The 144,179-nt window shown below is 44.8% G+C and overlaps 3 protein-coding genes across 4 annotated transcripts; 1 reads left to right on the forward strand and 2 right to left on the reverse strand.

Moving 5' to 3' along the window:
• Positions 1 to 5,169: 5,169 nt before the first annotated feature.
• LOC147620771 (uncharacterized) lies at positions 5,170 to 72,941 on the reverse strand. Of its 2 annotated transcripts, XM_086825040.1 has the most exons (9): positions 65,058 to 65,591; positions 63,435 to 64,714; positions 61,262 to 61,443; positions 60,778 to 60,889; positions 23,233 to 23,337; positions 22,918 to 23,022; positions 16,816 to 16,983; positions 5,700 to 5,939; positions 5,170 to 5,593 (listed from the first exon to the last, which is right to left on the reverse strand). In XM_086825040.1, the coding sequence occupies exons 2-9, from the start codon at positions 64,623 to 64,625 to the stop codon at positions 5,366 to 5,368; spliced, it is 2,331 nt and encodes a 776-aa protein (XP_086681166.1). In that variant the 5' UTR covers positions 64,626 to 64,714; positions 65,058 to 65,591; the 3' UTR covers positions 5,170 to 5,365. The 2 variants fall into 2 exon arrangements, with proteins under 2 accessions (XP_086681166.1, XP_086681167.1); XM_086825041.1 differs by lacking the exons at positions 60,778 to 60,889; positions 61,262 to 61,443; positions 65,058 to 65,591 and adding an exon at positions 72,486 to 72,941.
• Positions 72,942 to 86,194: 13,253 nt separating this feature from the next.
• On the reverse strand, positions 86,195 to 119,453 carry LOC147620772 (5'-methylthioadenosine/S-adenosylhomocysteine nucleosidase-like). The gene is made up of 8 exons (XM_086825042.1): positions 118,701 to 119,453; positions 118,426 to 118,489; positions 116,085 to 116,176; positions 115,690 to 115,796; positions 87,321 to 87,395; positions 87,156 to 87,230; positions 86,826 to 86,918; positions 86,195 to 86,667 (listed from the first exon to the last, which is right to left on the reverse strand). Exons 1-8 carry the CDS (start codon positions 118,789 to 118,791, stop codon positions 86,470 to 86,472), a joined length of 795 nt encoding a protein of 264 aa, XP_086681168.1. The 5' UTR covers positions 118,792 to 119,453; the 3' UTR covers positions 86,195 to 86,469.
• On the forward strand, positions 94,186 to 94,873 carry LOC147620773 (uncharacterized). Its single transcript, XM_086825507.1, has one exon. It carries the CDS (start codon positions 94,220 to 94,222, stop codon positions 94,871 to 94,873), a length of 654 nt encoding a protein of 217 aa, XP_086681633.1. The 5' UTR covers positions 94,186 to 94,219.
• Positions 119,454 to 144,179: the final 24,726 nt, after the last annotated feature.

The raw sequence follows: 144,179 nt of genomic DNA on the forward strand, positions 1-144,179 counted from the left end.
TAACAAGCTCTCCGTATCGGTTGATTATCTCGGGCGTCGTAAAAGCAAACTCCGACGAGAGATAACCTCGAATCAAACATTCTGGGCACTGGTGCATTACTGCAGCCAACACACAGTCAATCGATCGAGCATCCAGTCCACCATTACACTCGGGCACACACATTAAACTTAGGCTTATTCCGACTGACAGGCTGAATCCGACTGCCCATCTAAATCCAACTGCCACCACCAAGGCTGAATCCGACTGCCCAGCTGATTTCGAATAACCTGTTGATTCCAAATGACCTGCTGATTCTGATTGATTAGTTGATTCCAATTGCCTAGCTAAATCCGACTGATCAGCTGATTCCGAATGTCCTGCTCATTCCGACTGATCAATTGATTTCGATTGTCATGCTGATTCCAAACTTGGGGGACTTAGAAAAATTTCTAAGTCTAGAAATGTTTCAAAACAAGTTTACAGGCGTGGAGCTTTGAACTCAGGTGGCTGCTTCGAAAGGACAATGCTCTACCATTACGTCAGAGATTCCACCGTCAAGGATGGGGCTAGAAAACTAATATATTGTTATTTTTTTAGAGGTTTCCCAGATTGACAGACAACCCAGATTTCACCTACCACCCTGATCTCATTTGGGTCGTAGATCACATGGTCCCCCCTTCATTAATGCACTGTGTCACTTAGTGTTGAGGCCAGCCCCTGCAGGCAAGCTGATCACTCATGATGCTTAAAAAACCCGTGTCCTTGAGACAAGATGTATGCATCGTCGTTGTCTTACTGCTATTACTGAGAGTCACTAATTGGGAAGGACTAAGAACCTATGAAAAGTCGGTTTGCTCTGTAGCATTAGCAATGGTGGTAGCTATAGGTAGAAGGTGTCAACCTGCTACAGTGACAAGGAGGATTAGCTTGTTTAAGATTAGCTTTAACCGCTTGCTCTCTCTAAGCTTTCCATTGCTACTCTTGTGAGCCTCATCTCAATGTAAGGCTAGGAGTTTTTATCAAGGATTTTCTTCAAGTCTTCAGAGCTAATTCCGACTAACCAGCTAATTCCAACTGCCTGGCTGATTCTAACTGCCCAACTGATTCCGACTGCCCACTTGAATCTGACTGCCCACCTAAATACGACTGGTCGCCTGATTTCAAATGCCCTTGTAATTCTGACTGTCCAGCTGATTTCAAGTGTCTAGCTGATTCAAGTTGATTTTATCCAACTGATTCCAGTTGATTCTGTCCATTCCTAGATCATTGAATTTGTGTTGCATACGTATGGTGTTCTCATTACTGGCCTTAGCCTTCTTTTGTACCTATTTCTTGAAATGTGTCGCTCGATTTTTTTCTTGCTCGAAAAGTTTCGCTCAAAGAACAGGAGGACACTTTCTGACATGTGATGCTTCTCTAAATGTCTCAATGGTGAAGGCCTTATGTTTCATAGATTCAATCACCATTTCTTGTGTAATTCTTGCTTTTACTTCTTGTGCTCTTTTTTTCTTTTTTTTTTTGTAGCTTCTTCTAAAATGCTAGGTTTGTGTGAACCATATTTTAGGTTAGTTAGATGCTCTCCGCCACATATGAGAGTGAAGAATAAGTGTCATGCAAAAGCACTATAAAGTTGCAATAATTATGAGAAATGCAACAACACTCAAGCTCATTTAGTTAAGAGTTTTGGAACCAAGTGTGAATAAAGACCATTTGTATATAATACATTATCTCATAACGAATGGACACAATCTCCCTTTGTGCTAAACGTATTCTCTAGTTTTCTACTTGCTCTTGGTTACTTGATGTGTGTGGAGAGAGAGAGAGAGAGAAAGGTTGAGAGTAGAGATTAGATTGTTTCTTAGCACATGTTCTTTTCCATTATTTGTGTGAGAGAGTAGATACTGAGACGTGTGTGAGTCCTTATAGCAAGGTGAAGCAACTTCCTCTGTGACAGAGAGAAAGAGAGGGGTTAAAGGAAGAGAGGCTAGCAACCACTGGTTAGACTTCAATGGCTTCAAGAGACCCAAGCTTGGAAGCAAGGTAAGTTACCTACGAAACGATTGTTGCTTATTTGTGCATATCTCTATGAATGATACCACATCGAGGTAGCATTCTTGATTCCTTCCACTCATTTTAGAGCCTCTGCTTCCTTGTACAAGTATCTTTTTCCATAGCCACTATTTTTAAGCAGTATTGTGTTGGTTGAGAAGAGGATAAGATTTTGAGCTTTATGAGGAAAAGAAGAAAATTTTGGTTGTTTGGATTTGTGAGTACCTAAACTTAGAGAAAAGGAAACCAAACATTCCTTTACATTTTTACTTGTTTAAATCCCTGCTTTTTACCCATAAAATTACAAGTTTTACGCTTTTTTTTAAATCATGAAAATTTTTATTTAATCGAGTCCCATTGATAATAAAATTGTAAAAACCGTGCTAAAAGGACTCAAATTAGAAACTTTGAATATAAAAAACACTCATTAACATCATTACATCATTTAAAAAAAACTAGTTTTTCACACCATGTAATTTTTCACACCCGTGAAAAACATTTTTTACTCGTGAGTGAAAAACTCTAAACAATTACACCATGATTTCGCGGATTGCCTTGCTAAAATTAAATATTCTTATTTAAGAAAATCTTATCCTTAATTTAAAAGAATTTGAGATTTTCACCCCCATGAAAAACTAGGAGGCTATTTTTTTATGTCCGCAAAAAACTCAATATATTGTGCTTAAGGAAATATTTGAGACCAAAATCATCAGAGAATATCAAAGGACATCAATGTGCATCATTCCAAACATCCAAACGAATACTCAAACATTTATATGTTTTCATGCTATAAAAGTCTTTTTTCACGACTGTAGAAAAGTAGGTAGTTTTTCACGTCGTGAAAAACTAAGTTTAGGAACATATATAGACTGTGGGAGTACAGTGCATACTTCTTACACTAAGAAAACATACTTTGTAAGGTTGAGTTTGTACTATGAAAAACTCATAGAATTTCCACACCTGTGAAAAACTGCCTTTCATGTCCATAGGACTGAAAACCTCGGGAGTGGATCACCTAATTAAGGATTGTTCTTATAAATCGAGCGGAGAGGTGTCAACTTCTACCAATCCTATCACACGTCTCCACATGATTAGTGTATAACTTGTGGTCCCATTAAACGTTTTAACTCGTGCCCAAACCCGAGAACATGGCAAAGATGAGATAAATGCTCAGTTACCTCGACATTAGTGTTGGAGTGGATATCAATGTAGCAACACACATAGATGCAGCAAGCAAGGAGAGAGAGATGAAAGCACAACACTCAAAGCAGATTGATGAGAATGAGTTAAGTACAAGTGAAGTGACATGAAAAGGTGACTTATACACTCATGAGAGTGCTTACATATGTTCTCGGAAAAAAAAAAATTTCTCGAAAAAAAAAGAGTGCTTACATATGCTTAAAGGAGAAACCTCCTAAAGAGAAAAAAAAGTACCCTCGACCCGTAATAGCTTGCGTCCACACATCACTACCATATAAATGCTGCGAATTTTCCCTGTAGTAGTGATAATGTGAACATGTACAAGGATCATGTGGCTAATCAATCTCCAAATAGCAATAAGCCCAACGCTTTGCAAAAAGCTTCAAACTTCTCTTATGAGAGAGCCTTTTGTGAATATATATATATACCACATTGTCGTGTGTAGAGACATAAGCCAAGATAATCTCTCTTGTAATGAAACTCTCCTTAACAAAATGATAATGCGCCTCAATGTACTTTGTGTGAGCATGAAACACTAGGTTCCTCAAACAGCTAATGCACTTTGGCTATCAGAGTGAAGATGGAGGTGGGAGACTGTCGTCCAACACCCAAAGGTGTATGAGCCATGCACCCTCCACGATCACTATAAAAACTGCCCTATAATTAGCTTCACACCTCGAAGTGACCACTGTTGGTTGCTTCTTGCTAAGACATGCTATACATGAATCACCAAGATAAAGCAAAAGCCACTAGTGGACACTAGCGTGTCATAACGTCCAGCTCAATCAGAATCACTGAATGCATGTAGCTGAACATCACCCCCCTTAGCATAGAATAAGCCAAGAGACTAAGTACTCTCTTGTAAGTATCTAAATACTCGCTTGACAACCTGCTAATGCTTACTCAACCACATGATAAAGTGATACATCAAATGGTTCACCTGCATCTTAGATCTATTGGTATAGCAACAAGCTTACAGTCTTCAAGACCAAACCGTGTAAGCAACCTTTGTATGGACTTTGACTACAAGATCACAATACCTTCATCATGCTACATAAATAGTATGCCCAAATAATAATGCAACAAGCCCAAATGTCATCTCAAACGACACATGTAATTCAACCATGAAGGTTGAAATCTTCTTCTCATTAAGGCATGTGAACAATATGTCATCAACATATAAAATGATGACCAACAAACAATCTTTACTTCTCCTTACATAGAGAGTACTCTTAGTTGGACTGCAAAAACCATTTGCAATCAAGTATGTGTTTATCTTCTCATAGCATGCTCAGGGAGGCTACTTAAGGCCATGTAAATACCCACATGTCTCTCCCTCCTAGAGCAGCCAGCCATGGAGGAAGAGCTCCCTTCCACCCTTCTTCTATAGAGGTCTGATACTTGCTTTCATACATTTGTACATCTTAATACCAATAGAAGGATCTGCTTCCTAGGGAGGAAAAAAAACGTAGTCTTCACCATAACAGCTAGTTTTCAGTGAACAAATGGTAATCTAAACCAAACGTGAGCAAATAAATTTCAAGAATAATTTCCATTTTTGGACACCTGTGCATTCTGCAACTGGCCTTTGTTCACGTTGTAACCCTCCCTAAATGTCAACCCTCTCAACTACAGTAGTTGGGACAGTGACCACCATGTGTTGGGGTAAAGCTCATTTTCACCATTTGCTCCAATCTAGTGCTCGACATCCAGTATACAGTCACTCTCATGCAGTATAAGACACCACTTACCTAGTAACCACAAGAAAATTTGTGTAGAGAGAATCCCCACTGCTGCCCAAGCAGATGATTAAGATCCAAACAGATGATTATTATCCTATAAACCAATTGCTTAACCTTGCATGTACAGGCCATGTGGCATGCAAAAGGAAGTTTTGCGGCCACCTAGCAGAAGGCTAAGATCCACCATCGGTAGATAAGAGTGATAAATCTCATTTATTATATTGCAAACTAAGATCATTACAAAATCTTCAACTCATACATGAACAACAATAAGACAGCTTTCTGATAACATAATACTATTTAAGGCAGGTGGCCTCTTTCCTTGATGCTAGATCCTCAAGATCCGCTTTAAGAGACTTAATGATCAATAATTACACTATCAAAAAAATGAAAACTAATCCTTCAGCAAGTTGTCTTCGTCACCACCCGAGTAAAAGGCATCATCTGTACTATAATCAGGGGCATTCAATTGACACCTTGATGAAGGAGACTGTGGAAGACGCTGGCCCCCAAAGCCGACACCTGAGTAAGGGTTCTGCACCTTCTTCTGCATCAATTGATCAAACCGAAACACCTCTTGTTTTTGAATAGCTGCAAGCTCTCGCATGACGTTCTTATGTCTCTGCAATCAACCGTTTAAGGTATGTGTTATGATAGTGGTACCAGAACCTTTTTGGTTTGTGCAGTTCACAACATAAAAACTACTCTAAAGGCTTGAAATTGCATGCCTGGTGACAACGCTGGAGATCTAATGTTCTGCTCTTCCGAATCTCCTCGCGGGTTCGTGCTGCCCTCTGTAGCAAAATGTCCATCTCTGTTTGTTGCTTTAATCGTATGGTTTGCTCCTTGCCAATGACTTCAGCCTGAAACGCTGCAATTGCTGCCTGCAACTCTGCTTGCTCCATTCTGTCAGCACTCTGCTTCACCTCTTGTGCTTCCAGGTACTTACCTTGCTTTCCAAGATACACCTGCCATGCATTATTAAACCAAATTGAGAATCACTTTGATGTACTTCACTCCTTGGCTTGGTAGGGTACACAGATTGTGCACTCTACCAAGCCCTTGATCCTTCTAGTAGTGAAGAGAGATGAGAAAATGAGTGAGATGATAAGATACATTACATGAGGTAAGAGTCTAACAATGAAAAGGGGACTCACTCCATGGTTGTGCCACTATTGAAGGGAGGTTGCATACAAAAAGGTGAAGGGAAGAGGACCATGCAATCCCTTGGTAGAAAAGCCTTCAGTGCCCCAGATGCATAGGAAAGCTTCCCTTCATGGACCATTCCTGCATGGCATGGAGCTGCCCTAGAGGCATTCCAATCATCCACGGAGGCAAGTGAGCGGGCAGACTCTGCAGGTGTAGCAGACCCATCTATGGTCTCTCCACACAGGCTGTGAGGCTACTGGCCAGCTTCCAGCAAGAATCCTGTGGCACGGAACTATCTCAGGGAGTCCCAGGTACTTGTCTCACATTGATGACAGCGATCTGCTGATACTGCAGGTGAAGTGCCAGTGTCACTCCTTGTAAAAAGGGGTGTTGGGCCTCTCTTTATCACCTAGGCAACCACACCCCAAGTGATAAAGAGGGCTCCGATGCAATACTTGGGTGAAGAGATGAAGAAGGGTCCACCATACCTGATGTGCCACCAGGCAATCCCAAATGTAGTGGCACTAAGACTTCAATGCTGCCCCACCACACCAGCAGTCCCATCATAGCCATCCATACCCAGAGTGCAAGACCTCTATGAGCAGTCAACCAGAGTAAAGAGGAAATCTTGCAGAGCCAAAAACTGCTTCGGAGATGTCGCCAAAACACCACGGAATAGGTCCAATCAGTCCTGCTAGAAGTGAAGGATTTGGCCGTGCTAATGGAAAGCCCCAATGTTACGTATCTGATACATATCCTCGGGATTATGGAGAGAGAAGTATGTGTAGATGTGCAAGACAGAAAATCTGTCCGGGAACATGCAATGTTTGACGATTGTTGATCGTTTTAGCAAATTTGTTATGCCTATTCCTTGTAGGGCTAACGTTACTACTGAAGTTGTTGCTAGGTTGTTTATCATGCATTGGTAACCCATAGGTAGCATACCTAGGACCATTGTGTCAGATCGAGATGCCAAGTTTAGCAGTCATTATAGAGGGCATTATTTGATCTTCTAGGCATGGCCGCCTGGGCCTATGCCCTATAGGGCTGTTATGGGTCAATGCCATGGCCCATGAGCTGCCCCCAATGGTAGCCCAAGAGTAGGGCAGCATGGGTCACCCCATGGCCTTGCTCTACATGCAACCACATGCTTTCTAAGGGCCCTTGCATCTGGCTACAAGACAAACCATGCTCGAAACAATTGTCATCATTCCAAAGGGTGACTCATAGTATGGACTGGCACTACTTCATGTGCAAGACCTGCACATGTGACCAAGACTATGTATAGGACTTGTATACCTGACCTTGACACTTAGAGTGGAACCTGGCTGACTCGTCCTGGACTGGGGCTCACAAGGGACCAATTTCCACTCCAAGTCTTGCACCTATGTGTCCACATGGCATCCAAGTGGGAGATGCACGTGACATCCCCTTCTGCTTAACTTTACTAAAGGGGCAAAGTCTCCAAATAGTCCGTCAATAATGCCAGATAATCTTCGAAGAAGTTCTTATCAAGCCACACCGCTTCATGTGTCCCTTGGTCTTGAAACTTCGTGAGGAACTGTCTTTCTTTTCGGCTTGAGCCTTGCTTGAAACAGTGTGAGAGGATCTATTCTGGAACCATAACTTCAGCTTCGTCCGCTATGTTTGGTTCCTGTTCATCATGGATATCAGAGAGAGGAGGTAGCAAAACCAAAGTGGCCAGCACATGTGAAAAAGAAGTATAATTAATGTTGACAAGAACAGGTCATGGGCCTAAAATAAACAGGCTGACAGCTGTTAAGGACCACCGACCAGTATCCATACAGCCTATTAAAACATGGGCCAACAAAGAGTCAAGGTCATCTCATATTCACAAAGTTCTAAAGGTATTCAAGGGCCGAGACAGCCAAGGGAATTCCCAAGAAAAGGTAAACTTGAAGGTCAAGAGTTGGGCATCTCAGGCTGCAGATTTACAGCAAGGTTGTGCCTCCAAATTTCAGTCGTTTTTCTCATCATTCATAAAGCAAATACACCAGTCCTTGGTGGGGATCCTATAGAGGGTATTTGGGACCCAATCGGGTGTACCGTGTCTTTATCGTGCTTCTCTCTCTCTCCCCCTCTCTCTTGCACTCTCATCTCCGCTACATTGTGCAATCGTCACGAACCAAGGTGCTGAATATTCATTATCTAAAGTATAATCATGTCTCTAAGCTTCCGCATGTTACATCCGGGCAGGATTTATCCGTGCATCATCCTCATCATTTGTTCAACCCATCTTATTTGTGTAAAAGAAAGATAAGACAACACTTTTGTGTGGATAACACGGCACTCAATAAGGTCACGATTAAGAATAAATTTCCAATGCCCAGAATAGAGTACACTCTAGAGCGTCTTAATGGTGTTAAATATTTTTCTAAAATAGATATCAAGAGTGGTTATCACCATGTCCGCATTTTAACAGCCGACATTTCAAAAACGGCTTTCCGAACTGAGCGTGGCCATCATGAGTTCGCGGTGATGCCATTTCGCCTCACCAATGCATTATGCACCAGCGACATTCAATAAGATGATGTCTCGCGTATTTATTGAATTAATTGGAAAGTGTGTATTCATCTTCTTGGATGATGTACTCATCTTTTTTGCCACAACAAAGCAGCATGAGCGGGAGGTGAAGGTGGTCTTGCAACTTTTGCGAGACAATGAGCTCTACATTAATGAGAAGAAGAGCGCATTTGGCCTCTTAGAGGTCCATAATCTAGGATATGTGATCAGTGAGCCTGGTATTCTCTTGGACCCCGACAAGGTACAAGCTATACTGGATTGGAATGTACCCAAGACTACCGAAGGAAATCAAATCATTTGTGGGTCTTTGCCAGGCCTACAACACCCACATGGACAAATTTTCCAACCTTACAGCACTCCTTACAGATCTACTTAAGGGCACAAAGCGGTTTGTCTTCCAAGAGTACCCCCAATTATTGGCGGACCACTTGGAGGCCATGCACCTACTGCCAAGCTAAGGAGGAGGGAATGTCACATGCACCATGCACTCAGGTGCAATGTGACACACTAGCTCATCAACATTGCTACACTTATACAAAAGTAATACCTCTTTTAGGGATATTTGTCGTACTCCATGACCCCCTTGTCAGCCCCAGTTTGGGACATGTGATGCAGGAGCTACGTAGGTCAGTCTCCCAGCCATAGGTGTCATGGTTAGTCCCTAAACCCACTTGGAGAACAAGCATTAAGGCCATCTGAGGTTAGGACATGCAAAGTCGATCCTTTAGGTGCATACATAAAGCAAACCAACATGTAAAAGCATATGTACATGGGCCAGCCCATGGGGCAGCCCCTATTCCCAGTCCGCAGCCTTCGTGGCCACTGCCAGCATAAGCAACATAGAATAGCAGTCGGCCAGCATAAGCAGCATAGATGAGCAGTCGGCCACAGCAATAGAACAACGCATATGAATTTTGTAACATTTAATGCTATTTTTACAGCAATTGTGGGCATTTTATACTGGCCCGCCGACTGCAATGGTGAAGACAAATCCATTGACATGTCGTATCGTGGTGCTATCTATGAAGAAATCACCTTTGTTGCTGAAGAAAATAAAGCTCTTAAGCCAACTCTTCCGATGGCTGTTAAGAATCCTCCGCATGTGCCCATTGTTGTGTGTGGAACAGCACTACCCCACTAGAAATTAACCCCTGTATGAGGCATGGGTTTGCACAACCCTTACTCGTCTGGCGATGACTGGCAGGCCCTTGGTGGGCGTCCCGTTTCGCATTAATGGCTGCAAATTGTATGTCCATGTAAGAAACACCGCCGCTAGTGCTTCTGTATCCATGATGAATAGCTAGGATTAGCAAGATAAACCAAACAAAACTTTCCCAAACCCGACCTTGTGCAGTACTGAAATCAGGCGGCTCTACCCTATCCAAGAAGTCAATGCACACGGGTGCCAAAAAAGAGAAAATTTGTAGAATCCCTATGCTCTAGTATCAAATGTACTTGCGCCTATTCTGTGCTAGGATTTACATGAGAGAGAGAGAGAGAGAGAGAGAGAGAGAGAGAGAGCGAGGAGTGCAGCTGAACTCAAATGCAAGTACACACAAATAGCCCTAATCTATTGTTTGTACTATGTACAATGAAAGTGTTTACGAATGAATTTCAAGTAAAAAATAATACTGAAAATGTTAATCCCGAATCCTCAGCCCCACGCTGCTGTACATCACTTATGTGATCAGTCTCTAGTTAGAGAAATGCTCCACAAAAGCTCAATCGCTTGGTAGAAAGTGAGGTGGAATGCTGGAAACCCCACACATGCTTATATAGGGGGCTTCATGCCCCGGCGGCTTGTAGAACACCTGTCCGCCTGTAGAGGACAGCCCATGGCCACATGCAGAGGTGACCAACTGCTACAAGGCTGCCCAAAATGCATGGAGATGTGTCACAGAGGACTTGTCAGCAGGTTGCTGACTAAAGAGCAAAAAGTCCCTGAACCAGCCCTCTACAAAGCCCACCATCCACGGCCTCGTGTACTTGAGGAAGTCAAGTCTCACATGCATCCCGCACTTGGATGCCACGTGGCCATATCTGTACAGCAGGTGCAAGTCTTAGAGTGGTAACCAGCCCTTCGTGAGCCCTTGTCCGGGACAACTCAGCAAGGGATCCCTTAGAGGGTCACGGTCAGGTGTGCATGTCCCACGGGCCGCATATGAGGTCAGTGCATGTCCCGCACGTCTGTTACCCTTTGGAATGATGTAGAGGTGAACCGGGCATTTATTAGGCTTCCACCCGGATGCACGGGCACCAAGGTCAAGTCAGGAGACGGACCTTGTAGGGGTCTGTCTCAGGGACAGCCATGGAAGGGCTGTACAAGAGACACCTAGGCCTTAGGCCACCCTCTAAGCACTTGGCATAGCTTGCGTCAACCCCAGAAGCTCAGTCCGCCAGCTAAATATCTTGTCGGCCAGCACATATGCTCACGTGTGTGAAAAGCACCACATTTAATGCTGAATATGCCCTGGACCGATAAAAACAGGCCGACAGCCTCTTAAGTGAACTGACTAGCAAAAGATCGACTATATAAGCAATGGGCAGCCATAAGCCTAAATCATGTCTTAAATCTGCAAGTGGTGGGGCCCTTCATAGGGTATTCAGGACCCAATACTATGTATTTGTCTCTTCTCTCTCTCTCTCTCTCTCTCTCTCTCTCTCTCTCTCTCTATTTGTCTCTTCTCTCTCTCTCTCTCTCTCTCTCTCTCTCTCTCTCTCGCTCTCTCTATTTGTCTCTTCTAGACATACAGCGTCACAGAGAGACATCATTACAGGCTCAGACAGCTCTAGAGGGGGGACGACAGACACAGATTACTACATTTTTTCAGAGATTCACCCCACTCCCAGCCCCTACACAGTAGGGAATTACTCTCCAAAGAGCAGAGACACTCTGAGCCCACAGGAGACAGAGGACACCTGGCTTTCGGACACCACGCCTATACCAAAGAGAGATGATAGAGATCAGAGCTCAGTTTCACAGAGAGGGTGCGGAGCGACTGGCTCGCTTCTTCAGAGCAGACCCAGGCATGTTCTTCAGGGAGCTGTGGGCACCCCCTTCATTGATGTATACCATTCTATACCCCTAGTATGGTACAGGATGGAGCTAGCTAGGTTGCATATCATGATTGTATACTCCATGCATATAGCTTTGCATTCTCCTAGTAGTAGAGCTCCATCACCTCCCCCACTCATTGTACTTATGGCACACCCAAATTCAGCTTTTTAGTTCAATACTTTTTCATTTTGTTGGGATGACAGAGGATACCCCACACAGGTACACTGATTTGTCTCATAGGCCGAGTTCGGTCTTTTGGAAGACGTTAATAAAATCTTTCTTTCTTTCTTTCTTTCTCTCTCTCTCTCTCTCTGCACTTAAGCTTCTGCATGTTACATCAAGCTAAATCCTCGGGTCAACTTGTCATAAGCCTTCTCCATAGCACCACTGAACCCTAGGGTCAACTTGCCTCCCAGAAGATGAAGATGGTATCCATGATGCTCATATCCCAATCAACCCATATCGAAGAGGAAAGGTCAGAGACAAAGGCTAATAGCTTTTAAAAGGATTTTGTAGGCAATCAAGAAGGGTAATGGGCTTAGCTGCTAGTTTCCAATCTCATCACAATTGTCACCTTCCTCTAACTCAAATTAATGAGCCCATCAGAAAGATGGGGTGCCAATGTCCAATCTTGTGGGAATCACCTCCTTTCTTTGATTCAAATGAATGAGCCATTCAAAGAGGCTCTACATGTCCATATGATCTCATTGAAGGCTGACTGTATCGTCTTCCAAGAACTCCCAAGACAGCTGAAAGGTCAAGGATGTCACAAAAGCTTTGGGAGTCTTCTTTCAGCCCTAAACACTTTCCTGGAACATGTCGATGCAAAACGCAAGCAAGAGATGGAAAGAAGAGAGAGAGAGAGAGCTGAGCTTTCAGTATATTAATATAGTACAAAAAGGTGTACAACTTGGCAAGCCATAGGCTGCCCTTGACAAGGAGATCTTGACTCAAAAGAGTCCTACCCTATGACCCAGCCCCTATAGAACTAAATGAACAACCATGAGTGCAGCCTTTGCCTTTTACATTCGCTTGAAGACCATGTGGAGCTGGCCGACCGGCTGTCGGCCACGTCCCTGGACACCAATAAATCCCCTGCAGCCGACATCCCCTCATAAAACAATTATCTGCTGGCCGACAGGATATTGGTCCTCCACAATGTCTCCCATGTCTATTTATAGCTGCCGAAGCTCCTGAATCAAGTATTTTTATCTGTTTCCCTTCAGGGATTAACAAGGAGATTAGCATGTCCATGTAATGCAGATGACATCCCCTTCTGCTAAACTTGATGACAAGATTCCAACTTCTCTCTAAGAGCCTCTCTGGCATGGCACCTATGATCATAATCTCATTGAAGGTAGCTTGAAGGAGGTCCCAGTGACGAAGAAAGAAAGAGACTGGAAGCCCATCCATCCCCCGGGCATTTGCCCCCTGGGTAGTGTCATCACCGCCTCCGCCAACTCCTCCGCTATGAATGGAGTCAGTAAGAAGGACCTAAGAGGGGGAAACCACCTCTCTTGTATGCCGCCAGACCCTCTAGCACGCATCCATCACCTATGGGGATAATGGGGCACCTCTGAGAAGAGAACGAAAGAAATCGGTGGCGATGGCTCTCACATGGGCGAGGTCAGAAACAATAGCTCCATCCTAGCCACGTACTCCTAAGCCTGTCACAGTCGGCAAAAGTTGCCTCATTGACAGAGATGCAAACTCCTCCCTGTGTCCCTAAAGGGCCAAAGCATGAAGACCAGAAAGTATGACTCCTGCCTGGTAGAGTCTTCCCACATCGGCGGGTACGTCCCTCTGAGAGGGGATGCTCCTGAAGGAAAAGAATGTCAATAGATCCCTCCACTAGGGCTCTCTGAAGCTCTCCTCTGAGGACGCCTCGTCTATGAAAGCATTGAGGCCCCCCTAAACCTTGTATGTTCCACGAGACTATCCACATATTAATCTCTGTGAGAGGCAGAACTAGTGGAACTGCCCTCCACTCGAAGAGTCTTGGGCGAGGGTTTAGACGGGAAATAATCACAATCCGTCCTGGGGCGAAGGCCGCGCACCAAGTGGGCGCGGATCCTATCCTCCATGTGATGCCACTCTTTCCGAGCGCGAGAGTATGCGTACTTCGGAGTCCATCGATCACAATGAAGGTATCTATAAGAGGGGGGGATAGGTACTCTGATGGAAGTATGCATGAACACAAAGAGCAGAACCTCCAGGCTGGAAGCCACCATCTCCCCGTCTTGGTCTCTGTGGGCTGAGCCTCCAAGTTCGATCCTAGCCAATGGCCATAGATGGGTGAGTACGTCGGTAATGCAAAGATCGTGAAGTTGATGAGATAGCTCAATTGCTTGGCCTTAGATGGCAGCAGTCACCGACTTTGAGTACGTCGGTAATGCAAAGATCATGAAGATGATGAGATAGCTCAACTGCCTATCCTTGGATGGCGGCAGTCACCAACTCTAAGTCCCACTCCGTCCCTGGGGTGCACTCAAAGGGTAAGAGAAGATCATTGCGCCATTCTCTGGCGTAGTGGTGGAAAACCACACATATCCGAAGACATGCTACTGTCTCCTCAAACATATATGTCCCTTCCACCAGAGACAACAAAAGAAACTATAATCCACCGGCTGCCCTAAGATCCTAGGGGGCCCGCTTGGGGACTCTGGCGGGAGATCCCTCATCGGGGAAGCAACGATGGTCATCTCAACTGGCTCAGAGAAATGGTGAATCAATCGGCGAACGAAACTCGCCGGCTGCCTCCGCTCCGGGTCGGGGGTTGCTCTGGGACAACAGGATTGCTCCGGAGAGGTGGAGGGAGGGGGGAGGGCGGGCTCCGATGCGGAGGACGAGGCTAAAGAAACCCCTGTGGGTAAAGACAGGGGCGAGGATTTTTTTTTTTTTTGGGGGGGGGGGGGGGGGGGTAGAGAGGGGTGCTACTGGGCGAGGTCCATCAGAGAGGAAGATTGCTGGGAAAAGCTCATCAGGGGCTTGTCAGGGGCTACCGACCTCCCTGGGCTTTGAGGGTCAAGGAAGGGCTCTCGACGGGGAATCGGTTGCCAGATCGGAGGGACCCGCTTGGTGACTAGAGGGGACCCATCGCTAACTGGTGGGTGCTATGATAAATGCTCAAAACAATTCTCTGATAGAACCGAATCCTCATGTGCTCTGCCAACTGGCATGCATGTCGACGATGCTCAGCCCTGGTGGTCTACTGACAGCTCGAGCGTGGGCCAACCATCCTCCACTCTCCGGCAGCCGTGTCGTTCGCGGCCGGGACCTTGTGCTCCGCTACCTGAGAGCCTGCCTCTCTCTCTACCTCCTAATGAGGATCTGAACGGGATGGGGGGAGGGGGGGGGGGGGGGGGACCGTTGGTGGTAGTCTCCGGACTGACGTCAAGGCAAGCTCTGGCTAGATGGCCCATCTGCCTGCGAATGAAACATTGGCCTAGAAGGTCCTACTCCACTCGCTGAAGGACGGGGTCTCCCCAGAGGCATGGGAAGATATAACGTGTGGCACTGAATCCAGCAAGGCAACACAAATGCAGAGGGATGGAATCCCGGCTGCCCGTGTAGTAAGGGTTGAGGCAACTATGGGGGGGGGGGGGATTCCATCTCTCTCCCGATGGCACCACCAATCACCGGGAGGGGAGGAAGATATTCCTTCCTAAGGCCTGGGAAGCAAACTGTCTGTGGGAAGCCCGACACACCAGCCAGAGGGTCATACGCAAGATCGAAGCAGTGCTGCCACCGCGCAAAGAAGGCCTGCGCCATATGCAATGCAAGGGGGCTCAGCTGCATGACTCGGTTTGATGCAGCTGGCGAGTCGAACTCCGCCTAGTAGTAGCCACGCCCCAAAGGGTGAATGTCTGTGATCTTTGTAGGGTCACCAATGAGGCTCACCTGTAAGAGATCTCTAAGTTGTCCGCGCGCAAGGTGGCTACCAACAATTTTGCAAACCAAGGTGGAGGCCTCTAATGCTGCAACAGTCGTGGCGACGATATGAAGGTCTGCTTCGGAGAAAGATAAGCAAGAAACAGCGGCCTCGGTCGGGGTTGACGGAGCGGCTACCATGGAGTCCTCCCGAGGGAAAGACCAAAAAATGCCAAGGCTTGCCGAAGGGAGAACACCCCGAAGAACCTGAAAAAACCTGCAGGGAGAGGGGAGAGGGGAGAGGGAGGAGAAAAGGGAAGCAAGGAAAGAAGCAAGAAAAATGGAGAGGGAGGGGGGGGGGGGGGGGGGGGGGGGGGGGGGGCGCTGCAAGCTGAAGAGAGGAGGAAGAAGGGACAGGCACAGAGGAAGGGGGGACCAGGACAGGCGCCGAGGGCGAAGGCGCAGCAGAGAGAGGGCAGAGCAAGCGCAGAGAACGACCAGAAGGAGGGGTGGGGCAGGCATAGAGGGAGGGGGCAGGGCGGCAGCACAGAGAGCAGAGGGGGGGAGGGCGGAGAAGGCGAAAAGGGACAAGCCTATATCTATCTTCCCTCAAGCCCCTTCTAAAAACTTCACAACAATCAGGCTTCTATACACATGCTTGGCTCAATCCCCCCCCCTTGCTGAGCGGTTGCCATGTGGCCAATCACTTCTAAGGCTTAAACCTCTATTGAGCCTTTCAGTCTTTACGTAATTAATGCCTTCGGTATCGCCTTAGCATTTCGTCACATGGCTACCTCAATTACCAGGCAAGCCCTCTAGATTCTTTAATGCACCCATCCTTAAGGAATCCCGCAAATATAGGACAAGAGACGGCTGGTGCTTAGGAAAGCTTAATACTAACACGAATCCTCCTCAATCCCCCCCCACTTGCCGAGTGCTTGCCATGTGGGCAGTCACTTCTAAGGCTTAAGCCCCTATTGAGCCTTTCACCCTTTACGTAATTAATGCCTTCGGTATCCCCTTAGCATTTCTTTTCATGGCCACCTCAATTGCTGGGCTAGCCCTCTAGATTCCGTAATGCACCCGTGCTGAAGGGATCCCACAAATATAGGACAAAAGACAGCTGGTGCTTAGGTAAGCTTAACACTAACATGAATCCTCCTCCAGGTGTCAAAAAACAACATGAAATTACAAAAGGTTTTATTATGATGGCCACATCCTACCTGGATCCGGCGTTGTTTCAAAAGCTCTCGTGACCATTGTGCTTTAACAGGGGTTTTTGATGCCATCTTTTCTTTGAAATGCTGCAATGCTGCAATGTGTTGTTGCTTTAAACGTTGTGCATGTTCTACCACTTCCTTTTGAAAACTCTTCAACCTCTCATCCCATAACTGCATGCCAGTCTAGATGTCAATTTTGAATTTGATATATCTACTTGATTACTCATATCCTAGTGAGTGAGCCTTGTTGTAGAAAAATTATTGTATTTAATGGTAAACTTTATATGCAGCAGGTGTTTAATAAAAGCCAACCTTAAATGGGAAAAAAAAAGAACCATATAAGAAGACCTTTCAAAAACTAGGTGACAAATCCATTAGAATACAATCAATGGTGACAAACTTTATGTCCCTAAAAGATCATGACTTAAATGTGTCTTTGGTCCCTCCACTTCTCCCACATCCTTCAGAATCCACCTAAGCCACAATCCCTTGTAAGATATAAACAAGAAGCTTTGTACTTAGCTTCCATTGAAGAGAGTGCCACCATTGGCTCCTTCTTACTGAACCGAGAAACAGCTCCTGAACCAAGTGTGAAAAAATTACTTGTCACTAAGCACTTGGTATCTAGATCATCAGACCAGCCTGAGTTACACTACCCACCATGGGTCATGTCCAGACTCCAAAGTAAAAGTGATGCCAAACTCCAAAGTACCTTTGATGTCAGAGGGCTCTAGCCCGAGTGATCTAGCCCGGGCCATTCTACCCTACCCAATCGATTGGACCTGGGTTCAAACCCTGACATCCATGGTGTGTGTGAGTGGTGTAATGCTTGCATTGCATCCCCCGAAAGGGGCTTCCGAAAAAAAAAAAATTGATGAAATTGAGGACTCGTGATTCAAAGGTTCTCCTAGGGCTTATTGGAAAACATGCTCAACACACAAACCGAAAAGAAATATCCCACCAAGTGTTTGAGAGATAAATGAGAATGCTCACTAGCTGTCTGTACATGCTAGTCACATGCTAACCTCAACTAACGGAATGAAGAAATAGTCTGACCTAAATCCCCGTACAGTAATGCATCAATCCAATGTTGTCAAACTCTTGCTGCAGCAGTTCTTGCATGTGTAAGATCATCTCCCGGTGACTCCCGCCATCCTGATAAGATCATCCATCTATAAAACAATAACAACGCATGCCTCCCCCTCCATAAAGACATAGAGTAAGGTATTGGAGGGACTGTTATTCTACCTTTGCTAATTTTAAAAAAACATCAATACTGTGGTACCATGCTCTCAGGGCCTGTTTCAGCCTGTAAAGCATTTGCAAACCTTGACATTCAAAGTGGAGACCTTGCATCCTAGGAACTCTTCTACAAACAAACCTCAAGAGCATGGTACCACAGCATTAATGCTTTCTTCATCAGTAAAGGTCTGACTCAACCGTCTTTATGAAGGGGGGGAAGGGGGAGGGGATATGCATGGGTATTATTTTATGTGTTAATGATCTCATCATGACGGGAGCTGTAACCAATTCCCAGGATTTTGGACACTTACTTGAGCTATTAATGTGATTAAACACTTCAAAAGACAGCCACAACATCAAATCCACAAGCATGAACTTGAAATACACAAATTCGAGATCTGACACCACACTGGGGCTGGTAAGACTCGGCCAATGACCCAAACACCATGTCCTCATTGGCAAGCAACCAATGGTAGCACTCTCATCAACAGAAGCTTTGTACATGGCTGCTTGTTTCACATTTTGTAAGGCAGTGTGGCTCAGATGGATTCTAGAGGACATAAGAGCAACGCAGAAGCAAATAATGGTGTTACGTCATGGCAACCAAAGTTGCATGGCCATTGCAAAGAACCACTGTCTCAGGCTCAAAAAATTATATATTAAAAAACACTATCGTTTTATGTGGGAGTTGATTATGGATGGCGAGGTCAACTAAACAGAACTGTGTTGACATGCTTAACAAGGCTCTTAGTAGAGATTAGTTGCAGCGGCATCTTTATTGGCTTGGCACCGAGCCTCAACCGCAATGACCACCTTTGAGGGAGGTGTTAAATATCAATGCTACAGTCTTGTCATTTTATTGTAAACTAGTCCTCGACCTGCTCTAGTTTTTACATTCCCCTTTATGAAGAGCAGCCATGTTTGAGCAGTTGGGTTCTCAGCATCCTGATTTGGACACCGGACAGGGTCCTGCATGACCAAGATGGTAGTAATGGCTTTGTATAGGTCTGGTTAGCCCCCAAATGTGTACCACATTGTTGGACCACTGTTTCACCCCCAAGATATGTTCAGGACAAGAGAGTACAACCCGAGGGACCTTCCTTGCACATTGTGGAGCCTGTTAGGGAGGCAAGACAATCTCGTATTAGGTTGGAAGACTCCGCTATGCCGTAGGCATTTTAATTAGTGGTTGTAGCTAGTTGTAAGGGTTGATCCTCGGTTTGGAGATTGGAAGATTTAGGTTTCCGCTTCCTTAAATTTACCACCCAACCAAATAATGACGAGATTTTCTCTTACTTCTCTTTCTACGTCCCAATGATGGTGATAAGTGGCATGCAAGACCTTAGCCCTCACATCCTTAGGTGTATATCAATATTTTATCCTTTGTTAATAGCTTTAGGCCTAACATATTCCTTAGCCACTTGCAAGAGTAGTGTGACAAGTTTGCCATACTCCTCAAGCATGCTCTTCAAGAGCACTTCAACCACATCATCATCTTTCACTGGTGCTCCAATGGCCGAGAGTTGAGTCATAAGACTCTTCATATGATTGATATGAGTAGCTTTAACTCAAAGAACTCAATCTTCAATGCAATCTTTGAGTTCTTTCCTTTTGCCCCAAACAATTTATCAAGTGTTTCCCATGCTTCTAAAGAAGACTCAAGGCCAAATATATGATGAATATAGCTGTCACTAAGTGCCAATGCAATAATAGTCAATGCTTTATCATCCTTAGTGATCCATCCAAGCTTAGCATCTCTAGTAGAAGGCTTTTTATCCTTCACATTGACCATACTCCAAAGACTTTCCCTCATGAGATGATACTTGACCTTCATTCGCTAGGTGTGGAAACCATTGCCATCAAATCTATCCAAACTCATGGAATAAGATGCCATTTTTTGATGTGGGAAGGTCTTACCAACTGAGATTAGCTTCAATGGCAATGTCTAATCCCTTACAAAAGAGGTTTAAGGCTTAATCAAACACCTTAATGATTATTATTGCATATCCCCCCCCTTTAAAAAATAGGCAACAACTAGTGTGATTTGGAGAATGAGAATCATGCACAAAATGAGAGGGGTTAATGATGCAAATTAGAGTTAGAGCAACTCATAAACAAGTGATTTGAAGCTTGAAACTCCCAAAATAACTCAAAGTAATCAGTGCTAATCACATGCTAAGGACTGCCGTAGGCTAAAAACTGATGAAACGCTTGGATCTCCTCAACTGGTGGATGATTTGCTTCAAGACTTGGGCTGTAGATTCCTTGTACATCCAATTGATAATGAGTGACGAAGAGCAATTAGACCATCTCCATCTATAGGTGCCATTTTTTGCAAATTACTATTGCGTTTTTGCGCTGGAAAATAGAGCTTTTTGGCTGCGTTTTTCTTCGAATTAGGCGGCGCCCTTTGACGTGGAGAAAGCCTTGTGATTTTGAAGGCTCTATGCTTGGTTTACAAAGAGAAGCTCTATGGAGTGAGAACCAAGCAGATTAGCAAAAGTGGCATTTTTTGCAAAGAGGGGAGGAAGGTGATTAGCTAATGGAGTATGGATTAATGATAATGATTAGAGATCATGGTTCTAATACCTTGTTGGAGTTAGAGTTTGGAGAGATTAGGGTGGAAAGAAGTGATGGTTAAGCATGGTGATGGTGATTAGGCATAGAGATTATCCTAATGAAGGAGATTAACACAAGAGAATGAGCAAAAGAGGTGAGCACAAGTGACTAACATAAAGCAAGAGTATTGTTATTCATTGGTTGATGAGCCTTATATAGGCACCAAAATTACATAAAAGTGAGCATCAAAATAGTAAGTCTATTTGACTTTTACTCGGGGTAAATGTAACTCCATATTTAACCTTTGCACACTCTAACATCGATGGATGATTATTTGTTATTTCTAACATCACCTTTTATACTCAACTCAAAAGCCAACAGAGTTTTGTTGTTTTCTTCTATTGTGTAAGCTCTGCATCAATTTTCTTTTGATCCTCATTGCCCGAGTACAAATTGTGTTACGCCACACAATGTGTTTTCTTACATTACACACATCAATGATAAGCATGACCAAGATTGTCTGCAAGATTTCTCATGGCAAGCACTCAAGTGCCTTTTAATTCTAGGCTATTAGTGAATGAAACCAAATGAAGCCAAGTGAGGCCCCAAGCTTCCGGAGTTGGAACCTTGGTGGGTATTCCACGTTCGGATTTCCAATATCTGGCCATATTGCAAACAATAGAGAGAGGCTAGAGCAATAGATCTTACTCTATAATAGCCACGTTTCAACTAGCACACATGGCACAAGAGGTGGTAGGAGAAGGTAGTGTGTCCCATCAACATCCATGGTTGTTCATCTCGAGTCCCAACTTACATTTGGTGAACATCAAGGTGTTGCCTTCTCAAATTGGTCCTAAAACATTATGAAAGTGATTGGACCTTGACGACTAATGCAAAATTATAATGAACTTAACATTGATGGCTTGCTCTAGGCATGCTTTTCTAGTAGCTCACAACATGGAGAATGTTCAAGGGAGAGCAAAAACTAGTATGATCTTCACAAGAATTTGCTAAATTAAAATAATGTTTGTTTCCATAATAAACATCAACTGCACTATCAAATTGAAGTCTCTGTCAGTATGGTAGGGAAGAGCATTTAAAAGATATATAAGGACTATGAAAATAAAATCATTGATCTTTGTCCTTATCTCTTTTAGTGCAATCACTAAAACCCTATGATTTATGATTTCTAGAGCCAATGGGTAGCGTTAATTTATTAAGTCATGCTCATACTAGTTTTGTTAGCACCATAAGAATGGCTTGTTATTACAAGCCTAAGATGTCAAACTTTATGCTCAGGATTGTCAGCATGGCCAAGTCAACAAAGCAAGGTGGCCTATTTGTACCAATTTTGGGCATTCAGACATAACTTCACAGAATAAAGTTGGGGGCTACCAACTAAATGAACTGTGCTAGAATGAAAAACCATGGTTTTAGACAATGTATAGGCATGATCTCTAGACATGGGCTGAAATGATTCTCTGATTTTCTACACTGAAATTTTGCTGCATCCATTAAGAAGTAAATAGGAGAATAGTACCATGGACTTCATGATTGGATTACCACAAACCAGCTGGGGGCATCATTTCAGTAAGTACTTCATCCACAGGAAATTCCCAGAAGTAAAAGTTGTGGATTTTGTGATTGAATTACCACGCACCACCCATGGGCATGAGCCCATAAGGGTAATTGTTGATAACTTGACTAAACCGGTAAGGTTTAACTCAACCAATGACCCCTTCACAGTTCACAAAGTCATAGTGTACTGCATTAACCTAAGAGCGAAATTTTCACCCACAGGCCCACACGGGAAGTCCACATTTGGATGGGTAAATGCACTAGACAGCAGATGTAGACCTATGAAGAGGTATTAGATCAGTGAAGCTGAGGCTCAGCAATGCTGCGCAAGTATCAAAGGCCAACAAAAGCAGACTGGATGAAGTACAAAGACCTCGACTGGGTGCATTTGAATCACCAACCACAAACTTGGGAAGTTCATGGAAAAGGGGTGTTGCATGCATTACTACCTCCCATCCCTGCTCAGAAAAGGCAGACATCAAAAGGCCATAATTTGAGCCCATTCAAGAGAGAGGAAAGATACTCATTCAGTGAAGAGTGAGCTTGGGAAGCGCATCATGGGGTTTATATGAATAAGGATAAGATTTTACCTCCTAAAGACAGCTTGCACAAGGCATAGAAGTAGGAGCAGAAGATAAAGAGGACCCAAGTCAGGTAATTCAAGCCATGCAACTCAGCTACTCAGTTCTTTGTTTAAACCTGAACATCATGATTATTAAATCATACCTGATTTCGTTCTTGAAGCTCTCCCTTGTATGCTTTCTCCGCTTGCTCCCTCTCTTGAGCATGCCTTTCCAACATGGTTGCCCTCCTCTTGTTATCCTCAAATAGCTGCAAATCATAAGAAACCACACCATCATGAGAACTGGAGAATCATCTTTCCCATAAGCCATATGATTCTGCAACAAAAATTCTGAATCCAATGATATTTATAATTTTATTCCCTAGTTTGTACCCAGCCACGGGCACATAGCCACCAATTTTGTTTCTACGTGGATTTCAAGGATTGTACCACCGGCAAACAAGAGCAAGACCACATACTTTCAGTTCAAGAAGACGTTGTGCTGCAGCATCTGCTGCCAGATAGTTGCCTTCTTTCGCAGACTTACGCCTGTGATTGTCAATCTCCTTCATCATTTCATAGACCTACATTGACAAATTTGCCCAAAAATAAATAAGTAAAAAGTTCTAGTAAAACATACCATTAGTTGTGTTGACAAGGGATTTGCTACAACCTCCAGGATCTTTTTTTAGTGAATAATTTTCAATTCGCACACCCTCATGGGCAGTCTGGGAACAATTTTTTAAACAAATAGCCAAAATGCATGAAGACTTCATTCCTCCTCCATTACCAAATAGTTTCAGGATCTACCAATATTTAGACTTTATTAAGTGAAAAGAATGACCATTTTTGTTGGCACAATATCAAGGTTAGTATACCCTGGAGGGCTCCACTTGCCTCCTTCAAACCTGCTGATAGCACTTGAAGTTTAGGCGTTTGCAAATGGAGGGTGTGTGTTAGAAGTCATCTCCTGTCTATACATATACACCAGGGCCTTTGTTGTGGGTGTGCCCGCCCTTATTAGGTGTTTTCTCATTTTTCCCCACTCTCCGTATTTTTCCTCCATTTTTCCCTATTTTTCTGTTGCATGGGAGGCAGTCTTGTAGTGGCAGGAGGACCTTGAACCTGGCCGACTGCATCTGAGGAGACTCTGGAGGTGGCCGACTGATTTGTACATGCTACAAAGATCCAATCGCTTACTGTCAATACAACTCTCATCCATGAGCTGAATCGGGACATCCAATCTTAAAAGTGCAACAAGCTCTACCATCACAACCCTAGCACAAACCGATAGCACAACTCAACTGTCATACCAAACAGCAATCACCTGTCGCGAAACTCTAGTCCACTTAATGCACAAACACGTCCTAGTGACACGTACTTCCAATACAATATTCCAACCACAAGATCTCCCGTGCCCAATCCTCACGTAAGACTGAACGGAGATTGTGTTTTTATAGATAACCAGTAAATAAAATTTAAGCCCCCTTGACTTTAGCTTTTCCCCATTTTATCATTCACACCTCTTTCAGCCTTCCTTCTCGCACATGGCCCACTACAATCACATATGCGCAACCATGCCTGTACACGGCATCTCTCTCCCCTCGTTGTCCAGGTCACCTGTGCGACCTTCCCAGCCCCCTGTGCAGCGCACTGCCGAGAACCCTACCCACACTACCCAGGTGCCCTGTATGCTAGGGTTTGGCCACCCATGGGCAGGCCTTCTCGCCCTGCAGGCAGCCTGGGCGCCTCTCGGCTCCGCTTGTTGGCCGCTCTTGGCAGGGCTAGGCTGGCCGCTTTGGGCAGGCCCCCATTGCTGCACTTGTCTTGGTTATTCAGGCCACTCATGGCGGTCTATGGCATATGGGCAAGCCTTCTAGCCTCCCTATAAGGGCCTGGTCCTAGGGTTGGCTATGGGCTAGCCCCAGGCCATAACCCCAGCAGCCCTAACCCTACCTCCTCTCATGGCAACTCCACACCCGCGTGCTTTACCATGACTGCTCTCTGGCCACCTGCTGCAGGTCACCAACAGTCGCCTCTTTATGGGCGCCACGGCTGTCCCTTTGTTGCACACAAGACCACCCATCACCCGACTGTTCTCTGCTGAGATAACAAGCCTATGGGTACCCTGTCTCATGATTACAACACGGACAAAAACGCAGCCCCAAAAGATATCATGATTACCTTTATGCCTGGCACACCGAGGGCAAAAAGCTAGGGTTTCATTGACAAAAGACTTGTTGTCCAGCCTGCACCATAGGTGCTTTTCTCCCTTTCTGTGACCTTTGCACATCCATGCTAAGGTCCCATGGCTTTTTTGCCAAATTCAACCCACATGAGGGTACTATCTTGTACATCCTCCATGCCTAAGGTTCTACCTTGTCAGATCCGCGCTCTGATACCAATGTAAGGTCTCCACAGACCAAGCCCAAAGATCATCTATCCTTGAACTGAAACCCTTACAAGGTTTCGTAGAACCAACATCATACTGATCACATGACCACCATAGATTGTGGCTAGCAATTCTCCACCCAGCCATAGATTTAGTGCCTTGGATCTAATTGCCGTGAGCCTGCTTGGTATCAATGGCCCAAACCTAATGTCCCATACCACTAGGCCGACCTCGGGGTGAGTTCAGAGGACTATGGCTAGGAGGTGAGCCTTAAATAAATCTGACACGAAAGGGAACCATGGATGCATTGGTCATGAGCATGGCTAGAAAGCCATGGATTCTCCGAGGAAGGGAGAAAACAAATGTGGGTTGTTCCTCAGTGCAAGGGAATCCCAGGAGTTAGGCTCCTTTTCCCCTGAAATTTGCGATTATTGGCAGACAGGGATGCTAGGTGGCTCAGCCAACCAAGGGCAGCCAGTTAGGGGGTGCAGCCTGTCAGGCCCATTCGGGATATACAACAAGATCCGGTACAAAACCTAGTGTGGGGGCAGCCAAGCATATATACTATCTGGAGAAGGCAGTCGGCCACTAGCAAACTGGGCTGGCAGCCCCAGATGTGCCAACAACTGAAAAATACCAGTCGGCCAGCAACATATCAGTCAACCAGCTCCTGAATAAGTCGGCCAGCATCACATGACAAGTCGGCCAGAAATAGACAGCCCCCCACGACCAGAAAAACAGGGAAGAAAATGGAAAATGAGGAAAAATGCAGAGAACTCCTGGGTGGGCACACCCACAACACAGGCCCTCATTGAGTAATATGGTACAAACAAGAGATGACTGCTAACACCCCCTCTTAGCTCCTGGATGTGGAACTAACCCCAGTGAGCTGGAGTGCTAACGGAGCATCGCCTGAGGTAGAGACTTCGTGAAGAGGTCCGCCGCATTGTCCTCCGTTGAACAATAAACAAGCAAGATGTCACCAACCAAAATCTTCTCACGAACAAAGTGATATTGTATCTCTATGTGCTTGGTCCAGGCATGGAAGACCGGGTTCTGAGCAATAGCTATACAGCTCTAGTTATCACACTGGGTTCCTTCTGTGTAGAAACCCAATCTCGCCAAGGAACCTCCGCAGCCACACAACCTTGCAAGCAGCACTATAGGCAACCCAATACTCTGCCTTTGTAGAAGATAAGGCAATAGTTGGCTACCTCTTGCTGCTCCAAGAAATAGCTCCTGAGACCAGGGTAAATCCGTAGCCTGATATAGATCTCCTCATTTTTGGATCTCCTCCCCAATCGGATCACGAACTTTGTGCGATCTTCGAGGTCCATCCTCTGTGGTCCACTCCGAGGGATACTCCGTAACACCTGACACCACTTTGGTACTTACTCGAACAGAACGCAAAGTCTCCTACTGCTGCTAGGGCTCATCTCCAACCTTAGGCTCAACCTCTACAACTGACTAAAGCTGGCTAGCTGGAACAATAGCCTGGAAATCATCCTCATACTCATCTGGTTCTCCAAGAAGTGGTGGCTCATCAACAGTGGAGGCTGGAACATGCTCATCAAAGACAACATCCCTGCTGACAACAACCTCGTTCCGCTCTGGGTCATATAACCTATAGCCTTTGGAAAGGTGCGGGGGCAAGGCGCCATTTTATATGGCCCCTGGCTGCTGGTCGGACAGCCTATAATCAGCCGACAGCAGCCTTGACTGCCCACGACCAGAAAAATGCCCAGTCGGCCAGAAGAAAAGCAGTCGGCCAACACTGAGGAATGGGTCGAGCAGCACCAGATCACTCGGGCAACAAGAAAACTCAATCGGCTAGCATCTGGGGAAGTCGACAGCCCATACACACCTCTAGATAAATAGGAAAAATATACGGAGAGTGAGGAAAATAGGGAAGACACTAAATACAGGCGGGCACACCCACAACAGAGGCCCTGACATAGTGTACAGACAGGAGATGACTACTAACACCCCCTCTCAGCTCCTGGATGTGGAACCAACCCCAGTGAGCTGGAGTGCCGCCGGAGCATAGCCTGAGGCAGAGACTTCGTGAAGAGGTCCGCCGCATTGCCCTCCGTCAAACAATAAAGAAGCACGATGTCACTAGCCAAGATCTTCTCAGAACGAAGTGATATTGTATCTCCATGTGCTTGGTTCGGGCATGGAAGACCGGGTTCCGAGCAATAGCGATACAGCTCTGGTTATCGCACTGGATGATCGTGGGCACCTTCTGTGGAAACCCAATCTCGCCAAGCAACCTCCACAACCACACATCCTCGCAAGCAGCACCACAAGCAGCCTGGTACTCTGCCTCTATAGACAACAAGGCAATAGTTGGCTGCCTCTTGTTGCTCCATGAAACAGCTCCTGAGCCGAGGGTAAAACTGTAGCCTAATGTAGATCTCTTTGTGTCTGGATCTCCTCCCCAATCTGAGTCACTCCAACCTTGGAGTCGAACTCGTTCCTTCATTTCACCTCCAGTGGTGTAGAAGAGTCCAAGATCCTTCGTACCCTGCATATACTGCAAGATCCGCAATCCTGCGTCCCAATGAGGCTTCAACGGTGTCTGCATAAACGAGCTCAACAGCCCCACAGGAAAGCTCAAGTCCAATCTGGTGTTCAACAACTAGACAATGAACAAACCAGCTTTCGGTACAGAGAGGCATCAATTGGCTCACAAGGATCATTAACTGTAAGTTTTGTGTTCGGGTCCATCGGTGACGCGATAGGCTTGCAGCTCTCCATCCCAAAGGCCTCAAGCAACTCATGAACATACCGCTGCTGAGAGACAAAGAACCCCCTCTGGGTTTGCCAGATCTCCAATCCCAAGAAGAAGTGGAGTAAGCCTAAATCGATCATCTCAAACTCCTTTGACAAGGCAACCTTCGTCACTGCAATGTGCTCCATATGACCACCAATGAGAATGAGGTCATCCACATAAAGGATGATGAACGTGACCATGCCGCGTTCCTGAAAGAGATATAGGTTTGAATCTGCAACCGATCTCTGAAATCCAATCCATAGAAAGAAGGAATCAATGTTCTGATTCCAAGCCCTGGGAGCCTGCTTAAGACCATACAAGGCCTTCCGCAACCTATAAACCATTCCCTTTGATCCTGGAACCTCAAAGCCTGGAGGTTGCTCAACATACACCTCCTCTTGCAGGTCACCATTAAGGAACGCAGATTTCACATCCATCTGAAAGACGGGCCACCTCTGAGAAGAAGCAAGGGCCAGAACGGTCTGAATCATGGTCATCCTCATTGTCGGTGCAAAGGTATCCTCATAGTCGATGCGAGGTCGCTAAGAATAACCCTTAGCCACAAGTCTGGCTTTGTGTTTGTCCACCGACCATCTGACGTATACTTGGTCTTAAAGACCCACTTGACACCAATGACAAACCGTTTTGACGGCCTCGGAACCAACTCCCAAGTGTTATTCTTCTCTATGGCATCCAGTTCCACCTGCATGGCTTTCCTCCAAGTATTCTGCGCAAGGGCTTCCTTGACAGAAGTGGGCTCTTTGTCCCGCATGATACGAGACATCAAAGCATAGTTTACCTGTAAAAGCTCCGCTGAATGACTTTTGTCACAAACTCTATGTGATCTTCGAGGTCCGTCCTCTGTGGTCCATTCAGAGGGACGCTCCGTAACACCTGACTCTCGAATGGTGTCTACCAACCACCTGGGTACTCGAACAGAACGCGGGGCCTCTTGCTGCTGCGGAGGCTCATCTCCAGCTGTGGGCTCAACCTCCTCAACTAACTGAGGTTGTCCAGCTGAAACAATCGACTGGGAATCATCATCAGAATCATCTGGGTCTCCAAGAAGTGGCGGCTCATCAACAGTGGAAACTAGAACATGCTCATCAAAAACCACATCTCTGCTGACGACGACCTCGTTCCTCTCTGGATCATACAACCTATATCCCTTGGAAAGAGAGTTATATCCCACAAAGACAAGCTTTTGGGACTTTGAGTCGAGCTTCCCCCTCGTGCTTCTTTGGAATGTGAACATATGCATCACTCCCAAACACACGGAAATGGGAGACATCTAGTTTCCTCCCAAAATACGCCTCAAAGGGAGTCATGTTCGGTACTAAAGTCATCGGAGAATGGTTGAGGATATGGACAGCCGTAGCCACAGCCTCTCCCCAAAGTGGACGAGAAAGATCACGATGCTCCAGCATTGTCCTCACCATCTCCACCACAGTCCTGTTCTTACGCTCAACCACTCCATTCTCTGGACGGTGAACCTGTATTGGCGAGCTCCCGCTTGATGCCATGTTCCACACAAAACCACACGAAGGCATTGGAAGAAAACTCTCCTCCTTTGTCAGCCCTAAGAGTCTTTATCTACAAGCCAGACTCTTTCTCCACCATCACATGCCACTCCTTGAATCGAGCAAAAGCTTGGTCCTTCTATGAAAGAAAATAAACCCAAGAGAATATGCTACAATCATCAACAAGCAGCATGAAGTACAAAGAACCTCCCAAGGATGGCGTCTGGATAGGTCCACACAAGTCAGTGTGTACCAACTCCAAAGGTTTCGAAGCCCGCCTGGAAGCCTGTTTCGAAAAAGATTCCCTGTGCTGCTTACCATGAATGCAAGAACTATAGCGTCCCTGCCTGCTGCCAACATCTGGCAAGCCAACCACCAGCTGGTCCCCGGAAAGCTCGCCGCAGTGCATCCACATTCAAGTGGCCAAACCGAAAGTGCCACAAATCACCAATCTGAGAAACTGTCAAAAAGGAGAGTAATGAGAGTTTGTATATACCATTCTCCACTCCGCCTTCCTGGCCAGTCTCAAGGTCCCATAGAGCAACAGAATGCTCCTCAAACTCCACCCGGAAGCCAGTCTTGCAAACCTCATGCACTGACAACCGATGAAAACCAAGTGCGGGGACGTAAAGAACACGAGAAAAATGCTTCCCCCCTCTGCCATCAGGAATGATCTCCATCATATCCTCACTGTGAATCGGTATGGTGGAATTGTCGCCAATGAAAATGCAACCTGACTACCGTTTCAGATCCTGAAAGAAGTCACGGGAAGGAGTCATGTGCCTGGAAGCACCACTATCAAGAATCCATTCCCGAGAATCCTTGGCATTGAAGCCAACTGCCTCCTCGCTCGAGGAAGATGAAGCATCGGTGTCCAGCATCTCCAAGTGCACAAAGGCTGGAGTCTTTGCAATTGAAGCTGAAGAATTGACACTCTTCCCATTCCGCTTGGGACACTTCCTCCAACAGTGGCCTTTCTCGCCACAATCATTAGAGGTCCTCTCGGCCTTCAGTTTCTCACAGTCTGAATCAGGCTTCTTCTCAGAAGACTTCTCCGATGAAGTCAAGACCTTGTTGTTACGGCCTTTCGACCATTGGCCAATCAAGGCCTCAGAACCTCCGCCCTGTGGAGGGTTCGTGAATCGCTCTGTCTGGTCCAAGACCATGGGCACAAGCTCCTCCCATGTGATGGTGTTGAGCCTGCCACCACTGGTGATCAAAGAGGAGTAAATGATGAGTACTGAGAGGGCAAGTGTGACAACAACATTATGGCCATATACTTTGACGATAACTCTTTCCCAGCCTGGAGAACCTCCTATTGAAGAGCCTGCAACTTGTTGATGTGCTCCTGCATCGTCGACGACTTTGCAAGATTCATCACCCGCATCTGAACTTCCAAGGAGATCCTCTTCATGGTGATACCTTGTTGTAGAGAGAGGTCAAATGCTGCCAAATCCCTTTGGCCAGCGTAATATGCTTTATGTGATTGATCACCTGTGGTGTGCAATTGAGGAAGATGAAAGAACGGACTTGGGCATTAACACGATCCCATAACTGTGCCTATGCCTCCTGTTCCTTCCGTATAGAGGGTAACTCCCCATCTTCCAACTCCGGCCGTGGAACCCTAACAACAATGAAATCAGCCAAGTCATAGACCTTCCATATGCCATAATTGGTCCCGTCCAACTGTCGATCCACCGGGAATGTTGGGAGGGTGGGGATCTTCACATGCTTCTCAACCATCTCAAGGGTGCACAAGGTCTTGTAAAGGGAGGGTCTGTGGGGAAAAAATGAAGAAGAGGCTGCAAACATTATGCAAGGTGGCTGTCCAACAATGATGGCCGCCTTCTGCCTATTACTCCAAGTCCTGAACAGCCCATAAATCCAATAAGCACCAAAAAACAGCAAACCCTCAAGCTCTCACTATCTCCAAGCTTCAAGCCACCTGGGGCTCTGATACCATGTTGGAATGCACATTGGAAAATGAGACAACTGCTGTAAGAAAGAAAACACAGAAGTGTAGAGAGAGAAACTGTATAAACTCTACTATATACACAAGATCTAGTACAAGTGTGGTGTGGGGGGAAAGGGTGGTATTTATATCACCTGGCTGCTGGTCGGCCAGCCCAAAACAGGCCAACAGCAGCAATAATGCCCACGACTGGCAAAAGGTCCGGTCGGCCAGCAATAAGATGGGGCACACCTGGTCGGCCAGCAATACTACAGCCAACAGTAAAGAGAACACACCCCCCCCCCCCAACCAAAAAACAGGGAAAAATAGACAATGAGGAAAAAATGGAGAAAACTCTTGGGCGGGCACACCCACAACAGAGGCCCTCATTGAGTAATATGGTACGGACAAGAGATGACTCCTAACAGTTTTGTGGTCAAAAGGAAGATCAGTAATGTTGCATACCGCCTAGAACTTCCTTGAGATATTATGGTCCATCCTGTCTTCCATGTCAATAGATTGAAAGCACGACACGGTTGTTCCCATCCAAGAATTAGTTCAGGAAGAGTGAACCGAGTATATTCCTCGAGAACCTAAAGTGGTTCTGGATCAACGTACTAAGCATTCAAGACGTTCTATTTATGATGAGTACTTGAATAAGTGGAGGGCGGGATCTGAGACAGGCTATGTGGGAATCTGCGAGGAATCTCAAAGCCCAATTCCCTGGTTTCATTGCTAAGCACATCAATGTTCCTTAAGGGGGGAAGTATGTTACGTCAATGATAGATGCACACTAGTGCAGGGTCAAGTTGCAGGCCAGACATCGGATGCATAGTGGGGAGATATCTCTAACGTTGGCAAAGGCTTATAACTGGAGGCATAGCACTCAAGTAATTATAAAGCCTGGTGGCCTATATAAGTGAAACTCGGGCTCATAAGTTCTGACATCACTGAGCATGGCCCATTGGGGAAGTGTGGTGTAACATGCAGAAGCTTGGTGGATAGAATCGGTAACTTCAATGGACAGAATTCATCAATCGGAAATCCCCGCTCGCTGAAGCTCCCGCCCCACCCTGCTCTGCGCGCCATCGCTCCCCCCCCCCTCCTCGCGGCCTTTGCTTTCCTTCCGCCCCCCGCTTGCTCCCCTCTGCTCGCCGCTGCGCCCCCCCCCCCCCCCTCCTTCCTCGCTGCTGCGCCGCCCCCCCCTCCTTCCTCGCTGCTACGCCTCCCCCCCCCTCTTCGCCAGTTCGCCCCCCTCCCCTCTTCACCAGTTCCCCTCCCTCCCCGCTGCCGCCATTTCGCCCTCCCTCCCCGCTGCCGCCATTTCGCCCCCCCGCCTCTTCGCCTCTTCACGCCCACCTCCCTTCAGCAGCGCCCCGCCCCCCTCCTTCTCGCGTTGTCGCCGCCCCCCCCTCTGGGCCTTTCCTCCGTTTTTCGCCCCCCCCCCCCCCCCTCCCTCCCTCCTCTGTCGTGCTGCTTTTCACCCCTTGGGGGTTTTTGTTTTTTTTTTCCTCATTGTCATCCGTCCTTCCGCCTCTTGGTGTGCAGCCCGCTTCTTGCAGGTTTTCCGCTTTCGCCTCGCCTTCGCTTGAGCTTCAGACTCTGATGGAGACTCCTCCCGCCTCGCCTCAGAGGGACTCTTCCACAGCCCCCTCGCCCGCCCCTGAGGTCATCCCCATCAGGCTTTCTCTTTCGCCGGAAGAGGAAGCGAGCCTCACCGCAGAGGTGGAACGCCTTCAGGCTCACTCCACCATCTGCCGTATAGTCGGCACTCGCCCCAGCAGAGGGGAGATCAGGGATCTACTTCAGGCTCGCCTTCTTGCAGATGTGGGCAAGATCCTGGATGTACAGCTCTTGGGCCGGGGACATTATCAGATCGAGTTCGAGGCCGCCCAGAGCGTTGCCAAGGTCCTTGCCATGAGTCCTCTGGATATCAGGGGTGCTCGGGCTTTCTTCAGGCCTTGGCAGCATGGATTTGACCCAGCTGCGGCGGAGCAGGGAGAGCGCCTCTTCCATATTACAGTTTGTTTCCCTAGTCTCCGCCGGGAGTATCTTCCGCTCCTCTCCAGGCTCGGAGCATTGGTGGGCTCGGTTCTTGAGACGGGCCCCTCAGCAGCTTCAGTGGTGGCCAGAGCAGCTGGGCTACCTTCGGTCAGAGTGTTGGTATCTGACATCTCCTCCCTTCCTAAGGTCATTCAGCTACCTAGGATAGGGGGGGGGGGGGGTGGATAGATCAGAGAGTGGAGTTCTCGGGGCTCCCGAACCAGTGCTTCATTTGCAGGCAGGTCGGTCATTTGGCCAAGGCCTGCCCTCGCAGGAGACCTCGGCCCTCACCACAGTAGCAGGCCACGGATGGCCCGCCCACAGATTCGGCTCGGCAGGCTGCCTCAGGGACACCTGCTCAGGCCACAGAGACCTCGGAGTGGCAGCCTGGACAGGGGCGCCGTCGAGGGAGACAGCCACAGCAGCACGCCCAGATACCGCTGCAGCAGCAGCCACAGTCTCAGCCTCACTGGGTTCCCGTGAGGAACAGATTTGCTCCCCTTCAGGAGGAGACCCCTGCACAGCGACCGAGGACCAGGAGATGCCAGCTCCCCCTCCTTCACCTCCCCCACACCCATCCCCTCCCACCGCCTCGCTTCCACCATCGCCTCCTCCCGCCCCCGCTCCGGTCTCGGCAGCGGCTCCCTCTCCTCCTCCCTCGCCTCCCCCTCCTCCCCCTCCGCCCGCCTCGCCTTCCCGGGAGGTCCTGGCAGTTCCCTGGCGCTCACCTGCAGTCCGGAGGGCGCTGAGCACTGACCTCGCTCGAGCATCACAGAGGAGACCTATGCCGATTAGAGCCTCACGGATTTCATCTATCCGCAGTCGGCTGAGTCGCCTCGGCATTCGGCAGCGCTCGGAGGCGTTTGATTATACCTTCACACGGCTTTTTGGAGCAGAGGGCCCCCATGAGCCAGCACCCATCCGAGTGCATGTAGTGATACCTCCGGCCCGCGGGGAGGAGGCACTAGACTCAGCGGTGGCCTTCTCGTTCCCTCTATGTGGACCTTGTGACCGGGAGTGGACTCTAGAGCTCGCTCTCAGCACGTTGAAGACTCAGGCAGTTGAGTTTTCTCATCACATGAGCGATTTGGAGGTTACAGATGTGATAGGCCGACTTTGGGAGTTGGCTCATTTTTTCTTGGATCCCGGGAGTGTGGATACATCCGGGATTCGGCATTTGGTCGTGCGCATAGTTGCAGATTTGGCACGCGACCCAGGATATGTGAGTATACACGAGGTTACTATGTCAGAGCAGGAGGCAGTCGCCATGGGTCACAGCCACTGGCGCCTGATCCGGGATTCTTGCAGTACACCGGGTGGGCAGACTCGCAGCCGTTCGGATGGGGACTACTCTCCATCCAAGCCGCTTGCGAAGGCCCGCCGCACGGCTGAGACAGCATCCACCTCAGTAGGACATCCATGAGGATCATCTCATGGAATGTACAGGGCCTTGGCGGAGCACACTTTATACGCTATCGAGGCTGCTTGAGGCAGGAGCTACAGAGATGCCTGGTTGGTGGCAGTATTGACATTCTGATGATGCAGGAGCACCACTTGGGTGAGAGCAGGATCCGGAGATATGGTTCGGTGATGCCTGGTAGATGGGACACTTTCTGGTCTGCAGGGTTTGGTCCTTTGGGTGGACAGGGAGGAGTATGCATGGTTATTGCAGATGCATGGCGGCAGGCCATTGTGCATCGAGGGATCATTGTGCCTGGTAGAGCACAGTATGTCATTCTGAGGATGCATGATGAGCTATTGGGTGTGCTCAACATCTATGCGCCCAATCATGCTAGTGCCAGAGCAGAGTTCTGGACTCAGGTTACAGATGCATTGCCAGAGGCCGCACATTGGTGTGTTGGGGGAGACTTCAACATGCTTGAGGACCCGGCAGATAGAGTGGGAGGCAGTCATGTTACAGTGCACGGCACGGAGCTTGCAGCTTGGGACCGGTTTTGTATGTCACTGAGGATCACTGATGCATGGCAGCATGGGGCTTTCTCCCGGTCTCAGGACAGTCTTAGTTTCTCTCGGTCGGATCGCCGGCAGGGAGGGACTAATCTCTCTCGGATTGATCGCTTTTATGTGGGCGATTGGTTGGGGGAGCGAGGGGGCTCCGTCGGCATTCTTGCTGGCACCTCATTTTCAGATCATGCGCCAGTCATATTGACTTTGGAGGAGGGGACACGGGAGCCCAGCTTGCAGTTGAGGATCCCAGAGAGGGTACTTGCAGACCCCAGTCTCGCTGAGGACATTGAGAGGATCTGGCATGATAGTCAGTGCTCTGACCAGGATGCAGCGGGCCAGTGTGCCCAAGGACTCATTGATCTTAGCTCTTTTCTACACGCTGCAGCTTTGACACGACTGGGAGAGATTCGCGAGCGGGAGCAACGGCTGAGACGCAGCCTTGCTTCGCTACAGCGCCTTCAGGAGCAGCAGCCTGCATGTGAGTGGGTGGCGTCCCAGCTGAGCCAGGCACGCCAGGAGGTTAGAGAGGCAGAGGAGCAGAGACATGAGTTTTACTATCGTCGTCAGGCCTCTCAGTGGACGCAGCTTGGTGATAGAGTGACTGGGGAGTTTTTTGAGATTACTGGACCCCGTCATGCGCGAGCAGGGGTCCGCCAGCTTGGTAGACCGGATGGATCGATAGCTACTGAGCTCGGGGAGATCAGAGCCATTGCCACTGCTTTTTATAGTGACTTGCTTTCAGCGGAGCCAGCCACTGAGGATCGAGATGTATGCAGACAGACTGTGTGGGCCCATGTGCAGAGGAGGGTCACAGACGGTAGACCATATGCGCACAGTTCTAGGTGCGCCTCTGTCAGAGATTGAGCTTGCCGAGGCCTTGAGGGTCCTGCCGCGACATAGTTGCCCAGGGGAGGACGGACTGACGCCGGCCTTTTTTATGCGCTATTGGGACCTTTTGGGGCCAGGCCTCCGCAGGGGCTTTCAGCATGTTTTGGACACTGGGGTGATGCCGCAGAGCTTTTCAGAGGGCTTGATCTATCTTATCCCCAAGGGAGAGGGAGTATCAGATGATATTCGGCATTGGAGGCCTATTACGATCCTCAATACTGTCTACAAGGTCTTGGCAAAGGCCTTGAGTTTGAGGATCCAGCCCTTCCTGGGGGAGTTGATTCATGCTACCCAGACAGGATTTGTCAAGGAGCGCAGTATCCTTGACAACATCTTTACTTTCTGGGAGGCGACGGCCCGAGCTAGGTTTCTTGGCGAGGACTTGGTCGTGATGCTTCTCGATTTTGAGAAGGCATACGATAGAGTTGATTGGGGATTCTTAGAGGGCACTATGCTACGCCTGGGCTTTGAGCCAGGATGGATCAGAGGGGTGGCAGCTTTGTATTCCACAGCTCGCAGCCAGGTGCTGATTGCAGGAGGTCGGGGGCCGAGTTTTGAGCTGACCAGATCAGTCCGTCAGGGGTGTCCTCTCGCCCCTTTCCTTTTTCTCTTCTTTGCGGAGGCTATGAGTATGTATTTGACGGCAGAGGAGGTTGGTTTGAGAGGACTTCAGCTCCCAGTCCGGGGGGAGGATTTGCTTGATGCTGAGTTTGCAGACGACACAGGCATATTTTTGCATGGCCAAGAGGCCAATCTTATTCGGGCAGAGCAGTCGCTCCAGGTTTTTAGTGCAGCTATGGGAGCATTGATCAATTGGCGCAAGACAGTGGCCTTTTGGATCAGTAGTGCTCCCACTCCGACATGGAGCCCGGACCCCGGTTTTAGATGGATTCATCCCGGCACAGCAGTGCGGTATTTGGGATGCCAGATTGGCCTCGATTTGTCACCAGAGCAGCAGATTGCCCCGCTTCTTCTGAGCATTCGAAAGAAGCTATTGTATTGGAGTACAGCTCGACTATCCTTGGCTGGGAGGGTGGTGGTGGCAAATCACGTGCTGTTAGCGACTATGTGGTACATTACGTCTTGCTGGATTTTCTCAAGCTCTTGCATCAGCCAGGTACAGAGGCTGATCAGGAACTTTCTGTGGTCTGGGCGGGACGGTCAGCCAGCTCGGGCAAAGGTTGCATGGGCAGTTATTACACTTCCGCTGGCTCAGGGCGGTTTGGGCATTATAGATCCAGTCGATCAGAGTAGAGCCTTATTGGGGAAGCTTATTGTTCGGGGGTTGCTTCCAGGCGCTGAGCCTTGGAAAGAGCTCCTCTTGCAGCGAGTGCAGGCCCGGGCGCCTCCTGCAGGGGGTACTTGGGCACCAGAGATTCGCTGGATCTTCATAGAGATGAGGAGGACAGGCCTCAGTAGAGGATGGGAGGACAGATTTGCTTTGAGTATCCTGAGAGCTTGGGAGCTGCTGAGACCGGGGCTCTCTCAGCGGCCTCCTTCTTGTGTTGAGGAGCGGGCCAGGCAGCCGCTCATCTGGAGCCCAGCGGTTCGTACAGAGCAGGGTCATATGCTGGGTTCTCGGCCTCGTCTAGCCTGGGGACCTTTAGCGGCAGGCCCAGCTCGTAGTTTTGGAGACTGGCAGGCTTTCTGCAGTCTACCAGAGGAGACCCAGGTGGAGAGGCTGAGTCACTTCAGAGGGGGGTTGATTATGAGGGATGATATTCAGGAGGCACTGGCACTTACAGAGGAGTGGTTCACACCTCTCGAGCCAGTGGCCCCACGGTGGATGGGAGCCTTTACACAGTTGGAGATCCTGATTGCTGTCAGAGCTAGCACTGAGGATGGCAGATGCCTCTATTATGAGATTCAGGATGAGGGCAGACTCCAGAGAGTGGAGGTGGAGTCGCCTTTGGTTGCAGAGTGCACCTTTCAGAGGATTCGGGTAGTGGCTGCCGCTTCTCGGAAGTGGCACATTGACCCCGACCCTGCTGACGTGCTCCCGGATTGGCGCATATGGGCATATGCAGCGCGCCCCTTGGCCCGGCTACAGTGGGACCCAGGAGAGTACGAGTGGCATGATCCTTATGCATCCCTTGAGGCCACAGAGATCACATTTTTCCAGTATACTGTTCGGCTAGGACGGCATATTTTGACGGCGAGGAGGACGGTTTCTCCAGCGGCAGCGGGGCATTGGCGATTGGCAGGGACTATCACAGGAGTTCCTGGAGGATTTCTAGGCTCGGCTCTGGGCTAGTCGACAGGCCCGCAGGATCTCGGCTTTTCAGTGGCTGGTCGCCCCCACAGGGGCTCAGCAGTTGGCACTTGGCTTGTTTACAGCGGTCTTCCGGCGGCCTGCGTCAGATGCGGCCACCCGATGGAGACACAGAGACATTGCCTTTGGGACTGCCCTCAGGCACAGCAGATTTGGCTGCGGATGCTGCGTATTCTAGCCCCCCTCTCTCCAGAGGGTATGTTTACGTGGGGTGCCGCGGCTTGGTCGACTTCGTCAGGGCCTGCTATGGGCTATGAGATGGAGCAGGGCAGTCAGGCCATCAGATTTATTAGGGGCCAGCCTCGCCTGGTTCCGGCACCGGATTTCTCGTCCGCCAGCTGGACACAGGAGAGGGATTTACGATGGGAGCTCCTCAGCAGCCTCACCATCTGATTCACCTGGAGGGCCCGGTGCTTTACGGCCTTTGAGGGGAGATTAGAGCCACCAGCAGAGACTGTTCGGGGGATTTGGCAGGAGTTGATCCACACCCTGCGAGGACAGTACGACCGCATCCGGGGAGACTCGGATGAGGCGATCTTACGGCGCCAAGCCTTTCATACCACTTGGCGCTGCGGCCCGTTCTACACCCTACACACGGGATCCCCCCGTTGGCACTACAGGCCACCTGTTTGGCTTTTCCCCCCCCCCATTGTATGATTTAGCCGCTCAGTCCTTTAGACTGATGCTTGTATTTTGCAGCACCTAGGGAGAGTCTCCCGGGCTGCCATGTGTATTCACTGCTCTTCTCTCTGTTAGGAGCAGGAGAGATCTCTTTTGTAGCCCTACGGGCGTTTTTTACATAACTAATGAAAGGATCTTTTCTCGGAAAAAAAAAAAAGAATTCATCAATCGTTCGCGACGCAAAGATAACGCAAACATAGAGAGATGTGTGCAAAGAGAGAGAGAGAGAGAGAGAGAGAGAGAGAGAGAGAGAGAGAGAGGGAATTGGTCAATATTGGGTCCCGAATACCCTCTATAGGGCCCCCACCGTGAATGGTGTATTTGCTTTATTAGAATGATGTACAATAACACAAATCTGTAGATCCGATGATCTATTCTTGACTGGCACTCTTCACCTTGGCTGTAGCACTCCCCTTTTACAGAAACCCTTTGCGAATTATGAGCTGCTTGATTGAATTTATGCCTAAGCTATTTATAGGTCTTAGTGATGCTGGTCGGCTAGCTCAAACAGGGTCGGCTAGCTCAAACACCCCACAACTTGCATTTTACCCCCTTTTTGGGCAGCACTTTTCACACCTGATCCTGGCCATGAACTGCTACGCATGACTACTGAGCAACCAATATGCCCTGGCCACCTGGCTAGGTTGCCAAGCCCCCATGGACTGGCCGACAGCCTTCCAAGCCCTTCCTTGGGCTAGCCGACTGGGCCACAGCCATTCCTTGGCTGGTGGCCACTGGCCACGGGCCTCTTGGCCCCTTGCTTGGCGTACAAGGAGTAACCCCTTGACAAGGAAGAGCTATTACTTTTCTGGGGTAGCCTATAGGGCTGCCCCTTCTTCTATATGCATCTATCCAGATGGCTGGTATCTGGTTGCAAACCAAACACACAGAACACCTGACATCATTCCAGAGGGAGACTCACAGTACAGACTGGCATTGCTTCATGTGAGGACAATGCACACCTGACCAAGACCAAGTACGAGACTTGTACTCTTGACCTTGAACTCTTAGAGTGGAACGCTTGCTGACTTGTCCCGGACTCGGGCTCACATGGGACCAGTTTCCACTCCAAGTCCTGCACCTGCTGTACAGATATGTCCATGTGGCATCCAAGTGCGGGATGCACGTGACATCCCCTTCTACTTAACTTGATGGAAGCTACATAACCTCCATAAAGCCAGATAGTCTTCGAAGAATTCTTTGTCAAGCCAAACCACTTTGTGAGTCCCTCAGTCTTGAAACTTCGTGAGGAACTATTTTTGTCTTCGACTGGAGTCGTTCTTGAGGTGGTACAAAAGAATATGCTCGAGAACCATTACTTCAGCTTTGTCAACTATGTCTGGTTCCGCTTTGTCTTTAATCTTTGAAGGGATTGGACCTACATATGGTTTTATGCCAACTGACATGGAACACATTGTGCATAGTCCACCTCGGAAGTAGCTTCAACTTCGTTGACACCTCATTGATTTGACCATAGTAGCAATGAAACCCGTTTCAAATCATATGAAACCGACCGAAACTTTTACGAAACGTTTCAGAATATGAAACTCGTTTTTTATTCACCTAAAATTTTTAAGGCCCAAAAACCTTACATGCCAATTTCATACATATGCATTTCCGAAGCGCATTTTTTCTTGTTGCTTGCTACTCGACTTGCATGCACACGTCCTTTCTTGCCTACCGATGACTGGTCGACCATCTTGAGAAGCACGCTTCAGACTTTTTTTCGACATTCCTTTTTTGCTTGGTAGTGACTAGTTGACCATCTCAACAAGGATGCTTGAGCCTTGGTCATGGCCTAAATACATATTTTCATGTGTATTCTATATTGAAAAATATATATATTTGTGCAGTTTTTGTATGAAACTTTTTTTGGACGTTTCAAAAAAATATGAAACTTCTGAAACCTTTTTGAAACGCGTTTCAAATCACACGTTTCTGAAACTCCTAGTAACTATGGATTTGACTCTAGATAGGAAAAGGTATGAAGCTTCTGAACGATAACTTTGGGCATCACTTGCCCACCTATTTCAGCTGTTGCTTCATAATCCGAAGAGAAACCCAATCTCCTTCCGAGAACTTCACATCCCTTCGATCTTTATTGGCCTGTCGAGTGTAGGCCTCCTGCGCTTTAGTCATCCTGTCTTTAAATGATTCCAAAATCTCCTGGTAAGATTCTGTCAATCTGCTCGCTTCAGGGACTAAAGATAAGTTCTGGTCAATAGCGACTCGAATGGTCTTCTAGATGCTGCTTCATAAGGAGTCTTGCCAATAGCTGAAGAAAATGAATAATTCAAAACTGCTTGAACTAAAGGCAAATATGATTCTCACTTACCTTGCTCATCGTAGACATAACGCTTAACACATCGAAGGCCAACCGGTTGTAGATTTCTGCCAACCCATCAGTCAGTGGGTGAAACGCAATGGAAAAGTTCAATTTAGTACCAAAATTATCGAACAATGCCCTCCAAAAATGACTGGTAAACTTGGCATCTCGATCTGATACTATGGTCCTAAGAATCCCACCAATCGGATACCAATGCCGAATGAACAAGTAAGCAACATCTTCAACGGTCACATTGGCCCTGCATGGAATAAGCATAAAAACTTTGCTAAATCTATCAACAATAGTTAAGCACTGAGTATGATACTTACCCAACCTAGGAGGCAAATTTGTGACAAAACCCATCAATATATCTTGAAAAGGTCCTTTGGGAATGGGTAAAGATTGTAAAAACCCTATCTTCTTCCCACGAGGAGCTTAAACTTTCTGACAAACATCACAGCACTCCACATGAGTGAACACATCACGCCTCATTATTGGCCAATAGTATTGCCTTTCTAACTTCTCCAAAGTCAAATTCATGCCCCTGTGACCACCACTGATGGTGTCATGGGCATCATGGAGAAGAGTTGTAACTATTTGACCCTTCGAGCTCTATTTCACATGATGTAAACCCTTGCCCAGACACCATACAAGTGGAAGAAGGCATGGGGACATGGGGACAAGAACCATAAGGTTTGCTCAAGAAAAAGCACCAGTCTTGGTCAAAAAGCAGAAAAAAGCAAAAAGTCAAACCGGGTTGACTACAAGCCAAGGGCACCATTGGAAAGAGGCGACTTAGCCGGACCAAAAAGCTAAAAGCCGCTTTTTCAAAAAGCAACTCCAAGGCCAAAAAGCAAGGCCCTGAAGTCAGAAAAGGAAAGCACAACAACTCTCTTAAAAGATGGGTAATATCTTATTAATAAAAGTAAAAGAAGCAAAAAGGGAAAAGCAAAGAGTAAGAGGCAAAAGCCAAAGCATGAACAAGCTTTTGGCAAAAAGCAAGGCTTCCCCAAGGTATAAAAGAAGCATGAACCTCTCCCTTCTTCTCATTCATTCAAGCTTGGAGATTACCCTCACCTTCATCAACATCATCATCAAGTTTTCGGAGAGCAAGGAGATCATCACTATCGACTTTTTCATCCCTTTGTTGCCCGACTTTGCCACCGCCGCCATTGTGCAACACCGCCCGCTGCATCAAGCTGCTAGCATCTTTCTCCAAATCCTCAACAGAGAGATTGGCAATCATGCACTCATATCCGTCATTTTGGTGTTTGCTTTTTCGAGAAGCTTCTTGAAGATCTTCCTACAGATTGGGTATTGAGTTTTTTTGGACATCATTGAGATTTGGGATTTGATTTCAGATTTGGATTTAGACTTGGATTTGGATTTGGACTTGGAACTTGGAACTTGGATTTGGACTTGCAACTTGGATTTGGATTTGGATTTGGATTTGGACTTAGACTTGGACTTGGACTTGGACTTGGACTTGGATTTTGGATATCAGATCTGATACTAGCCCGGTGAGAGATTCTTGTGGGTCGTCCCCGTGGTGTGCTCGGCATCAGAGATCCTGTGTCTCGACATCAAAATCGACTTCTACATCGACATATTTGTTTGCTTTTGTATTCATTGTTGTATTGATCTTGGCCAACGTGCCTGTGGATTGTTCTTGAATAAATTCCTAAAAGGAGACGAGAGCTGTTCCCCACTCAGTGTGGTGTATTGTGCAAGATCCCTGTTCCCCTCTCTATATCTTTATCTCTTGGACACGTCGTTGAATCTGTCACGGCACGCCCCGCCCCGCTGGGCTTACAAGAGCTACCCTAAATGACTTTGCAAAAAAGACAGCCATCTCGTATCAAAAAAAGGTATGGTTCTGTGGCATCCAATGCCTGCTCCCACTATGTACCGAATTCCTCGAAATCCGTGTACGTGTGCTTCATGTCATCTAGTCCCATACCAACAAGGTCGAGTCTATACGTGTGCTTCATGTCGTCTAGTCCCGTACCAACAAGGTCGAGTCTAGAGTTCTAAATCAAAGTCATTGTTCCCTTCCTGCTCAAAGCATCAACTACTGGGTTTGCCTTTCTTGAAAGGTACTCGATCATGCCATTGAATTGCAGGAAAATTTGGCTCTAGCCGACGGTCACTCCATTGTGGACTTAGCATTGTCTGAATCCTGCGTAATGTCTAATGGTCAGTGCGAACCTCAAATTCTCGACCATAAAGGAAATGCTTCCAATGTTTCAAGGTCTTAATTACTGCTAGGAGTTTCCGATCATAGACCAAGTAATTCTTTTCTGCGGGTAGTAAATTATGGAACATGTAAGCTACTGTATGGCCATTCATTGACTTTACCTCATGTTCCCATATATCTTGATTAACCCAATATGAGGAGAAGGCAAATACATCTTGATTAACCCAATATGAGGAGAAGGCAAATAGTTATAGGATAAAAGCATGAATAAAGGATTCGCTTCCGAACTGCTCGCTGAAGCTCCCGCCCCTCCCTGCTCGCGCTACTTGCACACCTGCGCCCCCCCGCCTACCTGCCTGCTCGCCCCCTCGCGCCCCCCTCCTTCCTCGCGCCCCCCCTTGCCCCCCCCGCCTGCCCTCGCTATTGCGCCCCCCTCCCTCGCTGTTCTGCCCGCCGCCCCTCCTCTCCTTCGCGCCCCCCTTCTTTTCGCGCCTACCTCACCTCTGCAGCGCCCCGACCCCCCCCCTCCGCCAGCGTTTTCTCCCCCCCACCCCTCTTGCGCGCAGCGGGGTTTTTCCTTTTTTCTCCGGCCTTCGTCTTCCACCTCTCTGTGTGCAGCTCGGTTCTTGCAGGATCTCCGCTTTCGCCTCGCCTTCGCCATAGCTTCAGACTCTGATGGAGGCTCCTCCCGCCCCACCTCAGAGGGACTCTTCCGCAGCCCCCTCGCCCACCCCAGAGGATACCCCCATCAGGCTCTCTCTTTCGCCGGAAGAGGAAGCGAGCCTCGCTGCAGAGGTGGAACGCCTCCAGGCACATTCCACCATCTGCCGTATAGTCGGCACTCGCCCCAGCAGAGGGGAGATCCGGGATCTTCTCCAGGCCCGCCTTCTTGCAGATGTGGGCAAGATCCTGGACATTCAGCTACTGGGACGTAGGCATTACCAGATCGAGTTCGAGACAGCCCAGAGCGTGGCCCAGGTCCTCGCCATGAGTCCCCTTGACATCAGGGGAGCTCGGGCATTCTTCAGACCTTGGCAGCACAGCTTTGACCCAGCAGCGGCCGAGCAGGGAGAGCACCTCTTCCATGTTACAGTCTGTTTCCCTGGACTCCGCCGGGAGTACCTTTCGCTCCTTCCTAGGCTAGGAGCATTGGTGGGTTCGGTGCTAGAGACTGGCCCCACAACAGCTTCAGTGGTGGCCAGAGCAGCTGGGCAACCTTCAGTCAGAGTTTTGGTGTCTAACATCTCCTCCCTTCCGAAGGTCATTCAGCTACCTAGGATAGGGGGGGGATGGATTGATCAGAGAGTAGAGTTCTCGGGGCTCCCGAACTAGTGCTTTATTTGCAGGCAGGTCGGTCATCTGGCCAAGGCCTGCCCTCGCAGGAGACCCCGACCTTCACCGCAGCAGCAGGCCCCTGATGGCCCGCCCACAAATGCGGCTCGGCAGGCAGCCTCCGGGACACCTGCTCAGGCCACAGAGACCTCGGAGTGGCAGCCTGGACAGGGGCGCCATCAAGGGAGACAGCCACAGCAGCACGCCTAGAGACCGTTGCAGCAGCAGCCACAGTCTTAGCATCACTGGGTTCCCGTGGAGGAACAACTTTGCTCCCCTCCAGGAGGAGACCCCTGCGACAACTGAGGACCAGGAGATGCCAGCACCCCCTCCTTCACCCCCCCCACCCCCATCCCCCCATACCACCTCGCTTCCACCTTCGCCGCCTCCCGTCCCCGCTCCGGTTTCGGCAGCAGCTCCTTCTCCACCTCCCTCGCCCCCTCCTCCTCCCCCCCCCGCCCGCCTCAGCTCCCCGGGAGGCCCTGGCAGTCCCCTGGCGTTCACCTGCAGTCAGGAGGGCTCTGAGCACCGATCTTGATCGAGCACCGCAGAGGAGACTCACCATGCCGATTCGGGCTTCACGGATATCATCTATCCGCAGTCGGCTGAGTCGCCTTGGCACTAGACAGCGCTCGGAGGCTTTTGATCACTCCTTCACACGGCTTTTTGGAGCAGAGGACCCCCATGAGCCAGCACCCATCCGAGTTCATGTAGTGATACCTCCGGCCCGCGGGGAGGAGGCACTTGATTCAGCGGTGGCCTTCTCGTTTCCTCTCTGTGGCCCATGTGACCGGGAGTGGACTCTGGAGCTCGCTCTTAGCACCTTGAAGACTCAGGCAGTTGAGTTTTCTCACCATGTGAGCGATCTGGAGGTGACTGATGTGATAGGCCGACTATGGGAGTTGGCTCATTTTTTCTTGGATCCCCGGAGTGTGGACGCCTCAGGGATTCGTCATTTGGTCGTTCGCATAGTGGCAGACTTAGCACGCGACCCTGGATATGTATGTATACACGAGGTTGCTCTGTCAGAGCGGGAGGCAGTCGCCATGGGCCACAACCACTAGTATCTGATCCATGATTCTTGCACTACACCGGGTGGGCAGATTCGCAGCCGCTCGGATAGGGACTACTCTCCATCCAAGCCGCTTGCGAAGGCCCGCCGTACGGCTGAGACAGCATCCACCTCAGCAGGTCATCCATGAGGATCAGCTCATGGAATGTTCAGGGCCTTGGCGGAGCACATTTTATACGCTATCGTGGTTGCTTGAGGCAGGAGCTTCAGAGATGCCTGGTTGGTGGCAGCATTGATATTTTGATGATGCAGGAGCACCACTTGGGTGAGAGCAGGATCCGGAGATATGGTTCGGTGATGCCTGGTAGATGGGACACCTTTTGGTCTGCAGGGTTTGGTCCTTTGGGTGGACAGGGAGGAGTATGCATGGTCATTGCATATGTATGGCGGCAGGCCATTGTGGATCGAGGGATCATTGTGCCTGGTAGAGCACAGTATGTCATTCTGAGGATGCATGATGAGCTATTGGGCGTGCTCAACGTCTATGCGCCCAACCATGCTAGTGCCAGAGCAGAGTTCTGGACCCAGGTTACGGAAGCATTGCCAGAGGCCGCACATTGGTGTGTTGGGGGAGTGTCAAATCCCCACGGATCTTCCCTCGTGATCGATCTTGGTTCGAAACTCGAATCCTGCAAACAAACGAACAACAAACAAGCAAGGGGGTGCAGGCCTGACTCACCTCCCAACCATGACAGCCGTGGGCGAGCCCACAGTCTTGGCTGTCCCCACCGAGCCACGAGCTGGGCTAACTAGGTTGACGTACCGACCAATCTCCTCCTCGCGACGTCCCATACCGCCATGAAGCTGCCCTCGTGGGCCTCGAGACTGCTGCCGGCCTCGGCTGCATAAAGCAGGTGCACGTCTGCACTAGATCCAGGCTCCAAGACCATAGAGCTCTCACAAACTCGCGAGACTCTCTATATCGCAATAACTAACCTTGGCCACCCTTTTATAGGCTCTTGGCCGGTCATCGGGCGTCCACACTTGGCCGCCCGCCCGTCCATACTTGGGTGCCCGCCCGTTAGTATATCCCTAACTCAGCTCGTCAATCAGCCTGCCTAGTTCCAAGCTTCCCCAAGCCTCGACACTAGTCTTGCATGCGTATAGCACACGGTAGATACCCACTGTGCACATGACATACTCTCCTTCCTCTAAGAGCTCACTCCTGAGCTCACTAAAAAGCCAGGGTAATCTCTCTGAAGAGAAGTCAATGTCTCCCATGTAGCGTCCTCCTCAACACGATCCTTCCACTTGATCTTGTATTCCGTGATAAGCGTATGACGCAATCTTCGTTCACGAAAGCCAAGAATCTTTTCAGGTTCGTGCGGAACAAATGTCATGTCCTGGACATCTATAATTTCTTGAGGAGTAACTAACTGATCTGCTCCACCCAATACTTCCTTAAGTCTACTGACATGAAATACAGGATGAACTTTCACATGAGAAGGCAAATCCAATTCATATGCAACTGAACCAATCCGTCGTGTAACACGAAATGGTCCACAGTATCTAGGGGATAATTTCGGAGATCTATCTGTCTGTAAAGTCTCGGAATCTTTCGGAACTCGCAAATACACCATTGTTCCTTCAGAGAACTCTCTAGGTGAACGATGTCTATTAGAATAAAACCTGTCGCGGTCTTGAGCACTTCTAATAGATTCCTTTGCAACTTGTAACATTTCCTGCATATCTTGCAAAAAATTACGTGCTGCATCATGCTGAAGTTCTGAGAATCCTACTGTAACAGGTGATCTTGGTTGAAAACCATACATAAGCATGAAAGGACTAAACCCTGTACTCGTATGCTTAGTACTGTTATATGCAAATTCTAACATAGGAAGATAATCCTCCCATGAACTTTGTCTTTTGGATACATATGCTCGAAGCATATCCTCCAAAATCTGATTCACTCTTTCAGTCTAGCCATCAGATTGAGGATGATCTGGCCATCAGATTGAGAATGATCTGAGGAACTCAAATTCACAGTTGTTTCCAACTTCTCGAAAACAAGTTTCCAAAAGTCACTCGTAAACTTAGAGTCCCTGTCACTGACTATGTCCTGCGGTAACCCGTACAGTCTAAACAATTGCTCGATAAACTGCCGAGCTAATTGCGTAGCTGTAGTAGTCTTCCGGGTCGGTAAAAATCTAGCCATCTTTGTCAAGCGATCTACCACAACCCAAATAGAATCGTGGCCTTGATGTGTTCTTGGCAATCCGGTAATAAAATCCATGGAAATACTTTCCCACTTATTACCTGGGATTTGCAAAGGATGCAACAACCCAGCCTGTCTAAAGCGTGAGAAGGGGCGTCGTGACATTCCCTCAGAATCTTGGATCTAATGTCCGGGATCTGTGGTACACAAATTTTGTCATTACGGAATAGTAAACCATTCCGAATCATCCACTGACCTCCTGCAGCCTGAATAGTAGACTGCGCAGTCACCGAGTCTTGGTCAATCAATGAGCTCCCGTCCTGGATCTTCTGCCAAAATGGACCAAAATAACTATCAGTCCTGCAAAGCCCTCTCAATGACTGAAATAAGTCAGTAGAAATCTCGGTGAACGACAAAGTATTCACCTCTCTAATCCGACTAAGCGCATCTGCAATATTATTCATGGACCCTTTCCGATAACGGATCTCAAAATCAAAATCTTGCATTAACTCTGCCCAACGAGCTTTCCTGCCTCTCAAATCATCCGCATCACACACATACTTGATTGACTGATGATCAGTCAATACCACAAACTTGGAGCCATATAAATAATGTCTCCAAACCTTGAGAGCATGAATCACAGCATAAAGCTCCTTCTCAAGGGTTGGCCAACGAGATTGAGTGTCGTCTAGCTTTTTGCTTTCAAAAGCAACCGGTCTACCATCTTGAAATAAAGCAGCCCCGATAGCATAGTCACTGGCATCAGTTTCAAGAACATAAGGCCGACTAGGATCAGGCAATGCTAAGATAGGTGCTTCCTTGACTTTATCTTTCAAAAGTCTGAAGGCCATATCCAAATCGTTATTCCAAGTGATAGGCTGATTGGACTTACGTCCATGACCTTTCAATAAGTCGGTCATCGGTAGTGTGAGCTGAGAGTACTCCCGTACAGATTTCCTAAGAAAAACAACAAAACCGAGAAAAGAACGAAGTTGTTTCACTGTTCGCGGTATAGGCCAGTCCAAAACCTTCTGAACTCGGTCATAGTCAATGCTCAATCCATCTCTAGTGATCTTGTGTCCCTAAATGATGTCGGTCATAAAGAACTCACATTTACTCAACTTAGCATATAGTCGATTCTGTCTTAAAATAGATAAGACAATCATGAGGTGTCTGACATGATCCTCAAGAGTACGGCTATATATCAAAATATCATCCAGGAACACCACCACAAATTTCCCCAAATGTTCACGAAAAAGATCGTTCATCATTTGCTGGAAAGTGGCTGGAGAATTGGTTAACCCAAAAGGTAATACGAGAAACTCGTAATGGCCATACCTAGTCCGAAAGGCGGTTCTTTCAACATGCCTTTCATGAATACGTATCTGGTGATAGCCAGTACGTAAATCTATCTTCGTGAAATATTTCGCTCCTGCTAACCGGTCAATTAGGTCATCTGATCTAGGGAGAGGATAACGGTTCTTAATTGTCAACTTGTTCAATCTTTTGTAATCTATACACATTCTCCAAGTATTGTCCTTCTTTCTCCTAAGCAACACAGGTGCACCCCAAGGTGATTTACTTGGACGGATCTGGCCCATCCTCAAATAATCTGCGAGTTGTTTAGCCAACTCATCTTCCTCAGCTTGGCTCATCCTATAAGGTGGAATACTCACAGAATGAGCACCAGGGATCAAGTCAATACGATGATCTACTGCCCGTTCAGGTGGTAAACCCGATGGCAATTCCTTAGGAAATACATCTTGAAACGAATCAAGTATCTTCTGTAATTCTTTGCTTTCAAACACACTTAATTCATTCACATCCATGGAAGGGATGAGAAAAGAAGAAAGTGGAATCAAGACACAATGGAAAGCGGTGTACAAAGAAGAATTCATTATATTTCCAAAATCGATTGTATTTACAAGAGGTCCCTGAGAGGGATGGATACAATCACCTAAAATACTATACTTGGTGTCCCTATACTGAAAAGAAAAAATATGACTAGACCAATCTATCTAGACATCAAGAGTCTTAAACCACTCAATCCCTAATAACAAGTCTACATTTTCCAGATGCATAACATAGCATTCCAGAGTATCTTTGTAGTCCTGAATCTGGATTGGAAGCATCTCCACCTTGCGATCCCAAACTTGTCTGCCCGCAGGTAGACGTACCTCATAAGTATGGTCGCTGAGTGTCATATCAAGACTCAATTTCTGCACAAGTTTGTAGTTAACAAAGTTATGCGAATTGCCAGGGTCTAAAAGAATGTGAATTTTATGGCCATTCACTTCTCCATAAACTCAGAGAAGATCATGCATGCCAAATACTTTAGAATTGAACAGACAATCAGAACAAGTACTAGGGCGAGAAAGTACAATAATTGACGTACCTGTCAAAGACAACTGGTTAGCTGTCTTTGGCTTGGGTCCTGTGTTTGACTTGGTACCCTTTTTCTTCGGGCACTCATTACGCATGTGTCCTTTTTCTTCGCAGATAAAACAACGTCCTTCCTTCTTAAGCTTCAAAGCCCTAAGGAGTCGTTTCTTCTTCGCTGGTGTCGAACTTGTATTCTTCGAAGGTTGGTCCGAAGACTTGCCTTCAGTCGTGTTAGCCATAGGTGCGGAGAACTTTCTTTTTTGCTTGTTCCCCTGCTCGGTAACGGGTTTTGACTTGGAAGAGACCATCGTATCATCATAGATACGAGCTGAATGAATGGCCTCGTCCAAAGTTTTGCATTTGTTATTTTTAACCTGTAATCGGTACGAGTCGGGTAAACCAGCTACGAAAAATCCCAAAAGGGTAGTGGGATCCATCTTTGTAGCTTTCATCTGCAAGTCACGAAACTTCTGGAGGTAGACCTCATAAGTGAGGTGCTGCGAGGTCATGGTCAAAGCTGAAAACCAGGCAACAACATCGTAGTCATCCTCTTTCTTGAGGAATTCTTTCTTAAAAATATCTTCAGATTGTGCCCAAGTCATTGGCTTAGGGTTCAGTTCCTTCCACCAAAGCAAAGCTTTGCCCAACAGGAAACCTGCTGCTAATTGGATCTTCTTTCCATCATCATATGGATGAAACTGAAAGTGAACTTGCCACTTGTGTAGCCAAGTGTCCACGATCTCCTTGGTTCTCTGCTTTTGCTCGCCCCCGAACGGTTCCAGAGTAATATTGGGGCCTAAAGCTGAAGCCAAGGTATCCATTCCCGAGAAAGTAGAGAGGGTAGTGGTCAATACAGCGATGGAGTTCTGCAAAGCCTGCATCTGGGCTGCGATTTGTGCCTGAAGTTCCGTCGAAGAAGCTTCGAGAGCTACTTTGAACTCTTGGAAATCTGATTTTGACACAAACTCGTCAAAAAGTGGCATCGGTTCCTTCCGTAGCCGGCAAGCCTTCGCGTTCCACGAGGGGCTCCAACTCTGATTCTTGGGTCGACATCGTGAAGAGGGTACGTGGAGAGAAAATTCGATGTGTGGCAAGAAGCCCACGTGAGGGGGTTTATAAAGGTTTCCCAAAAGCCAAAAAAAAAACTCGAAAAGCTAGGCTTAGCTTTTGCTTTAGCTTTTGTGTTTTTTTTTTTCGTGAATATATATATATATATATACATGGATATATATATTCTAAAGTCTTAAAAAAATAAAAACCTTGGAAACCTTAGAGAGGAGAGAACTTGTAAACTTTTTTTTTTTTTAATTTAAACTCAAAAAAACGAAAGCTAAAAAAAACGTAGCTTTTCTTGTTTTTTTTTCCTCCCCTGGATTCGCCCGTCGGTCCTCTGTATGCGCATGCTTTTCCTCTCGGCGCTGACGTCTGTCTGCTGACGGCGAGTACTGGCGGCGTGACCCTGCCTGCCGACGGCTGCTGCCGGTAGCTGCGCTTCACGCCAGCCTGCGCCTACCACCGCCCAAGTATGCTTGGCCACGTGGCCTGGACGCCAACCTGTTGTGAGTGGCCTAGGCGCCTGCTGTGCGTGGCGTGGCCTGTCCGGGACACCTGCGCTAGGCTGCGCAGGCCTGGCTGCTTGGCCGCCTGGTCATGCAGGCCTGGCCGCCTGCTTCTTTGCCAGCGTACAAGTCAGCCTGCGCACAAGCGCCTGGATACGTGCGCCAGAGCATAATAACAACCTGCAAGCGACTGCATAAAAATACCCGCCACAGCCGTCAATAGACAACGCCAACCCTTGCCAGCGAACAAACGCTCTCCTTTACTCTCTCTCTCTCTCTCTCGTTCAACGAAAAGAAACGAAAAGCATCATGCTTTTTTTTTCCTGTTTTTCTGTTTTCTCTCATGCGACTGCACAACATCTTTCCTCTTCTTTGCAAAAGCATTCAACCCTACTTACACTACCATCTCCCATCAACATGGGGTTCTTTGATGAAGAAAAAACACATACCAAATCTGAAAACTGCAGTATGCACAGAAAAACAGCAAGTTTTTAACACATACCGTTCTTCGACCTCTTCTTCTCTACCTACCGACTTGCTCGTTCACGAGGTATGCTCTGATACCACTGTCAAATCCCCACGGATCTTCCCTCGTGATCGATCTTGGTTCGAAACTCGAATCCTGCAAACAAACGAACAACAAACAAGCAAGGGGGTGCAGGCCTGACTCACCTCCCAACCATGACAGCCGTGGGCGAGCCCACAGTCTTGGCTGTCCCCACCGAGCCACGAGCTGGGCTAACTAGGTTGACGTACCGACCAATCTCCTCCTCGCGACGTCCCATACCGCCACGAAGCTGCCCTCGCGGGCCTCGAGACTGCTGATGCTGGCCTCGGCTGCATAAAGCAGGTGCACGTCTGCACTAGATCCAGGCTCCAAGACCATAGAGCTCTCACAAACTCGCGAGACTATATCGCAATAACTAACCTTGGCCACCCTTTTATAGGCTCTTGGCCGGTCATTGGGCGTCCACACTTGGCCGCCCGCCCGTCCATACTTGGGTGCCCGCCCGTTAGTATATCCCTAACTCAGCTCGTCAATCAGCCTGCCTAGTTCCAAGCTTCCCCAAGCCTCGACACTAGTCTTGCATGCGTATAGCACACGGTAGATACCCACTGTGCACATGACAGGGAGACTTCAACATGCTTGAAGACCCGGCAGATAGGGTGGGAGGCAGTCATGTTACAGTGCACGGCACGGAGCTTGCAGCTTGGGACCGGTTTTGCATGTCACTGAGGATCACTGATGCATCATGGGGCCTTCTCCCACTCTCAGGACAGTCTTAGTTTCTCTCGGTCGGATCGCCTGGCAGGGAGGGACTAATCTATCACGGATTGATCGCTTTTATGTGGGCGACTAGTTAGGGGAGCGAGGGGGCTCCGTCGGCATTCTCGCTGGCACCTCATTTTCAGATCATGCGCCAGTTATCTTGACATTGGAGGAGAGGACACGGGAGCCCAGCTTGCAGTTGAGGATCCCAGAGAGGGTACTTACAGATCCTAGTCTCGCTGAGGACATTGAGAGGATCTGGCATGATAGTCAGTGCTCTGACCAGGATGCAGCAGGCCAGTGTGTATCGAGCTTAGCTCTTTTCTGCACGCTGCAGCTTTGACACGGCTGGGAGAGAGATTCACGAGCGGGAGCATCGGCTGAGACGCAGCCTTGCTTCGCTTCAGCGCCTTCAGGAGCAGCAGCCTGCATGTGAGTGGGTGGCGTCCCAGCTTAGCCAGGCACGCCAGGAGGTTAGAGAGGCAGAGGAGCAGAGACATGAGTTTTACTATCGTCGTCAGGCCTCTCAGTGGACGCAGCTTGGTGATAGAGTGACTGGGGAGTTCTTTGAGATTACTGGACCCCGCCATGCTCGAGCAGGAGTTTGTCAGCTTGGGAGGCCGGATGGATCGGTAGCTATTGAGCCTGGAGAGATCAGAGCCATTGCCACTGGATTCTATAGAGACCTGCTTTCAGCGGAGCCAGCCACTGAGGATCGGGATGCTTGCAGACAGACTGTGTGGGCCCATGTGCAGAGGAGGGTCACAGATCGTATGCGTACAGTTCTTGGTGCGCCTCTTTCAGAGATTGAGCTTGCTAAGGCCTTGAGGGTCCTCCCGCGACATAGTTGCCCAGGGGAGGACGGACTAACGCCTGCCTTTTTTATGCGCTATTGGGACCTTTTGGGGCCAAGCCTCCGCAGGGGCTTTCAGTATGTTGTGGACACTGGGGTGATGCCACAGAGCTTTTCAGAGGGCTTGATCTTTCTTATCCCCAAGGGGGAGGGAGTATCAGATGATAGTCGGCATTGGAGACCTATTACGATCCTCAATACTGTTTACAAGGTCTTAGCAAAGGCCTTGAGTTTGAGGATCCAGCCCTTCCTGGGGGAGTTGATTCATGCTACCCAGACAGGATTTGTCAAGGAGCGCAGTATCCTTGACAACATCTTCACTTTCTGGGAGGCGACGGCTCGAGCTAGATTTCTTGGTGAGGACTTGGTCGTGATGCTTCTCGATTTTGAGAAGGCATACGATAGAGTCGATTGGGGTTTCTTAGAGGGCACTATGCTTCGCCTGGGCTTTGAGCCAGGTTGGATTAGAGGGGTGGCGGCTCTGTGTTCCACAGCTCGTAGCCAGGTGTTGATTGCAGGAGGACGGGGGCCGAGTTTTGAGCTGACCAGATCAGTCCGTCAGGGGTGTCCCCTCGCCCCTTTTCTTTTTCTCTTCTTTGCGGAGGCTATGAGCATGTATTTGACGGCAGAGGAGGTTGGTTTGAGAGGACTCTAGCTCCCAGTCCGCACGGGCTTATTTTTTGCATGGCCAAGAGGCCAATCTTCCTTGGGCATAGCAGTCGCTCCAGGTTTTTAGTGCAGCTTCGGGAGCATTGATCAATCGGCGCAAGACAGTGGCCTTTTGGATCAGCAGTGCTCCCACTCCGGCATGGAGCCCGGACCCCGGTTTTAGATGGATTCCTCCTGGCACAGCAGTGCGGTATTTGGGATGCCAGATTGGACTAGATTTGTCACCTGTGCAGCAGATTGCTCCGCTTCTTTTGAGCATTCGGAAGAAGCTTTTGTCAGAATATGCAGCGGAAATGACAACCAAACTTGGGTAGACAAGAGCATGTAGACTGCAGAAAATAATCAGCACAAGAAACACAGAGAGATAGGTGTGTAAACTCTTCTCTATACACAAGATCCCGAAAAACTGAATGAGAAAGTGGTGGGGGCTGAGGGGCAATATATACATCTCCATGTGAGCAGTCGGCCAGCTACAGATGGTGCCCACGACTGAGAAAATACCCCACGACTGAGAAAATATCAGTCGGCCAGCAGCCTGATGCCCACGACTAGTCAAGAGCAGTCGGCCAGCAGCCCAGATGCACACGCCTGAAGAAAGTCCAGTCGGCCAGCATTGGGGTGCTCCTGGCATCACCTGGCAGCCCTCCAACAACTAGGAAAAAATGGGAAAAATAGGGAAAAAATACGGGGAGTGTGGAAAAATGATATACGGGCGGGCACACCCACAACAGAGGCCCTGGTGTATACAAATAGACAGGAGATGACTTCTAACACCCCCTCTCAGCTCCTGGCTGTGAAACCAACCCCAAGGAGCTGGAGTGCCGCCTGAGCGTAGCCTGAGGTAGAGACTTCGTGAAGAGGTCCGCCGCATTGTCCTCCATCGAACAATAAAGTAGCAAGATGTCACCCGCCAAGATCTTCTCACGAACAAAGTGATACTGTATCTCTATATGCTTGGTCCGGGCATGGAAAACCGGGTTCCGAGCAATAGCTATACAACTCTGGTTATCACACTGGATGACTGTGGGCTCCCTCTGTGGAAACCCCATCTCGCCTAGCAGCCTCCGCAGCCATACAACCTCACAAGCAGCACCACAAGCAGCCCGATACTCTGCCTCTGTTATTCTGTACGGAAGGCTGTCTTGGGGATGTCCCCCTCAACAATCCTAACCTAGTGGTACCCACTCTTCAAATCCAATTTCAAGAACACCTTGGCCCCATTCAGCCTCTCGAGAATGTAATCTATTCGAGGCATCGAGAATTTTCTCTTGATAGTCAGCTTATTGAGTGCATGATAATCAACACACAATCCAGAAGAATCATCTTTTTTCCTGACGAAGAGGAAAGTATGGAAACTTGCTCGAGGGATCTAAGCCTCGAAGGAGGTCTATCATGTGGTCCTCCGGTCTAGACGGGAGGATCTTAGGAGGGAGATTGTCCAGAAGAAAAATCTTCTGAAACTCATCATGGAGAGCCTAATACTTCTCAAAAGCACTGGCCACCACCACCTGGGCAGTATGGATATAAATCATTGCACATTGTGCACCTTTCCGTATTTCTCATTTAGCCTACAAGTGGCTTATGAGAGGAAAGTTTGGGATCCCTGGCTCACATTTAATGGTCACTGGGGCTTTGGACACATTCCGGGTAATCCGTAAAGTATGCCTGTCCCAATCAATGTCTGCCTAGAACTTGTGAAACCATTGAATTCCCAAAATTATGCTTACTCCTACAAGAGGGACAACCATAAAGTCTCCCACAAACTCTTATGTCCTGAATCACTAGCTTAGCACCTTGAGCCTCAAACTTGATGCTCGTTGTCATGCCTGTGCTAAATCCCTCAACCTTCTTGTCTACCGAAGTCAGCAAGAACCGGGCTCGCCGAGCGGCCTGTTCCGTGTCCACATCCTCCGTGCTGCCACTGTCAAACAAGACAACAACTATCTGGCCACCTATGTAGCCAAAGGTCTTGAGCGGTTCGTTGCGCTCATACTCCTAGTCTTGGGTGCTCTTCTTCTTATCTTCGAGCTCTCCTAGCTAACGATTGCACCAACCGAAGAACTAAGGGCGGTCTGTGTGGGATGGGCTCACCACGGAAACCGTGGAGGTTGGGGTGGTAGTCTACGGAGTGATAGTCTTCTTGAAAAATCCTTAGAAGTGTGTCCTTTTGTGTGACAAAAGAAACACCTACCCTCCTTGTACTGAGCTGTCTCTTCTACACTCAGTTTCCCATCGGTCTTGCCTGCCTGAGCTTTTGGTATGGAGTCAGCTTGGGTGCATTTTAGTCGAATTCTTGGAGCCAGAGGTTCCCATGCTCTATCTTGGGGAAGACCCCATCTCGTTCCGGCCCCCTTTTCCCCCGAAGTGGATGCCTTGGGAGTGAAAGGCTAGGAAGTCTTGGACTTTCCACCATTGTGCTTCATTTCAGCACTCTGTGCAAGCTAGAGTACATCTTCAAAGGAGGCTAACCGAAACATTCGCACTTCCCACTAGATTTGCGTGTCAAGGCCATAAAGGAACTGCCCTTTCTTGTCCTTGTCAAAAATGCCTAATTACAAACATAAGTTTGAAATTTTATTGGCAAACTGTAGGACTAGTTGCGCGTTTTGACATGCTCTCCTGAACTCGTATTCGAGTCGCTCAAGATAATGGGGCGGTAGAAACCGCCACTTAAGATCCAAGACAAACTCACCCCAGACATAAGCTGTCATACCTAATCTGGTGTGGACATGAGCCCACTGGATCCACCATGGAATGGCCTCACCTTCTAAATACCAACTAGCCAAGATCACTCTGTCAATATCATTTTTTCTTACAATAGCAAAATAAGCTTCAAATTGATGCAACCAGGAATAAAGGGTCGTGGGGTCGAGTTTACCATGATACTTACTGAAGTACATCCTCTCAGGAGGATGACTCTCGCTCTTGCATTTAACACCGCAAGAAATCTTGTGTGTTCCATGTGGCGCCTGGCGTCTTCTTGTGAAGCAACACAGGATGTTGCCGCACGGTCTTCTTCCCTCAATCGAATCTCCAATGTTTGCATCTGCAACTCGAGTGTTGACCTCAGTTGCAGTAGTAACCCCTCGGAGGGGTTATCCGGTAGAGGATCTGCTATCGGGATGTGGGAAAGAGAAGGAGAGAGAGAAGTAGACGGAGAAAAAGAGGCTGAAAGACGGGTCCTTTCTTCTAGGGCCAAGATATGCGTCTTCTGCTCTTCCAACTTGGTGCTCTGGTCTGTGATTGCTCGCATCATCGTCTAGAACATGTCATGCACACTCATGTCTGCCGCCCTTGAAGGATTGCCTGGTGCTCCTTGTTCCAAAGTTCTTTGTTCTCTCTCTTCATCAAAGCTCGCCATAGTGGAAATATGCACTTCCTTTCTAGAACACAATAAAACTATCCACTATGCGTGGTGTGGGAGAATTTCCAGAGGCTAAAAACCGTCCTTCCTTCTTGGGGCAAGAATCACACTGAAAGGGGTGGTCCTCTGGAGTCTAGAAACCAACCACAAGCGGAAAAAAAAAACTTTCTTTTTTGGGGGTTTTTGGCTAAATCTTCATACTTAAAGAAGGCTCTGATAACAATGTAACATGCAGAAGCTTGGTGGATAGAATCGGTAACTTCAACAGACATGATTCATCAATCCTTCGCAACAAAGATAACGCACAACATAGAGAGAGAGATGTGCAGAAATAGAGAGAGAGAGTCGGACACAATATTGGGTCCTGAATACCCACTGTAGGGCCCCCACCACGAATGGTGTATTTGCTTTATTAGAATGATGTATACAGTATTGGGTCTCGAATACCCTCTGTAGGGCCCCCACCACTGAAAGGGGTGGTCCTCCGGAGTCTAGAAACCAACCACAAGCGAAAAAAAAAAGCCTTTCTTTTTTTTGGTTTTTTGGCTGAATCTTCATACTTGAAGAAGGCTCTGATACCAATGTAACATGCAAAAGCTTGGTGGATAGAATCGGTAACTTCAATGGACAAAATTCATCAATCTTTTACGACAAAGATAATGCACAACATAGAGAGAGATGTGCAGAAATAGAGAGAGAGAGAGAGAGAGAGAGAGAGAGAGAGGGGGAGTCGAACACAGTATTGGATCCCGAATACCCTCTATAGGGCCCCCACCACGAATGGTGTATTTACTTTATTAGAATGATGTACAATAACACAAATATCTAGATCTAATGATCTGTTCTTGACCTGCACTCTTCACCTTGGCTGTAGCACTCCCCTTGGCTGTCCTTGCCCTTGGAATATAGCAACCCTTTGTGAATTATGAGATGCTTGACTGAATTTATGCCTAAGCTATTTATAGGTCCTAGTGATGCTGGTCAGCTGGCTCAAACAGGGCTCAGCCTGTAGGAAACTACCCCACGACTTGCATTTTACCCCTTTTTGGGCAGCGCTTTTCACACCTGATCCTGGCCATGAAATGGCCGCCTTCTGCTGTGTCCACGCTGCGCATGGCTGCTGGGCAGCCAATATGCCCTGGCTGCCTGGCTAGGCTGGTCGGCTGGCTGACAGCCTGCCAAGCCCGCCCTTGGGCTGGCCAACTGGGGCCACAGCCATTCCTTGGCTGGTGGCCACTAGCCAAGGGCCTCTTGGCCCGCAAGGGGTAACCCCTTGACAAGAAAGAGGTATTAGCCCTTTTTTGGGGTAGCCTAAAGGGATTCCCCTTCTTCTACATGCATCTATCTGGATGGTTGGTATCTGGTTGCAAACCAAACACATGGAACACCTAACATCATTCCAAAGGGGGACTCACAGTACGGACTGGCATTGCTTCATGTGCAGGACAATGCACACCTAACCAAGACCCATGTACGGGACTCGTACACCTGAACTTGGACTCTTAGAGTGGAACCCTGGCTGACTCGTCCCGGACTCGGGCTCACATGGACCACTTTTCACTCCAGGTCCTACACCTGGAGTACAGATATGTCCTCGTGGCATCCAAGTGCGGGATGCACGTGACATGTGGCCTGGTGGTATGGGACACCAAGTCTTCCGACGGGAGAGCTTCTCCAAGGATGTAGCTATGGCCTCCAAGTTGGGGGTGAGCCCCGAGGACTCTATGGCTGGGAGGGAGCCCCAAGCCTCACTCCTACGTGGTTCCATATCGGCGGATAATTCCACGGCTTGGTCATAGGGGACCTTACATGTACTGCTTGCTTTGTCACTGGCATGTGTTGTTTGCCTTGACAAAGCATGAGCACATCAACCACTTTGCTAACACTTAAATGGGTCACTTACAGGCACCCTCCAATAGCCCGCTTTACTTGCAGGTGCCCTCTTTGAAATCTAAAAGAGGCTTTTCACAAGAAGAATATGTAGGAGCATAAAGATGCACTTGTTTGGCTCTCCTTGGCAAGGGCATGGGCATATCATATGGAAAGTTTTTGTGATAATAAATAATATGGGCATAGCCTCATTGTTATTTAAAAGTAAACTTCTTTAGTGAACGCCCACTGACTGCTTGAAGCAAATCAAGAAATAATCATTTTAAAGGTGAACTGCATCATGTGAAACACTTCAACATGGCATTTCATGAATCCACTTACCTCATCATAAAAGATATTATCCATGGCATGGAAAAACCTTAGCTTCGCCATCAAGAAAGCAGCCAGCATATTTACCTTGCCAAATTGCCAATGCAGATGAACCTTTAGATGAAAGGAAGGATGTGAAGTTATAGGTGGGTAACCTGTGGCTCCATTTCTGGGAAATCATCTTCAGGATGAGTTCTTCGGCTAGGACTTCTTTGTAGGGCCTTCCAGCTGTTTGGTGAAGTGCTCTTTGCCCTCACTACACTGCATCTGGCATGAGAAAAGCATCTTTATCATTTCTGTATGTTGAAGGTAAAAGATAAGTCATATGAACGAAAGAATATAATTCACACTTGAAAATTCACCACCGTTCACTTCAAAAAATTAAGAACCCACATACATACAGAGATATAGACACACATACACACACACAGAGTAAGGCCGGGCACGCACACACAGGCACGCATGAATACATATATATATCCATCTGTTTCATTGATGTCCTTAGATTTGTGCACAGTTTTAGGTTTAGGTTTTCTACAAAGTTTTATACATATATATATTTATGTGTTTCATTGATGTCCTTAGATTTGTGCACAGGTTAAGGTTTTCTACAAAGTTTTATAGTCTTCCTATAAATACCTTGGGTTGAAAACAGAGGGGTATCTGGCTTCTTTGCGTTCAATTTGCATGGCAAGGTTCTGGAGCAAATTCCATCTTACTAAGTCTCCTGGTTTGTACTCTATATCAATTCTTTGCAATAATGGAACAAGATCACGAGGTGGGGGTACCATAAATCTTGCTGACTCAAGAATCTCTGGAAGCTTTCCATCACCATAACATTTGTTGCATTTAGTGACACATATTAGAGCTGTATCATTAGCAAAGCTTAACATGCGCACGCGTGTTTTTTTTTTTTTTCAACATGGTCTTCCCATCACAGATTAGCATCTTGTTTCATTTATATGGTTGCTTCTCTCATATTTAATTTGGAATAAAGAGATGTCAATTTGAAGAAGTAACGTTCCTTATTTTACAAAAATCAAGAAAATTTATTGAAAAGCTTGTTTAAATTTAGAATCTGGAAAAAAAGAAGCACCATGCTATATATGCCCATTGCTAAGCATGTGATGCCATCCATTTAGGGGGCATTTCATAACGTGGCTCCATCTACCTTAGGCTCAAAACCTCTTCAGTGTTTCATTAACGACCCCTCATTAATGCATTGCACCTACCCCTACACTTCTTTCTTCACTTTGGATTGAAACTCAATTACATTAGGAGCCTGCTGTCTAAGCCCTCACTTTACCTCATTTGTAAGTCCCACATTTCACTCATAATAATTCTCTTACTAGACCAAGAGAATTGAAGAGTAGCTGGGTGAATCTTAAGTACATCCTCCTTGCAATAGATGCCAGCTCTGAGAGAGTACAATTCTATGAAGCATCCTTTTCACAAGGATTCACTCTCCCTTCTTTACCCCGTCAAGACCATAAGCTACTTTACCATGTTGAAGTTGTTAGCAATCATCTCCTGTCTGTACATTACACCAGGGCCTCTGTTGTGGGTGCGCCCGCTCATTTTTGGTGTTCCCCCATTTTTCCTCACTTTCCATGTAATTTCCCATTTTTTGCTAGGTGTAGGAGGCTGTTTTTTTGCCTGTCCGCTGTATCAGTTGCTGGCCGACTGCACTGCGCTACCCGACCTGACCTGGAGCACTGGCCGACTGCTTTTTCACCTGGCCGACTGTGCTTATTGCTGGTCGTGAGCATCTTTTTGCTTGTCGTGAGCATCTGGCTGCTGTCGGCCTGTTTTGGGCTGGCCGACCAGCAGCCTGGGGCCATATAAAATTGCCCCTGCCCCCCACACTTGTCATTGTACCATTCCAGGATTTTTCTAGTGTATATACAGAGTTTATACAGCTTCTCTCTCCCTCTCTCATCTGCGTTTTGCTCTCTACAGCAGTTGTCTTCATTTCCGCTGTGCATTCTGACAGAAGTCACCTTCTGTGATCTGTGCATCAGCATAGGAAACCAAATGACCCACCTTCAGCCAGAAGATAATTGTCACATGCATTAGTCCACAGATGCATGTGCCATGCCAACCTAGGACATGCACACAGTAATCTAAAAGAGTTAGGGCAAATCCTAGCCATTGGGACCAAGTGCCAGTCTCTCATGCATGTGAATGTTATGTTTACATTCCAAAGCCACTACCTCATGATAGTACAACTCATATGATGCAATATGCTCCTAAAGCATAAGTATGCCAATCAAGCCACCTAGCATAGAAGATGAAGTTGACCTGCCCCTTGTGGAAACAGGAACGCCCAAGCAAGGCTGAAAGAGCCTCTGTGTTTACAAAAACGTGATCATGGAGCTTGCATCAGCTGCTCTCCTACTTGAGCTAGATTAGAGGAACAAAAGGTTTTAAGAACTGTAAGCCCGTCTATGCATTTAAGAACAGCATAATAAGTGATTTCAATTATAATGATCTTCACATGCTCGCTCCAATACAAACTCACAATGAGGTTTTCATATTATGGTGCCACTTCACCATAGGGGCCTCACTTCTTAAAAAACCTACCGTGTGCTGAAGGTAATAAAAAATAAATATATTTTTCATGTTTTTTGGAGGATTAAGTGTATGTGCACGCATGTATATATACACGCACATAAATATCATCTCCTGTCAGTACAAATACTTTTAAGATGTATATTCAACACCCTTACAGTTAGTCACATACATTAGACGCTAGTAAACAACACACCACCTGTGAATGCAAACCCTGTAAGTAGACCTTAAGAAACTATACCAGAGATAACGGCACTCCTTCCTTCCCTTTATTGCTTTCTTTATATGCAGAGTATGTGATCCGCAATGTAGCCATGTGATCAAATTTGGAGGGAGCAATAGAAGCCCTAGCAGAGAATGCCCAGCTAGTGGATGGTGTTTCGAGGTTGCCATCCGCAGACCCCGGACCTCTGTCTGCATTTCCAGCCACCTTCAAATCATCTCTGGAAGATTTTGTGTTATTGAAAGGACTCCTTGCACGCTGTGTAGGTGTGTCCACGTCTGGAGTACTCCCTCTGCTAAAGTGAACTCTTTCCCTGGAGGAATTCTCATCTGAAAATGTTTTCTTAGATTCACACTCATCTTCGACAGTTAAAGACTTTTCCTCACGCTCATCAGTCATGCCTGCATTTTCAACATCATCCCTACGTTTTCCATGTTTTTCCCTGAGCTCATGGGTCATGCCAGAATCTTCATCATGATGTTTATGTTTTCCATGTGTAGTTGATATTTCCCTTGGTACATGGGTCACGTCCGCATCTTCTTCATCATGCGTACGTTTTTCATGCGTTATTGATCTTTCCCTGGGTTCATGGGTCACGCCCGCAGCTTCATCCTCATGCATATGTTTTCCATGCATTGTAGATCTTTCCTTGAGTTCATGGGTCATGCCCACATCTTCTTCATCACGCATAAGTTTTCCATGCACTGTTAATTTTTCGCTCCATTCATGGGTCATGCCCACATCTTCATGATCATGTGTATGTTTTCCATGTGTTGTTGAACTCTCCCTATGTTCATGGGTCATGCCTGCATGTTCATCATCATGCATATATTTTCCATGTGTTGTTGATATTTCCCTAGGCTCATGGGTCATCGCTGTATCTTCAACATCATGTGCGTGTTTCCCATGTTTAGCCAGTTTTTCACTAGTTTCATGAGTCACAACTGCATCTTCGTTATGAAGTGTATGATTTCCATGTATTGTTGGATTTTCTGTGGATTCATGGGTTGTGCCTGCACCTCTCAATCCTTCGTCACGTGTATGGTTTCCACTTGTTGTTGTTCTTGCCCTGGGCTCACCAGCTATGCCTTCATCTTTAGATCCTGTGTCATCATGCTTGTCCTCTCCATGAACACTAGGATTTTCATTAACATCTACTTCATCCCCAATGCCTAACTTGCTAACCTGATCAACGGGCTGCTTTTCCATGGAGCACTTCGGAAAGGGAGATCATCAAAATCTCATACCACCCAAGCTGGCAGGTGCACAGAAGCTCTTGATCCCAAAATCCGATCAACCTGCAAGATAGCAAGCATCCTAGTGAGCCAAAATTTTGTTAAGAATAGAGCAAGACATACCTGTAAGGTTAAGTCAAACGAAAATCATATCAGAAAAATGATTGGAGCCCTTTGTGGTGAAGTAGTATTGGATTAGTGTGCGACTCAAAACAAAAAATATTACCGTGCTTTGCAGCCAGCTTTTTTTTATTTAACATCTTGATAATTTGCACTTGATCATGTTTTTAACACTTCTTGCTATCTATTTAAAAATGTTGCCTTTCCTGAGATTAATGATTGTTTATCCCACTTGATGATATGGCATGATTACATGATGCGAAATCAACAACAGCTTGGAGTTCACCTGGCTTTTCATACTCCTAGCAAGGATTGATCGGTGGCCTTACTGTCTAGCATATTCGATTGTAGGGAGACCATGGAGGCTGTGTACATCCCCCAAACAAGACACTAAAATGCACATGGCTGGACATTAAACAACACAGAATCCCATATAGCTGGTGCCAAATGGCAGAACATTAAAAACACAGAATCCCATATAGCTGGTGCCAAATGGCAGAACATCAAAATGCACATGGCTGGACATTAAACAACACAAAATCCCATATAGCTGGTGCCAAATGGCAGAACATTATAAACACAGAGAGACACTAAATGCCATAGGGTTGGGCATAAAACACATACCATGCCATACAGTAGATGCACATACAAACATGAAGTGTAATAGGACGGACATTAAACACACATTTCAAGGGCATCGGGAGGGGTTTTCAAGCTGCCCAAGTGCAGGAAGGCCTTTCTCAGAATTTGGGAGATGGGTAAGGAATCACGATGATCTTTGCTGGCACTACAAACTGCCAGCATGCCTGCTGCCGTAACTGCCCGCCACTAATGTACTCTCTCTCTCTCACTCACTTTTTTTTGTAAAGCTTCATGTCATTAATTACAGGTGGGAAACCTCAAAACGAGGAAAACCCACCAAAAAGACCATATACAAGGGAGACTACTAGAGTGTTCACTATGTTCAGTTTGAACATAGTTAAACATCTAAAAACAATCTGTAAAAAGAGCATACAGAGATGAGTCAATCTCATGAAGAGAGAGACAGTCATATAAAGATTGCTGAAGAGAGGAACGGAAGAATGAGTAAGCATCCAAATGAGGCCCAGCAAAAACTATCCTGTTGCGAGACTCCCAGGTAGTCCATAAAGCCCAATAGCGAACCCAATCAAAGAAGACTTTATAGGATCTAAGGGGTGAAGGGAGAAGACCAAAGATCCAAAAGTGTTTCCCAAAGGGTGCCTGTCGGAAGCGGGCTCTCAAACGTGCAGCAATCTGATCCAATAAAGTCCTAGTGAGAGGACTACTCCACAAAAGATGAAAGACTGTCTCTTGAGAAGCACCACAACTATGACAAGTTGAAGGTGCCAAAAGTCGCCTAGCCAAGAAAAGGCCGACTGGCAAGACTCCAATCAAGCATCTCCATAAAAAAAGTCTACTTTTCAAAGGAAGACTGCATTTCCAAAGAGAATGAAGCCGCTGTTTCCACCAAGCCTGACTTTTATGAAGATGCCAAATCTGATTCGCATGTTCTTGAACCCAAGAGGCAGGCAACAAGAAATGATATATCGAATGAACCGAAAGTTTAGCCATTGATAAAGGGCCTCGTGCAGGTTGTTCTCTTTTAAGGCTCCAATCAACCAAACGATCAGAACGATCCAAATCTGCAATTGGTTCAAAAGGAGCAAGAAGCTCTCGAATAAGCTGCCAGATTGATCTATAATGCATCCCCAGACCAAATTTCCTGGCGGCAACCACAAAAGAAAGCACATGGCCACCAGCATCCAAAACATCATCAATAAGATAAACTCCTTTCTTTGAAAGGAAATATGCCTTCCTAGGCTCACGTAGAGCCAAGGGTACATCAAAAGCCTTCGACCAATGAATACTCTCAAGGCGAAGCGAAGAAGATTGCGCATTAAGCCTGGGATTCCAAAAAAGATATTGCGTAATCTGTTTCCAGGCAAAAATTAACTTAGATGAAAGAGGGCAGCCGACAATCTTTCCATCGAAATGGCTGAAAATTGCATCCCAATACGTAACAGTCCACTTTCCAAAAGCAGGTGAAGACATAGACATACACATATGACCCAACATAATAGCCCATGGTTGGCGCTGTTGTACAAATTCCAACAGCAAAGTGGATTTACGAGCAAGCACATGAAAATGAATATTCAATATATTCAAGCCACCATGTATCTTTGGAGAACACATCTTTGGCATTGACAAAAGACGAAGACCCTTTTTACGATGTTGAGTTTTCCACACAATTGCCATTGCCAGAGACATAAACCGATCTATATCAGCTTTCCTCCACATAATCAATGGAAGAAAGAACTGTATGTAAGCCATTACAATAGCCTGCACTATCCTGAGACGTACATGAAGAGGCCAAGTGGAAAGCTGCCAATAATCAATTTTGCGATTCAATTTTAGCATAACCCATTGAATCATTTGTGAAGATGACAGCTGCCAAGCCAAAGGGTAACCCAAATGACGAACGATATGTCCACCAGGAGGTATTCCACCGGGCCACAATACATGATGCCATTGCTGTACATTAAGCGCAAGCAAGGTAGACTTACGGAAGTTTACTTTCAAACCAGCAGCCAGACCAAAAAGTTCCAAAGCCTCCATTAATCTCTGAAGATCTTGTTGCGTAATCTTGGGCATAAAAAAAGAATCATCAGCATAAGCCTGAGCCAGGAAAGTATGCCCAGCAGGAAGCTGTAAGCCATGCAATTCATCAGTAGATTGCAAATAATCCAAGTAGCAAAGAAAAGGATGTGTGGCAATAGCAAACAACAAGGAACTAAGCGGACAACCCTGGCGAACTGAATGTCCCAATTTCCAAGAATCTGATAGAGAAGAGCTCAAAATCAAAGAAGCATCACTGTCATTATAGAGCCAATACACAATATTTTGCCACTTTGCACCGAAACCAAGATAACTCATAGTCATAGCTATATAGTCCCAATGCACAGAATCAAAAGCTTTCTCAATATCAACCTGCAAAATGAGTACATCCGGCTTAGTGTATTTGGCATATTCAATGGCAATATAAGCATTAGCCAAATTATCATTGATTTGCCTGCGAGGCACAAAACCATATTGCGCAGGATGTAAACCATCATGTAAAAATCCTTTAATACGATTTGCCAACATCTTAGTCAGAAGCTTATAGATGACAGGCATAAGAGTAATGGGCCTCCAATCAGAAAAAGCTTCACAAAGATCCCGTTTAGGGAAAAGCTTAACCAATCCTTCTTTCCAAGAAGATGGTAGTACATCATTTGCCCAAGCTTCATTGATCATATACAGCAATGATTGTTCCAGCTGAGGCCAAAACGCATGGAAAAATTCCACTGTCAATCCATCCCATCCGGGAGATTTCCATCGACCCATTGAACGTAAAGCATCTTTAAGTTCAATATCAGTGAACGGAGATTCTAATTCCAAAGCATCCTGTGGAGAAATAATGGGCCAAACATGATGCAATAAAGCATAACGAGCATTAAGTATGTTAGGTGAAGTAGTTGGCGGTTTAGCAAAAAGAGCCGCAAAATGCTGACTAGCAATATACGAGACCTCCAACAAAGAATGAGTCCATTGACCATCAGATTTTTTCACCCTTCTGATGCATTCCTTTTGTCTTGAAGCATGTAGATTTTTGAAAAAATCTTTGGAAGAGCAACCCTTATCTATGATAGCTCGATGTCACGAACGTGTCAACCATTTTTGCAATTTTCTCTGATCATTTAGCATAAGGAAGTGCTTAGCCTGCATTAAAGATTCTTGTTCATTGGTATTTAAAACCCGAAACTGAACAAGATCAGCCATAGATTGACATGTTTCTTTAGCCTGCAAGATCCGATTCCGCAAGTCGGCCATGTAATAACGACCATAATCACAGATCACAGCCAGCATGCGCTGAACAAATTGAAACCAAGCAATGTCAATATCCTCATGCATTTGAAGGGGCAAAGGCTCAATGGCTTGCAAAACCATTTCCTTGAAATCAACATGCACAAGATAACTGTTGTTTAAAAGCAACAGCCTATGTTTCTGAAGAATAGAAACATCCTGTGGCATATCAAAATAAAGACCTAACCATAAAGGAGAATGATCAGAGAGTAACATGGAGCGATCAATCCATAGCTTGCAAACAAAATCATTGTATTGGTCTGCATGTAACAAGTATCAGCGATCCAGACGTGTCCAGATATGTGGAAAAGCATTGTGATTAAAGGTAAACCCTTGCAGACGAGGGAATACATGCCGCCATAGGTCCAAAATATTGCAGGAAGAGAGCAAATCATTCCATGTTCTGCGTTCAGCTCCAAGCATATGAGTTCTTCCAGTGGAATTAAATTCAGGAGATGGAGCATTATTAAAATCTCCACAAAGGAATGCATTATGGAGCCAGGGATAAGCCAACATTTGCGACCATATATTTGCCCTGTCAGCTGAGCTTTGTGGCGCATAAACTGCTGCAAATTCATAAATTTGTCCATACAATGAACATTGAATGACCATCCATCTGCCAGCAGAATCATTGTAGGCCAACATTGGTTGCATATCATGCTTAACGAGCATAAAAACTCCCGAGTAATGTTGAGTGCCCGCATAAAATATATCATAACCAGCAAAGTGACCTGATTGACCCACTAAGGTATGCTGATTGTGTTCTTGCACACACACCAGATGAGGTTGCATTTTATGTACATAGTGCCAAAACAACCTAAATTTACCAGGATCACAAAGTCCTCTAATATTGTACGAAAGACATTTTATTGGAGCATCAAACATCAAATCTGTACAAAGGTATATACAGTGAACAGCCAGCAAAAATCAATGCTGCATAACAACAACTGAATCAGGGAGAGAGCCCTCGCCCTGAATCAAGAGAGACTCATGCATATTCGTATCAACACACATATCCAAAGCATTTACATCGGCATCCATACTCGAGGAAGCACCTCGAACTACATCCGACCATATTCTAGAAAGCATAGTCGAAGAAGTGGAAGACTGTGCAATAGTGGCAGATGCAGTCCAATTACGTGAAGGAATGGGAGCACGACGAACCATAGTAGCTTTTTTCGGAGTTTTCCATTCAGCCGAAGATATTTTATCTTTTCCTTTATCCTTGGATTGATTAGGCACGGCCACAGAAGAAACAACTTGTGAAATAACTTTAGCTTTTCCTTTCTCTTTCTCCTTTTGAGTATTTCGAGTGGCTTGATTTGTTGGTATCTCCTTAACTTGAGTAGGCTGCACATTCGCTGAAATGGGAGGTACAGCAGATAACGGCGGAGGATGCAACAGAGAAGGACATTCAGAAGCCATATGCCCAAACTTATGACAAGTGAAACAAGCACCTGCAAAGACTCCCCAATTTAATTTGAAATAACGTGCACCCATGCCACGCACATTTTCTACTTCAACAGCAATTGCAGGTGGTTGCTCATGGTCCGTATCCCACAAGATGCAAAATCTGTTTTTGTTTCCTATAGGACGAGGTGCACAAACCACTTTGCCCAGAGTGGCTGCTATACCTGGCAAATGTTCCCTCAAATATTCCGGAAAATCCACGACCTCAACCCAAACAGGACAACGATGCCTAATCAAGGACTGATAGTCCTTGGTCGGGGACCAAGGACTAAGGGGACCAAGGTAACACATGTACCAACTGTATACCAAACATAAGGGGAGAAGTTTCAAGCATCTGCTGCTTATATTGACCATCAGATAGTAAACATCATAAAAACCCCTTGCTGCAAAGTGAACTCCATCTACAAAGGGTCCACCTAGAATGGACTGAATCCATTGAGCTACTTCTTGCGCAGAAGGCATTTTGCCCGGAAAGAAGAGGATAATCCCTTTCTCTGAGTATCTACGCAGAGGAGACACAATCGTCGGCAATTTAATCTTATAACTGAAAGAAGGAGGCGGGTCCTTCCATTTGACACGACTGTCTACAAAGTCCTCACATAAAGCCTCATATACAAACTGTGCATCCGACGAATCTTGCTTAATCATGGTGACAGATTCAATTGCAGTTTGCTGCCTCTTGTTACTGTCTGCAGCATTATCCCGGGGAGCATAGGTCACAACAGTCTCAGACATAATTGCAAGAGTAAAGTCTGTACAACACTGCCAAACAACTTTTTTTTTTTTATGAAAGCTGTATGCTGTATACAGTAGCCTAAAAAATTCCTGCTGATGCGAATCAAAAAGAAGCTCTATTTGTTGGAATGCTGAAACTGACTTCTGCTGATGCGAATCCACCCCCCCACCCTCCAAAAAAAAAAAAAAAAAAAAAAAAGCTCTGTACATTCACACACACACACACACACACACAAGGTTGTACAGAGAAGAAAAAGCGAGCAGGTGCTGAACAGAGAGGAAAAACAGAGCAAAGGAAGAGAGCAGGTCGCAAGCAAGGGTGCGTCAAAACACAAGGATGCGTGAGGTCGTGTCAGAGGGGTTGCAGGTCACGTCGAGAACCAACACCACTGTGTACGTCTGTACACAGGCACACCACACACACACACGCGCACGTGCACACACACGCGCGTGCGCAAAGGCACATACAGCAGGTGCACAGAGACGATAGTGGCGAAGACGGGCACTGCAAAAGCGGCAGCAGGAGGCAGTTCTGCAGAGGCGTTCGAGAGCGCACGAGTACACCAGAAAACACACTCACCCCCACACACACACACACACATCTCTCTCTCTCTCTCTCTCTCTCTCACACACACACACACGCGCACACGCGCGCACACACACACACACACGGGGCAGAACAAGTGGTCTTTGTACCTACTCAAACAGCTCAATGAACTTTGAGACGAGAATACTGCACTCAAGGAACAACTTTATGATTTAGAAGTTTGTCTCTCAACCCTAGGAAATAAACCAAGCCCGTCAGCAAAGAGCAAAGAAGAAATTGTTGAAGAGATGACAGCAGTGATAAAGGAAGATTTACATGAGACAGTTAGAAGCATCAAGACAGTGGTCTAGGAAGACTTGAAAGAATACATCAAATAAAAAATAGAAGCCAAAGCTGAAGAACAAGAGCTAAGGCAGGCGAAGGCCCTTCAGATCTGTGTGGGTGATTTACTTGATCCATGCTACATGGGCAGAGATGAGGAGGGCTACTTAGGTGATCAACTACACGCCATAGTGCCAATGATTGATTGGGAGCTACACAGATGTGCATTGCTAAGGAACTCGCACCAATCCAACTCAAGAAAAAGAATACAGAATTAACCAAGGTCAAACCGGGTTGGAAAGAAGGCAAGTGGACAGCTTCACGAATGTAGAGCGCTCATTGAGGATTTCCGTAAATTTAATCAAAACCCAAGCCAAACCCACCCCCCCCCCCCACCCAAAAAAAAAAAAAAATTGGTCTCATAGGTCATTTTGGCCTCCTGTGTTAATATCACATTCTTTTCTTTTCCTCTGAGAGAGAACTATGAAGGGGTGCCCAGATTACATTGTCTGATGGGATCCTTTTTATACCCTGATGGAAGAATTTTTGTTAACAGCAGTCCCCCGCACCCCACCCCCCCTCCCCCGTCTCTCCCCAAACCCACCACGCAAGAACAAAAAATACACGCACACGCACACAAAAACAAAAATTTAAAACAAAAAAAAAAAACAAAATATTTGCAATGCCTTTCAGAAAGTTATGGGGTCATTGGCGTACCTTAAAAGCATATGCTGAGGCTGTGGCACTGTTGCAAGCTTGATTCTGCATCAGATTTCACCATGGAAGATGGGTTTTCATGGAGCCTGTAGGAGATGTTACTTAGCAGGATCGAACGACCATGGACGCTCGAGGGGATGTTCCCTGGCTTGATCCGATGGCCATGAGTGGTCGGGGGTTGTTGAAAGGGCCACTCCACGCCTGCAAGCAGAATCATTACTATCGTTTGGGAAACCCTAATGGCAAAGAGGAGTCAAGAAACCCTGCGATCAGAGTGCGAGACGGATGATGAAGGAGGTGCTGTCGAAAGGGAAGGGTAGAGAGAGAGAGAGAGAGAGAGAGAGAGAGAGAGAGAGGTCCTATGGCCTGGACATTTTACCGTCCAACTGAAACCCCCTCTAACGAAGCTTATGATTATAATGAAAACTATCATCAAACAAAGAATATATTTAAACACCATCCATTTCACATTTTCTTGGTGCCAATTTTGAAAATTAAAAGGCTTTACCATTACAACCCTTGAAATTTTGAAGGTGCTCATTCAAATTTTGAAAGGTAATTTGGATTTACACTAAACACGGTTTTTTTTTCGAGCACCGCTAACAACCCCAATGATGAGTACCCAAGAAGGAGACTCCCCTTTTTGCTTCCATCTTAGCAACTTGAATTGAGTTCAATGGTGCGTACTCTCAGATTTTGTAGCTTGCAAGTGTTTCCTTTCAACAAGTTGATTTCAAAGCTTTATAACGAGTAGCCCACGACGGGCAATGCCACCGTCTACCTTGATCACAGAAGGAGACTATCCTTGTTGTTGCCATCTTAGCAACCCAAATTGAGTTCAATGGTGCGTAATCTTAGATTTTGTAGCCTGCAAGTGTTTCCTTTTAACAAATTGATTTCAAAGCTTTGTAATATGTGGATTTCATTAAGGGGTCAACAAAAGTGTATACGCACTTTTTTATAAACACACAATCAATATATGTGTGTACATGTATAAATGTATATATTTATGTATACATAAATGTATATATTTATATATACAATTAACCATAGTAGCATGTAAGTGGAAAGTTGGCACACTTCCTTTCCAAAAAATTTACAAGAGCTTTTGTATATGCAATTAACCACAGTATCTTGTAGGTGGAGAGTTAGCACACTTCCTTTCTAAAAATTACAAGAAAGTGCCCTTACTTTTGTTCTTGTAAACATAGTATCATAGACTTCTATGTTTAATGTGTGTAGTTGGATTCTCATAGTATATTTTATTGCAATGCAAAGTTTGATTTATATACTTGGATTCTCCTTGCAAGAGCTATTGTGAGTAGCCACAATAGATCTTGTAAGCCTTGTTTAAGGCCTTTGGCCTTAAAGCCTTACGTCAAAGGAATGCGTAACCTTTAAAGCCCACCTAATAGCCTTAACACACGATGATACCTCCTGCCTTCCTCGAGATAGCTTCTTCCTGATTAAAAATAAGGAAAATAATAATAAAACTTAGACTAAGTCATATATTGCTTCCTTTCTTCCCCTTACTGACCTGGACTTGTAAGCTCAATTATAACTTGGGCAAGGTAGCTCGACTAGAAGAGGATAGGGCAATCTCAAATAAATTATAAATTGATTTATATTATGGTGCAGTTTTCTTAGTGATTTGCATGATTTTGAAGCCCATAAGGGTTTGATCTTTTGTTATATTAAGCCAAGGAATAGCTCAACAGTTGTGATAACGAGTGGAATCCACTCCACAAACATAAGCATTAAGCTCCATCAAGTCCCCATCAACACCCCTATTCAAGTCCAAAAAACCATAAAAATATTCAAAAACCAGGTTGGGAGACATGTGCCCATAGTCCCATGAAAAAAGACATGAGTTAGACATGTAAACAATTGTATATGGGCATGGAAATGCAAAATGTGTTGAATGTAATTAACAATACAATTACTAGATGGACTATAGTCAGTATAAGAGACTAGCTGCTCAGAGCAGGATGATCTTCTAGAGGCCCAAAATTGTTTGAAATTTAATGATGCTAGGAAACTTTAAAATTGCAAATTAGGGCAAGGCAAAAAACTCTCAAGGATAAAGGTTGCTCTTCAAAGGCCTTCTTTTAGAATCTACATACTTCCAAGCAAAGTCAGTCCATTCATAGACTCAAAAAGGACAACGAGCAGGGGACTCGAAATAAAAATCAACCTAGAGACAAAAGTATTGAACCATTTTACTGCCCTTTTTGCTACCCCTACACAGCCATCGCAGAGCAAACCCTGCATTTTACAGAGGAAGAGTTGCATGATGTCCTAGGAAAATGGAAATCTCTTGGCTTGGATGGCTTTACAGGAGAGTTCTTTCTTGAGTGTTGGTATTCACTGAAAAATGAAGCAATTTATATGATTAATATTTGTTGGCACTATGGTGTGCTTCCAGCCTCTTAGAAGCAAGGGTTGGTGCATTTTCTCCCTTAAAAATAGCTATGTGATAAACTAACATATTGGAGACCTATCACCCTTATGCCTACCATTTACAAGCCAGTTGCTAAAATGTTGGTCCAACAGATTAAAAGATGTCCTTCATGATGGGCTACGCCTTGCTCAGTATGGTTTTGTGCCTAGGCGACAAATCATAGATAACATTGCAAATGCCTATACAAGCATTGAATATGCTAGATACACAAATCAGGATGTACTCATAAGGTAAATAGATATTGAAAAGGCATTTGACACAGTTCAATGGCAATTCATTACTAAAGTGACAAAATGAGTTTTGGTCCAAAAATGAGGAATATCATATACTGACTGTATGAGGAAGGGACAACCCAATGCATTATTGGAAATGAACTCTCTGCTCCACGAAAGCTTGACCGATCCATGAGATAGGGATGTCTAGTGCCTTGTTTTATGTGATAGCTACTCACCCAATGCTCTTGTACATGGACAATTGATTGTAGAGGGGAAGCTACATAGTATTGACATTACAAGACCCAATACTTATGTACATGGACAATTTGACTGTTGAAGGGAGACTACATGGTAATGATATTATAGGAGCCAATCAATTTGTTAGTCAAGCATACTATGTAGATGATTCTTTCTCCTTTCCTAGGAGCACACAATATGATGTCAATGCAATCATGGATGCATTGAAGCTATATGGATTAGCTACTGCTAGATTGAAGTTGTTGCCTCTTAAAGAATGTGACTGGTATTCCATTCTTTGGCCAGGACTTAGACTAGATAGTACGGATCTTGGGTATCCTAATGGAAGGAAAGTGTCTCTAAGCAAGAAAGGCAATGGGTTATAGATAAGCTGAATCACAAGATTAAGTATTGGAAACTATCGACATAACCATTGGATGTACGGCTGCATATTATTGGAAACTATCGACATGACCATTGGATGTACGGCTACATATTATTCAATCCATCATCATGGCCTATGTTTAATTCCACTTGCATCTTGTGCCTTGGTCAAATAAGGATATTAACAGAACCAAAACAGACAACAAAACACACCATCCACCAACACACAGGGGGATATCAATCTTACACTACTGTAAACCTGAGAAAAGAAACACACACCTCGTCCATGAGAGTACACGGTGAAGTGCACCCAACCTTCCAAGTGCACAGCAGAGAAAAGGAGGTGATGGAGCAATGTTGGAGCCATCAACTCTTCCCGAACTCAAGGAGACCTTTACTTTTCAGCTTCACACGAATTGACACATATTAAGAAAAAGAAAAAAATGAGTTGAAGACCCTCTAAACCCCACACCTTCACCATGGCTAAACCCACCTCCAAAACTCCTGGCATCTCCACCCAACCTCCATCTCCCTAAGGGTAGGCGAAAATACCCAAGTGGTTAAGGGGGTGACCTCTCTCCACCTAGATTTAACATCCATCTCCCCTAGGGATATAACCTCTATCTCCCTAGGGGTGGGGACAATAGCCAGGTGGTTAAGGGGGTGACCTCTCTCCACCCGCATAATATGGGTTTGATTCTGGCCTAGCCCTCCTCTTTGTATCTTCATAGGGATGGGCAAAATAGCTGAGTTGTTGAGGCGATAATCTCTCCGCACTGACACTAGTAGGGAAAATAGCCGCGGGTAGTTAAGGCGGTGACCTCTGTCCACACGGGTTCGATTCTACCCTACCCCTCAACACTCCACAAAAAGAAGTTAAGGCGGTGACCTCTCCACACGGACACAGGATTGATTCTAGCCTACCCCTCCTCCTCACTCCACAAAAAGGAGTGAAAAATAAAATGTGTGTTCCCATACATATGTATATATACAAACACACACACACACACACAAATACACAAATACACACACACACATCTATATATAACTTTCATCTCCCTGTCATGCTATAAATTATCTCCGACACTCCTTCCCTTCAACCGCCTACCCTTCATCTACTTCTACCCATAGTGCTTCACCATCTTTTCTTTAAGGATTTTTTCTCCCTCACAACTCCCATCCTTATTGGATTTTAGCCTCAAGAATTATTTCGCCTATATGATCCCTTCTCCTTATATTACTATAGTGCACTCTCAAGGTGTGTGAATACAATGGCCCACTTTCATAACACATAAATTAATCCACGATCGGTGATATGCCAGATTGTGATGTGGCAATTCCAAGGCACTGAGACAATATGAGACCTGTAGTGTCAAAAATAAAGCAATAATAGGGGCCTACAATGACTGGAAAAAGAAATTCAATTAATTAGTTTTGATGGCTTTTTTAAACCTTGAGAGGAAACATTATACTCAGTCAAACAATAATTTATTTAAAAGGCATCATTTTGAAATGGTTTCTTTAGATCGCCATCCTCCCTTGGCAAAAGGCAATCATGGGTAAGATTGTAGAGGCGTCCTATAGGAAAAAGGCAACCGCCCGCCGCAAGTAAGATTACAGAGGTGATCCTTCGCTCGCTCTCTCTCTCTCTCTCTCTCTCTCTTTAAGAATGATCTAATTAATATATTGGGTGCCAAACGGTTTTTCCTTTAATTAATTAGATCATGACAGCTCGAACCTTTGGGACGGGACTTTTTAAACCTTATGGGAGCTCGAAAATTATGAGCTTCGCGATGCTTTGTTTTAAGGCGGCTTCAGCCTATAAAATCCCCCACCCTGCCTTCTAAATTTACACCTGTGCCTTTGTGAAGACCTGCACCTCTGTGACGTTTTTCTATCGCTGCAGTTTTGTGCTTTGCAATTAGTCAGAGAAAGATGGCCATCTGCAACATTTAAAAAAATAATGTGATCCAACAAATGATGTATGCTAGCTTGGGTGAAGGGCTGGGGGAGAGAGAGAGAGAGGTATTAACGTCTCCGGAGAGAGGAGGAGAAAGAAAGAAAGATATAATAAGCGTCTACTAAAAACCCAATAGGCCTATGAGACCAAAGTGATAAAATAATGTCCATGGCATATCTCATCATGGAATGGAATATAAAACAGAAAGAAAACATAAACATATGAGACATAGCTATCTCATTGGGGTGATACAAAACTTGACTGTCCATAGAAACTCATTATGGAATACTAAGAACATAGAAACATGAGAGCAGCAGTAGCTCCAAGTAGATGGTATACCACTCTCCAAAATATCAAGCATGGGGCTAATGAGTATGGCCGAGAGGTCTCCCTCAACTATGTCACGTGGAAAGGTCGCTCGATGGTGGTGGAGCATGTCCTAGATCTGGAGCTGATGAGGTGATCGTGGCCGACGACCGGGGGCGTCGAGTACACTATAGTGCAGAGGCTCGATCCGAGGTAACTCTAGAATCGTCTAGAAACCACCTTAAAACAAAGCATCGTGAAGATCCACTATATCGGTGTCCTCCAACTCGTGGATCCAGAAGAAATTGGTGATGGTTGGTTGTCGAGGGAGGGGGTAGGGTGCATCTACGAAGCTCAAGCAGGAAGAGGCCTAGGCAACGCTGGTCCTCGAAGTCAATGATCTTGGAGAGAGGACCAAATCCCTCACAAGAGAGAAGAAGAAGAAGAAGAAGCTCTTTTAACGTCGTAGGAACAATCCCAAGAGACCAAATATGATCTATCCGACGGGAGTGAGATTCGAACACAAGACGTGTTGAATAACAACTCCATGAGCTAACCAATCCAGAGAGCAAACGAGAGAGAGAGAGAGAGAGAGAGAGAGAGAGAGAGAGAGAGGGTGCAACGCAAAGAGAGGAAGGGAGGGTTTGCGAAGAGAGGGAGGGAAGGTTTACGAAGAGAGAGACTCCTAAGGTTTAAATAATGTGATGAGGTTTAACCTTAATTAATTATTTAATGGGGCTCGTCCATTAATTAATTAATATGTATGGATAGTTATTATTTATGGGTAGTGTAGCCACCTAGCCTTAAATACGGTATACTCCATAAGTACATTACAAGTGGAAGCAAAAAAAACCATAGTGGCTTAAATGCATCAGTAATAGCTTGAGCATGAAATTTTGAGGAGACTATCACCATCAAATGTTTTCTAAACACATGAACATAATAGGATACCAACCAAGAAAAAGTGATGTAGTAATAGGATATCATCTTTGTGAGCAACAAGTTCAAGAAATGTGCCTACGCTAACACTTGTGTATGTCTATAAAAATGCATAAATGTGCCTAGGCTGACACTTTTTGGGATTACTTGTTGATAGGGGGTATAGAAGAAAGGTAAATACAAACCAAAGGTTTTAAAGCCATGTAAAATATCATTAAACTATCGATTCCTGGTCCCCCAAAAAAAAAAACTACATTTTAAGGAACTTTTCATGCCTTGGCTAATTTTAACTTATGATGAGCTACTACATTATGGATTTTTCAAGATAAAGAGTTATTGGGTGTGGAGTTGCAACTTTGCTTATGCTTTACCTAGATAACCTTGAGCATCTCTACAATGGCCAAAGCTATGCTCAATTCCGAAGGCTGATGCCAAATTCTGCAAACTAGATGATTGGAAGAAGAAGAAGAGGTACTGGTACACAAACTTGGATAAGGTCATAAGATTTAGGTTTAGTATGTAAGCTCTTCTTTAAATCTTTAAGTAGCTCTTGCTGTAGTTGTTCTCATGAGAAATAGATTATATTCACAATAAAGAATAACTTATACCCACAAAACACAAATCATTTATGATCCATTCCTTTCAAATCAAGGGTTAAAGAGATCTTGTAACTATTAAAAAACTACACCAATCCAAAACAGCACGTGAACTTAGGTCTTAATTTACTTATTTGCAACCTCAGTTGAACTTTTCATTGCCATGTGAGTGAAACGCCTTATAGGGCCCCTCAATCCATTATAAAGTTGATCACTTTGCTTGAAATGGAGGGCAAAGTCTAATTTGCAAACATGCAAAATCAAAATGAGATACTTCACTAAATGTAATAAAGTAGGAACTTTATTAAATAGGATTAATAATGGGGACAAGTCCAGGTATAAAAGAGGGGGCTTGGCCCATGGTTGTAACTTTTTGATGATCATTTTTAGAAATGGAAACTCATGTTTCTTGGAGCTCATGGCTTCTTGGCTTGTGGAAGGCTATTTCCATTCTCTTGGTGTGAGAGACTAAACACACTTAGGCATCATGTTTACATGGTGATTACTCATATTTTCATGCATTACATCCCTTCATTCCAATTGGTATCAGAGCTCTTGATTTTGATCATGGGCATGCATGGGTTGTTGGGAAAATTTGTTTGAAAATTTGAGTTTCTTTTAATTTTTTTTCATTTTCTTGTAATCCTTGAGTGATTCTTGATAAATCTTCTCTAATCTTGCTTAATCTCATGGAGATGGTGAGCATTTCATGGAAATTGCTTGAATTTTGAGTGATTTTGGCCAATTTTGCCATTTTTGGACCAAATTTTGGGCCTCTGGACCAAAAATTTGGGGCAGTCGGGCCAAAACTTAGGGCAAGTGACTAATTGCAATTAACTTTTCTGTTAATCATGATTAGTAATCATCTTCTTCTTCCTCAAGCTTTCCATAGCCATGGGATGCTCTTCCTTTACCCGTTTTGATGCCAAACCTTAGGGTTTTTGTAGAGCTCATTGAGATCTTTCATTTGAGCCTCTTCTTGCTAATTTTTTTTCTCAAGATTTGGGAGCTTTTGTTCATTCTTCCATGGCTGAAAGTTGAGCTTAATCTACCTTCCATGAACCATATCTCTCAATTGCTAAGCTTGTACATCATTCATAGGCATCTTTGTGAGCATTCTCATCTTATGAAGGAGGCAAAGAGGAGGGCGACGGGCTGCTGCAGGCTGCCGCCTCAAAACGGCGTTGAAAGATGTGGAGGGAGAGCTAGGGTACCTAGCTCTACTACCTCAAGAGATGGAAGCTAGGCAATAGGGTTCTTAGCCCTTGTTTGGAGCATATTTTCAAGCCTTATTCAAGCACATGGGAGATGTATTTTGGCTGCAAATTTCAGAGCAAAAGAGAGCTACGTTTTTCTTCAACAAGAGGCTTCTTCAACATTTTCTACCATTGAAGCTTTCCGGATGACATTGGTGAGTGGTATGATCAATTTCTTGCAAGTTTGAAGCATTTGGTGGAGCTTGGGAATGGATTAGGGTTGGACACATTCAAATTCCCCTAATTTTCAGAAATTAACCATTAAAGCTTGACCATTCACATGCCAATATTGCTTCTCCATGCATTATTGATGGCAATGGTGAAAGGAATTGATTCCACATGAGCTTGGCCAATTCATAGATCATATTTTTGGAGATTCTCTTCACTTTGATTCAATTGGCATGCCATTGATGGAGTATCAGTTTACTCAATGCTTTTGGGAGCCATTCATGCTTATCTTTATGCCACATAGATGCCTTGAATCATCTACATAGCCATTCAATGCTATGACTTGCATTTTGGCATAAGAAAGCATAGCTCTTGGATCAATTTTGGGGGATTGAACTCATATTTCACAAGTGTCAATGTGTTGTTGGATGTTGTTGATGTTGGAATTTGTTTGATGGATGGTGAACACTTGGAGTGAGGAGAATGAGCATGAGTTCATGCGTATTGATTCATGAGAAAATTGTAAATGGCATGAGTCATGCCATATACTTGTAAGTGATCTCTTCCATTACATTCACATCATTTTTGTACCTACACTCACCATTGCTACCACTTCAAGTTTTCTAGAATCTAGCAATGTGTGAGGGTACCTTGGCATTGGTTGGAGAGGCCAAGGGGAGAATGTCTTGAACTCTTTGTGCCGTGATTGCCTTGGAAAAGCGGTACAAAGAGGGATTAGGTACACGGAGTGAAGAAATGGCCTCAACCTTCACCTTGGAGGAAAACTTGGTGAAGGGGTGAGAAGGGCTTGGCCGGGAGATCGGCAAGCTTCAACGCGCGTCCTCAACAATCCTCACATCGACTTTATGGATGCATTTGGGCAATGGGGCCCCCTATTCCATCATATTGTGTGGATGTTGCTAATGCCTTGATGGACAAAGATTGCATAAGAGCTTTCATGGCATTGTGGGATGCAAAGAGCATTGTATTTTGATTTCAGAAATTGCATTTTCAGTTGAGATTTGGCTCCATTTACAAAGGAGACTATGGCGAAATTCTTCCAAAATCTTGACTATGCATGGCAATTGAGGTTGGTGAAACATTAATTGCAGACCTTGGGATGCAAAGGAAGTGCAAAAGGTGCTAACAAAGGTGCGGGAACAAGCAAGGATCATTGGGGGCACAAAAGGGTCACTTGGGCAAGAAAATTGCAGATTTACAAAACCCTAATTCAGTCCCAAACCTTTTGGACTGAATTAAAGGTGATCATACGAGCTCTTAGTGCTTCCTTAGAGCTACCCAACGAGCCCTTAACCTTTCCGTTTCGATATCTCTTTGGGGTAGAAATTAGGGTTTTTGCAGAAATAGTAAACCCTAATTCAGTCATAGGGGTTTTAAGGTCTTCAAGATCTAATCACATAGGCTCGTAGTACTCATCGAGGGCTTCGATTTGAGCTAAGAAGTTTTGCATTCGGATATTTCTAGCTCAAGTTATGCTCAAAATACTATTTCAGCCTATAACCCTGTAAACCCTAAAACAGAGAATAGTATCACTTCTCACCTCTTAAGGGTCTTTGTATAGTGGTCTAGTACACGTCATTAGCTCTCCAACAAGCTCTAGACCACTTCAATCGGACATCCCTACCTCAAGTTAGAGCCAAATCTTTGAAACCGATACTTTCCATGGGAACGAGGACAAGAGGGCGACCAAAGCATAACACCTTGACTCCCGACGAGGTAGAGGGAGAAGAAGCAATTATGGAGCAAGGAATCTTAGATGCTCCGGAAGATACTTGTGGGCATACTTCAAGGGAAGTGCATGAAGAAGTGAATGTTGGAAGTGCCCACAAGCCCACCCCACAAGCGTCACATACCATCCCCATCGATTCGATCATGCAAATGCTGATGCAAATGAATGCGAAGATGGACACGATGGCTACAAGGGTGGAGGTCAATGATAGACTTGATACTATGGCCACAAGGATGGAAGTCTTGGAAGAGAGGGTGGCTCGGCCAATGAGCCAACCTTCATTTGATAGTGGTCATGGTGTTTCACATGCAGGCAAGCAATATGGGACAGCTTTTGAAGGCCGTAGGGAAGGCAAGCTACCTATGGCACAAGAGGTTTCTCCCAAAGTAATGCATGAGCATGCCACCAAGAATGCTACTTTTGGATTCATGGCGGATGCACGGAGGCCCCTTGTCAAGGACATGTTTCATTCTTCTTTTCACTCGGGTCCATCTAATTCCAATATGCACATGATTGATGAAGAGGTGGTACTCGATTGGAACCAATTGTCCTTTGCCCAAAGACAAAGGGATGCTCATGAGAAGTGGATGGAGTTACCAAATGACATCAAGAGGGACTACAAAGACTTTGCGCAATTCATGGAATCGTATATGAAGATGCAAAGGTTCAAACCCTCTACCCAACATGACAACCCATCCTACACAGCTTCTAAGGATGTCAAAGACAAAGTCTCACTATCAAAGTTCAAAGGTGATGGATCATCTCCGCAAGAGTTGGAGGAGTGGGCTACTAAGCTTGACACTTATTTCCAACTTTACCCAAAAAGTGAGCGTGATATGGTACAATTTGCTTCCTTACACCTTGAAGATTATGCACATCAATGGTGGAGGTATATGGTCAAACAAGGGAACACGCCATCAACTTGGGAAGGATTAAAGCGGGAGATGAACTTGGCCTTCCTTTCATCCTTAGTGCTTGATCGATACCATGAAGAATGGTATGAGCTTTCTCAAAAGGGGATGATGGTGAGAGATTATATCAAGAGGTTTTTGAAGCTTTCAATGTATGTGGAAGGTTTGAGTGAAGACATGAAGATGAGAAAGTTTGTGCATGGGCTTGAACATTTCATCAAGGCGGATGTGTCGGCTCAAAGGCCTAGCTCTCTCAAAGAAGCTATGAGGTTAGCCGAACTTTATGAGCCAAAGTACAAGAGGTCTCAGCCCATGACCTTCGCCATAGACACACCCAAACCAACCACTACTACTTGTAACCTTGGGAAGGATCCTACCTCCACATTACCATCCTCTACTCCAAGGTTTCCTACATCATGTGGGAGTGGACAGCCAAAGGATGGAGTGCATATTGATGCCAAAAAGGGTAGTGATCCTACGAAGAAGCCCTTTCAACACTTCAAGGAGATTCAAAGAATGGATGATCAAAACATTGAGGAGTTGAGAAGCAAAGGGCTATGCTTTAAGTGCAAAGAGAGGTGGTCACCCGGGCATGCTTGCAAATCAAAGAAGATGGTGATCACTATGATCCTCATGGACAAAGAAGAGAACAAGTATGACTCTCATGACATTGAGGAATGGGAGGATTGCAATGATGAAGTGCATGAGGATGGTGAGTTTCCTTTTGACCCGGGAGGGTGAGTTAAGGAAAATCTTGTGGATGGAGACATGCCTACCAATGCAGAAATTTCAGTTTGCATATGCTCTATCTCACAAGATGTATTGACGGGTTGCAAGGACCCAAGCACACAAAGGTTGGTGGGGCCTAGAGTGCTGAAACTACCTTGCCAAATGGATACAATTACCCATGAATATGGCTACTTGGCAATCAATGGACTATGCCCAACAACATGGCTTACTTGTCGATGATTTTCTTGGCCAAGTGGTATGATTTACTTGAGCAAATTGGGTAATATGAGGAGGATTATACATGCTGTAATTTCTGGACAGCTTTGGAAAGGTCTACTATTGGGCCTATTTTTCTACTCCAACAAGCTTCATTCGGCATCAAAATGGAAGACCATGATGTGGGACATATATGGCTGAGTGTACATATCATTTCCAGCCCATTTTATAGAGTTTACATGAAGAATTTTCAAGGTACTTCATCGACTAGAAGGACTGTCATAACAGTCTCACTCATACTTTTTGGACTTGGAGCTTGGCGGACTTGTGTATATCCGGATTTTCATTGCATATGTGCTTTGGATGTACTTGAGGACTCTCAACCACTTCCCATTGATTACATTAGAGTCTCATATTTGGAGATTGTACACATTATAGATTTTGAGGACAAAATCTTTGGGAAGGGATGGTTTGTAATAAAGTAGGAACTTTATTAAATAGGATTAATAATGGGGACAAGTCCAGGTATAAAAGAGGGGGCTTGGCCCATGGTTGTAACTTTTTGATGATCATTTTTAGAAATGGAAACTCATGTTTCTTGGAGCTCATGGCTTCTTGGCTTGTGGAAGGCTATTTCCATTCTCTTGGTGTGAGAGACTAAACACACTTAGGCATCATGTTTACATGGTGATTACTCATATTTTCATGCATTACATCCCTTCATTCCACTAAACATCAACTTGGAGTGTCTTTATTGACATAAAAAGAGTTTAGAACATTAAGAAAAAATGCTAGTGAAACAAGGCTGCATGCTTGAGTATGCAAACATGCTTTTAAAAAAAGGTCAAAGTTTCATGCCAGTACATGAAATTTCTATTTCTCCATATGCCCACCATAGGCACAGCTCAACAGTCATCAATGTTTCTGGAAAAAATCTTTAGAAAGGGAAAGGGGAAAGGGCAGGCACAGGAAGAAGCAAAGAGAGAGAGGAGGAGGTAACCTGCTAACCCTGAAAACTATGAATGGGGCCTCTGCCGAGCCTGGCCAGCTTCAAATTCCTGTCATATATGACACCCCACCATAATTTCCTCTTTTCCATGTAATTCTCTCCTATGTAAACAAAATTGGTTTATCCAGACTACTTGTTTTTTTGCTCATTTTGTTATGTATTTAAACAAACATGCACTCAACATCATCGACTAGGCACACCATGGTAAAACAAAGTTTAAAGGCACAACACCATACTGTCATTTCTATCACTTCTCCAGAGGTAAAAAGCTGATTCATCCATGGGTAAGGCAAGCAATAAAGAGCCAAACAGATCAAATGCATGAAAATATTTTAATAGAAACATGAAAGAAAATAATACCACATTAAATATTGTAATCTGGCATAGTGACAAAAAGTGTAAGGAAAATGGAAGTCTCAAGCTACTTAGTGCAAAACACAATTATCTATTTTCATGAAAACGACCCTTACACAACCTGTCCTTGGTTGCTATCAAAGATGCAAGGACGGGCTCTTCTTGTTTTGGGGGCCCGGGGCGGAAGAAGAAGTGGGGGGGGTGTGTGCACAATTACCAGACGCTATGTAATCCTTACTTTACTCCTAGTAAGGACATTTGCCATACAAAAATTTCTTCTGATTTACTGATTGAGAGACCAAAGAGTTCAAGCTATCTCTTCCCTCATGTCTAACCACATTATTACTTGGGTATAGTTTGTATACATCAGTTGTTTAAACCTTCCTGTATTCACAAGATGGATGCTATGCAAAATGTATGGGGTACTTATCAAATTTTCAGGTCTCATCCATAGTCCAGATCACACAACGTATAAGGGGTGTTATGTGCAGCTCTACAAATCACTTAACCGCTTTCCTTTCATGAACTCCAGTATTTGTGTCGAGGTCCTCAGTAGCACGAGAGACGAGGTCGAGAGATTCTCTAAAAACTCCTCTGCAGTAGGTCTCTCTCCATCCACGATGTCAGAGACCACCTTTACCAGCATAGCAGGTACGGACAGAAGACTGGCAACATAGAGCACAGATGCACCCTAAAAACACACAGCAACCGTAAGCCAGGCAGTGTGGGCTCTGTATACTTACTTCACTCCCAGAAAGGCACTCTAAAGAACTGAAATTGGCACCCGATGGTAAATTATATATTTTAATATCAGACAGACCACGTTTACTGTAAGTTGTTCAAACATACCTCCATGTCCTTGAGAGAAGCATCATTTGCCTTGATCATTTCCTCATCCTGAGGTGTCATGTCTAGCGAATTACCAGTTGACAACTTGCCTTCCTGGAACAAGATAATTCCTCCAACTATTTATTCACCAAAGCTCTACAAAGTAATTTTCTCCAAAAACACCAAAGAACTCTCTAAGGCATGCAGAAAGCACAGGCACACAACCCAACACCCCACCCCCTCACCCCCCCAAAAAAAGAGCAAGACCAACCTGTTCTTTTTTTGGAACCTAATTCACTCAAATTGGAACGATCACAAAAGCCTTAATGCAAGTAGAAAAGTTGTGAAGACCTTCAGTTGCAGAGCTTTCACTAGATTTGGTGTCGGAGTAGCTGATTTAGCACCAACACCATAATTATCAAATATCTGCAAAAATAAGCTCCTATTATAGCAACAATGGTTCTCTATATCTTTGACATGATATACGAGCACAATCAGATTGCAGCTGATACATACCGGTATCGGTATTCTTCGATCATGATTGGCTACCTCCGTTGCTATGAAAGCATCCCCTATCTTTGCACCCTTGGCCTATCCAGCACAGTGAAACAAAATCCTATCAGAACATATCAAGTACCCATTGATTAGTCAAGATAAAGCATGCAATAATCAGGTCCACAGTCCTGTTATGTACAAGTATGGACTTTTTCATAGACATTAGGGCACTTGTTATGTCCTTTAGAACCACAGCAACAGTGACCCGTTTTCCAAAACAAAACACCAGATCATTGGCTGTTTCCAAATCCCACATGTCAAACAGAAGCGTGGAGGCCTGAGTCAACAACAATGCAGCGTACTGATTTGACAAGGACATGCCCATGCTTAAGGAGCAGACAACTCAGCAGAGCAATATGAGCATGCTTGAGTTTTGACAGTGATGTGCATATGCCTTAGGGAACAGACAACTGAGTAGGATCAGAATTCAAGTTACAATGTTGGCAGGCACACCAGGGATCTGCAGATTATGAAGAAAAAGTCAGGTCGATGCAACAATGGCACCTGCTTCCTTGTCTCAGGATGGTGCATGTCACAGACAAGCTGTTTAAAGGCAATCGTGGCAGGACAATAGAAGAGGCAACCAAGTGGCTTCTCATGCCCTAAGGAACACAGGAAAAAAGAGCATCAAATTAGAGTCCCAAATTCAGGAAATTCTAGGCGGTCAAACAATCCCAATAGGCTGACTAGGAGTAGCCGTACCCAAGACAGGTCCATTTACAAAAAATTAAGATGGAGTGTATACAAGAGAATAGTCACAAGAAGTAGGATCTTTCATAGCACAAAACTTTAAAACTCAAATTGCACAATAACAAAGATAGAGAATAATATTGTATTACTAAAGTTGGTACAATAGATGGCAAAGCCACACGCCTGTGTGCTCCTCTGAAGGGAGCTTTTATGGTTCAGGAAATTCCAGGTGGTCAAACAATCCAAACAAGTTGACTACGAGTAGGTACCCAAACAGGCCCATTTACAAATTTTAAGAGGACACAATGTGGAGTGTATACAAGAGAACAATCACAAATAGGATCTTTCATAGCACAACATTAAACTCAAATTGCAATGACGGATGCAGATGTGGCTTTAATAAGCCTTATAAAGGGGCACGCATGTAGCTTTAATAAGCCACATAATAGGGCTAAAGGCTAAGCTAATAAGGCCACGTGGTGGTGGCTGAGCTGGTAGAGGTGTGCAGGAGGGGCGAGTGAAGAAGCGAGTGGGAAAAGGGACTGTGTAAGAGTGTCATTGTGCATCACTACAAACGGCGGTGGACCAGTGACGTAGATTTGCACAGCAGATGGCGCAGCGTACGCCTGGCAAGAATGATGAAGTGACGTGCTATCATGCTGCTGTCAGAGGATGTAGCCGGAGTGGGCTGGTGTACACAGGCGGACAGGACCATAGGAAGATAAGGCTCTGCTACCAATTAAAAGACAGCAAGGGTTCAGCAAAGGCTTGGCTATGGTGGATGGAACCATATGCTTATATGTGTATGTGATTTATGTGAGTCAAAGGGTAAGGTTTGCAACCTATAAAAGCATGTACTTGGTGTATTTCACCACATATGAATCAAAGTACTATTGAGTCGTGCAATCATCTCTCTCTACCTTTGACTCTCTCTCCTTCTCTCTCTACAGTCTCCCCCCCCCCCCCCTCTCTCTCACTCGCTCTCTCTCCACAATGATGGATACACATAAAAGAGCAATCATATTGGACAGCAGTAAAGTATATTTGCAGGGAACAACCTTCTATGTAACGGAAGATCAAACACCGAAGCAACAAGAGGAAAGGAGACAAATGTACAAAGCACGTAAGAAGCAAAGGGAGGCTATCAAGGAGTCTGTTGCATAGGGGTGTGTGGCCCATGGGACCAAGAAGCCCTTGAAGTCATGTTTTGGAACTGTAGAGGTTTCCCTTGGCATAAGGGCGTTGGGCTGAATGATATTCTACAAGATGCCAATGTTACCTTTCTCGCGGAGACATGGGAAAGGGAGACATGCAAGATTCCTGACATACCAGGATATGTAGTGCACTCAATATATCAGACACATGCAGGTCATCAGGGACAAGGGGGAGTGGCATGTATTTACGAAGAACACTTGCAGGATGTTATTGATGTATGCAAAGAGAAAAAAGGTTCATTTGGATTAAAGTGAAAATGGAAGGCTCTCCATTTCATATTGCAGGTTGCTAGATACCGCACTGAGTCACCATACTACCAACGGTATGAGGTAGATCCCTCAGACCCTTTTGGAGACCTATGCATGGATGTGGTAGCATTTGGGAAGGAAGGACATGTCATGCTTTTAGGGGATATGAATGCACGCATAGAAGAATCACAATTTCAGCGCATTGTACACGATGAGCTTAACAAAGAGGAGGAGATTGACATAGATCCATTGTGGCATAGATGCTCTGATGACACAGTAGTAAACTCACACAGTAGAGCAATGCGAAGCTTAGTGAATGGATTACATATGCTGGTTTTGAATGGGACACGCCAATTCCCAAAAACATGCACACCTACTTGTTATCCAGCAAGCGGAGGATTCAGTGTGCTTGATTACACCTTGGTCAGCCTTGATGCGTTTCATCTTGTTAATGCTTTTTTCCATTGGATCCAAATCACCAGAATCAGATCACACTCCTCTGTATGTTGCCCTTAATATACAGCACTCTCCGACAACTTCAGTACCTAACATGACTCCCTTTGAGGCATATTTTGGCAGGAAACCTGATGTCTCCCATTTCCGTGTGTTTGGGAACGATGTGTATGTTCACATTCCGAAGAAGCAAAGGGGAAAGCTCGACTCCAAGTCCCAAAAACTTATCTTTGTGGGATATAACTCTCTTTCCAAGGGATATAGGTTGTTTGATCCAGAGAGGAATGAGATTGTTGTCAACAGGGATGTGATCTTTGATGAGCATGTTCCGGTTTCCACTCTTGATAAGACACCACTTCTTGGAGACCCAGAGGATTCTGATGATGATTCCCAGTCTATTGTTCCAGCTCGACAACCACAGTCAGTTCAAGAGGTTGAGCCCGCAGCTGGAGTTGAGCCCCCCGCAGCAGCAGGAAGCTCCGCGTTCTGTTCGAGTACCCAGGTGGTTAGTGGACACCCTTTGGGAGTCGGGTGTCACAGAGCTTCCCTCTGAATGGACCACAGAGGACGGACCTCGAAGATCGCACAGAGTCCGTGATAAAAGTCATTCAGCGGAGCTTTTACAGGTAAACTATGCTTTTGATGTCTCGTATCATGCGGGACAAAGAGCCCACTTCCGTCAAGGAAGCCCTTGCACATGATACTTGGAGGAAAGCCATGCAGGTAGAACTGGATGCCATCGAGAAGAAGAACACTTGGGAGTTGGTACCAAGGCCGTCAAAACGGTCAGTCATTGGTGTCAAGTGGGTCTTTAGACAAAATATGCATCAGATAGGTCGGTGGACAAACACAAAGCCAGACTTGTGGCTAAGGGTTATGCTCAGCGCCTAGGCATCGACTATGAGGATACCTTTGCACCGACAGCGAGGATGACCACGATTCGGACCGTTCTTGCCCTTGCTTCTTTCTCAGAGGAGGCCCGTGTATCAGATGGATGTCAAATCTGCGTTCCTTAATGGTGACCTGCAAGAGAAGGTGTATGTTGAGCAACCTCCAGGCTTTGTGGTTCCAAGATCAAAAGGGATGGTTTACAGGTTAACGAAGGCCTGTATGGTCTTAAACAGGCTCCCAAGGCTTGGAATCAAAAGATTGATTCCTTCTTTCTTCGGACTAGATTTCAGAGATCAGTTTGCAGATCCCAACCTATATCTCTTTCAGGAACACAGCATGGTTATGTTAATCATCCTTTATGTGGATGATCTCATTCTCACCAGCGGTCATGTGGAGCACATTCGAGTGACGAACGCTGCCTTGTCAAAGGAGTTTGAGATGATCAACTTAGGCTTACTCCACTTCTTCTTGGAATTGGAGATCTGGCAGACCCAGAGGAGATTTTTTTGTCTCTCATGAGTTGCTTGAGGTCTTTGGGATGGAGAGCTGCAAGCCTATTACGTCGCCGATGGACCCGAACACGAAGCCAACAATGAATGATCCTTGTGAGCCAGTTGATACCTCCCTGTACCGAAAGCTGGTTGGTTCATTGATCTAGTTGCTGAACACCAGATTGGACTTGAGCTTTTCTGTGGGGCTATTGAGCTCATTCATGCGGACGCCGTTGAAGTCTCACTAGGACGGAAGATTGCGGATCTTGCGGTATCTACAGGGTACAAAGGATCTTGGACTCTTTTACACAGGAGGGGGATTGATGGATGGAGTCAGACTCCAAGGATGGAGTGACTCAGATTGGGGAGGAGATTCAGACACGAGGGGATCCACATCAGACTACAGTTTTTCCCTCAGCTCAGGAGCGGTTTCATGGAGCAATAAGAGGCAACCAACTATTGCCTTGTCATCGACAGAGGCAGAGTACCGGGCTGCTTGTGGTGCTACTTGAGAGGTGGTGTGGCTGCGGAGGTTGCTTGGCGAGACTGGGTTTCCACAGAAGGAACCCATAGTCATCCAGTGCGATAACCAGAGCTGTATAGCTATTGCTCGAAACCCGCTCTTCCATGCCTCGACCAAGCACATAGAGATACAATATCACTTTGTTCGTGAGAAGATCTTGGCTGGTGACATCTTGCTTCTTTATTGTTCGACGGAGGACAATGTGGCAGACCTCTTCACGAAGTCTCTACCTTAGGCTATGCTCCAGCGGCACTCCAACTCACTAGGGTTGGTTCCACATCCAAGAGCTGAGAGGGGGTGTTAGCAGTCATCTCCTGTCTGTATATTTACACCAGGGCCTCTGTTGTGGGTGTGCCTGCCCGATTTAGGTGTTTTCTCATTTTTCCCCACTCTCCATATTTTTCCCTGTTTTATTCTAGTGTGGGAGGCTGTCCTGTGGCTTTTGGCTGATCCATGTGTGCTGGCCGACTATGAGTAGCTCTCCGAGTGATGCTGCAGGGTGACCTTTAGAGGGCTGTCGGCGGCTGGTTTTCTAATGGCCGACTGGTTCATAGGGGCCATATAAAATGGCCCCTTGCCCCCACACAGTTTGTATTCAATATTTCGAGATTTCCTAGTGTATATAGCAAAGTTACACGCCTTTCTCTCTCCCTCTCTATTGCTGTGTTTTTCTACAGTGCACTTGCTTTTGTGTTTTCAGATCTTGTCTTCATCTCCGCTGCATATTCTAACATCCCTTGCCCACGAACTGGACAAGTCATAGCAGGCAGTCACGCGAAATCAGTTTCAAGCAAACAGAGATGCATGCACATGCATTATGCAATCGATACATCTCCCGTTCTTGGAACCTGTAGATAGCAAGTCTTCCCGGGCACGGAACTGGCTCAATGGGAAGCCTAAACTAGGATCCTTGACAATGGGTTCCACGTCCTGGCCACACTACAGGTGACACAAGGTCTGACCTCTAGTAGGTACCAAGTCTTGGCCTCAGTACAGGCGACACAAAGCTCCCTAGCCTCCCGTACCTTGGCGCGAAATAGGGGAAGACTCTACTTGGGTGGCCAAATGGTGACATCCCCCCCGGCTTCTAAACAGTTGACCTCAATTAAAAAGCCTCCAAATAGGCCTGAAGAAGCTGTGAGTAATCTTTGAAGTAGTCTTCATCAACCCATTTTGCATTGATCTTGAACTTCACAAGGTATCGCCTGGAAAGCTTATCATCAGGTAACTTTCTCTCCTTGTAAAACACAATCTACTTAGGTTGAAGAACTTCCTCTAGCACATCAACCTCTGGCAGCTCTTCTATGACAAGCTCTTTTGCTCTAGCCCCCACATACTTCCACAATAGACTCACATGAAAGGCATTGTGAATCCTCCAATGATCAAGTAATGCAAGCCAAAAATCAACCTCAGTGATTTGCTTGATCACCTTAAAAGGTCCGCAATACCTAGTAGAGAGCTTAGGGCATGCTCCCTCCTTTCTTGGCCTCTTATGGAGTCTTGCTTTCTCGAATTTTCGCAATACCCAATCATTCTCTTTGATGTCCACCTCTCTTCTATGCTTGTCGGCAACCCTCTCATGCTTATCTTGTGTCATTCAATGGCTGACCGCACTCATGCAAAGCCAACATCAAGATCTTTCCTCCGTCATCAGCTACAAAGATGTCATCCTTAGTGCATAGTGAAAGAGTGCACAAAGCGGAAGCAAAGGGGCACTAGAGTGTGCTGAATAGAGAGTGCAAGAGAGAGAGAGAGAGAGAGAGATATGGAGCAACTATGCTGAATATATTGACGCAAAACAGTCCCAAGCAAGAGACACAAGATGTCTCATAAGCATGGTTTTTTTCCAACGCGTCCGTTTCACATTCCATACTCTTGCCCACGTCCCCGTCCGTACACGTACGTTTGGATATACCGTACGGTGCCCTAAATGTTGGGCCTTTTTGGGTTTTTGGTCCGCTCGGCACCGACAAAGATTTGACACTTCCCCTGCGCGACTGCTGTTGCGTATACCCAATGGTGGACTATTGTGACCTGAACACTGTAGTATGTACGCTGTACAATATACTACATAGTACTCAGTACATACTACAGCCTGGCAGAATGCACCTTTTTTCTACCTTGGTCCTTCGCCCCCCCTTCCCCCTCTCGTGAGACTTGAGCTACGAGCCGCGACTCTGCGCGAGCAGTGCTGCTGGGCCATTGGGATGTGCCGCACACTTACAAAGTTACAACTTACAAGTGTGCACTGCACACTGTGTGCCTTCCCTTTGAGGCTCTGAGCCCTATTCAAAGTTCATATTTCAAAGTTCAAGAGTCAAGTTTGTTCAAACATGAATTTTGTGCCCAATGTCGGCCTCTTCAACCTCTAACGAAGTTCTGTCTAAATCACCCTTTTTACATATGGGTCGATCCAAGCGTCCGGAGTGGCAATATGTGATCCAAGTAAAGGCCCTTGGGAAAGGGCAATTCACCTGTAAATGCAATTATTGCCCTCATCAATGGGATGGAGGCCCACTACGCATTAGGGCACACATTTTGGGCTTGGTTGGCCATGGTGTGGAACCTTGCGCAAATGTATCAGAAGAGGTTAAAGATGTTTGCAAGACGTTGAATGCAGACAGTCGTAGCGGTGTTCATGGCAGAGAGGCTTTTGTGGATGCTTTGGTGGATGATATGGGTGGAGATGTATCTCAGGGTGCAGGGTCCGCATCAATGGGCACACAGGGAAGTGCACAAGTTAGCGGTAGTGCAAATGTTGGGTCATCATGTAAGAAGAGAAAGATGTCTAAAGGGAAGGGGGAGTTGGTAAATGCATGGAATGTACAAGCACGAAAGCAAGCAACCATTGCAGTGCGCAGATTCTTTTATGCAGAGGATATCCCCCATTGGAAAGTGAGAAGTTCTTACTTTTTGGAGATGGTGAAGACAATTGGACATGTTGGTCAAGGAAGTCCACAGTGTTGGCATTGTTTAGAAAACTCAGCAAGAAGAACTTGGTGAAGCCTTCTCCAACTCGGTTTGCCCACTTTTTTATTATGCTGGTTACTCTCTTGGATGAGAGATGTATGCAGGGTGTGCGCAAGCTGATGATTGATGATAATTTGAAAAAATAAAGGCATCAAAAACCCCTCATGCAATTGAGGTGTCAGACATTGTGTTCTTTGCATCTTTTTGGCAAGAGGCAAGAACCATTGTCAAGCTATGTGCTCCCATTTTGAAGATTCTCCGCTTGGTTGAAAGGGAAGGAGCCACCATGGGCCTCATGTATGAGCTTATAGATCGTATGGTAGAGCAAGTGCAAAACATGCAAGGCATTGAGGCCAATAAGATAAAAGAGATCAAAGATCTATGCATTGGTAGATGGGGAATGATGCACACACCATTGCATGCTCTGGCTATATCTTAACCCTGTATGGAAAGGAAAAAAGCAAGATAGTGACTCAGAGGTGCATGATGGATGGATGACATTGTTGGAAAAATACACTAAGGGTAATTTGGCCTTGCAAGGCTCTACATCATTTATGTTTTTTCTAATCCCAAAATCTTTAGAGTTTCAAGTTTCTTTGGTTTTTTGTGTAATATGTAGCATGTTTTTCCTTAAATTTAGGGTGCCATATGGTATCCAATGTATGGAATTTCTTGGGGGTGTGAACCGTACTTTTTCCACACTTCCATACCCGTATGCATTTGCCGTATGGAAAAACTATGCTCATAAGTGAGGGAGCAAAATATGTACAAAACTGAATGAAAAGTGAGAGGTCAGCCCCACCTATTTATAGATGGGGAGAGCTGGCTAACTGGAGCAGATAAGCTGGCCGACTGGGGCTGATATGCTGGCCGACTGGGAAAATACCAAAAGGGCTGGGAAAAATCCCAGAAAAATATGTAAAATAGGGGTGGCCAGCCCACAATCAAGGGCCATGCAAAAGGGACCAAAAGGACACCAGAAATGGGCAAAAACTGGGGATGAAAGTGCTCCTCTCAGAACCAGATGCTGAACAAACTCCGAGAAGCCGAAGATGAGGAGCCAAGGAAGCCTGAGAAACCGGCTTGGTAAACAAATTTGCAGCATTCTCCGCTGAAGGAAAATACTCCAAATGCAAATCTCCAGCAAGAACCCGTTCACCAACATAGATACTAAATCTCAATGTGTTTCGTACGAGCATGAAACACAGGGTTCTTGGCGATGGCGATGCAACTCTGATTGTCACACCATAGAAGAGTAGATCCGGTAGGAGGACAGCCGAGCTCCTTCAATAATCTCTGCAACCAAATTGCCTCACATGCAGCATAACAAACCGCACGGTACTCCGCCTCGATAGAGGACAGTAGGCTGCTTTTTACTGCTCCATGAAATGGCTCCAGACCCGAGTGTAAAAACACAACCAGTGGTCGAACACCGAGTATCTGGATCTCCAGCCCAATCTGAATCAAACCATCCAACAAGAGTGCATCCTTGGCCATAGAAGATGTCAAAGTCCAGAGTGCCACGCAAGTACCGAAGAACTCTGAGAGCACACCGCCAATGCTACTAACGGGGTTTGGATGAGAAAAAACTCAATAAACTCACAGCGAAATATATGTCCAATCGGGAGTGGGTCAACCAAACCAAACCGAGCTTCCGCAACCAAATTGCCTCACATGCAGCATAACAAACCGCACGGTACTCCGTCTCGATAGAGGACAATAGGCTGCTTTTTATTGCTCCAGTGGTCGAACGCCGAGTATCTAGATCTCCAGCCCAATCTGAATCAGACCATCCAACAAGAGTGCATCCTTGGCCATAGAAGATGCCAAAGTCCAGAGTGCCACACAAGTACCGAAGAACTCTGAGAGCACACCGCCAATGCTGCTGACCGGGTTTGGATGAGAAAAAACTCAATAAACTGACTGCGAAATATATGTCCAATCGGGAGTAGGTCAACCAAACCAAACAGCCGACGAGAACCCAATACTGTCCCTGATCAATCCCTGGCGAAGCATCAAGGAGAGAAAGCTTCTCACTAGTATCCATAGGAGGAGATACTGATCTGCATCCAGTCATCTGAAATCTGACAAGAATCTCCCGTGTATACTTCTGCTGAGAGAAGAAAATGTCCTTCGAGGTCTCCCAAATCTCAAACCCAAGAAAATAATGCAGAAGGCCAAATCCGTCATCTCAAACTCTATCTCCAAAGCATCCATGACACAACGGATCCTCACAAAATAAGAACCTGTAAAGATGGGGTCATCAACATAGACCACAATGATAACAATCAACCCCCTCTCAAGGACGATAAAAAGATTCGAATCTGCATGAGAATGGGGCAGGCCGAGCTTCTGAAAGAACTCATCAATCCGCTAGTACCAAGCCCGTGGAGCCTGCTTCAACAAAAGCCTTCTTCAGCCGGTACACCTGATCCCGTTTACCTAGAACAACAAATCCCGACGGCTGATCAACATAAACCTCCTCTGTAAGCTCTCCATTCAGGAAAGCGGACTTGACGTCCATCTGGAAAACGGGCCATCTATGATGACTTGCAAGAGCAAGAACGGTGCGAATGGTAGTCATCCGGGCCGTCGGTGAAACCGGCCTCTGGTAGAAACCAAAGTGCGGTAGACTAGCAGTCACCCGATCCAATTGTAGTCTAGCCAATAAACAAATAAAATAGGAGGTAAAGTGCTCCAACACAAGAAAGAGAACGACACCTGTTGGCCCCAAAGCTTGGCGCCCCTTTCGGTATATCTTTATTCAATTTCAATGGAAAAGTTTTAGATGATTACAACATGGCCATTCATGGCTCGTATCTTGGCAAGTCCAATCTGCCAATTCTCAAGACCTCTTAGCATAGAGGTTACACAGCTTTGTGTCCCAAGTACACCATACTGTTATCTCCTCTACTCTGCTAAGTCAGTGCATCCATGAGGCCTTGAATATGCATCGGACTGAACCATGCACATAGCCACAAACTCAGCCATGAAAACAGTCCACAAACTCTTCCAAATCAGCCCACAATCTTGCCCTGTTTCCAGCCAACCCTTCCTCTCACAAAGGGCCAAAGAGAACAACTCCAGAACAATCACGAGCCAATGAAAAGAGAGTGCTCACAAAGAAGAGAGAAACTTACAGTCTTTATGTCACTTTCCACAAGAGAGAAAAGACGTGAGGAAAAGCCCCGTACTGTCCTGTCCTCTTGTCTTGCAGCCGGGAGAGAGAAAACCAATGAGAGAACCTGCTGTCCAGCCTTGTGTTCCCCTCTTACAGTTCACGCTTCTCAGCTAACAAACAGCTTCTTGCCAAAAGCATTGGAGAGAGAATAAGAAGAACCTATAGGCGCCTGTATGCTCTGCAGCCAGCAGCCAACCAGTCTTCCAGGAGCTAAAGAGGGAGAGAGAGCAATAGGCATGTGTCTCTGCCCTGTAGCGCCGCACAGCAGCTCGCTTTCACATCCCAAGAAAAAGGCATAAACAAATACTAGGCTGCGACTCTGCACTCTGCAGCATAGCCCGACAGTACCTCTGTTCTCTGCAGCACAGCCCGACAGTAACTCTGTACTCTGCAGCACAGCCCGGTTGTATCTCCTTCCAAGAAGCGATTTGTGACCAGCAGCGTGGAGCTCCTCCTAACTGTTTTTCCAAGCCTCTAATCAGCGATGCCTGCCTACAGTCCCTCCAAAACCAAGCATTAAAGGAGCGCAGCTTGCCTATATCTGTTTTACTCAAAAAAACCCAACTCCACGCTGCCCCCTCCCAGCACTCTTTTTGCAAAAAGCAAGAGATAAGAGAGAGAGAGAGAGAGAGAGAGGCGTGTGCTCCAAAAGTAGAGTAGCGCCCCCCACCCCCCCCCCCATAAATGACCTAGGGGCCCATTTAAAGTTTTAAGACTTTCCTAGGGGCCACACAAGGTTATAAAACCTTATGAACTTTAATTCCTTGGTCCCCCTTCACACTTGGGGTTGTCCCCGGCTGTATCTCCTTCCAAGAAGCGATTTGTGACCAGCAGCGTGGAGCTCCTCCTAACTGTTTTTCCAGGCCTCCAATCAGCCATGCCTGCCTACAGTCCCTCCAAAAGCAAGCATAAAAGGAGCACAGCTTACCTATATCTGTTTTACTCATAAAAACCCAACTCCACGCTGCCCCCTCCAGCACTCTTTTTCCAAAAAGCAAGAGATAGAGAGAGAGCGAGAGAGAGGCGTGTACTCCAAAAGTAAAGTAAACCCCCACCCACCCCCCACTCCCCCCCCCCCACATAAATGACCTAGGGACCCATTTAAAGTTTTAAAACTTTCCTAGGGGCCACCCAAGGTTATAAAACCTTATGAACTTTAATTCATTGGTTCCCCTTCACACTTGGGGTTGTCCACACATAGGTCAATAAACCTTTGCCCCAAATATGAACCTTTAAATATTTATCTTGCTCACCGACCACCATGCTCACACTTATGCTGCACCAATTTCACAGGGTCATGACATACCCCCCTCTTGAAAAATGGCAAGCGTCCTTGATTGCAATCTGGTGATACAACAAGATATCCAAAGCGGAACCACATTGATAACAAAGGCTGCCCAATACAGAAAGTTATCAGCCATGTGATCCAACTAAAAGTGAAATGTACAATATGGCAAGATCAGCGTCCCAATCTCTCTAAGCCATGCATATGTAACAACATTCACTGCAAACCAATGGTGTAGTAATAGTCCTGAACTTCACAAGATTGCGACGGGAAACTTTACCTCGTACCTTTCTTTTCTTATGTGCCAGTATCGGCTCTGGAATAAGAACCTCATCAAGTTCCTCAACTTCCAGCTAAGCCTCATCTGATACATCCTCAGGCACATCCCCACGGAAAGGTCTAAGTAGACTCACATGAAATGCATTGTGAATTCTCCAGTGATCTCGTAGCTTCAAACGATAGGCCACCTCACCAATCTTTTCCAATACCTGAAAAGGTCCATAATAGTGCATGCTCAACTTAGGGAATAAGCGCTCTTTACCCTTCATCTTTTTGAGCCTAGCTTTCTCAAATCGCAAAAGAACCCAATCACCCAATGCACGTCTGTGACGGTCTACTGCCTTCTTTTACTTTTGCTGAGTTTTTTGGAGTGCCAACTTAATTCTCCTATAAGCTTCATCCCTGTTCTCCACATACTGGTCAACCTCAAAGATCTTAAATGGGTGGTACCTTCTTCCCTCCTTCCACAATCTCAAAAGGCGCCTTGCCCGTCGAGGTATGGATGGTGTTGTTATAAGCGAACTCCACCAAAGAAAGATATTTCTCCCATTATTGCTTGTGCTCTCACACATAACACTTGAGAAGATCTAACACTGTGGAATTAGCCTCTTTCGACTGCCCATCTATCTGTGGATGAAACGATGATGAAAACTTGAGAGTTGTATCCATGTTGTCAAACAATCCTCTCCAAAATAAACTCGTCATCCGTGGATCCCGGTCACTGATGATAGACGAAGGCATGCCATGATACTTGAAGATGTTCGCCATGAACAACTTCACCATGTGATCAACTTTGATCTTCTTACGCACGGGAATGAAATGAACCTGCTTACTGAACCTGCATATGATAGTCCAAATGCCATCATTCCCCGTTTGGGTCCTCGGAAGATCAAATATAAAATCCATGGCAATGCTTTCCCATGGTCTATCTGGAATAGGTAAAGGCTGAAGTAACCCTGGTGTCTTCTGACGGTCATACTTCACCTTCTGACATACGATGCATTGCCTAACAAAAGCATCAACATCTCTTCTCAAGGTCGGCCAATAAAAGAAAGCCTTAACTGCCTTTACTGAGCGTCAATTCCTCTATGACCTGCATACGATGGAGCATGACTTTCAATCATAACCTTGAGTCGTAACTGCCTAGTAACACAGTCTACCATGCATCAACAAAAAGCCATCCCTGAGAGTATAATGATCATGCCGCTGACCCTCAGACATCTAATCATAGACCCTGCCAAAATCCTCATCCTGGGCATACTGCTCTTTCATCTAATCAAGCTCATGATGATAAGCAAGTGAAACTGCTGAGACATGTAGCTTGCGTGACAAAGCATCTGCCACAACATTCCTTTTGTCTTCCACATGTACAATCTGAAAGTGGAACTAGACAAAAAGTTGGCCCATCTCATATGCTTCTCAGAAAGTTTAGTTTGCGTGAGGAAATAACGCAAAAGTCTGATGATCCAAGCCAATATGTTTCCATGTAGAAAGAGCATGAATTACAACCAACATCTCTTTCTCATAAACCTGTAAATGCTTCTTGGCATTCTGTAATATACGACTCTCATATGCTATCACATGTCCTTCCTGCATGAGAATTGCCCCAATGTTGTTCCCACATGCATCACACTGGACAACAAAAGCCTTTCGAAGATCCGGTAATACCAATATAGGATCAGAAGTAAGCTTTTTAAAGGCTGCAATTTCCCGATCAGCCCATTGAAACGGAGTTCCCTTCTTTGTTAAAGCATGAAGGGGCAAAGCAATCTCAGCAAAATACCGTATGTACCGCCAGTAATAGGAACACAAGCCCAAAAAGCTGTTGGTGTTGGACTTACACACTCACACACACACAAACCTGCACATTAGGGCTAGGTGCAGGATGGAGAAGCTCACACAAAAATGAGAGAGAGAGAGAGAGAGAGAGAGCCAAAAGTGTGGTAGCCACAAAATGCAAGTCAACCCTTGCATGTGTGCCACATCCATATAATATAGAAGTACAAAATATTATATGTAGAGTGTCCTTTCACACTTGATATCCAAGGGAAAAAACCACATGGGAAAAAGTGCCCTTGGTTAAGCCCTGTTCACACATAGCACTACCATAAGTGAGCATATGCCTACAAATCCCCCCTATAGTGAAAGTGTGAACCTATACAAGGTAGCAGATCACTCTCTGTATGAGAGTAAGCCCAAAGCTTTACGGAAAGCTTCAAACTTTTCTGGAGATAAAGCCTTTGTGAATAGATCTGCAACATTATCCTGTGTAGGGCAGTAAGATAAACTGATCTTCCCTGCATGTATAGTGATAATGAATCTCAATGTGCTTGGTACGTGCATAAAATACTGGATTTCGTGGATGCATCTTGCCATCTCCATGAGAGATCTATTTTTCCTCTCAGCTACACCATTCTGCTATGGTGTATAAGGCACAGTACATTAGTGTTTGATGCCCTTTTGAAGCATATAATCCTTGAATGCATGTATTCTCCACCTCTATCTGAGCGGAGTGTTTGGACTTTACATCCACACATATTTTCAGCCATTGCTACAAAGTGTCGAAAGCATGCAAACACCTCCGCTTTCGCTTTCAAAGGGTAAACCCAAGCAAACCTGGAGTAGTCATCAATGAATGTGACGAAGTAAAGATGCCCCCCTATGGATGGTGTCCACATTGGACCACATACATCACTATGTATGAGCTGTAATTTACTTTCAGCTCTAACAGCTCCATCTTTGGGGAATGGTTTTCGTTGCATCTTTTTCCCAAAATACATCCCTCACATACATGTCTTGTTGGAGACTCAAGAGACGGCATATTATCAACCATATGATGCTTCTGCATAAGCATCAAACTCCGAAAATTTACATGCCCAAAACGTGCATGCCATAGCTCTGCATCATGCATATAGCAGGAGTGTGGGCAGCCATTGTATTTGCATCATAAGTACGCTTGTCATAGCTGTCCATCTTATACAAGCCTTTGTATCGTGTTCCAAAAGTGACTATTTCATAACCCTTTGATGGGTCTTTTACCAAACACTTCCCATCTTCAAATTCAACTTTTAAACCTTGGTCGTTTATGGCTGAGACGGAGAGGAGATTTTTCTTTATGCCTGGAACATACAATACATTTTTCATACATATATTGGCACCATTGGCTACAATAAGTATGACATTGCCAATTCCCTTTACTGGATATGTGGTATGATCTGCACATGATACAGTGCGGCCATTTGAAGCATAAACCAAGTGCTAAAATACATCTTTGCATGAAGTGATATGGCTCGAAGCACCACTATCAAAATACCATGATACATCCTCTCTATCAGATGCAATGCAAGACATATCATTGTCTAAAGCACTTGGTGTGTCACTAGTGCATGTGAACAAAAAAGTGTACTCTTTCTGAATTACATTAGCTGATTGCTGTGCTTTGTCATCAGAAGAGTCTGCTACTGCATTGCCTGCTTCTTTCCTTTTCTCTTTTGCAATCCGCTTACTACATTCACTGATGTAGTGTCCAAGCTTATGGCAGTAGTGACATTTGCCCTTCTTTTTGGGCTTGTTTGCATCCCCTTTGTCAGACTTTTCACCACCAGAAGAGGGCTGTCCATGGCCAGCCTTGCTAGACTGTTGTCCCCCATGCTTAAAGCTCTTTGCTTTACCCTTATCCTTGGCTGTAAATGCCTTGTCTCCACCACGGTTGCTCGCTAAGTTTGCTCTTGTTTGCTCTTCCTGCAAGAGTAAACCCACCAGCTCTTCAAAAGTGACGGGATCACCACTTCCTCTCATAGAGAGGTCGAGAGAGGTGTGAAAGCCCAAGTAGGAAGGTGGTAAAGAATGAAGAGTATTGGTGACCACCTGTCCGTCTGGGATAACCTCATCAATGTTGAGCAATTGTTCCTGCAAATCTTTCACTTTGGCATAGCATGACGCCAAGGCTCATGTGAGAGCCTCGTCCACAGAAGTGCGATCAAAAGGACCATTAATGATAGAGGACATAAGAGCATAGTTAACAAACATGTTGCCCTCGTGAATTTGTTTCCCTGTAACTCTAGATCGCCAGAGAGAACCAGGCGGAGAAGCAGAAGGAAGCTCACGTAACCTAGAATCACGAATTGTCTGATAGTACCATCCAGGCACAGATCTGCTCGAACTCGGTGGAGGAGGAGCAGAGTCATTATCATCTGACTGAGAATCCACAGCTGGAGGTGTAATAGAAGAGAAGGGAGGAGGAGATGGAGGCGGAGGCGGAGACGGAAGAAGCTCACCACCCCCCTCTGAAGATATAGGAGTCCCATCGAACACCACATCACGGCTCACAACAACTTTGCCGGCCTGAGGATCATAAAGACGATATGCCTTGGACACAGTGCTGTACCGAGAAATGTCATGCCCTCAGACTTCGAGTCCAACTTGGAGCGATGCTCCTTAGGCACATGAACATACGCCGCACACCCCAATATCCCGAAATGAACAACGGAGAGCTTCTCACCATGAAAAGCCTCATATGGAGTTTTATCTGCAAGAGTAGTAGTAGGAGACCTGTTCTGAATGTAGACAACAATGGAAGCCGCCTCAGCCCAAAAACGTCGAGGTAATGAAGAATGCTCAAGCATAGCACGGGCCATCTCCATAATGGTCCTATTCTCCTCTCTACAACTCCATTATGTGATGGAGTATATGCTGTAGTAAGCTGTCTCCGAATGCCATGGGTCTAGCAATATTGTTGAAACTCCTAGGATGTAAATCACCCCCTCCGTCGGTCCTGAGAGCCTTGACCGAGCGACCGGTCTCTTTTTCCACCTCAACTCTCCAATCACAGAAGTGCTGAAAGGCCTCATCCTTGGTCTTCAGAAAGAAAACCCAAGTATATCTAGAAAAATCATCCACCATCACGAGCATGTACAACGCCTTACTTAAAGACGCGGTACTCATAGGACCACATAAGTCTCATGAAACATGAATGAGAGCAAGTGATGTCGAAGAATTGTATGTCGCCTCCTTCGAAAAGGCGGCTCGGTGTTGCTTCTCCTATAAACAAGAGGAACAAGCAGAAGATGGAGCCTTGATGGTCAGTAAACCCTCAACCAAACCATCCTTCGAAGCTTGTTGTAGAAGCTAATAGCTCAAATGGCCAAACCGAGCATGCCAACGAGCAGAAGAATCACCAGAAGAAAGTAGAGCGGTCAACTTGTACAGACCACTATCTTGGACTCCCTGAGCCAAGATGCTACCGGTCACCTTATCACAAATGGCAATCTCATAACAAGAAAAGATCACCTCCACACCCTACGTTGTAAGAGCACCTCACTGACAAAAGGTTAAAAGCCAAATCTAGAATATTCAAAACGTCAGAGAAGTACCTCTTGTCCTCGGAAGAGCGGAAGATGGGGATGGTGCCATGACCATGCACGGGCACAAAAGAGGAATCACCCAAGGTGATCTCGCCTGACCTGGCAGTGAAGTCCTCGAACCAATCTCGATGGGGTGTCATGTGAGCAGTAGCACCGCTATCCACAATCCACGATCGTGACTGAGAAGTCACAAGAGCAAGTATACAACGAGTACCTACTAATAGAAGAATGCCATCATCTTTCTTGGTCTAAGACACCGCTGTAGAGAAAGAGTTCTTTGCTGCTTCATCACGCTTCTTCATGTGACATTGGGGCGATTTATGACCCTTCTTGCCACAATAATGACATTCAATGTCCTTGTTCTTAGAAGATTTACTGTTGTCTTTATCCTTTTCGGAATCCTTGGAGTTCTTCTCAAAACCCCCTTTCCCTTTCTTTTGTTGATTCTTCCCTTTATCTTGCACTGCCAAAGCTCCATCAAGGCCACCAGAGGTGCCAGTCCGCTCCTCAATGCGAGACTCAATCTGCATAACGGAGGGGAGAACCTCCCAAGTAACTGGAACAGGACAAGGAGAAGAAACAAGAGACTGAAAATATGCATCAAACCTCTTTGGAAGCTTGGAGAGAAGCCGAATAGCCATGTCCTTTGTAGAGATGTCCTTACCACAAACAGCAAGCTCGTCCCGGAGATCTTTCATCTGAGAGTGCTCAAATAGGGCTGAATCTTGGGCAATAGAGGAGTCGCTGAACTGGGAGCGATGATACTGTGGGAGCGCGGTACGACAATAATAATAGACCAACACTTCAAATACCAAACATAGAGCATGATAACACAGCGGAAGAACCATAAACAATACAATAAAACCGTACTAAGCCGAAACGGCCGGCCCCTCGTAGGAACTTCTTTATAGATAGAGAAGCTTTTACAAGATACCAAGGTGCGGATGCACACAACACCGGATTTTCCACAAAGCCTCAACACAAATCTTGCACACGTAAACTATCTCGTGCCAAGATACAAACACAGCACCAAATTCCATTCGATAAACTGTCTCAAAACAGTCCCATAATCAGCTCATAAACTGTCCATAAAACATGCCGGTACAAAGCCCAAAACAGCCCCAAATTTCGTGCCAAATCAACCCCAAAACAGAGCCATAAAATCAACACCGGAAGAGCTCTCGAATCAGCCCAAAACAGTCCCAAAACAGCCCAGAAAAGATTGGACCAGCCCTGTCAAGATCTGGGAGAAAGCGACCAGCCATGTGGCTGCCCTAGAAGAAGTCGACCAGCACTATGGGAGGCCTGGAAGAAGTCGACCAGCCTAGTAGGAGACATGGAGCAAGTTGGCGAGGTGAAACAGTCCCAGATATACTGTACGGCCAGCGCAAGAGAGAAGAGAGAGGGTGAACTATAGTCGGCCAGCAGAGAGAAGCCTCCAAAAGGATGCGCATGGCAAAAAGAGAGAGCCATCCCCTTTTAATAAAACCAATAGGCCAAATTTGCCTTGCTTTTTCCCTTTTTTCCAAAAATAGCTGGACTTTGTCCAAAATATCAACTTCATGCTTTCCTTGGCTTGTACTCCAAGTTTTGGCCCAAAAATATCAACTTTTATGTTTTTCCTGGCTTGGTGCCCAAGTTTCATCTAGGCACCTTCTTTTGTCCACCTGTCCACGCCCAAAATAATAATATGACCAGCCCTTCATGCGAAAAAACTGACTTACAAATATAATAAGTCACTTTAATGATAAAATCTCATGGTGCTCATGCTGTATGGCCATCTTTCAGGCCAAACCATGCCAGTAAAGTGCTCTAGCTTTCTTCTGTGGAAAATCCCCGTTCACACCTTGGTTCCGCCCAACGTCTGAAATACTGATCAAGACTGGTGGAGGGACCAAATGGTGACAAATCTTCCAACAGGCTTGCGGCCCAGCCTTCAGCATTCCTCGTGTATCTGAACCCTTCAGTCCGGAAGAGATTGTCAACCTAGAGAACTTCTTGGTACAGAGGCTGTGATAGTTTGCAGAAGGGCATTGCTTGCACCACCTCGTTGGGAGAGCTTGAAAGAAATTCACATCTTCTCTTGGTCAATGTCCTCAACCACTTGAGGTGGGCTGAAAGAAACTCTTACATGCTTCCAATTCGATGACATGCTTGGTCTTGGCACCCTTTTTAACCTTTTGCGCATGATTTTGAGTGTTAAAATCTTGCCAGCGTGCCACTCGATCTCCATTCCAACCATTCGTTTCAAAATTCGCACATCTTCCCCAATCATGTGATACTCTTTGATCAGCTTCGTGTTTTTGAAAAAGAGATTCGTGTCAAAAAGAAATTCCAATTTGAAGGATCTTGGGTCTTCCATCTTGGATCATTTCATATGTTGTAAATGCTTCAGAGCCTCTTCATCTCGCTCAGTGATTTGAATGGCTATTTTATCATTTGCCTTCATAGCATTCAACCAGAACTTGGGCACTCCTTTCATTGCAGTCTCAAAATCATCATCATCTAAATCTGTCCATGGGCCGAAAAGATCCTCTAAAACTTCGACAGTTTCCTTCCTTTTTACACGTGTCACCTGGTGGTGTAGATGCTACCAAGGGATAGCATCGTGTCCTGAGTCGAAGAAGTCCACCAAAAACTTTCCTGTTTGAAGTAACCGTTGCAAGCTTTTTGGAATAGGGATTCGTTCCTCCATGTACAAGGTGTACGATAAGAGCACCTTAGGCTCCTCCAAAAGACTGATAACTGGCAAACCCCTACCTCTTCGCTCCATCAACACACGTCACCACACCCTTGGCAAACCAAGGAAGATCTTGCTTGGATTTAGGGCAAAGATTCTCCCTTTGCTCCATCAACACATGTTAGCACGACCCTTGGCAAACCAAGGAAGATCTTGCTTGGATTTAGGGCAATGTGAGAATCTTTGCTCTAAATCCAAGCAAGATCTTCCTTGGTTCGCCAAGGGTGTGGTGACGTGTATTGATGGAGCAAAGGGACAGGGGTTTGCTAGTTATCAGCCTTTTGGGGGAGCCTCATGAGCTCCTATCATAACCCTGTACATGGAGGAATTAGAGCAGCTCTTCACCTTAGAGCTTATCACGAGAGTGAGGAAGTCCTCTCCTGGCATCCAGCAAACCTCTTTGTTTTAAACCAATCCCTCTTCCAAAAAGCTTGCAGAGTGGTTACTTCTCGCTCAATACAGGAAAGTTTTTGGTGGACTTCTTGGACTCAAGTCACGATGCTATCCCTCAGCAGCATCTACACCACCAGGTGGCACATGTAAAAAGAAAGGAAATTGTCGAAGTTTTGGAGGATCTTTTCGGCCCATGGACAGATTTAGATGATGATGATTCTAAGACTGCAGTGAAGGAGTGCCCAAGTTCTGGTTGAATGCTATGAAGGCAAATGATAAAATAGCCATTCATCACTGAGCGAGATGAAGAGGCTCTAAAGCATTTACAACATATGAAGTGGTCCAAGATGGAAGACCCAAGATTCTTCAAATTGAAATTTCTTTTTGACACGACCTCCTTTTTCAAAAATACGAAGCTGATCAAATAGTATCACATGATTGGAAAAGATGTGCCAATTTTGAAACGAATGGTTGGAACGGAGATCGAGTGGCACGCTGGCAAGTTTTTAACACACAAAATCATGCGGAAAAAGGTTAAAAAGAATGCCAAGACCAAGCATGTCATGGAATTGGAAGCATGTATATGTAAAATAGGGGTGGCCAGCCCACAATCAAGGGCCATGCAAAAGGGACCAAAAGGACACCCAAAATGGGCAAAAACTGGGGATGAAAGTGCTAACACATAGGATGGGTGACAATATCACCTTGCCATAAACAATCTCAAACGGGGCCTTTCCCATGGAGGCATGCACTATGTTGTTGTATGCAAATTCTACCGGCTGTAGATACTTCTCCCAAGCTGTTTTCTGATCTGCAACATAGCATTTGAGGAGATCCAACACAACTGAATTTGCAACCTCACTTAGCACATCCGTTTGGGGGTGAAAAGCCAACGGGAAGTCCAACTTAGTGCCCATATTGTCAAACAGAGCTCTCCAAAAGAGGCTCGTAGTCTTGGAATCTCAATCCCCCACAATGGACTTTGGCATAACATGGGGTTTTAACACTTGTGCCACAAATATCTTAACCATATGCTAAAGCGTAATGGTCTTCCTAATCGGCAAGAAGTGTGCCTGCTTGTTAAATCTGTCACAACAATGGTCCAAATAGCATCATTACCTTGCTGAGTGCGAGGCAAATCCATTGAAATACTTCCATGACTGCGAGGAAATAGGTGACGACTAAAGCAAACCTAGAGCCTTTTGCTTCTCAAACTTGACCTTTTGGCGAACATACATATGCCTCAATATCCTTGCACATACTTGGCCAAAAGAAATAGCGCTCAATCATGCACGTAGTAGGTATGATACCTCTATGTCCTACTGCATACAGAGGAGTGTGGCACTCATCAATGACCTTTTGCCTCATGTTTGACACAACACATAGGCAATTATTCTTCATGAGATACCCCTCTTTGACCACATAAGAGACATGCGCATGTCCAGCCACTAAATCAGTCCATATATGCCGAAAATTAGCATCTCTATGGTACAATTCACGCATGGCAAACAAGTCCCCATGTGAGGCAATTGGCACTGCAACCACATATGGCTTTCTGGACAATGCATCTACCACCACATTCTTCTTTCCTAGAGTGTGCATAATCTAAAAATGAAAGATAGACAAGAAGTTTGCCACCCTCGTATGCTTCTCCGAAAGCTTTGTTTGTGTCAAGAAGTACCCTAGGCTTTGATGATCTATCTTGACCATGAAATCAACCCCAAGAAGGTAGTGTTTCCAAATAGTCAAGGTATGAATTACAACCAATAACTCCTTTTCATAGATGCCCAAAGAAAGCTCAGCATCGTGCAAACGACAGCTTTCATAAGCTACAGCATGCCCTTCTTGACTTAGGACAACCCCAATGCAACTTCTGGATGCATCACACTCCACACAGAAAGGTTTCTACAAATCTGGGATGACTAACACAGGCCCACCCATAATGGCATCCTCAAGGCGAAAGAAAGTTGATGAGCATCAACTGTCCATTTGAAGATGGCCCTCTTCTTAGTGAGCTCATGCAATGGCGAAGCAATCCATGCAAAGTGCCTAATAAAATGCTTAAACCCCAAAAGCTTCGTACTTGATGTACGGAAGATAGCTTAGGCCAATTCCGAATGGTTTCTATCTTTGCAGGATCCATCCTAAAGCCATCTTTTCATACAATGTGTCCCAAATAGTGAATCTCAGAAAGGAAAAATTCACTCTTTTTCACATTGATATAGAGCTTGTAGTTACAAAGCTCTTCAAACACCATGGCCAAATACTAGCAGTGTTCCTGCTCATTCTTGGAAAATACCAAGATGTCGTCGAAAAACACACCTGAGAATTTTCAATGCTCACGGAAAATGATCAATCATTCTATTAAATGTGTCTGGGGCATTCGTGAGTCCAAACGGCCTAACCGAAAACTCATACAAACTAAATGATGTCCTGAATGCCATTTTGTGTACATCATGTGGTGCCACACGTACTTGGCGGGGGATTGGAAACCAGTTCTCAACAGTAAGCTTATTTAGAGCCCGGTAATCCACACACATACGGAAGGAACCATCCTTCTTCTATATACCTAGATGAATCCAAAAACATGCCCGAATTCACCTTATAAGAAAGTGCAATTTATAACCTCATGGTAGTCATCCACAAGAAAATAAACCATCAACTCCATCATGCATAGTATAGACTAGATACTACGACATCCCCACTAACATCATCAATGCCCAATAGTGGGTGTAGAACTTGGCATTAATATATGCTCCCCCACACACGCGCACACACACGCGCACACACACATAAGAGCATACATTTATACAAAGGTCTATGTATTGAGTTTTTGTCAGAGCTCCGGAGATAGAGGACAGACTCAGCCATAATGAAGCCTAGCACTAAGAATCACAACAAATAGAAAGAATTATTACAACAAAAAGGTAGTTGATAGGGCATATGCACCACTTAAGATAGAAAGAATTAACACAATATCAACTAGCTGCAACATGGACGAAAACTTCACACTGTGAAATTTGCATGTCTGCTTATACAACATAAAGATATACCTAGATGAATCCAAGAACGTGCCCAAAATCACCTTATAAGAAAGTGCAATTTATAACCTCATGGTAGTCATCCACAAGAAAATAAACCATCAACTCCATCATCCTTCTTCTACACTAGCAAGATTGGTGAGTAGTATAGCGAAGAGCTTGGCTAAACCAAACCTCAGTCCAATAGCTCCGTCACCTGTTTCATAATCTCTTCTTCTTGTTCTCTGAATACCCTATATGCTCGTGGGGAGCTACCGGCACCAAATCAATGCCGTGATCCACGGGTCTCTCCAATGCATATGCAAAAAAATTGGCATATATGCTATGAGTAGTGCCACATGTGAACATGGGCTAACCAAGGACACTTTTCTCCCTTTGGGTTTTTTCCCTTGGATATTAGGTGTGAAAGGACACCACATTTATCGTATTTTGATATTGCGGAGTCAACTCCCAAGCTCCACACATTCTATGCTATCATCTTTGTGTGAGCATCAATCACCATCTCTCTCTTGAGTGTTCTTGCTGCTATTCGTTCTCTATGTCTCTGTCTGTGTGCAGCCCTAACCCTAACAATGGTATCAAAGCAGGGTTGTCCCCTTCTGCACACCCGTTTGCAGAGTTCCCATCATCGACTGTTGCTCTGTCACCTCTGCACTTCCGTCACCCGCCTGGCGTTTCTCAGCCCATTTCAGCCTCCAATTCGGGCGCCACCAGTGTCGAGAACTCCACCACCGCCCAACTGCTAGGTGGCGCTATCACCACAGTGAGCAGCGCCTAGCTGAGCTCTGCCAAACTTGTGGTTGATGTGGCACTCGCCAAAAAATTGCGGTCAATCCATCCAGCGTTTTCACCGTCCATCCCGCGTCCGGCAGCCTTTACTGTCGTCGCCGACTCCGGCCTTCAATCCGTCGCCATACTCGAATCCGTCTGCAACCTGTCGTCGGAACCTTCCGACCAGCCCCTTCCGACCACCTTGTCGCCATATGCAGCAGCACCTTGTTGCCGTTTGCACAGCAGCACCTATTCGCCGGTCAGAACCATCTCGTCGCCGGCACCTGCAATAGCCCGTCTGCCGCCTCTCGTCAACAGCGTTGTCGGACCTCGACACCAACGTCTCCCGTCACAACACGAGCGCCGGTTTTTGCAGTTGTAGCCCACCTACGCCAAAAAGCCGCCGTACCTATAACCCGTCTTCACCTACTCATCACACCAACTCTGCAAACCCTGCAAAATCAGGGTTCCGACCATTAAAGTATCTAATTTTTGGTTCAATTGATGGGGCTTTTGTGACAATCTTGCTTTATTGCAAAATCAAGTGCAGGCAGCAGTGCAAGATTCAAGAAAAATTTGGGGATTTTTCAAAATTTGTGCTTAATTGCACAATTGCAGATTCAAGACCCAGAGAAATTTGGGGCTTTCTTAAAATCAATGCTTAATTGCATAAAAGCTCGTTGGTACATAAATTTTTGGGGCTTTCGTGAATTATGTGCAATTGACACATAAATCAGCCCATTAGTGATCAAAAATTTGGAGATCTTCAGCATTGCAATTATCTACAGCCTTGTATTCGGGGCAAAACATTTGCGCAAGACCTTGTGGTTGCCTGGCATTGCACTCCGGTGCATTTTTTGCCTGCAGGAGCTTTTTTCAACATATTTGGTTCCACATGTATGCATATCTCTTAAAGAGATTTCAGCAAATGGCTGGCAATACAACCGATATATTTAGGGTTTTGTCCCAAGAAGACAAATTGGATAGCAGTAATTACTCCCTCAGAAGTTTCATGGTCCAAAATCTTCTTGTGGCCAAAGGATTATGGGATTATGTGTCAGGTGACGATGTACGCCCTGTTGACATAGCACCTAACACGCTTGGCCGTGGTGCTCAACAAGCTGCAGTGCCCACTCCTCCCTCTCACAGGAGCAGAAGAGATGGGATACTCGCAATGCCCAATTGATGGCTTTGATTGCTTTGTCAGTAAAGCAATCAATCATACTCCATATTCGGTCTTGCAAGACCTCACAAGTTTGGAATGTACTTGAAACCATGTATCAAGCAAAGAATGAGGCCAAGGTTGCATTTCTCAAGAAAGAGCTTGAAAACTTGGACATGAATGATGGTGATAGTATGGTTGATCATCTTTTTAAGATCCAGGATCTTTGGGAGCAACTACTCAATATCGATGAGGTCATTTCTAAAAAGGAGTTGGGTTTCCAAGACACTATCTACCAAAAATCTACTTGAACTTCCACACATCGCTCACTCTATCTATGCAGGGAAACCCAAAACCAATCTTGTTTGAAGAGTTGGTTGGCTTGTTACTACAGGAGGAGCAAGATCGGAACAACAAATCTTCCAGCATGTGTGGCAGTGTTGGGCGGACAGCCTTCACAAAAGACTAAAAAATGATGCAAGCAAGCCCAAGAAGAAGGGCAAATGTCACTACTACAAGAAGTCAAGTCATTACTTGAATGAATGCAGAAAAAGGCTTGCAAAGGAGAAGAAAAAAGAAAGTGGCATAGCGGTAGATTCTTCTTCATCACCTCTAGGAAAAGATGATGCATCAGTAAATCTTGTGCATAATGAGTGAACTTTCCTTACTTGCAGTTATGAATCATGATGCATCATTGGAGCATATGTCTCTCAATGTCAATGAAAGACACGACACATGGTACTTTGACAGTGGTACTTCTATACACATTACCTCACGAAGGGATTTGTTTAAGAAGTTTATGGCTGCCCCTGAAGGGAAGCGGGTAACATGTACAAACGATTCTTCTTACCCGGTTCAGGGTGTTGGTGAGGTGATTCTCACAACAGCAGATGGAGCAAACTTATGTCTTCCAGATGTATTGTATGTACCAGGGATTAAGAAGAACTTGATGTCCATCTCCTCTTTTGCTAAAAGAGGATATACAGTTAACTTTGAGAATGACAGATGCTCAGTGAAAGACAGTGAAGGTGGCTATGCATTGGTCACTTCTTGCACATTGTACCATGGGTTAAATCAGCATGACAGGTTTGACATGAGAGATCATGATGCTCATGTGGTTACCACTCTTACACTTGCCATGCACGAGGCAAAATTGTGGCATGCTAGGTTTGGGCATGTGAATTATGGCAATTTGATGCCATGGCAAAGGCATAAAATGGTACGAGATATGCCTCATGTAGAATTGCCACCAAAACATGTATGTGAAGGGTTTATATTGGGTAAGATGCACAGAAATGCATTCCCAAAAGGTGGATCAACAAGAGCTGTCCAGAAATTACAGCTTGTGCACAAGTTTGCATTGGGTGGGGTATCTTCAGTGTCTACTGTCATGGAGGCACCACAAGAGGACATGCATCACACATGTCTTCATCATGGGAGGATAGGCCAGTTGGTGTATCGTCGGTTTTGACTTCAATGTATCCAGTGGATGTATTGCTTGGAGTATGTTCCACATGACATGGGTGGTTTAGACATACAGGTGCCGAGCAAGACACAGATTTAGTGCAAAGTTTCGGAGGAGTAAGGTTCTTGGTTTTGCTTTCTTCCTTCAGGGTGCTTTGGAGATGGTGCAAGCAGTTCTTGTGCTCCATCTGAGTCGATGCATTAGTGGTTGGAGTTTCGATAGCGGAGTTTTGAACGACCATTCTCTAGAGTGTTCTTCTCGTGGGCTATTGGAGGATACTCTGAGGTGTGCAGTGTTTTTTCATGGACAGTTGGACAAACACAGAGTGCTCGATCAGAGGTGGAAGTTGGTCATCCGCAGGTTTCTCTACAGGTCTTCATACTAACGACGTGACAAGGATAGAATGTGAGCCTTCACACAGTGGACGCAAAGTGGTCTCACAGTGTTTGAGATCTTGGGTCTCTTGGATGAGCTTTGCTTGGATCTTTTCCTTTTATGGAAGGGCACTTTATATGGACATCGTGTCGTTAAGGACAGTTGCAATGCAAGGGAGAATGTGACACAAACATTAATCCCTACCTAGATCCCAAGCTGATGTAGGAGCCTAACCGAGAAGAGTGACATTGAACAGAGCCACCGAGCTATGTAGAGGTCGACGATCTCAACCCAGACTCCGGAAGCCCCCACCCACGCCCGCATCACCATAGGAGGATCAGGGCATCATTTCACACCATCAGAGGACTCCCTCATGCTGGCTCAGCTTTCCCTGGCTCAGCTTTACCACTCAAAGTGCCATGTTGCAACGCCCCATGCAGGATATCTTAGGATGATATGCAAGCCTATGCTCTTTGTACATGGATCAGCTCTAGCATTTTAGCTTTGTCATTATCTTTCATTTCAATTTAGTAGCCATGATGATGTATTCCATGGCTATGACATAATCCTTTTGGTCTCATATGTCATTTTGGCCTTTTGTAGACTCTCTCTCTCTCTCTCTCTCTCTCTCTCTCTCTCTCTCTCTCTCTCTCTCTCTCTCTCTCTCTCTCGCGCGCGCGCGCGCGCGCGCACACACACACGCGCACGCGCACAAAAACACACTGGCATTGGTATTCTGCATGATGCAACTCCAGGCTCAAATTGAAAAATTTGTGAGCCAGGTGATTCATCACCTTAAAGCCACCAGCAGTGCCAATATCAATTATCAAATCTGGATGTAGAGCTTGTATAGAAGCATATGTTATCAAAGCAGCAGGTACAGTCCCCACGTTATCAACACCTGCACAAGCAAAGTTAAATAATCAACGTTGGATGAGTAGGCAGGAACACATGACAACAAGAATCCTGCCCTCTACTGAAATAATACCCTTGAATTTTTTTATGTGCCAAGGTTTAAGACAAGATAAAGCCCCCATCTCAGCTCCTAAAGAGGTACACTAACAGATAGACATGACCATCTTTTTACTGCTGCAAACAATCATAGCATAGCCAAGGTATGCACAGCCATTGAAAAGCAACAACCAACGTCATTTCCACAAAAACTAGCAGCGAAAATTACTGCACTCACCAAAAATCAGGCACTTTCCTGGTACGACTACATTAATATCCAAACCATCATCATTCCCATGGTACCTAACCCAAGGAACGCCTGGAGGAAATCTAGCATACACAAAAATTAAACCAACGTTGTGATCTCTCTCTCTCTCTCTCTCTCTCTCTCTCTCTCTCTCTCTCTCTGTGTGTGTGCGCAGGTATATACATGCATAGACACACGCACACTTCCTGTGGGCAAGCCATCATGCATACATGTACATACATACACAAACATGCGAACAAACATACTTACATCGTAGACCAGATGGTCGATGAAGCTTTGTTTCAAAAGTTATACTTGACTCATAGGCAGTATTTGAAATTAACAGACAATAACAATCATCTTTCTCTCTGTGGAAACCTGCCACCACCTATGTGCTGCAGGACCCACTGATGAGGCCAGAAGAAAGGACCGACAGCTGCTGAAAGACCAGCAGACCACCTACAGAAGGGCTCTCACCTACCCATTTTGCCCATCACATGTTCTCTCTGCAGGGTAAGATACAGCCCTTAACTTGTGCCTTCAGCAAATGGTCAGTTCAGTTCCAGTTTTGCAACAGTATTGTCTCCTGCCTCCAGCCCCATCCTAGTACAGTATAGTGTGTGCCTTACACAATCCATAACTCACATTTGTCTGCTACTGTCTAAAAAGGTTTTGTGCACAAGGTAATTGGTCAGGAGGCCAAAGTAGCATGCAAAGATGTTGCTGGACGGAAGACCCTACGGATGAGTTATGACTTGTTTAGAGAGATGATGGACTAAGGAAAGCACCTCAGGAAGAAACTGCCCTTGGCAATTTGGCAAGCCACAGCAATGGCAATTTGGCAAGCCACAGCAATGGCGAGCCAAATTCTCAGAGAATTTCTGACCAAGGTTTTAGGGGGGAGTTAAAAAATCTCTGATGTCACATGCAAATCTGAGAGCTCAACTAGTAAATGGAAAGCTGAGCTGCAATATGACATGCGAGCTGTAAAGATTCTGACAGGTCAGCTAACCGTGGAATGGTTTCCAAGGCGTTGCGTTGGCAAGATCTTGTGCAGATTTATTAACTATTGGATGCTCTTCCATCATCTACAGACCATGAGGGTGAACTGTTTCTACTGTTCACTGTTACTATATATACCTTCATAAGGTTGAAATATATCCAACCTCAAACAATTGCACTTATATTTAAGAATAGACAAACACAAACAGGAGAACAAGACAAGCAAGAAATTGTGTGATTACTGGTTCTATTCTTGCAACAAGGACCCCAATTTTCGAAAACCTCATCGAACTTACCCAAATTTCTTCTTAAACCTTTCACTTCTAAACTCTCAACATCGACAATTTAACCCTTTCACTCAAGAACAATGGTCGAAGTGCAAGTGCATACATTCAAAAAGCTCGACACAAGCAACTTTCATACATGGAAGTTCAAGATGAAGCTAGTCTTGCAATCGAACGACTTCTGTGGGGAGTCGTTAGTGGTTCACGGAGATGAAGGCCAGTACAAGGCAGATTTGAAGACATGGACACATAGAGATAAGAAAGTCATTGCACAGACAATGAGCCAGACTATGGTACCACACTGTGAGACTGCTCAACAAATGTGAAATTCAGCTGTAGAGTAACTACTATAACAGGAAACTTACCAAGTTAATGTTTTAAATCAAGAAAATTAGTTCTCTTAAAAAATCAAGAAAACTAGTTTATAAAAAATAGAAGAGAGGGAGAGACCATGCCCAGTGCACACTGAAGCAACCGCCAGGCTCACAGAAGCCAGCTCTTTCAGTAGTGTGATCAGGTGGCACTTCTGAGACCTGAATGGGATTTTTCACTGCCTGTGTGAAAATTTACAACACCCATCCTGCAAGGCATTGCAATAAGGCTCTTACACCGCTTGAACACACCAGACACATGAACCTTCCTCTCAAGCATGCAGTGATCAGGAATGGTTTTTTTCCTGCCCATGTCAGAGAGCCACACACTCTTCTATGTCATCAGATGATGTACCTTCCATCCCCAAAAGAAACACCCCTTAGATTCATCTCTCTTGCCCAAATGCTCACACTCTACCCACACCAAATAAAGGACAAGGGTGGATTCGGTTTGGCCCATAGTATGTTCGGTTGAGCTTTGGCCCTCCCAGCTAGAAAACAAAGCATCAAATGCCCTTAATAAAGGGAGAAAGACCATCATCATCTTCTTTACTACACTCTGATCAACAAAGCACACTGAAACATTCTGTGCTCATTAGAAAACTGCCCACACATAAACAAGAACTGAGATAATCGAATAAAGATAAGATTTCTGCTGGTTTGTTGAAGGCTTACAAGGATCCATCATCTTGCCGCAGATTGAGGGCTTCCACAAGAGGAAGAGCTTCAGATTGCATAGCTGAACATTTCAACAAGAAGCCATGAGCCTCTCACTCTCTCTCCCCATACAAAGTTCTCCATACCAACAAGAAACAAAGCTCTGTGTGCGTGTGTGTGTGTGTGTGCGTGTGTGTGTGTGTGTGTGTGTGTGTGTGAGGAGAGAGAGAGAGAGAGAGAGAGCGAGAGCGAGAGCGAGAGCGAGAGGGAAAAAGAGGGAAAAAAACGCATACCAACAATAAAGACAATGGTGGAGATGGGTTTCAGGTCCGGCTGAGCAACTGCATCTTCAAGAGGAGGGGAGGGCACAGCAGGAGGAGCCATGAGAGGGATGGATGGTCTCGGGGTTCACATGCATGTATATTAGCAACCAGGGAAGCTTAACCAGAGTTAAAGAGCCAATATCAGAGATCGCCAGGGAGCACGCTGCACACTGTAACCAGACACAGGTTCTTCAGTACACAGAGGAGACAGGCGAAATCTTTGGCCTTTTCAGAGCAAAAGTTGAGGTCCCAAAAAAGGCCTGGTTGGAAGGGTTGATTCTCTACACGAGATCAACACGAGATCAACATGGTCATGTGTAAGCTAACATAGGACTTGTATATATACAATAATTCTATGGATAGTGAAAAGTTTAAGCCACCCCAAATATTATTAAGAGAATGTTCCCTTTTGTATTAATTAATACAAAAGGGATTCACCCTTTTTTTTTATGGTGTATTAATTAATACAAAAGGGATTCACCCTTTTTTTTATGGTGTATTAATTAATGCCTACGCCGCTTGCCCTCGCCCACCTCCCTCGGCTGAACCTCCTTCGCCAACTTCCCTCCCCACACCCACCTTCTCTCCCACTTGCCTAGCATCACTTGCCTAGCGTCGAAGAGATAGGAGAAGGCAAACCAAAGAGCTCAAACGACACATACACAGAGAGGGTTGCACAAAGGAGAGTTGTCAGAGAGAGGATCTTGCTACGCGAGAGGCTTCAATGAGTCCACACAGCGCAAGGGAATTTATAAGCAAGAAGAGCTAGCTAATTATAGTATGTGTTTAATTGTGGTATCTTTTCTTTGTTAAAAATATACTATAATTAAAACATACTATTTACATGTTTGAGCATAATATTTTTGAACCTTGCAATTTACAAGCTTAAAATAATTATTCTAAGGATTCATAAACCTTAGACTTGTGCTATGTTTTTATTTAATTAAATGCACAAAAAGATTTTGGGTGCATATATTCCCTTTTGTTTATTAATTAGTAAGTGAAACTATAGGTCACCCCAATTAAAATCAAGAGAATATATTCCCTTTTGTTTATTAATTAGCAAGTGAAAATCTAAGTCACCCCAATTAAAATCAAGAGAATATATTCCCTTTTGTTTATTAATTTAGTAAGTGAAAATATAGGTCACCCCAATTAAAATCAAGAGAATATATTCCCTTTTGTTTATTAATTAGTAAGTGAAAATCTAAGTCACCCCAATTAAAATCAAGAGAATATATTCCCTTTTGTTTATTAATTAGTAAGTGAAAAATTTCACTACCATAAATTTTGATGAGCATAAATTTTTTTTTGCTTTGTAATATTGTAGCAATAGAACTTTTTTTTTTAGAAAGATACTTTAACATTAATAAGATTTAGTTACAATAGAACTTAAGAAGAGAAAATTATCATGAGAAAGGGGAAGCAAAATGATGATGAAATTAATTTTTTAATGTTACAGCCAAGTCACTCAGGCACTTATGATGGCACTACACTGTGAATGGGACTTAAACCTAGGACCTCTCAATCAAGAGAAAAATGCAAACCCCACCAAACACCCAGCCAACCACACAAAGTGAGGCTGTTTTTACTAATTTTAACCAAACTTCTTTCAATACAAGTTGCAAATACCCATTTACTAATTTTAACCAAACTTCTTTCAATACAAGTTGCAAATACCCATTTGCAAAAGGATGTCCTACCACTATATATTGCAAACTTGCAAAAATAGTAAATATTATTGATATTGTGAACAATAACTATGCTTACAAAAATAGTAAATATTAATCAAAACCTATTAACACTTATTATGAACAATAACTATGCTTACACAAACAATAAATGCTAATCAAAACATATCCACCCCAAATTCAGAAACAAAAATTGCAAAAAATTCCTGCAGTGTTGGATAGCTATCACATTGACCTTACGAGCTCACACAGTCGTGCTATAGGCAAGGCCAATAATAACAAACTCAAGTCAATTTATGAAGTTTTCATATTTAACTAACTAAACTTAATGTAATATGTTAAAAGATATCAATCAAAAATTTTCTACTTTAGCTAAGTTAATTTTAATATTATGAGAAATAAACTCATTTTTGTTAATAAAGTATAGTGTAAATGATGGAAACTAATTTGATTTAATAAGAGAAAAACTAATGTACTTAAATAAAGTATAGTAATTGTATGTATTTTATAATGTAAATTTGTGTGTATGTTTATACACACAAATTTGCATGTTTATTTTAATATATACAACTACACACAAATTTTATAATTTAAATTTGTGTTATATATATATATATATATATATATATATATATATATATATATATATGTACATATATATATGTATATATATATTATATATATATATACATATATATATGTATATATATTATACATATATATATATACATATATACATATATACATATATACATATATACATATATATATATATATACATGTATACATATATACATATATACACATATATATATATACATGTACATATATATATATATATATATATATATATATACATGTACATATATATATATATACACACACACACACACACACATATATATATATATAGAGAGAGAGAGAGAGAGATCTATGCATGAGTATACATATATATATATATATATATATATATATATGTACATGTATATATATATATATATATGTATATATGTAGAGAGAGAGAGAGAGAGAGAGAGAGAGAGAGAGAGAGAGATCTATGCATGAGTATGGGTACCGTATAGAAGCAATCTCCATAAAGTGGTGAAAAAAGTTGTGTGTGTGTGTGTGTGTGTGTTGTACTTCTCACAAAAAGAAAAGGAGACCACTTGTAAATAGTGTTAACGAAAAGGGTACTTTAGTTTGGTACATTCTATGTAAAAGGGTGCCATAGGGTATGATAAAGACAAATGAACATTTGGATTTGTTGAGCCTTTATATAAGGAAGTTAAGTTCTATGTAAAAGAATGAATTTTATTAAAAAGAGTCTAGTTAGGAGTATTTTCTGCAAAAGCATGTATTTGATGTATGTCACATTCACAAATTGTCCACCCCTAAGAGTACTATTCTAGCTTAAGCATGTAAAAGAGTTTAGTTAGGAGCATTTTTTTGCAAAAGCATGTATTTGATATATATCACATTCACAAATTGTCCACCCCTAAGAATATTGTGCTAGTTCAAGCATTTGTTTTGGCTTGCATTAAGGAGGACACAGGGCCACCACTTTTGCAAATCTAAAAACAAAGAGAAATAAATGATTTTTTAAATTGTGGCCACAGGGGAGTTAGCTTTTTATCGGACTTGTTATGCTGCCCAAGTGCCCATTGACACGACCTCACAATGAACAACCAACTAAAATTGAATAATCTATCAAATGTGTCTACATTCTACATTAGTTGCAAACATCAAGAGGACATGTGCTAGATTTGTCAACATTTTATGTCCTCGTCGTAACTATCCAACAACATCAAGAGGGCATGCACAATTTTGAGTAGTAGATTGCCTTTGTTACTGTTAGGGGGGATTAAAGGAATATTAGACCCATGTCAAAGAGAGGAAAAAAAGGGGGGGATAAGGGAAAGAGTTTTGGTTGTTAAGAGAAAATTTAAAGTATTCAATCTATTTTTTTGGGACCAATAATATATATATATACATATATATATTTAAGAAAAACTTTACATTGCATTCTTTCCAACCCCACAGTCAGCCTTCAACAATAGATAAGTCAACCTCCATTAAGCAAGCTACATACTAAATCCCATCTATCATCCTCGAAGATAAAAGAAGATTCATCCTCCCAAGACAACCTTTACCCAAGCAAAATGTAAGCCTCAACCAAAGCTTCAGTTGAGCAGCCCCTAGAAGCCAGCTTTTCCAGTACATCACCCTTCACCTCCCCTTTTTGAAACCAAATTTTGACTGTTGGTCTAGTCCCCACTAGATTCTCGATAAAGGCAACAAAGATGTTACTTGCTTGCTTGACCTTCTTGTACCATCCCTTTGTTCTACGTCCATATCTGACTAGCTTAGTATTCACCTTCTGCTTTCTGAGACCCTTCAAATCATCACACCAGATCATTAGGCATAGCCCAGTATGTCTGCAAGTGACCCCAAGAGGAGAAGGATCAGATGATAGCAGATTGTAGGGACTGAAACAATTTAGCCCCACTCAATTTATTAACTAAGCATATAGACTAGCACATACATATACATTTATGTATCAATCCACTAGCATCAATTCCTGTATCACAAGCTTTCTGAAACACAATGCAATTTATGGAGTTTTAGCTTTCCCATAAACAACAGCACCTAATAATATTAAAGATCAAATCAACATGTCCACCATTTGTTTCCCATCTGCCAATCAGTCAGTCCCCCCACTGACCTTGCACCCCTAAATAGCTCGGGACCCATTTCCCAATCTTAACCCAGGCTTCTCTAATAGCAGGGCAGTCCCAAAATGTATGCTTCCCATCTTCCAGGGCAGTCCCAAAATGTATGCTTCCCATCTTCCAAGGCAGTCCTACATCTAGGGTAGCATTCACTTGTGAAGTTACCCTTGCATATTGCCTCTCCCTTTGAGTCTCTCTATTGCTTCCTCGGTTTGGTTGACAAACAAATCATCCTTTAGAAGCAGATTATTAACCCTTAGTTTCCTAGTGGAAAACCTATTTAATTCAGCTTCTTCCCAATTTAGCACATGCCATCCCCATTTAAGAGGCATATGATCATATAAAGCAGTGCTGGAATCAATGGAAATTTTAAGAGTATGAGGTACCCATGTAGCTTGTTGGTTGAAGAAAACCCTATCTATCTTGAAAGAGGACCCAAAGTATTGCAGACTGAAATATGTATGTCCCGGATCTAAGCTCCACTCACCCATCTCCCAACCATCCCTTGAGCCTAGCTTACCTCTCAACCCTTCCCAGTTCATCTTTCCTGTCCCATCAGCACAGTGCTCTCCCCACACCTATCCCTCTGTTTCTCAATCATATTAAAGTCCCCCATAAGGATGTAGTCCCCCATATTAAAGTCCCCCATAAGGACGTAGTCCCATGATAATTTAAGTTAGCTATTTATTCCCACATCTCACTCCTAACCTTATGGTTGTGAGCTCCATAAAGGTTAATTACCCAAATATTATCCCCTTACAAAACAATCTCTACTACCAAAATTCTCCCATTGGGATGATTGGCTATAACATTAGGACATAAGCTACTCTTAACAATTGTCATAACACCACTAAACCCACCATTCACACCCCCAACAACTCAGTCCTTAAACTTGTCCTTTCTTAAAACTTTAGACCCAAAAAGATTATGTCCCTAAATAGCTATACTAGACAAATCCCAATCATTAATCAGACTCCAAAAAGTAGCACTCTTCTTTTTATCTTTAATTCCCTTAATATTCCACGAACAACCACTAATTTTGATAATAGAGCTCATGAGAATGCAGTCTGAAGAACCATCTCTATTACTCTCCACTACCCCCTTGATCCCCTTCTTTTTGAATCCCTTTCCAAGCTTCCTCAACTTGCCAATTAAATTTTTGAACTAATGAAGTCTCACTATCCTCTCCCCCTAATGGGTTAAAAGGATTTGAGTACATCACTGGGCTTAAACTGGTTGACTGTTTACTACCCTGGTTATTCCCAACACCACTCCCACTTTCCTCTCCCCCTAATGGGTTAAAAGGATTTGAGTACATCACTGGTGGTTGACTGTTTACTACCCTGGTTATTCCCAACACCACCCCCACTTTCCTTCTTCTGGCTTCATCTTTAGCCTATCTCACACGCATTTTCCCCTTTACTATTTTCTAGCCTCCCTCTCCAATAGAGTCCCCTATGTTCTCTTCAATATTTTTACCCTTATCCTCTAACCCTTTACCCCTTCCACCTTCCTTTTTCCCACTTTTCATCTCTCCCCCTTGTTTATCCTTGCTTTCAGCCTCTGTGCTCTCCTGAATCCCTTTAACAGTTCCTGGCTTCATCTTTAGCCTATCTCACACTCATTTTCCCCTTTACTATTTTCTAGCCTCCCTCTCCAATAGAGTCCCCTATGTTCTCTTCAATATTTTTACCCTTATCCTCTAACCCTTACCCCTTCCACCTTCCTTTTTCCCACTTTTCATCTCTCCCCCTTGTTTATCCTTGCTTTCAGCCTCTGTGCTCTCCTGAATCCCTTTAACAATATGCCTAAACCCCCCCGCATTTGAAGCATACACCGGAGAAGGTCCAAATTTCAACATTAACTCCATCTTGCCTAAGTCACCTAAGTCCACCTCTAGAGACTTAGGAGTTTCTACAACTCTATTCTAAGCAATACACACACTGTTACCTTGCCGATTGCCTGCTTCTTCCTTAGGTAAGTATAGTACAGGGCCAATCGCATAAGCAATCTCCCTTAAAGCAGTACGAAGCCAGGGGGTAGCCCAACAACTTCCACCCACACAGGGCAGGACTATGACAAACTTCTATTAACGTCAAAGAAGGGATCAAAAGGAATAATATGCATTAGACTATGATCCATGAAAAGGGGGGATTTGGCAAATAGTTCCGAAACGGCTTGCGTTTTAGTAAACAAGATATTAAAGAAGCCTTTGCCTAAATAAAGAAACACTCTACCATGAAAAACGTCATCCTGCAGCCATCTCGCTACATCAACTTTGGATTGGATCCTACCTGAGCAAAACACAATCACACTGCACAAAGAAAACAAATCAAACTCGCTCCTGGCCAGTTTAGTGGACACTTGCAAACATACCTTCCCTCCTTTGGTTAAGGACTTCTATGCGTGCATAATGAGTCTCTTTGCTACCTTCTCAGGCGCCTTCTCAGGCGAGGACTTCTTGCGGTCCCTTCCCTCGCCCTCTGTCGCCCGCCACCTCTTTATCTCTTCAGTCCCTTCATTCCCCCAGTCCCCCCCCCCAAACCACTAACTGCTTCATCTAGGCGATGCTCCCATAAGCAATCCATGCATGCAACCTGTCACCCTTCACTAGGTATGGGAGCATGCACAAACACGTATGAAGGCGCCCCCCACTCCCCCACGATGGTCACCAACTAGTACTAGAGTAAAGAGCCACTTTACCTACTTGATCCCACCCCATAATGTCTTAAAGTATTCAATCTTATGGAAAAGTTTCAACCCCTCCTTGAACCCTTATTACCTAGCTCCTACATGTAACATGGCTTAAAAGCATATGCATCAATATAAAACCACAAAATTTACCTAATTCATCAATTAGGGAACTAGCATCAAGATTTCCTCAACGTTTGAACATGTCGCTTTTGACTAAGGTTGCTTACTTCTTCAACCTTGACAATTGATCATTGTTTCTTATAATAATTGAAAGGTGTGTTAAATCTCATGTTGCTTGACCATGCTACATGAGACTATTAGTTATTGGATAAATTTATCTCACATTTTATGTAAGAAAAAAATTTTAAGGACTTAATATTCCCCGATGGCTAATGTAAGGGGTCCTCCAAGATGGTTAATTTTGCTAACCCTCTTCTCTTGAAAATCTAAGGATCAAAGTGCTCTGAAGTGGTATAGGCAAGTTTGATCTTGAGCCTTCTGGTGGACCACTTCTATTTTTAGTAAATTTTAGCTAAAGTTAACAGATACTCTTTTTGAGTGCCTTAATGACATCGGATTTTCATAAGATTTTACACACATGTTTGTGGTGGTTATTTAAGTAGCACTATATCTAGCCTTAACATCTCGGAGGCTCTCTTACTATTTTTTAGCTGATAGCCAAACTCACCACATAGAGCTAAGCATGTTAATTATGCCCCAAAAAAATATGACCCAAACAAGGGGGGGGAGAGAGAGAGAGAGAGAGAGAGAGAGAGAGAGAGAGAGAGAGAGAAGAGAGAGAGAGAGAGAGAGAGAGAGAGAGAGAGAGAGAGAGAGACTTGCTCCTCTAGAATCAAAATGTAAGTCCTAGTCGATGTCATCATGCCTAAAAGTGGCCAGAATAAGAGCCGAGAGTCTAAGTCACTACTAGTCTTGCTGGGTTGGAGGCATAGTCTTTTCTTGTAAAGCACATCCACATAGTTAAGAACACAAAAAATAAAAGAGCAGAAGCATCTAAAGTCTCGAGTTTTCAATGGCCTTTTTGACCATTGGCATAGTCTTGTGAGCAGAAAGTGAGCTATGATGGGTGACATAGCCTGGCTCTGATACCACCTGAAGGTGCTTAGGGACAGGGATAGATGTATCTATGGGAGATCGTGAAGTAGGGGCTCCATTAGTGTGAAGATAATATGCGCTCTTTCTCCATTAGCAAGCCTCTTTAAATAGGCTAGAAATACAAGGTCACATACATCATTGATGGTATCATTCAGGCTTCCTCAATCTCCTCCATAAATATAGGAGATAACATCTCTTCTTTGATCACCTAGTTCATGGATGCTAGTTTCTTTACATTTCACTCTCCATAATGACCTTACAAACTTGATCTCTACTAAACCTTATGGTTATCAAATTGCCCTTCTAACATGCATCACATGGGAATGTTAGACAACTGAAGTCTTTTGTGCAAAAGTTAACCTACCTTAGTAGTTTTTTGGATACGTTATCTCAGCTCTTATTTCCTCTTCATCATCTTTCTCACCAAAATGTTATTTTCTCATGGGATGATATGCATCAAGAGGCCTTTAAAGTAATGAAGCTAACCATCCTATGAGCTTTTTTTTTTCAAAAAACTTGTAGTCACCTTTGATGGCTACCTCCATGCTTCTGTATGCACTATTTAGAATTTTCCACCTCAATTGTTGGCCATCCTATTCAAGTGCATAATCATGTGCATAAGGCCAAGATATTAGCTAAGAAGCTCTTTTGTATCGACTGAGGCACCCATTATTTTAAATGATTACCCTTGTGTAATATCCTTCAAGAGAGGATGGCCCTTGGTACATTATAAGTGTCTCATACAAACCATATACTTATAACAAACCATTGCAAGCATCTAATAATCCAAAATGCATTATTGACAAACCCAAGATAGGCTAGCAACCCTCATCCACATGCATATATATGTTCCAAGAATCACTTATGTATACTACAAAAAAACATATATATGCTCCAAGCATCACTTATGTATACTGCAAAAAAAACAAATGTTATCCTGTCCTTTCCCTACAAAAACATGCATTTTCTTAAGTATAAGAGACCGTGTTGCAAAATGTAGAGACCGCCACTCCAATTGCATCTGAAAAAATCACAGCACATTGTTATTTACAAAAACCTCAAAAAATAAATTTGCAACATCCCCCCCCCCAATTTGTTAAGGAAGGTATGTAGTGCCTCCTTAACAAATGGGTCTGCTTCAATCCACTCTTGTCAAGAATGGTTTAATCTGACCGATACCCATTACTCTATCTTTGTGTAGTTCTTCATTCAAATCCTTCAACTGATATGACCCATTTGGAAAACATTGATGGACTTGATAAGGCCCTTCCCAATGGATCATCAAATTTTTATCATGTCTATTATCTAGCCTACTATCATATCTAAGTTTTTCTTGATTTTAGTTTTCTTTTGTAGTTTATCAAATCTCTCTTTGATCTTTTGAGCTCTCTATCTTCTTCTATTACTCTTAATTGATAAAGACGATGTCAATTATTCCCCATTGTTCAAACAAAGCCACCCTTAAACTTTGAAACTCTAGCACAATAGGAAGGACAACCTCAACTCCATAAACCAATTTGAATGGTGTAAACCCTATGGATATTTTAAACATGGTTCTATAACCATGTAAAGCTACAAGTAACCATTTATCCATTCGCTTTTGCTTGTCAAGTACAAGCTTTGCTATTGATCCACATAAAACCACATTGTCTTCTCCACAAATCCATTACACTGAGGTTAGTAAGGAGAAGAATATATGCGTTTAACTGAGATTTTTGCCATGAGATCCTGAATAATATCCCTCTAAATCTTGACCCTTGATCAATTTTACATTTTCTAGAAGAGTGCCAAATCTAGCACAATGTTTTTAAATAAAAAATTTACCACCACCTTACTAGTAGCCATAGATGCTTTTGCCTATCTTGTCATGTAGTCTGTAGCTACTAAGGTAAGATGTATTGTTTACCTGAGGAACTTCGTGGTAAAGGGCCAACAAAGTCTAAACCCCACTTTTCATAAGGACCATAGGCTATAATAGGGTGTAAATGTTTTCTTGCAAGTTTCCTTACTCCAAACATTTGGCATCGAGGATAAGTTTTTCACCATTCCTATACATCCTTGTGCATTGAAGGCCAATAGGAACCTGCTGCAAAAAAAAGAAAAAGAAAAAGAAAAGTAGATTCATGTGCAAAATGGCCTCCACAAACACCTTTATGGCAAGCAAGCAAAATCATTTATGCCTCTTGTGAGTCAAAACCACTCTCGTGTATACCAAGTGTGGATGACTCTGTTGGTCCTTGCTAGTAGGGAACTCGAGGACTACCGACACAAACACTAAGGTTGGGGAGAAGGGAGCATGGATCCTCTCAGGGAAAGTATAGCTGCCAAGGATGAGTCGACCTCACTAGCTAGACATGCAAGACCTATGCTCTACACTGTCTACCGTGCTCTCCAACCACCACCTAGCACCGTAGTATCCCTAGAAGCCTCTGTTGCTTGCAAATGAGGATCAATACCAATACCAGGATGCAACAAAAACAATACTTAGGGCTCTTGAAAAGAGTTCCACTTTGTAGATGAATGTGGGAGAGGGTTTGATAATAATCCCACATGGGGACTTATGGGAGTCCTAGAATTTTTGTATAAAAGGTGGCTCATTTGAGAGCTTAGACACTTTGGGCTTAGTTCATGCAAGAGCTCCTTTGAGAGACCTACTCTCCCTCTTCTCCATAGAGGTGAAGACTCTTCTCTCACCCCATCTACATCATTGTATGAGGTTAATCTCTTCATTGAATCATTAGCAATGTCATGAGTCTTTCTCATCCTCTTCTCTAATCATTTTACTCTTATGCATGCTTTTAGTATTTCATTTTTGAGTACATGGATTGATTTGAAGCTTTCATGGAAGCTTGATGCTTGAATGTGTGCATGCTTGTAGGAAGATAGGAGTGGAGTGAGGTCTTTCTCTTTGCTTGAGTGCATAGTGATTGTATTCCTCTTGCTTGGATTTGTGAATGAATGGGTGTGTAGGAATGAGGCCAAGTTGAGCTTAAGTATGTATTGAGTCTATGTCATTAGTATGTGGTTAATTCTTCTTCTCCCATTCGGGATAGCCTCTATGCGCTAACCGGGTCGCATTCACGGAATGACGAGTGAGTGGGTTTGAGTGTAGCCTCCGCTATGCTATGATACCCCAAACAATGGCGCCGCTGCCGGGGAACGCACACCTAAGTTAGTGAAGGGTGTTAACCATTACTTCTTATTAAGTGCTCCATTGATTGCAAAATCGTGGATTAGGGTAGATTAGAGTAGAGTTTGCAAGGGCATTGAGTGTGTGATCTCAAGGGCGCCTTGTGTATTTTCGTTTTTGATGAGAAGCAAGAAAAAAATTTAACCCCATTGCGGTTGAGTAATCCCGCCATTAATTAGAATTTACGCACTTTCTATTTTTGTTGCAAGTTGGCGTGAGATAGGTAGGAAGTAGTGATATTGTTTTGTTGTTGGGTTGATTATCATGTAGGGAAGCATCTCCATAAGTGTAGCAAAAAAAATATATATATATATATATATATATATTTTACATTGGAAAGGCCGTGGAGGTTCGAAAAAAATAGAAGGCGACCTTAAAAAAAATACACATCTACATCTATATATATAGATATAGATGTGTATTTCTATTTTCTACATTGAAGTGAAACGCTGCAGAGGCGGCTGATAAAAGCCTGCAGCAGCAGAGACGGTTTTTTTCAAAAAAAAAACAATTATATATATATATATATATATATATATATATATATATAAAATCGTTTTTACGATTAGCTGCTGGAGTTGAAGAGCATCAGAAGAGACGATTGGCGGCAGCAAGAGGACGTCGACAGAGGCATAGAAGGCGGCATTTTTCTTTTTTAAAAAACAAAAAAAAATAATTTTAATCTATTTGCAGCGTTGACGGCAGCGTTGACGGCGGCACCAGAAGGCGGTCTGCAGTGGAGGTGGTGGCCGTCGGCGGCTGTGGGCGAGCGACCGGCAAGAGAGGCGGCTGTTGAGGGCGACGTTGTGGAAGTGAAGGCCTTCAGAAGGCGGCTGGAAGAGGGAAGCGAAGCTGTAGACGGCGGCTGGAGGTGATGAAGCGCCTGCAGCAGCTAAGAGAAGCGTCGGAGTGGTAGCTGTGTGCAGTGAAGGTGGGCGCAAGCGAGCAGCAGCGACAGCAAAGCAGTAGGAGGGAGGCGTTGAGCAGACGAAAGGCGAAGCTGTTGGGGCTGCGAACAGTCGAAGAAAAAGTAGGTGAAGAAGACGGCCAGCACGTGGAGCCGGCGGGAAATCCGGGCGAGAACCGAGCGGTGCGGAGGCGAAGGATAAGGTTAGTGGAATTTTATTTTTTTTATTTTTTATTTTTTTTATCATGTTTTTTTTATTTTTAAATTAAAAAAAAACAAAAAAAAATAATATTTTTATTTAAAAAAAACAAAAAGAAAAAGAAAAAGAAAAAGGCATTAAAAAAAAAGGGATAAAAAGAAAAAGAAAAAAAGAAAAAAAAACCATAAAATAAAAATTTATTTTTTTTTTAAAAAGAAGAAGAAAAAGAAAAAAAAAAGAATAGTAAAAAAATTTAAAAAAAAGAAAAAAATAGAGAGAAGAAAGAAGGAAAAAATTAAAAAAAAATAAAATAAAAAAAAATTCTTTTTATTTATTTTTAAGAATCCATAGTGTGTGCATATTTTTTATTTTTTCATTTCTGTAATTTTTAGCATATTTAGAGTCATTTGCATTGTTTTAAATTTTTGTAATATATTTTAAATATATATATATATATATATATATATATATATATATATATATAACAAAAACCAACAGAAAAAAAAAAACAATTTTTTTGAATCCATTGTTCATTATTTGTGTACAAAATTTTGCATAATTTAAGTAGCTTGCATTTTTTAGAATTTTTGTAACTGCATGCATAATTAGTATTTTTATAATTTTTTATTTTTGACACGAAATTCATTTATTTTTATCAAAAAAAAAAACAAACAAACAAACAAACAAACAAAAAAAGAGAAAAAAAACAATAAAAACCAACAAAAGAAGGAAAAAACAAACAAAAGAAAATTTTTGATTTTTAGGAGTCTATTATTTTTTTTGCATATTTTGTAGTTCTTCATTTTTTTTAATTTTTTGCATAATTAGTGTAACCTGCAATTTTTTCATTTTTGTAACTTTGTGCATAGTTAGTATTTTTTAGTGTGATTCATAATTTCTGTGTAAATTAAAATAAAAAAATAAAAATCATAAAATCATAAAATCATTAAAAAATAAAAATAAAAATAAAATAAACAAATAGGATAGATAGTTACGCCACACATTTTCTTTTTTAGTTGTCTTTAGTGATTAGGTAGGAAAAAATATATATATATATACATATATATATATATATTTATATAAAAAAAAATAAAACACAAAAACCAAAACCAAAACAAAACAAAAACACATAAAAACCCAAAAACCAAAACAATTTGACCTTATGCACTTAAGGTCGGAACGTCTGATAGATTCTGCCATAGGGCCTAGGGCACCTTCTAGAGTACCTACGCAAGAAAGCGGAACCCAATCGGTAGGCAACTTGGCAGATATTGCTGAAACCCTATCTGAATCCCAATCCGATACCCTTTCCTCTAGAACAAGTAGTTCATTGTCCATGGACAATCTAGGGCCATCAACTAGTTATCCCGTAGCCCAAAATAGGACACCCACACGATCCTTTAATCCATTCGAGGCTGACACCATGGGGTTAACATTCAATGTGCGACTCCAATATGTCTACACAAATGCTCAAGGAGCTGAGATCTTTAGGGACCCACAACAACGGTACCTTGTTAAGATTGCCGACATATTCTCAGAACTTGATAGAGCACCTCTAGTCAATGACCAGGGTAACATGTACATGGGTGGAGATGGTGTTCGCTATGAAGTCACCTACCATCCAGAAAAGGTAGACAAATTAGGGGAGCTCTCTAAAACGGAGTTTTTAGACATATCACAACTTTCCAGAGCGAGGGAGTCTCGAGATGACTGGCTCATCGAGCCGGACATGCCTGGACCATCCAATGCCCAATCCTCAAAGCCATCCACCAGAGATGATTTACTTCTTGTAGATCTAAATTTGGACAAGGATAGGAAAGGCAAGAGCAAATTGGATCAGGGGGCTGAAAGCCAATGGGAGTTTGTACGACAAATTCCTGTGACTAAGGTCTTACAGGATGACACACTTCAAGAGGTCTATAAAGATTCGTTAGAGGGATATTATGCCACAACTAAATCGCCAGAGCTGGATCTTCCTCTAGCTTATGTAGTGGTAGTTGAGAAGTGTGCAGGACACATGAACAGAATAGTTGATAAATGGGCCAATGAATATCGAACGTTAGATTGGAAAGAGATTAGGGAACTCACGTGGAAAGGACAACCATTATTCATGGAAGTGTTCTCAACACATACAGCCAAACCAGGAGAGACAGCCTTTCTTGGAGAAACTGTTGCTCCTCCCCTACGAGAGTTCACTAGAGAGGGACCTTCAACATCTAAGTGGACCACTGCTAGTAGCCCAACTCTAGCACCACGATATCGTCCTACACCAAATGTACGACCACAGGTCACACCACCACAACAACATCTTTCCCACTATGACAATCGGATGAGGGGGGAGCCAACTCGGCCTCCTATAAGTGCACCTCCTGAAATGAGGGTGACAAGATCTTTAGAGGGGTTTGGTGAGGCTGGTAATAGGGCACCCACACCAATTTTGGAAACATGTGGACCATCTTTCCAAAGAGAGGAACAATTTCCACTAAGGGTAAGAGGCCGTAGGCCCTACGATGAGTATTCACGACAAGTAAGGCCATCAACTCTTCAGAAATTGGTAAAGAAATATGAAGGGTCGGGAGATCCATACGACCATGTAGCAGCTTTTAGGCAAGCAGTTCGAGCTGAGCAAGTTGCTGATAAGCATACTCAGATAGAAGGGTTTGGACTCACTCTTGAAGGAAAAGCCCTTGCTTGGTTTCAGGCATTAGAGGCTTCTGACAAAACTTCTTTACGAGTTTTGGAAGAGAGATTCATTGCTGCTTTTTCCTTGATGGGAATTCAACATGACACAGTAGCGCATATCTACTCTTTCAAACAAGGTGAGAATGAGAGTGTTAGAGACTGTGTAAATAGAATGAAGCAGTACATTAATCGTTGCCCAGAAGATGAGAAGCCCGCCCAAAGTCGATTAATTTCTCTCTTCTTAAAAGGCCTCAAAAATTCGACACTGCATACACATCTCTATGCTAAGAAACATACAAGTTTCAATGAGTGTTGCCATGATGCTATGGATTTCACCGATAACTTCAAATTCCAGGATGGTTCTGGCCCTGAGGTTAAACCTAGAAATCAATGGGGTAATGATCAAAGTTCAGGGTCTAGCGCACTAGTAAATCCAGACCAAATAGCCAACCTAGTGCTAAGGAGATTAGGACAAACCTATCGTCCACCCATGCAGCCACAACAACAACAGCAGAGAATGAGGAGTATACTTCCTACAGGTCCTCATCTTTGTGGAGCATGTGGCGGTGACCATAAAACAGAGGACTGTAATACCTTTTCTCCTTTAGTCTCAAACCAACCCACAAAGAAGTGGTGCCAAGCCTGTGCTTGGAACTTTACTCATACCACACAGGATTGTACTCGCATTGCGAGAATGAGACAGGAACGTGAGCAGCCGAGGGGTGGAATGGCTCCACAAATGTATCAACAATATACAAATTTTGCACGTAAGCCACTGATGACACAAGAACAAGCACGACCTGTTCTTGGTGCTCAACCTCCTGCTCCAGGGACTGCTCCTGTAAGGATTGTGGACTATGACAATTCAAATGTGTGTAGAGAATTGGTAAACCCAGGATATGTGGAGGAAGAATATGTATCATATTCATCCAAAGAAAATATCTTTGAAAGTCCCGTATACCCAAACCAAGCACTGGTGGAGATTCAACCAGGGGAACAAAACTCTTTAATGTTGCTAGGCGGCTACCAACCTAGGACTCCAGGCCCCTCAGGTCAATGGCAGCCAAGGAAAGTAGAGGCCAAACCAATGGGCCCCTGTTATGAGTGCGGAGAACCCCATTGGGCTCGTGATTGTCCACATCGCTCAAGGCAAGCATCTAGATCCAATACAACAGCACAACAATTTCCACCAATAGAGAGATATTGTCTAGGGTGTTGTGTCGAACACTTCCCGAAGGATTGTCTGTTGAAACCACATGAGGAAGGCACCTCTCAACCAAAGGTTTCACTTAACCTTGTAGGCGCAATTCCATCACCACCTTCATCTGAGAATGAGGATGTCGTGCCACTTAGAGTCATGACTCGATCACAAACACGAAACGCTGAAATACAAACTGATGAGACACCTCGAACTAGAGATGCAAAGACACATCTAGTGGATAAGACCCTACAGTCCAGTAGAAAAAAGACCACTAGGAGGAAAAAGAACCGAAACAAGCAAACTAAAAGTGCATCCACTTCTAGTTCTCAGGAGACCTCTAAACAAAACATAAGGGATAAAACTTTTACATCCCAAGAAGTGCGTGAGGAACATCAACCTCAACCTGAGCCTAGTGTTAAACAAAATGAGGCTAGTACGACTGAGGATAGTTCTGGGGGTTCTGTTTTTGTGGATAAAGTGAATGAGACACTAGAGGCCATCATTGATGCTCATAGAAGTCGCATTGCAGCTTTATCTGAGCTACCCAAAAAGCTTCAAGAATACCCAAACCCTCGTGAGGAGAAGATCAATCTAGCTGTACATCAGCAACTCATTAGGGAAGCTCAGTCGATACTTGAGGGACCACCACCACCTATTCCTCGGGGCCCAACCTCTCTTAAGCCAACATTAGAAACTATACCAGAAGTGTCATCAAGTAGGGAAATGAAAAGTGAGTTCATTTCACAAGCTCAGAGCGAAAGGTCTGCACCAATTGACACTCCATTAAAAGATGACATTTTGCCACCACCCAGCCTTGTCTTCCCATGCAATGATGAAATTATTGATGCTAATGAGGACATGGCAAATGACATGTGGGCCGCTGTAAATGAGAAAATTAATGAGAACATGTCTTCTGTTAGTTCGCCTCCATTCTCTGAGGTGGATTTTACCAGAGACACGGAAAACAATTTTGGTCGCCCAAGCATCCAGGAGGAAGGTCAAACAATTGTTTCTCCTAGAAGTAAGCATACAATGAAAACCTTACCATCCTATCTGGGAGAATATGAGAACTGTTCTCAAACCTTGAGGATACCCTCCATGCATAAAAGGTTGACTAAGGAGAAAGATATGAGTATGGTGCAGGCTATTTTGTCAGCACCAGTGGCTTGTAACTTACCTTTGCTTGAGTTGATAAAGCTTAAACCTGAGTTGTGGAATGATATTGCCACATGTTTGTCAGAGCAGGTATTGCTACAAAAGGGTCACCATGAGTGTACAATACACCCTGAGACAAAGCATGTAATGCCAGTTCCTATCAACAAAGTAGGAAAATTTTGTGAGGACGATCAGGGAAATGCTACCCTCCCATTAGAAGTGCGAAAAGTATCTTCAACTGCAATACTTGATAGTGGCGCAGGAGTGGGCATTGTGACAAGGTCCATTTGGGAAAAATGGGGCAAACCAGCTATTAGGAGTACCAGGATGCGTTTGCAGCTAGCAGATGGAAGCTTAGAACATCCCCTTGGGTTGCTTGAGAACATATTGGTCACCACATGTGGGATTGAATATGAGCATACCTTTGCAGTGGTGGATTTTGGAAAGCATCCAAACTATGAAGTGATATTGGGTAGACCATTCATGCGACAATTTCAAATGATTCAAGATTGGGGATACAACTACTTGTACCTCAGACATGATTCTGTCATCACAAGGGTCAACCTAAGGAATCACTCGTATCGTGATGTAACAAGGTCTCCAATAGATGAGTTTGATTCTGCTTCATCTGAGGGCTCAAGAGTTACATTGTCAGATGGGCGAGAAGATCTATGGATGTGCGGAGCCTCCTGTAGGGATTTCAACACTGAGAGACTTAAGGGTAATCGAAGTGTATCAGACGAGGCATACATTCCACAACCCTTCCCTGAGCATTTAATTGATCCATTAGAATGGAGTCATGTCCTTGCAACATTATCGACATGTGCTTTACCAAAGCCAATTCAATTTTGTGACTCAGATGGATATGATATTGTTCCTATGCGAATGGTACAACCACGTGCTCTTCGAGATGATTTGTACTATAGGAATGCATCCACAACAGCTATGCATGACGAGGAAGTCTCAGTTGAGGATTTAACACTCAAATTTGTTAATGATGCTGATAAGAAAGAGACACAAGCTCCAAAACAAATGATGTGGATAATTGATGAGTACTCAAGTGAGGGCCATGGCTGGCATGTTCCAACTACTCTAGTTGCTGCTCAAAGAAGGCCAGGTAAAAAGGAATTATCAATATGGCTACCCAAAGCTGCGTACAAACTGGTAACATCTAGTCCAGTTGCTAAGCCTCTTAAGAAGCACATCATTTCCAAGCCCAAACCTCGGATTGTTACTCGATGGGTACCAAAACGGGTTCTTAAAGCACAAGGTTACTATGAGGGTACAACAGCAATTTGGCTTCCAAAATGCCATGCTGAGCAAAGGGTAAAAGAGTGTATCCAAAAGATTCCAAAAGCCACCCTTGATTTTCCATATCAGTGGGTACAAAAGAAATCAACACAGACTCTTCAAGAAAGGAAAGGTGGCTGTGATAGCACCTACAAATCCACTTGTGTTGATATTCCTAATACATGTATTGAAACACCGGTTGACCCGATTTCTCCTTGTTACATGATTCAACCATCAACTGGTGTACATAAGTCAAGTCCAAAGGAGTCTCATTTGAGCATAGATTCTGGTATTTCAATGCTTAAATCCTCTTATCTTGCTCAAATTCCTCGACATTTGATAAAATTCCCACCCAAGAAGGACATACCTAAAACCAAAGATAAAGCATTAACACTACAAATGAAGCTCTTTGGTAAAACAATGTTTGAATAATGTAGTTCCTTACGCCTTTAGAGAATTATGTTCTTTTTGAGATGATCTCCACCACCAGCGCAAGAGTAACTCAGTGACTCCACAATAAGAACGACAAGCCAGGGCACTTTTCTCCCATTGGGTTTTTTTCCCTTGGCTATATTCGGTGATTGGCACCACTAACAAATTTTCTTCTTTTGTTTTTTTCTTTTGTTAATAAAAATTTGTGCAGAGATCTCAGCTTAGAAAGAGCATCAGATACGACCCTACAGTCCACCTATCGTGCACACAAACTAGGAAGGGGGGAGATAGGTTACGCTTACAAAGATCAAGGAGGAGCAATCTGCACAAAATCAGCAATTATTCAAGGCAAACGAACAACATCAACAGGGCACTACAACAGGTGTATGCAAATCTTAATCTTTATTTCTTTAAGTGCTCTTATCTTTCGAATATATGGTTTGCATGTACACAATATTGGCTGGTTTGAGTTTTGATTAGTAGTTAAAATGTGGTGAGTACATTCTAGAGTCTTAGAAAACTTAGTAAGAGATATTTCTATCCAAAGACAGTGTAGGATATATACCAAGGGAGTATGCCAAGTACTTATGTCTTCAAGGTATATTAGTTATCCCTAGTGGTAGTTATCTCTTAAATATGAGCTAGGTGCTAGGAGTAATTAAAAAAAAAAAAAAATTTTATGAAAATATACCCTAAAAAGATATATATCTATATACAAGGTGAATTACGACATGAAGTGTCTACCGCCATGCGAAGTGCTTGGTAGGTCCTGGGGATGTCTCAGCACCTTGGAGCCGATGCCTTGGTTTCCATGGGGTGAACACTGATGTCTAGAAGCTTCAGAAGAAGACCATTGAGGAATCTATCGCCTTGATAGATGTTGGTAGGACTCGGGGGTACACTATGGGCCCTCAAGACCGATGCCCTCATCTTCAAGGGGTACTCCTTAGGTCATAAAAGAAAGAAAAAGGGTCTGTCGCCCTTGAGATACCTAGCGGTCTTTAGATTCTCTTGGCGGAGGTCTCTTGGCCATTGCTCGGGTCTCATGGGGATAGAACCTTAATCTTTATCACCTTCTACACACATATAAAAAAAAAAAAAAAAACAACAAGAGAGAGCTCCAATCACCTTTGCTCATACTTAGGAGTAGGGTTGCCACTTAGGAGTAACTTACATACTGATAGGACATTGAGACTGCGGTCATAACCGGAGGTGTACAACGACACTTGCCTTTGCATAGCATTATCTACTACCTAAGTCTCACTTTGACTAGTTTTTACTCACCTCTTTTAGTATTCATTAAAACTTTAATCAGCCTTGCACATGTATGCTCACGTGTGTAATTATTATTGCTGATTTTGCTTTTCTTTTCTTTTTATCAATAAAGGACTTTACTCGTATCAATTGTTTTTGTTGCAGCTCTTGCTACTACCGCGCTCGAGGACGTGCGCAAAATAGGAAGGGGGGAGTGTTGCTTGCAAATGAGGATCAATACCAATACCAGGATGCAACAAAAACAATACTTAGGGCTCTTGAAAAGAGTTCCACTTTGTAGATGAATGTGGGAGAGGGTTTGATAATAATCCCACATGGGGACTTATGGGAGTCCTAGAATTTTTGTATAAAAGGTGGCTCATTTGAGAGCTTAGACACTTTGGGCTTAGTTCATGCAAGAGCTCCTTTGAGAGACCTACTCTCCCTCTTCTCCATAGAGGTGAAGACTCTTCTCTCACCCCATCTACATCATTGTATGAGGTTAATCTCTTCATTGAATCATTAGCAATGTCATGAGTCTTTCTCATCCTCTTCTCTAATCATTTTACTCTTATGCATGCTTTTAGTATTTCATTTTTGAGTACATGGATTGATTTGAAGCTTTCATGGAAGCTTGATGCTTGAATGTGTGCATGCTTGTAGGAAGATAGGAGTGGAGTGAGGTCTTTCTCTTTGCTTGAGTGCATAGTGATTGTATTCCTCTTGCTTGGATTTGTGAATGAATGGGTGTGTAGGAATGAGGCCAAGTTGAGCTTAAGTATGTATTGAGTCTATGTCATTAGTATGTGGTTAATTCTTCTTCTCCCATTCGGGATAGCCTCTATGCGCTAACCGGGTCGCATTCACGGAATGACGAGTGAGTGGGTTTGAGTGTAGCCTCCGCTATGCTATGATACCCCAAACAGCCTCACAATCACACCACACACCACTGACACCTCACCCACCTCGCTCACATAGAGAGATAAACCCACACCAAACACAGATGGTTCTCTGGCAAGCTAGCCTCTGTGAGCAAAACATCCAGTAAGTAGGCTCCCAAGCATACCTCGTAGAATGATCCTTCCAGGCAAACCTTCTAAAGAGATACAGAATAAATAAAAATGATTCAACTAGGCTCCTGGGCAATCTTCATCCAGCAGAGGCGAGTTATGGCAAAATGATTGAATTGAGAGCTCTTGGGCACTTCATCAAGCAAGCTATTTCTGAGAGATCCTAGGCACTTCATCCAAGAAGCTATCCCTAACTGTATAACCACTATCATCCCTCAAGAAAAGCATCCAGCAAGAAGGTTACTCTGACATCAACCAAAGCACAAAACCACTCTAAACAATAATCATCACTGGCCACTTCGTATGGGCAAAACTTCCGGCGCACGAAGTCTAGAACATAAAGATACAAAATGAACCTTGGCCATAGCCAGTACATGCCCGTAGGTAAACATAAAAAAATAAAATTACAAAAGACCGAATCAACCATCATGAGTAGCATGGGAGGAGGCATCGGCCCCAAGCCCTATTGGACCTATGGTGGATATGGAATGTGGGCGGCCAATGGAATGACGCTGCTCAATGAGACATTGGAGCTCCACAAGGTCGTCCTCTAGAGATGAAGCTTGCTGGCGAAGATTGACTAACTCGAGCACATGCTACTGATGTCTGAGCTCTGTAAGAGTGCGCGCATGCGCATCCTCCAAAAGGGTGTGCTCCTGCTCCTGAATGGCTGCCATGGCATCCTCATCAAGGATGGGAGATAAATACAGCTCAAATAGCTCCTCGCGAAGCTCCTGAAGCTTGTCGTCCTGCTGTGCCATGGTCTCCTGTAACTGCTGAAGGGCCTCCTTTGCATCCTTTGCCCGGGGGCTGTAGCCTCCTGATGAGCGGTCCGCTCTGCTAGATAGATCGACTGATGCAAGTGTTGGTTGGCGTTGGTGAAGGAACCCAAGACTTGCTGGTGGATGAGACCCATGGTCATGATCCATCGAGAGGCCTCCATAAATGTGTCGGCCACAAGATAGCACTTCCAAGGAAGCCTCATCAAGTCGGAGGGATTGGTCGGGACTGTCTGAGGGAGACTCGGAAAGAGCCCAAACCGGGGACTGGTGGAGAAGATGGTGGAGGTGAAGCTCGGAGGAACAGGTGGTGGTGGTGTCGAGAGAGAAGGTGTCGGAGAGGGGATGATGAGGGTGGGAGGGGCTGAAGTAAGTAGCTCATGTCGGTGTCAATGGGAGACTGGGGCGAAGTGGAAGATGAGGTGGTGATGATGAGGGGAGTGGGGGCTGAAAAAATGGGTGAGGTTGGGCGACGAACTGAGGGGTGCCAGAAGAGATTCCAAAATGGCTCTGGAGGATGAGGGTGGCAAGGATAGTGGTGATGATGGAGGGGTAACCAAGGAGATGTGGTGTGATGCAAGTCCCGGGGAAGAAGGGATCCATGGAAGGAGAATGGGAGGCGAGGGTGCCAAAGAGGTAGTTGATGGTGGAGCCATCGATGATGAGGGTGGCGGTGGTGTGGACGTCGATGATGGGAAGGGTGGCGATGGGGTGGACGTCGATGATGGGAGGGGTGTTGATGGATAGCAATTGCAAAATCGATGGCATTGGCGGCTCCCTAAGGAGGCGGGGGCTCGGGTGCGAGGTTGTGAGGGGAAACTAAGGTCCGGCGAGGGATGGCGCTTAGGATGAGGGTTCGGCGAGGGATGGCACTTAGGATGCGCCATCGAGTGAGTGTAAAATAGCATGCAATGTGTGTGAATAGTGGACCAGCAAAGCATAAGGCTGGTGTGTGTGTAAACGTGAGACGAGCGACGGCAGAGCAGCGGACGGTGGAGATGAGTGCAGCCCAGTAAAAGGGATGAGCGGTGTACAAAGAGAGAAATGCATCAAATAGGGGGAGGCGAAGTACTCCTGGCTGGGGATGAGGGGCAAGCCGTGTGAGGAGATAGTAGATGAAAACACGTGGGGGTTGAAGCGAGTCTACAAACACTAAGGTGCTGGCATCTAGGGAGATAATGGGGGATGTCAGGTCATGAGAGGATTTCCACCAAGGAATCATCCCAGGGACTGCCCGCTGGAGGTTAAGGACCCAATCATCCTCTGGAATCCCGGAATACCCCATCCCGTTGTTGCAGGCTTGGGAATGGTGGGAAATTGAAAGATCTCGGCTTTGTAGGCAGTAATGGTGAGGGTGGGGATGGTGGCTAGGTCCAGCAAGAAGGATCTAAATAAATCTTCCGACGCAGCAGTGGGTGGTGAAGTCTAAGGAATCAAAATGAGCCGACCCCACTAGGGCAAGCTCGTGTGACAATAAAACAAGAGATAAGGGCAGACCCAGAGGAGGGTGGTGAGGAAATGATACCTCAACAAGTGGCGATGACGGCTCGATGGCAGTGGCGATGGTCGAGGAAGCTGCGCAAGATGTGCTGGTGATGTCGACGGCGGCCACAAGAGAGGTGGGCACTAGTGGGATCCGAGAAGTGGAGATGGTCGGAGGTGGGCCAGAGAAGAGCGATGGTGGTGGGCCGGAGAAGAGCGATGGTGGTGGGCCGGAGAAGAGGGACACTCTCGAGGTTGAAGTCAACCCATGGGTGCAGGCCCTATAGCTCGTTGTTGCCAATGTGGTGGTGATGGGGTGCTCCACCATGACGATGGCTATGGTGGAGACGACGGACTACTGCAAGGGCAAGGTGAGGGGGGTAACAAGGGGTCAATGAGAGCACGGGAGGAGAGTGGGCTATGAGAGAGAGGGATAGGGAGAGAGAGAGAGGGAGGGGGGATGTTCAGTGATAGAGAAAGGGGAGAGGGATCGGTGGAATACAAGAGAAAATAAAAAATAATGAAAAATAACCAAGAGGGTGAGAGAGAAAGGGGTTGGAAAGGCATTTTTGTTGTTGTGTTTGTTTGTGTGTTTTTTTGGGTTTTTTTTAGTCTCTTTTTTTTTTGTTGGGCTGTGGGGATAAGCGCTGGGGAGAAGGAGAGCGAGGGGAGAGAGAGAGAGGGGGAAATGAGGGTTCGCGAACAAAAGGAGGAATGAGGGGAGAGAGAGAGAGAGAGAGAGAGAGAGAGAGAGCTGTTGAGAGGGGGGAAGGAGTTAGGGGGTGAATGGGTGACGGCGGAATGAGGGAGTGATAGGGTTGGTTGGTTAGTGAGGTGAGGTGAGGGGGAGAGAGAGAGAGAGAGAGAGAGAGAGAGAGAGAGAGAGAGAGAGAGGGGGGGGGAAGGGTGGGCTTGCGCAAGAGTGAGGGGGGTGGTGAGGTGAGGGAGTGGAGAGACAGAAAACTCTCTCACTTGTAGCAAGAGTAGTATGATCCACATGTAGCTCAATCCAATGGGATTTGCATCCCATTGGAACTAGGGATTCAATCCGTACCGGTGCACAAAAGCTTATCCATTTGATGGAGAGAATGCTAAGAATACTACTACTATTAATATAGACTTAACACACACACAAGCTCAATCTTGCTATTGCTCACTCACTCATCATCCCACTCATTCATGCATCCAAACAAGAAGAAAGCTAAGCTATTGCATACACAAGATCAAAGCATTCTTCATTCTCAACACTCATTTCCCTAGCATGCACACAAACCTTGAAACTATCAACCATGAAACATGCACACTAGGGAATAGACATGAGAAGAGAGACAAACATCACTCATTGCATTGCATTGAATTAAAAAAGAACTTAAAATAATGTAGATAGGGAGAGAGAAGAGCTTGCACCTCTATGGGAAAAGAGGGAGAGCTAGTCTCAAGAGAGCTCAAACATGAGTTTGCCCAATGTGTCCATAAGCTCTCAAATGAGCCACTTTTTATACAAAAACTCTAAAACTCCCAAAAGTTCCCATGTGGGATTAATGTCAAGCCCACTCCCACACTCATCTACAACTTGGA

Source organism: Cibotium barometz, chromosome 31 (genome assembly GCF_041138505.1).
Source record: "Cibotium barometz isolate CiBa-2024 chromosome 31, ASM4113850v1, whole genome shotgun sequence".
Lineage (NCBI taxonomy): Eukaryota > Viridiplantae > Streptophyta > Polypodiopsida > Cyatheales > Cibotiaceae > Cibotium > Cibotium barometz.

Bases quoted from the DNA above. Each gene is read 5' to 3' on its own strand.
- LOC147620772 (XM_086825042.1), bottom strand. From the start codon at position 118,791: ATGGCTCCTCCTGCTGTGCCCTCCCCTCCTCTTGAAGATGCAGTTGCT. The intron at 116,177-118,425 runs GTAAGCCTTCAA...TGTGTATGCTAG, and splicing joins CGGCAAGATGATGGATCCTT to ATTTCCTCCAGGCGTTCCTT. The intron at 87,396-115,689 runs GTGATGAATCAC...TGTGCTGGATAG, and splicing joins GCACTGCTGGTGGCTTTAAG to GCCAAGGGTGCAAAGATAGG.
- LOC147620771 (XM_086825040.1), bottom strand. From the start codon at position 64,625: ATGGAAAAGCAGCCCGTTGATCAGGTTAGCAAGTTAGGCATTGGGGAT. The intron at 23,338-60,777 runs GTTACCCACCTA...TTGTCAATGTAG, and splicing joins TCCCAGAAATGGAGCCACAG to GTCTATGAAATGATGAAGGA. The intron at 23,023-23,232 runs GTATGTGGTCTT...TATGATTTGCAG, and splicing joins AACGTCTTCTTGAACTGAAA to CTATTTGAGGATAACAAGAG.
- LOC147620773 (XM_086825507.1), top strand. From the start codon at position 94,220: ATGTCGGCCTCTTCAACCTCTAACGAAGTTCTGTCTAAATCACCCTTT.